Source organism: Vitis vinifera, chromosome 9 (genome assembly GCF_030704535.1).
Source record: "Vitis vinifera cultivar Pinot Noir 40024 chromosome 9, ASM3070453v1".
NCBI classification, from domain to species: Eukaryota; Viridiplantae; Streptophyta; class Magnoliopsida; order Vitales; family Vitaceae; genus Vitis; species Vitis vinifera.
Window position 1 is genome coordinate 8,798,427 of NC_081813.1, and position 126,619 is coordinate 8,925,045.

At 36.4% G+C, this 126,619-nt stretch overlaps 4 protein-coding genes across 10 annotated transcripts; 2 read left to right on the forward strand and 2 right to left on the reverse strand.

Moving 5' to 3' along the window:
* Positions 1–2,986: 2,986 nt before the first annotated feature.
* LOC132254311 (uncharacterized mitochondrial protein AtMg00810-like) lies at positions 2,987–4,508 on the reverse strand. Its single transcript, XM_059739640.1, has one exon. The coding sequence runs from the start codon at positions 4,385–4,387 to the stop codon at positions 3,137–3,139; it is 1,251 nt and encodes a 416-aa protein (XP_059595623.1). The 5' UTR covers positions 4,388–4,508; the 3' UTR covers positions 2,987–3,136.
* A 19,589-nt stretch (positions 4,509–24,097) lies between these two features.
* Positions 24,098–32,454, forward strand: LOC100266987 (putative disease resistance protein RGA3). Of its 3 annotated transcripts, none has more exons than XR_009466561.1 (3): positions 24,098–27,131; positions 28,338–28,947; positions 32,156–32,454. XR_009466561.1 is itself a non-coding variant. In XM_003632792.4 (2 exons), the coding sequence occupies exon 1, from the start codon at positions 24,381–24,383 to the stop codon at positions 27,090–27,092; it is 2,712 nt and encodes a 903-aa protein (XP_003632840.1). In that variant the 5' UTR covers positions 24,099–24,380; the 3' UTR covers positions 27,093–27,131; positions 32,156–32,454. The 3 variants fall into 3 exon arrangements, 1 of the variants encoding a protein (XP_003632840.1); XR_786592.3 differs by lacking the exon at positions 28,338–28,947 and adding an exon at positions 31,983–32,042; XM_003632792.4 differs by lacking the exon at positions 28,338–28,947 and having other exon boundaries at positions 24,099–27,131.
* A 2,267-nt stretch (positions 32,455–34,721) lies between these two features.
* Positions 34,722–64,927, reverse strand: LOC100249806 (uncharacterized). The gene is made up of 10 exons (XM_002268764.5): positions 64,453–64,927; positions 58,235–58,300; positions 57,842–58,022; positions 49,457–49,653; positions 48,735–48,785; positions 48,547–48,638; positions 43,671–43,789; positions 37,903–37,994; positions 37,549–37,653; positions 34,722–35,070 (listed from the first exon to the last, which is right to left on the reverse strand). Exons 1-10 carry the CDS (start codon positions 64,771–64,773, stop codon positions 34,927–34,929), a joined length of 1,368 nt encoding a protein of 455 aa, XP_002268800.2. The 5' UTR covers positions 64,774–64,927; the 3' UTR covers positions 34,722–34,926.
* Positions 64,928–75,994: 11,067 nt separating this feature from the next.
* On the forward strand, positions 75,995–117,994 carry LOC100265253 (uncharacterized). Of its 5 annotated transcripts, none has more exons than XM_059739648.1 (17): positions 76,043–76,122; positions 77,321–77,350; positions 78,075–78,307; positions 78,472–78,519; positions 78,639–78,846; positions 80,406–80,552; positions 84,267–84,341; positions 85,099–85,170; positions 92,200–92,271; positions 101,298–101,369; positions 101,554–101,625; positions 102,213–102,284; positions 104,632–104,703; positions 113,877–114,020; positions 115,536–115,607; positions 116,648–116,794; positions 117,476–117,994. In XM_059739648.1, the coding sequence occupies exons 3-17, from the start codon at positions 78,110–78,112 to the stop codon at positions 117,658–117,660; spliced, it is 1,656 nt and encodes a 551-aa protein (XP_059595631.1). In that variant the 5' UTR covers positions 76,043–76,122; positions 77,321–77,350; positions 78,075–78,109; the 3' UTR covers positions 117,661–117,994. The 5 variants fall into 5 exon arrangements, with proteins under 5 accessions (XP_059595630.1, XP_002270172.1, XP_010654848.1 ...); XM_010656545.3 differs by having other exon boundaries at positions 76,044–76,122; positions 78,391–78,519; XM_059739647.1 differs by lacking the exons at positions 76,043–76,122; positions 77,321–77,350 and adding an exon at positions 75,995–76,018 and having other exon boundaries at positions 78,391–78,519.
* Positions 117,995–126,619: the final 8,625 nt, after the last annotated feature.

Genomic DNA, 126,619 nt, shown 5'->3' on the forward strand with positions numbered 1-126,619 from the left:
ATTCCCCTTAATACTCTTTGTTGTTTTTTTTTCTTTTAATTAATATAAGCACACTTAATGTAAACATCTATTCCCCTATTTGTCTTGAGACAAATAAGATCAAAAGAAGTAATAGGAATCTAAATAGTAAGAAATGGAGCAAAATTATCGATTAAAAAAAATTCATTAATAATCCCCCTTCAACAATTGTGTGATAAAATACAAACATTACAATGAGGCTCCCATGACTCTCAAATGCACTGCCAACCTACATGTTTAAGGTAAAGAAAAATGGAGCAGTTTGAAGGTGCAGTCTTTGCTGCAGCACCCGAAAAGGAGCTTGCCATATTTGGAGAAGATGCAGTGAGTACAATAATATTTTCCCTTTTTTATTTGGATGCTGATTTCATGGCCTTAAATTTGAATAGCTAGTTGGAAAGTTAAGATCTGTACCTCGAGTTCAATGGGGCTTGAATGGGGTAAAAATCAAAAAGGAAAATGCTGCCATGAATGTAGAACATATGGTCAAAATATAGAAACTTGGAGGAATTCAGTATAAGGAATGTGAAAATTGAATGAACCATAGCTGATTGTCAGTTTTTGTAGGACACAAATATACCAAGAAGAGGAAATTGCATCATTAGGATTCTTTAGCCCATCCATTCCATTTGGCATCTAGCAAAGACTACACTCCTGCTCCTACATCGTCCACACTCCCTGCTATTCTTGAGAATGAATTTTGATTCTAATTAGTAATCGAAATACAACAAAATGGATTTTCCATTCTCATTCCATTCCATGCTCCCACCTTCCAAATACAACAAATTTGTTCTTCCTTGTGGGACCTTGAATTATATTGTCTTGTGATAAACGGGCAAGTAAAATAAAAAGCTTCGCTCAGCACTAGTTCATAGAAGTGGGACATAACAAATTAGAGAGTAAGGTAATAAATTGCATTGGTTTAATTCTCAAACTATAGGACACACAGACTCTAAATATCTTAGTTTGCAATTCCTCCCAATATATTTCATAGGCCAAACATTTTTCCTTTTTTTTTTTTAGGTAAACTTTTGCATCGAGACTTGAATCTGAAACCTCCCACAAACCCTATACTATTTGAGTCAAGCCTCAAGGGCAGGCCAAACTGCAGTAATGACTAAGATAGGATTTCAGTTACAAGTCTAAGCTTACAATTAAATAGGGGTTTGTTCTTCTGCTCCTTCATTGACAAACTTGTCAATTACATACTCATATCCAATGCAAGTTGGTCTCATTTAAATATATATGCCTAGCTTCAATTTGGTCTCAAAAATAAAAATTGACCCCACTATAAGAACAAGAGAGAAGGCTAAAACCAGCATTGATTTGATGTAAAAGAAGACACCATAGCCAACGATTTTACAAAATATTGTGCATACAAGCAAAGTTGACATAACACCTTATTGCGTTGAAAGTTATTCCTCTCCCCTCCCCTGGTAGATGAATCAGTTTTATTAGGTTATTTTTCTTTGAAAATGGTTTGTTACAATTTCTGGTGTGTCATCTTTAGGCTAATGGTTCATAAAAAAAGGTTGTATAAGATTTATAACATGATATAGTATAATGCAGCAACGAAAATAAAGCCGTGATATCAATCAACTAAGAATAGAATGAAATAATTTAGCCGTAAGACAAATAAAAGATCATTTTGAACCATCCAGAACCAATAATTTCAGATACCAAGAAGTCCAAGATATACGGCATCAAACCCACCTGAAAGACAAACCTCTCATCCATTCCCTGAACAGAAAGGAGACCTTTCATCCGATATATATCTTCACTGCGTTCCAACAACAATGTACCCAGCCATATGTTAGCCTGAAAAAAAAAAAAAAAAGGAACCAGCACATCAGTCCAATATTATCAATATGTTATGTCCTGAGATAAGTAAAATCTGAATTGGACAAAATGCTCCTCGAAGGAGCTTCCATAGAAAAGGAATAAATGATTTCTCATCATTCACAAACTGACATAGGTCAGGTCAAGGATATAAAAAAATTGGAATATAATTCTAGATGCAGTTATGAAGAAACTTGCATATAAACCGCCTGTAAAAACACTAACACCAACCTTCTCAAGGTCCAAGCTCCCTTCACAAACTATGCTGACTGAAGAAACACCTGGGTCATGAGTGTGATCATAGGAATGGTGATCATTGTGTTCTGCATGCCCAATGTTGAAAACATCAATATCACTCATTACTATCATTACAAGTATAAGAGCCATAGAGATTTGTTGAATTAAGAACCCAACACTAGACCAGATATTCAGAATTCTATTTGTTCATCCTTGTGGGACCTTGAATTATATTGTCTTGTGATATTAAATCGCAAGTAAAATAAAAAGCTTCGCTCAGCACTAGTTCATGGATATTATATCACAAATGAAGATTAAAATGCAATGGCATCAAAAGTGAAACTTGAGTTGGGAGTTTCATACCTTTTGTTTTAGCTGACAAGATGTTTAGTTTTAACATCAAATGGAAATTGACAAATCAATCACTCTACAGGATTAGGAGCAATGAATTCATCTGTCTAATTTATTTCTTACATGAGCTCTGAATAACTCCAATATTTTATTTTGTTTACAAAGAAATATCCATGAACTAGCCAGAATATGAGCAGAAAATACAGTAAATCTATTTTCTCTCAGAGGTAACATATTTCTCAAAATTATAATGCTTCATTTGCAACCAAAATAATAATAATAAATAAAAAAACAGCTAACAGATGTCAAAAGTAATTGTTGATGTAAAATGAAATGACAAATGCAAGACCTGCACCAGCTGGAAATTACTAGTTTATAGTAGGTGTGTAACTTGTAATTGGATAAAGAAACATAGAAGTGGGACAGAACAAATTAGAGAGTAAGGTAATAAATTTTGGTTGTTGTGCCAAACTGTATAAAAGGCATAAGCCTAATGTGTATTTTTAAAAATATTACTGTTGAGAGAGAGAGAGAGAGAAAGGAGAAAAACCTTATTCACATTCATTGTAATCTCTACTTACAATTGAGAGATATATATATACAAGGCTAGGAGTCCTAACTACCATACATGTGACCTATATTAACAAGGAAAGATAGTATACTATACATACATTATATTCAACACTCCCCCTCAAGCTGGAGCATATACGTCATATGCACCAAGCTTGTTACAAATATATTTAATCCTAGGACCTCTGAGAGATTTAGTGAAGATGTCTGCTAGTTGATCATTTGAATTGACAAAACTTGTAGCAACACATCCTGATGCGATCTTCTCTCTAATGAAATGACAGTCAACTTCAATATGCTTGGTCCTTTCATGAAAGACTGGATTGGATGCAATATGTAATGCGGCCTGGTTATCACAGATGAGTTTCATCTGTTCATCCTTTCCAAATCTCAACTCCTGAAGAAGATGTCTCAACCATATGAGTTCACATGTTGCCAAAGCCATAGCTCGATACTCGGCTTCAGCGCTAGATCTGGCCACTACATCTTGTTTCTTACTCTTCCAAGATATTAGATTACCTCCAATAAAAACACAGTACCCTGAAGTGGAACGTCTATCTGTGGGTGAGCCAGCCCAATCTGCATCTGTGTAACCAACAACTTGAGTATGACCTCTGTTCTCGTACAATACACCTTGGCCTGGTGTACTTTTGATATATCGAAGAATACGGATTACGGCATCCCAATGGCTATCACATGGTGACTGTAGGAATTGACTAACAACACTCACAGGAAAAGAAATGTCTGGACGAGTAATGGTGAGATAGTTCAATTTACCTACGAGCCGTCGATATCTCCCGGGGTCTCCTAAAGGCTCCCCCTGTCCTGGTACAAGTTTGACATTCGGATCCATAGGTGTGTCTACCGGTTTACAGTCTAACATACCGGTTTCTTCCAGGATGTCTAAAGCATACTTCCTTTGGGAAAGGACCACACCAGAACTGGATTGAGCTATCTCAATTCCCAAGAAATACTTGAGTTTCCCCAAGTCTTTGGTCTGAAAGTGGGTAAAAAGATGTTGCTTTAGTTTCTGAATACCATCCTGATCACTGCCTGTAATGACAATGTCGTCCACATAAACAACCAGATAAATACACTGCCCCAAGGAGTTATGATGATAAAAAACTGAATGGTCTGCTGTACTGCGAAGCATGCCAAACTCTTGAACAACAGAACTAAAACGGCTAAACCATGCTCGAGGAGATTGTTTCAAGCCATATAGAGAGCGGCGTAACCTGCACACTAAACCAGACTCCCCCTGAGCAACAAAACCAGGAGGTTGCTCCATATAAACTTCCTCAGCAAGATCACCATGAAGGAAGGCATTTTTAATATCCAACTGATAAAGAGGCCAAGAACACATAGCAGCCATGGACAGAAGCAAGCGGACAGAAGCAATCTTGGCAACAGGGGAGAATGTGTCACCATAATCAGAACCATAAACTTGAGTATAGCCTTTAGCAACTAAGCGGGCCTTAAGGCGATCAACCTGACCATCACGACCAACCTTAACTGCATAGACCCAACGACAACCAACTGTAGATTTACCAGAGGGTAAAACAACAAGATCCCAAGTGCCATTAGAGTGCAGAGCAGCCATTTCATCCACCATTGCCTGTCGCCAGCCTGGATGGGAAAGAGCTTCATGGGTGCTCTTTGGAAGAGAAACAGAGGATATAGCAGAAACAAAAGCAGAATAGGGTGAAGATAATCGATGATAACTCAAAAAATTGTAAATAGGATGAGGATTACGAGTAGAGCGATTACCTTTCCGAACAGCAATAGGTAAGTCATTAGGAGAAGGCAGAGCCGGGGCAGGTGAAGCCAAAGGGATAGGAAGTGAGTCAGCAGGTGCCTCAGGAAAAGGGAGAGGAGCAACGACACGAGGGCGACGATGATAAACCTGAAGTGGTCGAGGGGGCATAGCATCAGGTGGGGAGACAATGGGAATGGGCAAGACTTCAGAAACAGGAAGAGACTCAGAAGAGGTGGAAAAGAATGGTGAGTTCTCATAGAAGGTGACATCAGCGGAGATAAAGTACCGATGAGTCTCAAGGGAATAACAACAATAACCCTTCTGAAGTCTGGAATATCCCAAGAAGAGGCACTTCATGGCTTTGGCGAAAAGCTTGTCCTGTCCAGGAGTGAGAATATGAACAAAGCAAGTACAACCAAAGACACGAGGAGGAAGGAAATAAAGTGGTTGGTCAGGGAAAAGAAGGGAGTGAGGAATCTGATCGTGTAAGACAGAGGAGGGCATACGATTAATCAAATAACAAGCGGTAAGAACAGCGTCCCCCCAAAAACGAAAAGGAACATGATTATGGAGGAGGAGAGTACGAGCTGTCTCAACAAGATGTCGATTCTTGCGTTCAGCTACCCCATTTTGTTGAGGAGTATGAGCACAAGAAGACTGATGAAGAATCCCATGATGAGACATAAACGAAGTAAATTGGGCTGAAAAATATTCCCTGGCATTGTCATTGCGTAACACACGAATAGAAATATTGAACTGGGTTTGGATTTCAGTATAAAATTTCTGGAAAATAGAGAATAACTCAGCTCGATTTTTCATTAAGAATAACCAAGTACATCGAGAATAGTCATCAATGAAAGTGACAAAATACTGAAATCCTAAAGTAGACGCAGTCCGACAAGGACCCCAAACATCAGTGTGGACAAGCTCAAAAGGAGACTTTGCCCGATTATTCAAACGCTTTGGGAACGAGACACGAGTATGTTTCCCAAGCTGACATGACTCACACGGAAGCGACGACAAAGTGGAAAAACGAGGAACCATCTTCTGGAACTTGGAGAGACTAGGGTGGCCCAGACGATTGTGAATGAGGAGAGGAGCATCAGTGGAAATGCAAACTGCAGGAGATGAATCTGAGGTGAGGTGATAGAGGCCTTGAGACTCACGTCCTATGCCAATCGTCTTCCCCGTACTCCGGTCCTGCAAGGTCACAAATTTATCAGAAAAGGTAATAGAGCAATTAAGAGTACGAGTGATTTTGCTGATGGAAATAAGATTAAAAGGACATTCAGGAGTATAAAGGACAGAAGTGAGAGGTAGAGAAGGCAAAGGAAGGGCCAAACCAATACCTTTAGCCACAGTTTGAGAACCATTAGCTAAGGTAACAGTAGGTAAATCAGAGGTAGTAGTAATAGAGGAGAAAAGATCCTTATTACTAGATAGGTGATCAGATGCTCCAGAATCTAGAATCCAGGGTCCAAGAGAAGATGTATGGGTAAGGCAGGCAGAGGCATTACCAGGTTGGGCAACAGAGGCAATAGAAGCCTGAGATGTCTGAGATACGGAGGAGCTCGGAGGCTGAGGCAGCGGAGAATCAGAGGACTGGGCCATATGGGCAGTGCGAGGAGGTCTTCCATGTAACTGATAGCAACGATCGCGAGTGTGGCCAAGTTTATTGCAATAGGTGCAATGAGGACGTTGGCCTCTACCTCGGGTACCACTGCGTCCTCCTCGAGAGGTAGTTTGAGAAACTAACACAGAAGAATCTGAAGCGCTATCAGATGGCAAAGTCTGAGTGGACGAGATACGGAGGAGGCGAGCAAACACATCATCCAAGGACGGAACTGATGAACTACCAAGAATCTGATCACGAATAGGCTCAAGATCCGGACGGAGGCCGATAAGAGTAAGGACCATGAAGAACTTGTCAAGCTGTGTTTGTTGAGCCCCAACATCAGGAGTAAGAGGCATCACAGTCAAGAACTGCTCCTTAAGAGAGGCAATCTGGCCAATATAAGTAGATAGATCCAAGTCCTGTTGGCTAAGATGGACAATAACAGAAGCCACCTTATAAAGACGCTGGATATCATTCGTGTATAATCCTTTGGCCTGAGTCCAAAATTTAAAACAAGTTTTATAGGCCTGAAAATGAAGAAGAATTCGGGGATCAACCGATTGCCATAATACACTACACAACTGTGCATCTATCTTCCTCCACTGTACGCGGTCGACCTCAGGGATATCTGCCTCCTGTGTAATCAAGTGATCCTCATATCCTTGACCCATAAACCAAAGTTCAACAGAGGCAGACCAGGAAAGATAATTTTCACTCCCAACTAATTTCTCCGAAGTAATCATAGGAGATCCAGATATGACAGAGGAAAAAATGGAAGCTTTAGTAGTCATATCCACTTATCTGGAGAATGAAGTATGTTTGGATCGAAGAGAGCCCTAATACGACTTTTGGATTGCAGCGTGGCACCACCGAAAAAGGGAGACGGCCTCAGATCGCGGTGTGGTACCACTAGAAAGGGAGAAGAACACTTCCCAAGGCACGTGCAGGGATTGGAGTGGAGAAAAAGTGGTCGGAGCTTCGCCGGAAAGACTGTTTGGAGGGCCGACGGAGACAAAAATCCCCAAAAGAGGTACGTGCAGGGCTCGGATGGGAGAACCAGGGAGGTGGGAAGGCTGATCGGCGTCAGGCGAAGCTGGAGGAGGAGGCGCGTCGCCAGAAAAGCTCTCACGCGCCCCCACGCGCCGGCGCGTGAGATTCAACCGCCGGCCGGAAAATTGCGCGTGGCCGGCGCGTGGCTGATCTTTTGGTGCTGGTGCCTTCACAAAAGTTGGAGATCTCCTCCAGGCGCTCCTTCTGGTATGGTTGGTGTCGGAAAAATAGTTCGCCGGGAAATTTCGCCGGAAAGTTCGCCGGAAAATTTGCCAGCGGTGAGTGGTTTCTAACGACGATCCGACTGACCGGAAAGTATTGGGAGATGGGGAAGGTGACCGGAAAGAAACACGATCACCGGAAGGTTTCCCGGAGTTGATGACACGGAAAATAGGAAAGAATTAGGTTTTCTTCCTTGGCTCTGATACCATGTTGAGAGAGAGAGAGAGAGAAAGGAGAAAAACCTTATTCACATTCATTGTAATCTCTACTTACAATTGAGAGATATATATATACAAGGCTAGGAGTCCTAACTACCATACATGTGACCTATATTAACAAGGAAAGATAGTATACTATACATACATTATATTCAACAATTACATATCTTCATCTTTGAGAAATACAGGAAGCATTTGTACAGGAAATGGAGAGAGCATCAAAACCAAGTAGAGAAATATCTTTACGAGGATGCACACATGTTGTTCCATTGAATACAAATTTTTATTAACTCATCATTTTGATGTAGCAAGATTGATTATTTTGAGGCATTTGGGTGTGTTCCCTACCTGTGAAAACTAATTCATATTTGTGTCTATCTTAAGGTCAGATGAGTGATACTGCACAGTTATATTAACCAGATCATTCTATTTTCTTTGTTTCTTGTTGGGGCAATAGCAAATCATTAGCTTCATTAGTAATTAGAAAGTGAAGTGTTCAAACTCCCAAGAAGAACAGTACCCAACTTTGAGGTAAGATCTCCACCAGAATTAAACACAATACCGAATGGCATGATTTTTAATCATCTCCTTCTACATATAGAACAGCGGAGCCATGTCACTCCCCTCACCCTCCATTTGCATGCATATGTCCTAACAAACATGTTTTTTTTTTTTTTTTAGGTATCCTAACAAACATGTATTAACTTTCATATATATTATCCACATGATCTATGTACACATAAAAACATAGATCATTAACAATCATTTGGTACAGATCCTTTTTGAGAGTGGATGTCAGGGTCAGGGGGAAATGGAAGTATTCCTCCAACTGCTAATTAATGATTATGCAGCATTCATGTTTCTATAAAAGAGTGGCTATTTTCTGAGGAGTTCGTCTTTTCAACCCTTTCGAGTTTGTGTGGGGATAAAGCCCCTGGGCTTTGGCAATATTGTTGGGACTTAGTGAAAAGTGAGGTGATGGGCTTTTCTTCAGAGTTCTATAAGATAGGCACTTTTGAAAGAAACTTAAATGCCACTTTCATGGCGTTAATCCCAAAAAAGGGAGGTGCAAAGATTTAAAAGATTTCAAATCAATTAGTTTGGTAGGGGCTATACAACTCTAGAAAAAGTTTTGGGTAATAAACTAAAAAGGTAGTGAGAGAAATAGTTTCAAATTTTCAACATGTGCTTGTAGAGGGTAGACAAATTTTAAATGTGATCCTCATAGCAAATAAAGACATTGACTCAAGGTTGAAAACCATAGAGAGTGGGGTCAAATGTAAGCTGGATATCAAAAAGGCTTATGATCATAGCAATCAAGGTTTCTACAAGCGATCTTGGAAAAAATGGGATTTAATCCTTAATGAACAAGATGGATCAAGTGGTGCATCTCCATGGCTCGCTTTTTTGCATTGATTAATGGAATCCTTATAAGATTTTTCTAGAGTTCTAGTGTTTGAAACAAAGTAACCCTCTTTCCTCTTATGATTTCATTATGGCCATGGAGGCACTATTTTATATCGTGAATTAAGGCAAAGGAAAGGGGCTTTATAGCAAGGCTTTCAACTAGTGTCCCACCTATTATTTGTTTATGATACTCTTATTCTAGTACCAATAAGGAGTATATGGAGTACTTGAGCTAGGCATTCAAGTGGTTTGAGGCAAATTTTGGTTTAAAAATTAATTTGGAGAAACTTGAGTTGATGCCAATTAAGGGGTTACTAATATGGAGGACCTGGTTAGGGTTTTGGGTTGTAGAGCGGGTACTCTTCCAAAAAATTATTTGGGCCTTCCATTGGGAACTCTTTCAAATCTCCTCAAGTTTGGAATGAAGTGGAGGAAAGATTACAAAAACAACTCCCCATGCAGAAGAGATAGTACCTATTGAAAGGAAGAAGATAACTTTGATAAAAAGCATCCTATCTAGCATACCAATTTACTACACTCCTTACTTTTCATACCAATAAAGGCAATTCTAAGGCTGGGGCATATTCAAAGGGATTTCCTTTAACGGGGATGAGCACTTAAGAGAAAGCCACTTGCAGTTCGTGTATTGATCAACATTCTGCATAGAAAAGAAGGGTGAGGGCTTGAGTATTAGAAGCTTGTCCATTAAAAAGAAGATTCTTCTTAGTACATGGTGTTGGAGATTCACAATTGAAAGTGAATCCCTTTGGATGCTAGTGATTACAAGAAAGCATGGGGAGCAAAAGGGGGGATGGTACAGTAAAAAGAGTGAAGGAAGGGAGGTTATGGAAGACAATCAAAAGTGAGTGGGAGGTGTTTAACAGTAAGATTGTATTTAGGGTGAGAAATGATTGAAGGGTAAAATTTTAGAAGGATAGGTGGTGTGGTGACAAATCCTTAGGAGAGGCTTTTCCTGCATTATTTTCAATAGTCACTGCTAAAGATGCATGAGTAGCCAAGGTATGAGAGCAGAATGTGGAGAAAGATTGTTGGAACCCCAAGTTCACAAGACATTCACAATAAGGAGTTGGGTGAGGTGGAGGCTTTTTTTTTTAGAAGTACAAGCGCAAATGACATTGGGGATATAGAGAATAATATGATCTGGGAAATTCACAATTAAATATCTATATTCTTCCTTATCAAAGGGCATAACAGAGGCATAAAGGTTTGCAAAAATATAACAGGAACAGGAAACCATCATTCACATGCATTAAAAGCAGTAAGAAAACTATTATAAATCATTATTGCTACAAAACAACACGACTGAAATCAAGAAGCCAAAACTGGATGACATGCAAGAACAAACATCTTTTGCCTGTATACTGAAAAAATATTTAGAGTTACCATGTCCGTGGTCATGTTCATGATGATGATGATGATGATGGTAATCATGGTCATGATCATGATTGTGGCCGTGAGTCACATGATCTTCCTTTACATCTTCTGGATTGACAGCACTCTCAATCCTAGCAAGGTTCCAACAGATGTTTGCTTACAACCCCAAATCACAAAAAGATGCCCAAAAAGCCAGAAAGATAGCAAAGTCTTCATGAAGCCAAACAATGAAGTACTCCATCTGTCAAGAGCATAGAACTGTTTCTTCTTTGTTGTTTCATTGTCTCTTTTTCATGGGCAGTAAATCCTAATGCAGAAGGTAAATAAAGGAGGCCATAAGTAGACACAGAAAAGATAAACAAAACGAAAACAAGCACACAAACAAACAAACACTGACACCAGCAGAGGAACTAAAATAAAACAGTAAAATGTGAGGTCAAGCTGCTTCTGCACAGAACAGGCCAGAAATAAAAACCTAAAAGGGAACTCTGTGGGCTACTGATGAGGATGAGATCCATAGCAATAAGGATTTGACTAGGCAATCCTTCTGCTTTGGTAGACACAAGTGAGCCCATTGGATATAGTTGTCCAAGAGAGACGTGTTTTTGTTCCTTTCAAGCTCCCACCCCTGCCCAACAGCTTTTACCTTCTAGAGATCGGCACAAAACTATTCTGAGGAACAGAGTAACTAGAGTCTGCATCCATCTGCCAAATACATTGTAGATGAAAACGACGTTAACCAACCTCACTTCTCACCATAATGCACAAATTTTAGATGACAAGCATCCCCTTTACCTTGCAGAAGGTTTGGTCAGCATCAACTATAAAATCAAAGTGACAAGATGATGCAATACCTTAACCCTAATTTCTGGATTTCACGGTTAATTAATTACTTTGGGTTATGCTAATAATGAAGAATGTGCGTACTATGTAACTACGGGGCCATAAAGAAGGGGTTATTTCTACCCTGAATTATTCAACGTTATCACAGAAATTCTCTTAGATCAAGGCTAAGAATAAATTCAATAAAACTCAAGAGGTACTTTGGCAAATCTGTAGGAATGTATAGAAAACCTAAAATGAGCTTAAGCAAAAATAGGGTCTTTAACCTCCTTAAAGACAATTGTTCTGTGGAGAGAGAAAGAGAGAGAGGGAGAGACAGACAGACAGACAGAGAGAACGCTTTCATAAATCTGTTCAGAAAAAGAGAACTCTATTTCCTTGAGCATTCCCAAAGGAATTTGAGACATGGTAAGTAAACTAATTCCTTCTTCATAATCCAGAGATCTAGAGGTCTTGGGTGGATGAAAGCAACCATAGAAAAAGGTAGGAAACTCATATGTCTAAAACGTAAGAAAATAAGTTGTATTCAGTCCCTAGACATAGGCCTCAAATCATTTATTCAGTGTTAATCCATGTTAATAAGACACCAAAATCTTTAGATATATATGTGAGATGAAAATAACTTGATTTTGAACACATAGGACAAGAAATCAGATTCTTGGAATTGTAATTTGTTTGGTGATCTAGAATTTTGTCCAGTTCGATTGAATGGGATGATGACCTGATATCAAGGCAGAATTTCAATAGATTGAACCAATGCCTCGATTAATCGACATGGAAAAAATCCACCATTACCAAAATGAGTACCTGAGATCAGAAATTGTGAAAGCATTTGTGAACTAAATTAATTGTGTCTAACTTTAAGGGAAGGGTCGCCCAGAGATAAAAGAAAAGAGTCAACTACAGTGAAGGGTAAGGGGTTATAGTATAGCTTGTTATTTTGGTAAGAACTTTTCTTTGAGAACCCTGTGAAGGAAATCATATAGTTTAGCCCATTTTATTACATATGGACTTTTAATAACGCTGAAAATGTACAACAAGCTACTTCTTTGAGTATGCATTCTTGGTTTCTGAGAAAATGTTTATTTGAACAAATAGTGTCAGAATCACTTGAATGTGCTGTGTGGATTACTTGTTTCACTTTAATGGGCGAGGGGAGAAAGGGGCAAGCTGCCGACCTTTACATCTCTTAATGGGGGTTACCATACATTGTGCCTAACCAATAGGTGGTAAATTATTGACCTAAGGCACCATGCCATGATCCGTTCAGGCACCATTTGTTATCAAACACTAAGCTAGCTACACTATTTGGCCCTAGCCAACAAGATGCTATTTTCTTGGCCTTTTACATCTGTTAGGACTCGATGAATTGTAGTTAAGACCTTTTTATGGGTATCTGTCTTAAAAACTCGAGAATTTGAGAAAACATGATTTTTGGAATTATATGAACTTTAAACTCAATGAGAATTTGTTAAATTGCCAAAATGCCTGTGACATATGCTTTGAAAATCTTATGTCTGGCTAACAGGTTCTACTTCTACAAAAGGGCATGTCTTACTTTAGACACAATTTTTTTTTTATAGGTAATCAAAATCAATTAATAAAAAGTAACACCAGAGAAAGCGCTCCAAAGTACATAGGAAGTATACTAAAAAACACCTCAAAGTAACACAAAAACATAAAAAAAACATCAACAACAACCCCCTTAGCCCGAACCCATACACTCCACAAAATCTACAAAGGAATGAGACCTAAGAACTATGTGCATCTTGCACCAAGCCCAAAGATTACAAGCAAATGAGGATTTCAACCCTTGAATTGACCAACCCTCACTATCAAACATCCTACTATTTCTTTCATTCCAAACAGTCCAAAAAAGGTATAAAGGAGCAACCCACCACGTCTTCTTCCTTTTCTTTCCCACGAAAGAACCCTACCATCCTAACAATGCCTCTCTAACCGATGAGAGGAGCACTCATGCCACACCAAAAAGGGAGAACAAAAGATGTCATAAAACTCTTGTTTTAGCACAATGAAGGAGAATATGATTCACGGATTCTTCCTCTTTAAGGCAAAGAAAACATCTATTCGCCAAATACCACCCTCTCCTTTGAATATGATCTAGATTTAGAACCTTCCTCCAAGTAGCTTCCCAAGCAAAAAAGACCACCCTCGGTGGCACCCATGAGATCAATCACCTTTGTTAGGAAAACGCTCTGTCTTCCTAGCTCCCACGCCCTGAATAAGGATTTGACAGAGAAAGTCCCATCCTTGGACTCAGTCCACATAATATCATCCTCTTTGTCCTTGGACACCCTCCTCCCATGCAATCTCAGAAGGAAATGCTCCAAGCTCTCCATCTCCCAGTCATCAAAATGCCTAAAAAAGTAAGGAGCACAACACCCTCCCTCAGAAGAATGACTCCAAACCAACTCTACCCACACCTCCTTGGAAGAAGCTACAACAAATAAAGAAGGAAAAGAGATGCACAAAGGCTCATCACCATACCACTTGTCCTTCCAAAACCTCACCTTTCTACTATCCCCCACCAAAAAGGAAACTTTGTAGCTTAACACATCCCCCTCCTTTTTAATGGCTTTCCACAACCCTACCCCGTATACTTCCCTCACCTATTAGATTATTTTAGAGACACCATCTTGAATTGTTGTTTGCTCTACCCTATTGGATTATTGTTTGTAACATGGGTTGCGAGCCCACCCCTGAAATTATTTTGTAGTAAAGAGCAATCGGGCAAGAAGTGATATGATGAGGAGTTAGGGTTGGTCACTGAGCGGGCTTCTATGATAGGACTTGGGAGCTGCTCATAAAAAGGATTTGTGCTACCCATAATTTTGATTTTGGGATGTCTATATTAGTAATTGGATTCTAGAACTTTCAGAGGTGGACTTATGATATTAGTTGTTGATGTTAATTCTGAACTCTCAACTATCTTGTTTATCCATGAAATGAATAATAAATAGCATAAAATAAAAGGTGTGTCGTCCTTGCAAAAATGCCTTGGGTATCAAGTGACACTTGCTTATAAGCACCTTGCTTGAGGCAACACAAAGCATTTCACACACACCTCCCTGTACCCTGGGCTTTTTTTGCTCCTAGACTTTCTTTTAACAACTACAGATTTCATGCATTACTAAAGGAGGAAATCAAATGGAAGCACAAAAGCGTATTAAGAAAAATGAAACACAAAGAAATGGAAAAAAAAAAAAGGGGAGAGGGGGAGGAGGAGAAGGAGGAGGAGGAGGAGGAGAACAAACTAAAGCTATCAATGTAAAACAACTAAGCATATCACCAGTAGCATGTAAATAGATAACGCACAAATCAAAGATAAATTTTTTTATCAGAAGTGGCTAGAAATGAAAATACACTAAATCAACCGCAACCTAATAAATAAGTTAGCTTATAGACAATGGAAATGTTTACGCCCTACAACAAAGGGAAGATAGAGAAATAACCTCTCCAAATCAAAGCCTCCTACTCCAAGTACATAATCCAAGTCAACTTTTCCAAACCCTGTCCGCTTGAGATAAGCCATACGATTTATATTCTACTTTCAGCAAAAGTACCACACCACAGTTCAACACATCCAAAATGAAACAGTAAGAAAAATGAAATCCATCCAAACAAGATTCATGAGTATAATACCCGGAGAAATCCAACACATTCAGTTAGTCAAAATGCTACATATCTATAAAGGAAAAGCATTGACAACTCTATCATATGCCTTAAGACTTTGGTGATATTTTCTGGCCTATCAAAAAAATAAAAAACATATGCCTTAAGACTTCATGATGTAGAACACGAAGTATAAGGAATAAAGTCAAATTGGGTGGGTTCTTGGTGAAGGAAAGGGTGGTTGTTTTTGGTTGTTCTCTCCCTTTAAAGTTGTGCCTTTTGGCACCCTTTCTATACATCTTGTATATCTTGGTGTATAGCATCGTCATTTGATATTTATACTATTTACCTTTTCACTTATTAAAAAAATGGATAGAAAAAAGTTTAGTTGTCTTAAAATTATCGTCGTGGTTTTATATCATACAAAGATTATGCAAGGCATTATGATTGTAAAGGAAGGAAATCCCTTTCATCGCACCAAACATAGAGATAACATGGAGCAAAATGGATAGGAAGAGAGATTAGCATCTGCAGTTGGGGATTGATGGTGTTCTAAGGGATCATAATGGCTAAGAGGTTAAAGCCTTCTTTAGACCTACAACAATGAGGTTAGCCATAAAAGAACAAACCCTTGCATTGTTGAAAAGCTTGCTTCAAGCAAGATCTATATGCTGAACTACTGCCATCAAAGAAGGGTGTCATGCCAACCCAAGCAGAGTAGACCCATAACAAACATGATCAACAACCGCCCTAGATGCCCTTAGACTTCATTCTTCAAGTAAATTCATGATTACTAATAACTTGATTGAAGGTGATTCATCAATTCTTATAATGTGGGCATCACACAGAAATAGAGATCCATGTGAGTTCAATGGTTGGTTCTGCAAAATTATCAATGTCAATACTAGTTTGAATAGCTATTTTTCTAGGATCTCATTTGGCTAATTAGTTGCGAATCAATTGGTCAAATAAGGACAAAGACAATTAGAGTTCTTTGAAGAGGATGTTATGCCACCACGAGGTGTATGCTCTTTAGCTTTTATAACAGTTGCTTCTTTTTTGCTTTTATAATCCTTCTTTAGCTTCTTGAAGGAACCCTCATCCTCCTTTTACTTTCAAATTCGTAATGAATTACCATTTGAATAGTTGTTGCTGACTAATAAAAAAAGGATTATAGGATTGGGCAAGTTTGGAGAATTATTTAAGAGGAAACCCGATTAACAAGAGAAATGTATTGTTTATGAAGCTTAAGAAGATAATTGAGAAGCTCTCATAAAATAAAAAACCGAAGAGAATTGAGAAGCAACACAATTTCAAAATTAGCACATGGAATGAAATGCACGAAGACAAATATGATGATGCAATTCTAGGCGCTAGATCATATGATGGAGTTATAAGAATTTCCATTCATACAAATAAAGAGGCATGAAAGCAGTGGAGCAAACCTCTAAGTTTGATTATCTTTTTATATAGTTTGGTTTAATGAAGTAATGAATAAATGGCATCTTACTACCAACGGGTCCCAATCCAACCATTTGAGATGAAATGGGGTGGTTCATGTCAACCTAGAAGATACTTGAGAATATGCATTGATGGCAAAAAACAAAAAATAAAGGGTTTGAAGTTCAGTGAAAGAAAGCCATATCTGGAAACCTAAATGATGAGTCAGAGACTAATAAAAGTGTTGTTCAGTGAAAACAAAATCAATTGGGGACTGTCATCAGTGACATGAATATTGATGTTGATTAGGAGTGGAAAATGGAAGGAAATAACAAGCTTGGAATGTCAAACAACACTACTTCAAGTTCCTTACAACAAAGTAGCAAATTATAGATTTGATCATTTGCTTGTGCAAAAAAGGAAGACACTACTTACCCATGTCCACAACAAAGGGAGACATAAATACAATTTTTAAGATGAAGATAAGGAACAATGACGGGCCAACGTAATGAATATCATAATGAATAGGACAAAACGATATTCTTCCAGTGCAAGGGGAATCATTGGCTTTGCAATGAGCAACGAAATACTGAAGGTTTAGGAAAGTTAGAGAAGACAATTCTTTTTGTGCTGGAGTCTTTTGTCATAGTAAGATGTGTAATATTATTCTTGATGTCAGTAGCAGCCAGAACACTGTTTCAGTGAAGGTTGTTAAAAAGTTGAGGTTATCCATTTAAAAGCATCCTAATCTTTATAAGGTTGCATAATTTCAAAATGGAAATAAAGCACCCTACTTCTTTTCATCCGGTTACATTTACTAGGTGATAATATAGATTTATTTTTATTATTTTTATTTTATAGGCAAAAGAGCAATAGGTATATTAAAGACCCAAAAAAGGCTACACCAAGTACACAGGAAATATACATGTGAATACCAAATAAAAAAACACAAAAACCCTCCTCTTATTGATAAAATCAATCGTAGAGAATGACTCTTGCCCTAAACCCCCTTTGGTCCATTCTAAAAAGTTACATAGAAAATAGAATTTTAGCTCTAGATCTAAAAACTCATTATCAAAAACCCTTCCATTTCACTCTTTCCAAATAATCCAAAACAAATAAAGAGGAGCAACATTCCACGCCTTATTTCTCCTCTTCCTAATGGATCCAGCTATGCTAACTAAGTAGCATTGCTTGGATTGAGGTATGCAACACCTAAACCATTCCAAACAAGGAGATGACCAATTGCTATCACAAATTTGCCTTAGAACAATGAAGAATGATGTGATTGCAAGATTTCTCCTCGCCTTTGCATAGAAAACATCTGTTCACCAAAGTCCAACTTCTCTTCTTCGAGTTGTCCTTAGTTAGAATCCCTTTCCAAGTTGCTTCCCTAAAAATAATCACTTTTATTAGAGCCCAAGAATTCCAAATAAGCCTTGCATAGAAACAATCTAAACCCCTTTAAACCATCTTATCATAGAAAGATTTAACTGAAAACTAGCCTCCCTTAGTAGTCATATACACCACTTTCTCATCCACCTCCCTACTCACTGATTTACCATGCAAACACAGAAGGAGTGCTTCAACACAACCTAACTCCCAATCTTGGAAATTTCTTACAAAATGGGGGTTCCAACACCCCTAAATTTAGTTTGTTCTTAATCATCACATACCCAAGCCTCCTTTGAAGTGGCTATAGTGAACAAAAAGGGGAAAGAGGTCCTCAAATGGTGTCCCCACACCAAATGTCCTTCCAAAATCTTACCATTCTTCTATTGCCCAAAACATAGGAAATCTTACTTTTGAAAACATCTCATCATTTCCTTATAGCCTTCCTCAATCCTACGCAAAGTTGTGAAAGGCGCACCTAGGCTCCAAACGGTGCGACGTGACCCTCCGGTTGTATCACCTAAAGGCAGGCAACACCCTCTTCATGAAAGCACCGCTTAGGCGCACAGGGTGCTCGCCTCCGGCAAGGCACGACGCGGTCCACTATCTCTTTCTTCTTCTTCTTCTTTTTCTTTGATTTTCTTCTCTGACGACGAGTTGTAGATGGTAGAAGAGAAGCCCTTTTTTTTTAGACCAAAATGACGTTGTTTGGTCTGTTCTTTTAAAAGAATAAGGTCCAAAATGACGTTGTTTTGGTCCTTGTTGTCTTAAAAAAAAAAAAAAAAACCAAAACGGCATCGCTTTGGCTCCTTTTATTTTAAAAAGAACAGGCCAAAACAATGATGTTTTGGAGCCTATTATTTTAAAATAAAAAAAAAATTAAAAACAGGCCAAAACGACGTTGTTTTGGCCTTGTTTTTTCATTCCAACCCCCTTTTCTGGTTGTTTTCAACCCAACAACACCCTTAAAATTTGCCTTAGCCTCTACTGTGCTATGAATAAGTGAAGAAGACGAAGAAGATGAGGAAAAATAGAGGAAAATATGAGAAAATGAGGAAAAATAAATGTACCGTTCCAAGACCTTGGTATTTTTCTCTTTTCTTCACTTTTCTGTATTTTTTTTTCCGTTCTTGTATCATAACTCTCATTGACATTTCTTTTTTTAAATAAATATTTTATTTTGACATGAAAAGTTTACTAAATAAAAATAAACAAATAAAAAACACTTTCATGTGTTTATTTTTTGTTAATATGATATGCATATTTATTTTTTTTTATTTTTCAATTTTTTATTTTCTTAATTTAATTATAATTATTTTATTATAGTATAGATAATTTGTTTGCAAGATGGATAATGAGAGTAAAACTCAATTGGACTCTAGTGCAAGTGGAAGAAGAGATTTCGGATGGAAGTATGCTCGTTTGCTTAATGAAAAAGATTTGAACACCATCATATTCATTTTTTGTGATAAAGTAACCAAATGAGGCATATATAGACACAAACAACATCATGTTGGTGGATATAGAAATGGTAAAAAGTGTAGAAAATGTTCGAAACATGTTAGAGAATAAATGGAAGGGGAAATGAATACGGGGAGCGAAAATGTTAATGAAGATTTGTTTGGCTAGGAAGATGAAGACTTTGGTGAGGAGATTAGTAGTAGAATGTGATTATTGGTGCACAAGAAGCAGGTAATTACTAATTTTTGAATTGTTATATTGTTTGAGACTTTTAGTAAGTATAGTCTTTTGTCACATGTTTTAAATATTTGTTATATATGAATTGCAAGAATGGGAATTGAACCTCCATCTCCATATGAAATAAAGAACAAGTACTTGGAAATGGACTACAAAGAAACGGAAGCCTATGTGAACCAACAAAAAGAAAAATGGAAGACATATGGGTGCACAATAATGTTAGATGGGTGGACAAGGCCCATGAAATCAAGTATTATTAATTTCATGGTTTATTCAAAAGGGACCACGGTGTTCCTTAAGTCAGTTGATGCATCGAACAATATCAAAGACCACAAGTATATATATGAGCTATTGAAGACTGTTATTAAAGAAGTCGGTCAAGAAAATGTGGTCCAAATTGTCACAGATAACGGGTCGGCGTTTGTGAAAGCAGGGAAACTATTGATGAAGAAGTTTAACTTATATTGGACTCCGTGTGCGGCATACTGCATCAACTTAATCTTTGAAGACATTGGTAAAAGACCCAGTGTTACAAATATGATAAACAATGCTCACAAGATAACTAACTTCATTTACAACCATAGTTGGTTACTTGCACAAATGAGAAAGTATTGTGGTGGAGACATTGTTCGACAAAGAGCTACAAGGTTTGCTACCAATTATATTGCTCTTGATAATCTTCTTAAAAAAATGGTTGATTTGAAAAAATTGTTTATAAGTGATGAATGGGCACAACACAAGCTCAATCAGACAAAAATTGGACGAAATTTAGAGCAATTATTGTTTGACCATGCGTATTGGGACAGAGTGGCAAATATAGTTTCATTATATGAGCCATTATACGTGGTGCTTCGACTTATGGATTCTGAAGTTGTTACCATAATGTTGTTTGTGTACGAGCTTATGCAAGTGATGAAAGAGAACCTTATTCGTCAAGGAGCTAGAGATTGGATTTTCAAAATAATAAAAGATCATTGGGAGAAAATACTAAAACATCCACTTCATGTAGCAGGTACTTAAGTACTATCTATCTTTATAAGTTTTTACTCTGTATTTAATTTTCTTTAACAAAATACTAAATCTAATTAATTTTATTGTAGCATACTTCTTGAATCCAATATTTCAATATAGACGTGGAGTTGGTAGTGATCCAAAACTACTTCAAGCGGTTTATGACGTTTTTGCAAAATTAAACCCAACTACCGAATCTCTTGGTCAATGTGGAAATGAGGTAAATAGAAAACTGTTATTTTTGTCAATAAAACAATAATTTCATTCACCAATTTATTTGAACGTTTACTAACAAATATGATATTAACAAATTAAATGTTGAATATATAACTTGTGCTTTTTTGAGATGCAAAAACAAGATTCGGTAGTCCAGCGACAATTGTAGCAAGGTCAACCATGGTGCCCATTGAGTATTTATAGGAAAAATTGATTATCATTATTGCAAATTCACCACATAAGTATTTATATAATTATGAAATTGGTTGCAACTAAATGGTGGTTCATGTATGGGAATTAAATACCTACATTGAGAAAGTTAGTCATCAAAGTTCTCTCACAAACTATGTCATCTTCTACTTGTGAGAAAAATTGGAGCATGTTTGCTCTCATCCACACAAAGCAACGAAATCATTTGGCTTACCCTCGACTGGAGCAATTAGTTTTTTGTTACTATAATATGAGGCTAAAGTTACGCGATATGGAGGCAGAAAATGATCGAGTTGCTAAAAAATATTACTTTGATCTTCTTGACATTTCAACCAAGGTGGGTGAAGAATAAGATAATTAGTTGTTCCAATGGGTTAGGCCTATAACACTTGGATGATGATGTTGGAAATCTTGATCCACGAATTGCCTCTCATGCTCGAGAATTTAAAGTTAATGTTGAATGTGTGTTATCCAAAGAAGTTCACTTTGAAAGTTTTAGCAAAAATACTGAGGATTCATTTTAGGCGGCATTGAATTCCCATTAAGAGGTTGACTCCACAAGTGTTGGCCATAATAGTAGACCTAGTGTTGCAGGTACTTCTGCTTTTAGTTACGATGGTTCAAGAGGTGGAACTGATGATTGAGGTGATAATGCGGGAGGAGATATCTAGGAAAGTCAACAAAGTCAATATCCAATGAGTCAATTTACCTATGAAAATGATTTCACATACTGCACACATGATGAAGACCATGGCTCTAGAAGAGTTGGTCTAGGCATAGGAGCTATTAGGAAGCCCTATAGAGGAAGAGAACGAATAATGGAACCATATAACTAGGAGTTACTTTCAAGGAGTTTTGAATCTATGAGTGTAGGGACTTAATTTAGTGACTCCTCAAATGAGGCTAACGTCTACCCTCCTCATGTGATGAGTTATGGTCAACCTTCAAGTTCAACCGATGAAGAGTATGGTATGTTGAGTTACTCCCCTTCCGCACAAATGTCATACCAAGTTTCATATTATATGGAAGGAGGATTTGACATTAACACATGGATGAACCTTGAGTATCCTATCCATGTAAAGGCAGTGGGCATGACTCAATAGATATATGCATGGCATGTTAGAATTTTTAACCAATATTATCAAGGCTCATTGAGTTGGTACCAATATTGTCTCAAACAGCAAGACGAGGTTTCTTCATCTACCAATTCCATTGAACCATATCGATCCTCATTTTGGTACTAAAGGGACATTACAATGTAATGTGTACAAATTATTGATATTTAATGAAATGAAGTATTTTATGTAACTTTATAATGAGTGTACAATTACAAAATTAACATTTCTTGTAGATCGACATATATAATTACATCTAATATCGCAAATTATATCATACATATATCAAATTCTTCAATAAAACAACTTTAAAATGTCTATTATACTTCTAATTACATTGTTATGAGGTTTTTCTTGTATTTCCATGAGTTTTTAACAATTTTAGGTCTACCGAAAGGCTTTTCCCAAAATATTTGCTGATATATTCGTAAAATCGAAGTATCGATATATCCGTGACTATCGATATTTTTATCCTTGAACCACACACACGAGTGGAAATAAAGAAAAGACGATATTTTTAATGTTATTCAGTGATCAATGTGATTCTTATATATACAAAGTGTACTAACACTTAAGAATACAATAATCAAATACAATAGGAGCAAACTCGTCATTCAAAAAAAAGAAAAAAAAAAGGAATCCAAGGGGTGTTGCCCCCTTAAAATAAACAAAAAAATGTTATTATCTTAACCTATCTTAAAAAAAATGGTGAGAACTTGTATAGAAGTACAAATTTACATAATTTTTAATTCATTTAGGATTCAGGAAAAAGAAATATAAAATAAATTACTATATACTTCCAATTAAAGCTCTATAAATCACTCTAAGTTCCAAATATGGACAGATATCCAAGTTTGATTAACTACCTATTATGTAAAGAAAAAAGTAAAGTAGGACAACAAAAAATGCTCTGAACTTCTTAATAATGGAAGTCCAGAACTGAATTGTGAGATGTAAGAGTTTAGGTATCAACAAACTCATTTTCTTTATATTACTAATCATTTTGTTCTTCTACCTCTTTTTCCTTATTTCATATATATATAGTTTATACGCAAATGTTCTTTGTAAATTATAGGGGGGATGGAAAATGCTAGAGAAGGGAAAAGAGTGGTAAATTATTTTTTTTTCTCTTGACATGTGAATTACTATTTTTAAATTAGTAGCATTTCTTATTAATTTGATGGACTGTGTTTTGCTTAACTGTTGCACTAATAAGTTGCTCCTTACTTGTGAAAAGTGAATTGTACATATTTAATAAGAACAATGAATTATTTTATTAAATTTATCAACCATGGTGAATGGAGACTTGGAACCAATTACTAATTAGTCTCATTGTAAGGAGCCATAAGTAATTAAATTAAGGCTATATCAAAGCTGAATATTCACTTGAAGATAAATATATGTGTATGTTTTGAAGAAGGTTTTGTTGCCTTCTAATGGCGAACCAAATAACTCTGGTTATGTTGCTCCAATGTCACAATCACATACAGTATCAAAAACAGAGTTCTTTAGCTGACTATTCAGAAGTAATGAAAACTTTTTCAAAATATATATATATTGATATATATAGTGTTGTTTGTTGATACATTAGCGTGATTTTTTTAATATTTTATTTTTATTAAATATTAAAAGATAAAAAATTAATATATTTCTTTTTTAAAAATTAAATATTTTAATTTTTTCATTCAATAAAAAATTTATAATAAATCATAAAAAAAATTAAAAAATAAACCACCTAAATATAGAGACAGGATTGTTGAAGGAAAGGTTGAAAAAAATAGTTATACCTTTGACTTTTTGGTGTCTCACTTCTCATAATTATGGTGGCTACTTTATAAGAATAAACTGATTGGTAGATAGATGAAATAGTTACATAATATTTAAAATATTTACATAATATTCCAAAATAAGGCAAAAAAACTGAGGTCAGTGGGGCATGTGACATGTCATCGGTAGAGCCGCGTCAAAAATTTAATATAGAAGGAAAATTTAAGTATGGTGCCCCACCACCGTCCTACAAAAGTATAGACCATAATTAAAGTATTGAACTCACTAAACCTGCAGATCGTACCTCTTCATCTCACTCGCCTTTATTCATCCTCCATTCCTCTTCATTCATCAATCCCACCTTCTTCACCCTCCCCATGGCTGATACCCTCGTTTCTATTGTGCTGGAACGCTTAACTTCGGTTGTTGAACAGCAGATTCATGAACAAGTTTCTCTGGTTCCGGGTGTTGAATCAGAAATTCGAAGTCTCAAAAGCACACTCCGCTCCGTCCGAGATGTTCTTGAAGATGCCGAGAGGAGAAAAGTGAAGGAAAAATCTGTCCAAGGTTGGTTGGAGAGGCTCAAAGACATGGCCTACGAAATGATGGACGTGCTGGATGAGTGGAGCATTGCTATTTTTCAATTCCAGATGGAGGGAGTTGAAAATGCTTCCACGTCTAAGACGAAGGTAAGCTTCTGTATGCCCTCCCCCTTCATCCGTTTCAAGCAAGTTGCAAGTGAACGGACCGATTTTAATTTTGTCTCTAGTAGGAGTGAGGAGCGACCACAGCGACTTATAACTACCTCTGCAATTGATATTTCAGAGGTGTACGGTCGGGATATGGATGAAAAAATCATATTAGACCATTTGTTGGGTAAGATGCGTCAAGGGAAATCTGGCCTCTACATCGTGTCCATATTTGGGACGGGAGGCATGGGCAAAACAACTCTTGCTCGACTAGCCTACAACCACCGAAAGGTGAAGACCCATTTTGATGAAAGAATATGGGTCTGTGTCTCTGATCCTTTTGAGCCAGCCAGAATTTTTAGGGATATTGTTGAAATCATCCAGAAAGCGTCTCCTAATCTCCACAATTTGGAAGCTTTACAACAAAAAGTTCAAACGTGTGTCTCTGGAAAGACGTTCCTTCTTGTGCTAGATGATGTGTGGACTGAAGACAATCAATTGTGGGAACAACTGAAGAACACCCTCCACTGCGGAGCAGCAGGGAGTAGAATTCTGGCGACCACACGCAAAGAGAGTGTTGTTAAGATGATGAGAACTACGTACAAGCATCCCTTGGGGGAGCTGTCTTTGGAGCAATCTCGGGCATTATTCCATCAAATAGCTTTTTCTGAAAGGGAGAAAGAGGAAGAATTAAAAGAAATTGGTGAGAAAATAGCAGACAAATGCAAGGGCTTGCCCCTCGCTATAAAAACTTTAGGGAACCTCTTGCGCATAAAAAATAGCGAGGAAGAATGGAAGTACGTATTGAATAGTGAAGTATGGCAGCTAGATGAGTTTGAGAGAGATATTTCCCCTGCTTTGTTGTTGAGTTATTATGATCTGCCCCCTGCAATTCAACGCTGCTTCTCATTTTGTGCTGTTTTTCCAAAAGCCTCTGTTATTGAGAGAGATGAGCTGATCAAGTTGTGGATGGCACAAAGCTATCTCAAATCTGATGGGAGTAAAGAGATGGAGATGATTGGGAGAACGTACTTTGAATATTTAGCTGCTCGGTCTTTCTTCCAAGATTTTGAAAAAGATACTGATGGTAATATAATACGTTGTAAGATGCATGATATAGTGCATGATTTTGCTCAATTTTTGACTCAGAATGAATGCTTTATTGTGGAGGTTGACAACCAACAAATGGAGAGCATAGATTTATCCTTCAAAAAGATTCGTCATATCACCTTAGTTGTCCGAGAGAGTACCCCTAATTTTGTCTCCACTTATAACATGAAGAATCTACACACCCTCTTGGCTAAGGAAGCATTCAAGTCAAGTGTTCTTGTAGCCTTACCTAATTTGTTAAGGCATTTGACATGTCTCAGGGCATTGGATTTGAGCAGCAATCAGTTGATTGAGGAACTTCCTAAGGAGGTAGGAAAATTGATACATTTAAGATTCCTTAATCTATCAGGGTGTTTTTGGTTGAGAGAGTTGCCTGAAACAATTTGTGATTTATATAATTTGCAAACCTTAAATATTCAAGGATGTTCCAGTCTTCGGAAACTACCACAGGCAATGGGTAAACTAATTAATTTGAGGCATCTTGAAAATTCTTTTCTTAATAATAAGGGCTTGCCAAAAGGAATTGGAAGATTAAGCTCTCTTCAAACGCTGAATGTTTTCATTGTGAGTAGTCATGGCAATGATGAAGGCCAAATAGGAGACCTGAGAAACTTGAACAACCTAAGAGGAGATCTTTCCATTCAAGGGTTGGATGAAGTGAAAGATGCAGGGGAGGCAGAAAAAGCAGAATTGAAGAATAAGGTACACCTCCAAGATTTGACATTGGGATTTGATAGAGAGGAGGGGACCAAGGGTGTGGCTGAAGCTCTACAACCCCATCCAAACTTGAAAGCTCTACATATATATTATTATGGTGACAGAGAGTGGCCCAATTGGATGATGGGTTCATCATTAGCTCAACTAAAAATACTTAACCTCAAGTTTTGCGAAAGATGTCCATGTTTGCCTCCTTTGGGGCAACTGCCTGTCCTCGAGGAGCTGGGGATATGGAAAATGTACGGTGTGAAATACATAGGTAGTGAGTTTTTGGGATCATCATCAACAGTATTCCCAAAGCTGAAGGAATTGGCTATTTCTGGTTTGGATAAATTGAAGCAATGGGAAATAAAAGAAAAAGAAGAGAGGTCAATAATGCCATGTCTCAATCACTTGATTATGAGAGGCTGCCCAAAGCTGGAGGGACTGCCGGGCCACGTGCTCCAGAGGACAACATTGCAGATATTGAACATCAGATCTTCTCCTATTCTGGAACGACGCTATCGAAAGGATATCGGAGAGGATCGACACAAAATATCTCATATCCCACAAGTCAAATGTAGATGCGACTGAATGGTCATCTCACTTCACCTCATGTCGCTCTTGTTACAGGTAATTAGAATTTATCTTAGTTTTCATTTCCATTGCATCTATAATCGCACACATTAATATATTCCATAAATATTCTTTTTCTGTAGCTTTCCATTTTGCATAACATTATTATCTTGTATCCATAGGTCCATTTTGGCACATTTACAATGTTACTAAAGTGTTTATCCTATAATATCTATACCTTGCAAAATTTAAAAATAAATTAAGAGAAATCTTTAAAAAAAAAAAAAATGAAATCCTTTTGTACAAAAATACCTCATCTAAACTTGAAACCTTTTCTATTCTAAAAGTGTTTTGTTACATGATCAAATACCTTGAAAAAGCTCCAACAGCCGTGTAGAAGAGATTTTAGGTGGTCATATGTGATCTTAAGTGGACTGGTTTAGGTGACCCAAGTCCAATTTAGGATCAAGTCACTTAAGCCTAACAAAGAAACCTATAAATACCCCTTAAGGGATAGGATTTTAGTCTTTTTTCTATCATCTTCCAAAGAGCCTTCAAAAAGAAAAACCCTACTTGTCTTCTAAAGAGAAAAGTTCACCATTTTCTCATGCTTATACCCTTGAAAGAGAGCAATTGAAGAGTACCGGGTAGAGAACTTCTACAATGGTTTTTGACATCTTCATCGAATTAGAAACGATTCAGAAACATTCAAATTGAATGTATGATTACTACATTCTCTATATCTAATTATTATAATGGTTTTTTGATGTTATATTCTGTTGCATTAGATATAGAGAAGCCTAGGTAGATAACATACACCCTATATGATCTAGGGCTAGGGAACGGAGTGATCTGAAGTTCTTCGCAATTACAAATTCTACAAAACCCTATTAAAATCGTTGATGAAATAGAATTTGAAGGCCAAAATTAATTAAGATGATTAAAGTGACACCACAAATTTTAGTATAATCCTATTGAAATGATGGGTGAAATAGAAGCCAAAATTAATTGAGAAGATTAAGACCTTGTTTAATAACTGTTTTAGATAACATTTTTCTATTTTAAAAATACTTTATGTTCAAAACAAGCCATCAAAACAGCCCTTGGAGAAACAAAATAACACACGCTGGAAATTAGCTGCCAAACAGAGTTTAGGGAGAAATTCCTCAATCACCTCTCTTCTCAATTCTCATAAACCAGAGACAATAAGGATCAGAGCCAACTCTCATTTTTATTGTTTATGGAGGGCTCTATAAATTTAAGGCTTCTCCATTGAAGAGTAAGAGACGTTGAGGAAGACAACGGTTGGCGACGAACGGCGGCGGATTGGGCGATGCCGAATTATTCATGGCGGTGAAGGGGCGGAGTCTCCAATGATTAGTGCCGAGAACAGCTTCCGGGATGGTGGTGATGAGGCAGTAACCAGCCATGGCGGTGGGTTTGGTTGTGGTGGGAGATTTCTTCACCCAAAGGTCAGTGTTGATCTATTCAAAATCATAACAAGAAAACCCTAAAAGAAGATCAAAGCCGGAGCCAGTGTTGGATTACTACATAGCACAGGGACAAAATTAAGAAAATAGAGAAAAAGGTCTTCAATGATTAAGAGTATGGATTAACCAAGAAAGCATTGTCAATTTCAACTATTTTTAGGGGAAATAGAAGAATATATGATGCCAAATAATTAACAGAAAATAAATAAATCAGTAATTACCAAAATGTGTGGACTATTCAGAGGTATTTTTTTAGGGCAAGACAATCGTAGATGCACAAAGTCTACAGCTGCGTCATCCGGAGCAAGCAGTCCGGCAAGGGCCTCTAGCTTGGGGCATTTCTCCACTGTCAATGAACAGAGACATGGCATTATTGCAACATGGTATTCTTCTTTTACTTTCCACTTTTTCCATGCCTCCATAAAAGCAAACGTCAGTTTCTTCAACTTTGGGAATGCAATTGTTGTGTTATTGTTGTTGTTCCCAAAAATTCATGACCCACATACTTCAAGGAAACCATTCCCCAAATGTCAAGCCCCTCCAACTGAGGTAGTTTTCCCAAGGAAGGCAAATGGGTGCACTTTATACTACCTTCCATCTTAAGTGTTGTCAATTGGGTTAGCAATGTGGTCAACCAATTGGGGAATTTGATGTCATTGTAATGGTATATGCCTAAAGATTTCAGGTCTTGATGGGGTTGTAGGGCTTTAGCCACGATCTTCATCCCCTCTGCTGCTTCTTCCGTATCTGTATAGAAATTCACATATGGAGGTGCTTCTTTTTCTTTAAGTCTGCTTTCTCTGCCACCCTTGCATCCCTGGCATTACCCAATCCACTTATTGCAAGATGCCCACAAAGATTGTTCAAGTTTTGCAGGTCTCCCACTTTGAGTGAATTATCATCACCGTCATCACCCACAACAGCAATCTCTGCCAATGTTCGAAGTGAACTTAATCTGCCAATTCCTTTGGGAAACACCCTTTTAAGAGTGCTGTCTGTTTCAAGATGTCTCAAGTTTATCAGTTTTCCCATCCCCTGAGGTAGATTCTCAAGACGCCAACACCGACTAAGTGTCAAGGTTTGCAAATTACATAATTTGCACATAGCTTCTGGCAATTCTTTCAACCAAGCATTATTCGACAAGTTAAGATACCTGAGATGTATCAGCTGTGCTATCTCCCTGGGAAGTTCTTCAATTGAGTTGTTGGCCAATTCTAATGTTCTAAGAGATTGCAAACATTGGAATATATTAGGTAGCCCTTTATGAATGTGTAAGTTGCGTCGAGACATAACTAAGATAGTCTGTAGATTCTCTATATTGAAAATAGAGACAGGAAAGGGGCTGCTATATGAAAATACTATACTTGAATGACGACCCATTTTATAGAATGATTCTAGCCTCAGATTTTTCCATTATCAACCTCCATGATAAAACATTCATTTTTTGTCAAAAATTGGGCGAAGTCATGCACTATGTCATGCATCTTACACTATTATATTTCCATCATTGTCTTTTACAAAATCTTGGAAAAGAGAGCGCATTGCTAAGCTTTCAAAGTACTCATGACCTATGGTCTCCATCTCTTTACTTCTAGGGCTGAGGTAACTCTGGGCCATCCACAACTTGATCAAATTATCCCACTTTATGACATGATCTTTTGGAAACACTGCACAATACGAGAAACAACATTTCATTGCAGAAGACAAATCATAGTAACTCAGTAATAAAGCAGGGGAAAGATCTCTTTCGAACATTTCCAGTTGCCATACTTCACTATTCAAAAACATTTACCCAGTCTTCTTTCCTCTCTTTTAAATGCAGGAGACTCCCCAAAGTTTTTGCAGCAAGAGGCAAGCCCTTGCACTTGTCTGCTATTTTTTGGCCAATTTCTTCTAATTCTTCAATACCTTTCTTAGTTCTACCAAAAAAAATGATCTTACTGAACAGTGACAGCATTGCTTCTTAGACAATTCTTCGAGTGGGTGTGTGTAGGTAGTTCCTATCATTCTAGCCACTCCCATTTTATGGGTGGTCACCAAAATTCTGCTCTCTGGTGCTCAACACTTGAGACAATTCACCAGCTCCCAAATCTGGTAGTTTTCATTCCACACCTCATCCAACACAAGGAGGAACTTCTTTCTCGCAATAGAGTTTTGAATTTCTTGTTGTAAAATTTCAAGTTCATGGAGATGACTAGAAGTTTTTCTTTCAAGTGCTTCAAGCATTGCCCTTGAAATCCTCATTGCGTCAAAAGGGTCTGACACACATACCCAAATCCTTTTGTCAAAATGGGAACACACCTTAACATCATTGTAGGCTAGTTGGGCAAGCGTTGTCTTTCCAATACCTCCCAAACCTACGATTGAGATGATATGGAGATCCAATGTTTTTTACTACTGCCACACAACAATTTGCTTATTGTGATATCCTTATCCTCGCCTCGACCTTCTACCTTTAATACATCAATAAAAGAGGTAGTTTTTGGTCTCTCAGGCTCTTCCATGCCTGAAATTAAATTAAAATTATACCTATCTTTCTCCTGGGCAATCACATCTAGTCTTTTATTGATTTCTCCTATCTTAAGAGCGATGTCATGACGTAGGTGGATACCACGAATAAGAAAACAAGGGAAAGGGATACAGCTGCACACCTTCTTCTTGTGAGTGAGAGTATTGTCAACTCCCTGAATTTGGACTTTGAGAATTGATGAGCTCCATTCATCCAGCACGTTGTCCATGTCATATGCCAATCCTTTGAGATCTTTTAGCCAAATTTTTACAGCTTCATCCTTAACTTGTCTGTTCTCTGCATCCACAAGAACTGCTCGGATGTTCTTGAGCGTGTTGGTGAGCTTTTGGGTGTCATTTTCAGCACCCACAACCAGTCTCAACTCTTGTTGAATCTGCTGTTGGATTACTAAAGCCAACCGCTCCAAGACAATGGAAACAAGGGCATCAGCCATGCTGTGTGATGAATTGGGCAGAATTGAGAAATGAATGATGGACATAAAAGTTTCGGCTTATGTCCTCATTTGTAGCTGCAATCATGTAGTTGAGTTCATAGAAATGGCCCAACCACCAAGTTGACTTCAAGAGGATGAGTCTTTTTTCCTTTTTCTCAAAGTGTTTATAATATGAGCATTAGTTTATTTCATTTATTTCTCAATTTCAATTTCAATTTTTCTAAATTTTATTCTTAGAAGATTCGTACAGTTATTGTGTTTGCTGATAATTGCTTTGTTTTATTTTTCAATTTTGGTTTCATTTTTGTCTTTCTTCTTGGTGTGTGGCAATGACAATCTTGAAGATAATGGTTCCCTGGGTCATGTTTGTAGCTCCTTTCTTTTGCTTCTATCTTTTTTTCTATTTTCTTTTTCTCAACTCAGGAACCAAACATGACTTAAATATTCACCTTCAGCTTTGTTTTTACCCTCATTGCTTGGGGAGGTTGGAGTCCTCATTGTTTGTTTTAGTTCAGGTCTATTATGCATCATCCGATTCCATTAGATGGTTGACAATCATTTATTTGTTCATATAATATTAATAACATTGCTAATACCATTCATATTAATATTAATATTTGATTGGCAGGAAAATGGATGACAACAACCCAACAACCAGGGTTTGCTTTCTTTGCCAACTCAGACCAGATCATCCTTAGCTGGTGAGTACATAAATAAATACATAAGCAAAATAATAAGTGGGTAACATCTACTCCCCTTAATACCCTTTGTTGTTTTTTTTCTTTTAATTAATATAAGCACACTTAATGTAAACATCTATTCCCTATTTGTTTAGTTGTATACCAATTTATTACTTGTAACAAAATCACTTTTTCAAATGCTAATTCATTAGTCCACTTTCCTTATTTAAATAATTTTAGGCATAAAGATGGCCAAACTATCATTTTTATTTTTTATTTTTTATTTTTTATTTTTTATTCTTTTTTTTTTAAGTTAAATTGGGTTAAAATAATTATTTAATTAATATTGAAAGAAAATTTTGTAACCCTAGCATATGAAATTACTTGGACAATGATGAATAAATATTCCCTGAATTAATCTCTAATTAAATTCTTTGTTAATAACTTTTAGTATGTCCTTTAGATACATTATTTATTAAGAGCAAACAATCTCATGTATGTATTAAAAAAAAATTTGATTGTATTAATAAATATAAAATATAATATGAAAAAATCATCTAACAATATACTAAAAGGAAAATCATGCAACCATTCATCACCAAAAAATAAATATGCTTTTGGGAACTTTGTTTTTACCTTTTTAATTGTATTGTGCAGAAGATCGTAAGTGGTCTCCTAACTATTGAATAATTCATTAATTTCGAGAAATGGTAAAATAATCCACTAATTATAAGAAAAGTACACTGTTTTACTTAATTGTTAAGACCTACTAAAAAAAAAGTTATTGTAAGTATGGGATTTGATTTTAGACTGCATTGTGTATAAAATCCATACCCACCACTATGTTGTGTTAGCATTTTGGCCCTCCATCACTCAAGTCTCTCTCTAGCTCCACCACTACCGTCAACACTTGCACTATCTTTTCACATCCTTACTGCATCACTTCATATGCTCTTTGGTGGAAACCCTTATTGAAGTTTCATGGTGAAATCTTTTGACCATTCTTGAAACCAAATGGATTTTTAGAATGACTATTGCTCTTTTAGAGTTTTCATTCACTAAGGATTTTTCTTGGAGTCAATAAATTTTCTATAAAACAAATCCCATTATACTTGAAAACCCTAGAATCCTATGGTGCATAATTTCCCAATTGTAAAACATCCAAAAAACCATGATAATCAATTAGGAGAGTTTCAAACCTTTTAAACATTCCAAAATGATTTTTTACTTATTAAAAAAAAAAAGACAATTTGAAAACAAAATAGAGTAAGAAAACAAAAAACACAAAGGACTGTTTGAACAATCATTTTGAATGATGTCCCTGATCTTTTGAACAGTCTCTCCCATTTGACATGTTTTCCAAATTATTTTCAAATGCTTTTTTAGTACTTTTTCGTGTAATTGTGATTCCAAAAGTTTTATCAACTTTAAATGCATACTTATCTTGAATTTGACAACTCTGAATCAACTCGAAGTTAAATTTGATGAAGTTCAAAGTTGTCTTGAGACAAATAAAATCAAAAGAAGTAATAGGAATCTAAATAGTAAGAAATGAAGCAAAATTATCGATTAAAAAAAGTTCATTAATAATCCCCCTTCAACAATTTTGTGATAAAATATAAACATTACAAGCTCTCAAATGCACTGCCAACCTACAAGTTTAAGGTAAAGAAAAATGGAGTAGTTTGAAGGTGCAGTCTTTGCTGCAGGACCCAAAAAGGAGCATGCCATATTTGGAGAAGATGCAGTGAGTACAATAATATTTTCCCTTTTTTATTTGGATGCTGATTTCATGGCCTTAAATTTGAATAGCTAGTTGGAAAGTTAAGATCTGTACCTCGAGTTCAATAGGGCTTGAATGGGGTAAAAATCAAAAAGAAAATGCTGCCATGAATGTAGAACATATGGTCAAAATATAGAAACTAGGAGGAATTCAGTATAAGGAATGTGAAAATTGAATGAACCATAGCTGATTGTCAGTTTTTGTAGGATACAAATATACCAAGAAGAGGAAATTGCATCATTAGGATTCTTCAGCCCATGCATTCCATTTTGATTCTAATTAGTAATCCAAATACAACAAAATGGATTTTCCATTCTCATTCCATGCTCCCACCTTCCAAACATGTTCTTACAGTTCCCTTTTCAATTGGGAGCTCAAATGCCATGATAGGCACCTAAAAGGTTAAAACCAGCTTACTGAAGTTCATGGACAGTTTATATAGGCACCCAAAAATTCAAAACCACGCTGAAAGAGCATCTTGACGAGCTCACTCAGAGAACACACTTCCTTGAGTAAATAGACAGTAGATAACAGAAGGGTCCTGAAAATAAGATCCCTAACATGAGAATCCTTGGTAAAGCCCCAACTCTTTGACCATCAAGTACATTCAGCTACCCAAAGAGAAAAGAAAAATAATAATAATAATAAAAATGAACGTCTATAATGCTTACAAGAAGGCTGTAAGGATCCATTATTCAAACCAAAATGGATGTTCTACAAGGAACTTCGGCTGAAGGAATACGGAATAGCATATCATTAATTAATCTTCTCCATAAACCCAACAAAATATGGTATTCACAAAGATACATGGATTTCCTTGAGCTCCAGCATGTATTAATTTGTCAAAATTATTCAGTCTTCAACTGTCAAAACAGGGCAACAGGCTGATTAATGGAGAATATCTATTAAAAAGGATATTCACAGATTGTCTTTAGTTTATTTTGACAGTAAACAAGCTTTAAAACCCTTTTCTAATTCCTTTCCATCTAAGTTCTTCCCTATGAACACGATCTTGTTTACTCTTGGTTCATCTGGGCCCCATAACCGATCAGGTGAACCTTGGAATATATCATGAACTCCCTGTTATAGAATAATTCACATGTTAAAGAAAAAGAAAGAGAATAAAATTGTTCAAAACTTGAATAAAATATCAATCAGTGCAACATGTAATTTCAAAAGGAAATTCTAAGGGCAACTCAATGTAGTAAGAAACTAGAGGATATAGAAAACAAACTCATTTGTTGAAGGTAAACTCTAAATAACACCAAATAAATAAAGAAAATCTGACATGCTAAACAGAAATGATGAACAAGAGGTAACAATTTAAAAGGAAACATCATCAGGCACATGAAATTGTTTTCACTATGTCTGGACCAATACAAAATGCAGCCTTTCATGGTAGTCTGTTCCAGGAGTAGCCATGGCTGAGTCATAACTAAAGATATAGAACTAGCATCCATCGAGATTACATTGACATATGTAATGATGCCAATCCTCAAAATGTCCACAGGTTTTCAAACAGTCGCCAGTTATATTACATGGACACTGGTTTGTGCAAACCCATGAGCATCTAAGTGTCACATCAGTTTAATTCTCAGACTTTAGGACACAGGGACACTACTAAATATCTTACTTTTCAATTCCTCCCAATATATTTCATAGGCCAAACAGAAGGTTTTTCAATTTTTGATGGGTAAACTTTTGCGTTGGGACTCAAATCTGAAACCTCCCACAAACCCTTCACCATTTGAGTCAAGCCTCTAGGCAGGCCAAACTGCAGTAATGACTAAGATAGAATGTCAGTTACTAGTCTAAGCTTATGATTAGATAGAGGTTTGTTCTTCTGCTCCTTCATTGACATACTTGTCAGTTACATATTCATATCCAATGCAAGTTCTCACATATTTCGAAGTATTTATGTAACATAAATGACCACAAATTGCATTGTTGATACCAAAGGGAAATGTCAGGTCTATTAACCTCACCATGCAAGATATTTACCTGGTCAACATTTAATGCTAGGTGTTGAGTTATTATCAAAAGGACATGGCATCTTACAAACTTTATAGTTAAATAATTTGTGATGAGATATAGTCAAATTAGAAAAATAAGAACGAAACAAGCAACTTGAAGGCAAAAAAAAAGACAGAAAATTGCCAAAACCATAACAGATCTGCCCTTGATCATGAGACCTTAGCTTGAGGCCATATTAGCATAGTTCCAAGAGATATTATAAAGTATTCAAGCATTGGCATGTTTTAGACAATAAAACAGCTACTCCAATGCTAGAGGTGGTTTGGCAACAATCTGTCATACTTCATCATAACTCCTGTCCACGGATGTTAGCATATAATCTATACAGCGATTTTGTGCTAAATACGCTGGATTTGGTTACAGAGACTATAACAAAGTTACCAATTTTTGAAGTGGAGTGTTTGTTAAAACCTTGTGAGATACAATACAACAAATGATATGATACAAAAATGTAATAATTTTTTTATGGAAATCTATACATGTCATATCTTATAAGTATATCTTCGGACACATATATCAGATACATGATACACAAATATGTGATACTATGATACAATGATTGATATATGTATATATATATATAGAACTATTTTCATAGTTTTTAAGGGAAAATCAAATTTAAAAAAAAAAATTCTTAAAAGGTTTATTATATTAATTATTTAAAATGAACTTTAAGATTAGAGATTGATCATAAAATAAATGGTGAGGGAGAGGGAGAGGGAGAAAGAGAGTGAGGGAGGGAGGGAGGGAGGGAGAGAGTGAGAGGGAGGGAAAGGTAAAATAATTCTACATAAGAAAGATTTATATTTGTTGTCAAAGGCACACATGAAATGTTGAAGGTTAAATAAATTTATTCTTGAATGAATATTAGAGAATTGTCATTTGACTTATTAGAATATTGACATTAAAAATGATGATGATTGATGATAAAAAAACTTTCGATTAACATATTTTGCTTTTTGCATATACTTTTTTCAATGAGAGAAATGATCAGAAATATGGAAACTTGGAACATGGAGATGACACACAACACATAAATACATATGCCTAGCTACAATTTGGAACCAAAACTCAAAAAATAAAAATTGATGCCACTATAAGAACAAGGGAAAAGGCTAAAACCAGTATTGATTTGATGTAAACGAAGAAATCATAGCCAACAATTTTACAAATATTGTGCATACAAGCAAAGTTGACATAAGACTTTACTGGGTTGAAAATTATTCCTCTCCCCTCCCCTGGTAGATGAATCAGTTTTATTAGGTTATTTTCCTTTGAAAATAGTTTGATACAATTTCTAGTGTGTCATCTTAAGGCTAATGGTTCATCAAAAAAAGAAGGCTGTATAAGATTTTATAAGATGATATAGTATAGTGCAGCAACAAAAATAAAGATGTGATATCAATCAACTTGGAAGAGAATGAAATAATTTTAATGTAAGACAAATAACAGATCATTTTGTACCATCCAGAACCAAGAATTTTCAGATACCAACAAGTCCAAGATATATGGCATCAAACCCACCTGAAAGACAAACCTCTCATCCATACCCTGAACAGAAAGGAGACCTTTCATCCGATATATATCTTCACTACGTTCCAACAACAATGTACCCAACCATATGTTAGCCTGAAAAAAAAAAATAAGGAACCAACTCATCAGTCCAATATTATCAATATGTTATGTCCTGAGATAAGTAAAATCTGAATTGGAAAAAATGCCCCTCGAAAGAGCTTCCATGGAAAAGGAATAAATGATTTCTCATCATTCATAAACTGACATAGGTCAGGTCAAGGATATAAAAAATTTGGACCATAATTTTAGACGCAGTTATGAAGAACTTGCATATAAACTGCCTGCAAAAACACTAAAACCAACCTTCTCAAGGTCCAAGCTCCCTTCACAAACTATGCTGACTGAAGAAACACCTGGGTCATGAGTGTGATCATGGGAATGGTGATCATTGTGCTCTGCATGTCAATGTTGAAAACATCAATATTACTCATTACTGTCATTAGAAGTATAAGAGCCATAGAGATTTGTTGAATTAAGAACCCAACAATAGACCAGATATTCAGAATGCTATTTGTTCTTCCTTGTGGGACCTTGAATTATACTGTCTTGTGATAAACGGGCAAGTACAATTAAAAGCTTCGTTCAGCAATAGTTCATGGATATTATATCACAAACGAAGATTAAAACACAATGGCATCAAAAGTGAAACTTGAGTTGGGAGTTTCATACTTTTTGTTTCAGCTGACGAGATGTTTAGTTTTAACATCAAATGGAAATTGACAAATCAAGCACTCTACAGGATTGGGAGCAACGAATTCATCTGTCTAATTTATTTCTTACATGAGCTCTGAATAACTCCAATATTTTATTTTGTTTCTAAAGAAAAAATAGTACAGCATCCAAGATGCCCTAAGTAGCATTCTGAATGCTTGGGGATTCAGCAACCTATCCAGAATATGAGCACAGAATAATAACAAAACAGCTAACAGATGTCAAAAGTAATTGTTGATGTAAAATGAAATAACAAACACAAGACCTATACCAGATGGAAATTACTAGTTTATAGTAGGTGTGTAACTTGTAATTGGATTAAGAAACATAGAAGTGGGACAGAACAAATTAGAGAGTGAGGTAATAAATTTTGGTTGTTGTGCCAATCTGTATAATAGGCATAAGCCTAATGTGTATTTTAAAAAATATTAAATAATCTTCATCTCTGAGAGCGTCAAAACCAAGCAAAGGCATATCTTTGCGAGGATGAACACATGTTCCACTGCATACAAATTTTTATTAACTCATCATTTTGAGGTAGCATGATTGATTATTTTTAGGCATTTGGGTGTGTTCCCTACCTGTGAAAACTAATCCGTGTTTGTGTCTATCTTAATGTCAGATGAGTGACACTGCACGATTATATTAACCAGATCATTCTATTTTCTTTGTCTCTTGTTGGGGCAATAGTAAATCATTAGTTTCATTCATAATTAGAAAGTGAAGTGTTCAAACTCCCAAGAGCTGTACCCAACTTCAAGGTAAGATCTCCACCAGAGTTAAACACAATACTAAATGGCATGAGTTTTAATCATCTCCTTCTACATATAGAACAGCAGAGCCATGTCACCCCCCACACCCCACACCCTCCATTTGCATGCATATGTCCTACCAAACATCTTCTTTTTTTTTTTTTATAGGTATCCTAACAAACACATATTAACTTTCATAAATATTTGCCACATGATCTATGTACACATAAAAACATAGATCATTAGCAATCATTTAGTACAGATCTTTTTTGAGAATGAATGTCAGGGTGGGTCAGGGGGAAATGGAAGTATTTCTCCAGCTGCTAATTAATGATTATGCAGCATTCATGCTTCTATAAAAGAGTGGCTATTTTCTGAGGAGGTCGTCTTTTCAACCCTCTACAGTTTGTGTGGGGATAAAGCCCCTGGGCTTCGGCAATTTTGTTGGGATTTCATGAAAAGTAAGGTGATGGGCTTTTTCTGCAGAGTTCTATAAGTTAGGCTCTTTCAAAAGAAACTTAAATGCCACTTTTATAGTGTCACTCCCAAAAAAAGGAGGTGCAAAGATTTAAAGGATTTCAAATCAATTAGTTTGGTAGGGGGCTATACAACTTCTAGAAAAAGTCTTGGGTAATAAACTAAAAAGGTAGTGAGAAAAATGGATTCAAATTTTCAACATGTGCTTGTAGAGGGTAGACAAATTTTAGATGTGATCCTCATAGCAAATAAAGACATTGACTCAAGGTTGAAAACCATAGAGAGTGGGGTAATATGTAAACTGAATATCAAAAAGGCTTATGATCATAGCAATCAAGGTTTCTACTCGTGATCTTGGAAAAAACGGGATTTAATCCTAAGTGAACAAGATGGATCAAGTGGTGCATCTCCATGGCTTGCTTTTTTGTATTGATTAATAGAATCCCAATAGGATTTTTCTAGAGTTCCAGTGTTTGAGACAAAGTAACCCTCTTTCCTCTTATGATTTCATTTTGGCCACGGAGCCACTATCTTATATCTTGAACAGGGCAAAGGAAAGGATCTTTATAGCGAGGTTTTCAACTAGTGTCCCACCTATTATTTGTTTGTGATACCCTTATTCTACATAGTACCAGTAAGGAGCACATGGAGTATTTGAGCTAGGCATTCAAGTGGTTTTGAGGCAATCTTAGGTTTAAAAATTAATTTGGAGAAACTTGAGTTGATGCCAATTAAGGGGTTCCTAATATAGAGGACCTGGCTAGGGTTTTCGGTTGTAGAGTGGGTACTCTCCCGAAAAATTATTTGGGCCTTCTGTTGGGAGCTCCTTTCAAATCTCCTTGAGTTTGGAATGTAGTGGAGGAAGGATTTTAGAAACAGCTCCCCATGCAAAAGAGATAGTAACTATTGAAAGGAAGAAGATAACTTTGATAAAAAGCACCCTATCTAGTGTACCAATTACTACTCCTTATTTTTCATACCAAGAATGGCAATTTTAAGGTTGGGGTATATTTAAAGGGATTTCCTTTAGAGGGGAGGAGCACTTAAGAGAAAGCCACTTGCAGTCAGTGTATTGATCAACAATCTGCATAGAAAAGAGGGGTGAGGGCTTGAGTATTAGAAGTTTGTCCATTAAAAAGGAGATTCTTCTTAGTACATGGTGTTGGAGATTCACAATTGAAAGTGAATCCCTTTGGAAGCGGGTGATTACAAGAAAGCATGGGGAGCAAAAGGGCAGATGGTAAGTAAAAGAGTGAAGGAAGGGTAATAGGTGAGGTTATAGAAGACAATCAAAAGCAATGTTTTAAAAACCGGACCGGACCGGCCGGTCCAACCGGTTCAACCGTCTACCAGTCGCAATTCCGGTCCGGTTTACCCTATTAGACCGTTTTAACATTGAACCGGTCACGGACCGCCTAAACCAGCGGTCAGACCGGTGAACCGGTGGAACCGGACGGTTCTAAACGAACCGAACAGTCCAAGTTGGCCCATCATTTTGCAAGCATGAGGACCCCATTGTATAAAAACTTTAGGCAAAAAACCATACTAGGCCATGTCTTAGTATGACAAAGCCTATACCCATCCAAACTATTTAAGTGGGCTGAGTCTTGAGCCCACAAGATGGGATGATGTTGTGGCTTTCAATGAGGATACCTTTTATAGGCATCCTTTGCACCCTTATTTCTCTCAGAATCTGATATGGGATTGCAAACTAATATCAATGAAAAAAAATTAACAAATGCACCCAAGAGGATTTGAAGCTGGGACCTCAGGTTTTGTAAGTAAACTAGGACACCACTCGGCTACACACGATTTGTTATTTGATATGCCAAACAAAACAATATATATTGTATTTTAAATTTTTTTATAATATTAAATAAAAATAATATAATATTTTTTAAAATTATAAAATTAGTTAAAATTTTCATTTTTAATATATTCACATTTAAATATTATACACATTTCATTTAATATGATTTAATTTGATAATATCAAATATATAAAATAATATAATTGATTTTTAATTTATTCATATATATTTTAAAATTTTTATAATTATTTTTAATTTTAATAATATACAAATTACATATTTATGACGTCACCGGTTCGACCGCGGTTCAACCACCAGTGAACCGGTAACTTTTTCGGTTCAATGACCGGTCCGGTTCTGAAAACATTGATCAAAAGTGAGTGGGAGGTGTTTAACAATAAGATTTTATTTAGGGTGAGAAACAATTGAAGGGTGAAATTTTAGAAGGATAGGTGGTGTGGTGACAAATCCTTAGGAAAGGTCTTTCCTAAATTATTTTCAATAGCGATTGCTAAAGATGCATGAGTAGCCAAGGTGTGAGAGCAGAATGTGGAGGAAGATTGTTGGAACCCTAAGTTCACAAGACATTCACAATTAGGAGTTGGGTGAGGTGGAGACTTTTTTTAAGAGATACAAGCGCAAACAACATTAGGGATATAGAGGATAATATGATCTGGGAAATTCAAAGTGTGTCAAATTCACAATTAAATATCTATATTCCTCCTTGTCAAAGGGAGTAACAGAGGCTTTCCCCTCCTGCATTATTTGGAATCCACAGGTCCCATTATGCAGGGAAGAATGTTGACATTGAATCAACTTAGAAGGAGGGGTTGGAGGATGCTGAATGGATACTACCTATGTAAAGGGGAAGAAAAAATGAATTATCACATCCTTTTTCATTGTTCTAAAGTAGTTATACTATAACAGTTAACTTATGCTCTTTTCAGAGTGCAGTGGGTGATGATGTTCTCAGTTAGAGATGCCCTTCTATGTTGACATGGATCCTTTGTTGGGAAGAGGAAGAACACTTGGAGAGCAACTTCTATGTACTTATTTTGAGCAATATGAAATGAGAAAAATAGGAGAGCATTTGAAAAATAAAAAATGTGAATCAAGCAATCATTTATATCTAATTTTTTGGAGTCGGTTAAAGCATACATATACAATTGCTCATTATCAATGGTAAACTTCATTTATTAATTGAGCTCTAAGCAAGGCAAGAGTGCCGTTTTTTGTGTAACCCTTTGTTGTGTTTGGCCTTTTGGCAACTTGTATACACCATGTATGCTTTCATGCGCCCTTTTGTTAGGAGTTATGAATATAATTGATCTTTTCCTATCAAAGAAATAAAAGAGAAGAAGATCACAGTTGATATTTATCAGTTAAAAGATGAGTTTCCCCTCTTAGAAGCAGTCTATTTATTGCTTTCATTGCCTAGATGACATTATTGGAACATCAAATTTTTTATGGATATGCCTCTCTCATTGACTTAGTATTTAAAAATTGAAGACAGTTTTTTTGTATCAAGACCAGCTAGGGGAAAGTGGATATTCTTTCCCTGCCATCCAAAAGCTAAAATGGATAATAGCATGTGTTTGCCAGCATTAAGCAACCACTCTCCACAGTTAAATGCGTTTCATGAAACTCAGGGACCATATCATCATGTGGACTTTTAAGTGAACTTCTCTCTTATCACACCTCTTCAAATAGGTTTCATTTTTATGACTGATGTTAGCTGATTCAACTTTCAAGCATAAAAATGCTTGAGGGCCAATGCATAATTAGATAGGTACAATCTTATTCTATATTTTAGAAAATTCCTCACAACAAAAAAAAAAAAAAAAAAAAGGTTTGAGAATTGAAGATATTCTTTGGCAGCAAAAAATTAAATTATTTCAAATAGTTAGGAATTTTTTTTATTTTTTTTTTTGAAAAACCTTTATGCAATAACTTGATTCATTCATTGAGATCATCTCGTTCTAGTTTAAAAAACAACAAATTTCAGTATCAACATCCGTGCCCATCCAGTACACGTATAAACAAAACAGAGCAAGCTTTACAAGAGCAAAAATAGAAACAGGAGAGAATCCAAAAAATTCTAACAGGCAAGAAATCACAAACTACCTATGTGTCATGGACTATCTAATCTTTGCCAACAGATAACAGAAAGCCATCATTCACACACATTAAAAGCAGTAAGAAAACTAAATATAAATCACTATTGCTACATAACAACATGGCTGAAATCAAGAAGACAAAACTGGGTGGCATGCAAGAACAAACATCTTTTGCCTGGATACTGAAAAAATATTTAGAGTTACCATGTCTGTGGTCATGTTCATGATGATGATGATCATGGTGATCATGGTCATGATCATGATCGTGGCTGTGAGTGGCATGATCTTCCTTCACACCTTCTGAATTGACAGCACTCTCAATCCTGGCAAGGTTCCACCAGATGTTAGCTTACAACCCCAAGTCACAAAAAGATGCTCAAAAGGCCAGAAAGAGAGCAAAGAAGTCTTCATGAAGCCAAACAGTAAAGTACTTCATCTGTCAAGAGCATAGAACCGTTTCTTCTTTGTTGTTTCATTGTCCCTTTTTCATGGGTAAATCCCAATGCCAAAGGTAAATACATGAGGCCATAAGTAGACCAAAAAAAAAAAAAAAAAGATAAACAAAACAAAACCAAGCACACAAACAAACAAACACTGACACCAGCAGAGAAACTAAAATAAAACAGTAAAATGTGAGGTCAAGCTGCTCCTGCACAGAACAGGCAGAAATAAAAACCTACAAGGAAACTCTCTGGGCTACTGATGAGGATGAGATCCATAGAAATAAGGATTTGACTAGGCTATCCTTCCACTTTCGTACTCAGTAGACTTCTCTGTCATGTTAACTCCTTAAGGCACTAAAACAAACATAAGAGAGGAACTCTCCAACCTTTTTTTCTTTTTGCTTTTTTTGATAGGCACCCTCCGATCTTTACTCTCATTCTTGTTCAGGAACTTTCTTTACCACCAAGCAAGAATATTTTTACTCAGTCATGTTACACTCATATGGTCTGCTTCAATTGGCCATGGTAAGGATTTTACCCCAAGCTGCTTCTCACTCAAAAAATTAATTTGGAAGGAACAGCTGCCAACCAAACCTCAATAACATATTCCTGAAAAGCATATTAACAGAATCTTCTATCCATATTGAGCTTCCAACTGATAGTATCTTTTCTGGCTCTGCCCACCAATATCTCATATAGCAGACTCATAAACTCAACCAACTCCTCTAGCTACCAGCCCTTAAAGCTCCAAATGATAACAAGGGACTAGTGATTGCCAGTCCAGCCCTCACCAAATAATCACACATCATGTGTCCTCATTCAGCACAATACTAAACAAGTCCTGAAAAATATACATCAAGGTAGTATCCCCGCATGAAAAATTACAACAGTATCTGGCTCTTTTCCCATCAACTATTCAGAACTGAGTGAAACTGAGAATATCCATCTACCTGCTCCTAATTCCCAGCCATCAAGAGGATATATCAACTAAAACACTATTTCTATTCAAAAAGTTGGGAAACAAAATAAAATAAAATCCTATGTTCCAAGGGAACTTAATAAGGCCAGGGAACTATGATATGCAGAGAGAATTATGAACCTAATAAGAATCCAGATCAGGAGTTCTTTCAAGCATCAACAAGCTACTAAAACTCTATAGAGGACAGAAAACAGAAACCAAATAATAAACAGGGTAGATCCCTTGTTTAGCCAAAATGGGATACCACCAAAAAATATCCAAAATTGTTATGACATCCTGCCAAATTCTCCAAAGAAGCACCACCTAGGAGGCACAAGTGAGCCCATTGGATATAATCGTCCAAGAGAGGCATGTTTTTGTTCCTTTCAAGCTCCCACATCTGCTCGACAGCTTTTACCTTCATAGTGAAACTGATTTACCAATACCAAGCTGGAGATTGACACAAACTATTATGAGGAACAGAGTAACTAGAGTCTGCATCCATCTGCCAAAATACATTGTAGATGAAAATGGCGTTAACCAACTTCACTTCTCACCATAATGACAAATGTTAGATGACAAGCATCCACTTTGCCTTGCAAAAGGTTTTTTTTTTTTTTTTTTTTTTTGATAAGTAAAAGATAGAATATATTAAAAAGCGCTAGCACAATGGCACGGCAACGTACACATGGCGTATACCGTATAGGCCATAAGGCAAGAAAGAGAGGGGGGAAAATACCTACCCCCTGAAACAACCCATTGCTTAAAAACACTGCTCAAACCATAAAAGACCCCAAAAGCCTAACAAAAATCCACATGAACCTCCAGTATCCCAATCCCTGCAACCCAACTGGAAAAAAATAAAAGAACCTCGTACAGAAGGAGACTGTGATCCCACTGCCCCTCCCTCTTCCCTTTGCTGAGAGAGGTGAGCGATTAAAATTGACCAAGCGATCTAGTTTACAAATCTCTCTCTCCAATCAAGTAACCGGCAACAATTTCTTCTTTCCCCTCACAACCTTGCAGAAGGTTTGGTCAGCATCAACTATAAAATCAAAATGAAAAGATGATGCAATACCTCGAACCCAAATTTCTGGATTTCATGGTAAATTAATTACTTGGTTATGCTAATAATGAAGGATATATGTATTATGTAACTGTGGGGCCATAAAGAAGGGGGAATTTCTATCCTGAATTATTCAAGGTTATTACAGGATTTCTTTTAGATCAAGGCTAAGAAGAAATTAAATAAAACTTAAGAGGTACTTTGGCAAATCTGTCGGAATGTACAGAAAACCTAAAATGAGCTTAAGCAAAAATAGGGTCTTCAGACTCCTTAAAAGACAATTGTTCTGGGGAGAGAGAGAAAGAGAGAGAGAGAGGGAGGGAGAGACAGACAGACCGACAGAGAGAACTCACTTTCCTTGAGCATTATCAATGGACTTTGAGACATGGTAAGTAAACTAATTCCTTTCTTCATAATCCAGAGACCTAGAAGTCTTAGGTGGAGAAATCAACCATAGAAAAAGGTAGGAAACTCGCATGTCTAAAAAGTAAGAAAATAAGTTGAATTCAGTCCCTAGACCTAGGTCTCAAATCATTTATTCAGTGTTAATCCATGTTAATAAGACACCAAAGCCTTTAGTTATATATATGGGATGAAAATAACTTGATTTTGGACACTTGGGACATGAAATCAGATTCTTGGAACTGTAACTTGATTGGTGATCTAGAATTTTGTCCAGTTTGATTGAATGAGATGATGACCTGATATCAAGGAAGAATTTCAATGGATTGAACCAACGCTTCAATTAATGGACATGGAAAAAATCCACCATTACCAAAATGAGGACCTGAGATCAGAAATTGTGAAAGCATTTGTGAACTAAATTAGTTCTATGTCTAACTTTAAGGGAAAGGTCGCCCAGAGATAAAAGCAAGGGAAAATCCTTAGAATTGCAACTACAGTGAAGGGTAAGGGGTTGTAATATAGCTTGTTATTTTGGTAAGAACTTTTCTTTGAGAACACTGTGAAGGAAATCATATAGTTTAGCCTATTTTATTACATATGGAATTTTAATAACCTGAAAACGTACAACAAGCTACTTCTTTGAGCATGTGTTCTTGGCTTCTGAGAATATGTTTATTTGAACAAATAGCGTCAGAATCACTTGAATATGCTCTGTGTGGATTACCTGTTTCACCTTAGTGGGCAAGGGGAGAAAGGGGCAAGCTGCCAACCTTTACATCTCTTAATGGGGGTTACCATACATTGTGCCTAACCAATAGGTGGTAAATTATTGACCTAAGGCACCCATGCCGTGATCTGTTCAGGCACCATTTGTTATCAAACACTAGGCTAGCTACAGTATTTGATCCTAGCCAACAAGATGCTATTTTCTGGGCCTTTTATGTCCGTTAGGACTCAATGAATTGTAGTTAAGACCTTTTTATGGGTATTTGTCTTAAAAACTAGAGATTTTGAGAAAACATGATTTTTGGAATTATATGAACTTTAAACTCACTGAGAATTTGTTAAATTGCCTAGATGGCTGTGACATATGCTTTGAAAATCTATATCTGGCTAACAGGTTCTACTTCCACAAAAGGCCATGTCTTATTTTGGACACCATCTTGAACTGTTGTTTGCTCTACCCTGTTGGATTATTGTTTGTTAATGGGTTGCAGCCTCACCCCTGAAAATATTTTGTAATAAAGAGCAGTCAGGCAAGAAGTGATATGATGAGGAGTTGGGGTTAGTCACTGAGCAGGCTTCTGAGATAGGACTTGGGAGCTGCTCAACAAAAGGATTTGTGCTACCCATAATTTGGATTTTGGGATGTCTGTTTTAGTAATTGGATTCTGGAACTTTCGGATATTAGTTGTGGATGTTAATTATGAACCATCAACTATCTTGTTTATCCATGAAATAAATAATAAAGAGCATAAAATAAAAGGTATGCCTTCCTTGTGCCTTGGGCTCTGCCCAACTATGCCTAGGACCTCAAGTGACGCTTGCTTGAAGCAAAGCAAGGCACTTCACATGCACCTCCCTGTACCCTGGGCTTTTTTCGCTCCTGGACTTTCTTTAACAACTACAGCTTTCATGCATTACTGAAGAAGGAAATCAAATGGAAGCAACTTGAGGTACACCTCAAATACAACACTGCTCTCAAACTTCTTTCATCCACATGCAAATGACTCTTATCTGATGATTTCAATTAAGGATAGCTTTTTGATCAGTACTGAACTACTCTCAGAGAAAACTAAGTTTTTTACCAGATAATATTAAAGGATAAACAACTGTACAAAAATAGAGCATTCAGTTCATTTTATGTGATTAGGCCCTCTATAACCCCCTTCCTTCCTTTGAACAAAAGTGTATTAAGAAAAATGAAACACAAAGAAATGAAAAAGAAAGGAAAAGGGGGGGTGGTTTGGTTGGGGGGCGTGGGGTGGTGGTTGGCATGTGTGAAGAAATGAAAGCTATCAATGTAAAACAACTAAGCATATCACCAGTAGCAAGCAAATAGATAAAGCACAAATCAAAGATGGAATTTTTTTATCTTAAGTGCTAGAAATGAAAATACACTAAATCAACCGCAACCTAAGAAATAAGTTAGCTTATAGACAAGGGAAATGTTTAAGCCCTACAACAAAGAGAAGATAGAGAAATAACCTCTCCAAATCAAAGCCTCCTACTCCAAGTACATAATCCAAGTCAACTTTTCCAAACTCTGTCCGCTTGAGATGAGCCAAGCGATTTATATTCTGCTTTCAGCAAAAGTACCACACCACAGTCCAACACATCCAAAACGAAACAATAAGAAAAATGAAAGCCATCCAAGCAAGAAGCAAGGTACCAACCTTTATCCGCTGGACCAATGAAGCAATTTCTGGCTCACCAACAAGATCAATCTGGTGGCATCATGGTTAAGTAAATCAATCAGGCTTTAGGACAACAAATCGAACATCTGAAGTTAAATCTATCCTGGATCTTAGCATGATTTTCTGTACAACAACTTCTTGTTGCAGCGATTCTACAGAACTTTGGTACCATGAGATTCTTTAAATGGAAAAACCACATTGCACATGGTGACAAACCAGGCTGTTCATGAGCTGGGTTTGGGCTGTCTTATGACCAGAGAATATACATATAGGCTTTTCAAGAATCCTGATGCTTCAACTAGAGCAGATTAAGAAAATGGCGCCTATTTGTCTGTTTTGTTGTATTTGGGGAGAGCGAAATCGAAGAACCTTCCTAGAGGAAGAGATGTCAAATACGAGCTTGAGGAAACTTTTTCTTTGGTCCCTGCTTGAGTGGTCTCAACAATTTGTGGATTTGGACTTGGACTATCTCTCTTTTCGGAATTTGTTGGGTGATAGGGTTGTTGTTTAGCTAATCCTTATTAGACTTTATCTTTCTCTTGTTGCCATGTTTTGGGCCTTCTTTGTATACAGCCTGTGTACATAGGGAGCGTCCCCTGTTTTCTGGCATTTTTTAATCTAATGGTTCTCTTTGTCTATCAAAAAAAAAAAGGTCAAAGCTGAACTACAGAGCGCAACAAGATAAGAGTGTTCATATGTACCTTATTAACTATAATACGGTCAGCATAGGCAATTTGCTCTACTGCTTCATTGACCACTCCTTTAGGCTTAACCTCATCCAAGTGAAAATCAGCATGTTTAGCATCAACCAAAGTAACAACGCCATCCAGTTTGACATCATTGAAAATCTGATCCTCAGCATAAAATGTCTGAATGATTGGTGCTGGATTTGCCAATCCTGTGAAGTTGCAAACAAGATTCATGAATATAAAACCCAGAGAAATCCAACACATTTAGCTAGTCGAAATGCTACATATCTGTAAAGGAAGTGTATATACAACTCTATCATATGCCCTAAGACTTCATGATGTAGAACACGAAGTACAGGGAATAAAGTCAGATTGGGTGGTTTCTTGGTAAGGGAGGGAGTGGTTGTTTTTGGTTGTTCTCTCCCTTTAAAGTTGTACCTTTTGGCACCCTTTCTATACATCCTGAATACCTTGGTGTATAGCATCCTTATTTGATATTTATACCATTTACCTTTTTACTTATTAAAAAAAGGGACGGAAAAAAGTTTAGTTGTCTTAAAATTATCACTGTGGTTTCAAATCATACAAAGATTATGCAAGGCATTATGATTGTAAAGGAAGGAAATCCCTTTCAACATACCAAACATAGAGATAACATGGAGCAAAATGGATAGGAATGATGGAGTTGTATAAGAATTTCCATTCATACAAACAAAGAGGCATGAAAGCAGTGGAGCAAACCTCCAAGTTTGACTATCTTTGTATACAGATTGGTTTAATGAAGTAATGAATAAATGACATCTTACAACCAATGGATCCTAATCCAACCATTTGAGATGAAATGGGGTGGTTCATGTCAACCTAGAAGATACTTGAGAATATGCCTTGATGGCAAAAAACATAAAAAGGGTTTGGAGTTCAGTGAAAGAAAATCATATCTGGAAACCTAAATGGTGAGCCAGAGACTAATAAAAGTGTTGTTCAGTGAAAATAAAATTAGTTGGGGATTGCCATCAGTGACATGAATATTGACGTTGATAAGGAGTGGAAAAGGGAAGGAAATAGCAAGCCTGGAATGTCAAGCAACACTGCTTCAAGTTCCTCAAAACAAAGCAGAAAATTACAGATTTGATCATTTGCTTGTGCAAAAATGGGAGGCACTGCTTACCCATGTCCACAAAAAAGGGAGATAAGGAACAACAAGGGGCCAACATGATGAATATCATGATGAAGAGGACAAAACAATATTCTTCCAGTGCAAGGGGAGTCATTGGCTTTGCAATGATCAACGACATGCTGGAGGTTTAAGAAAGTTGGAGAAGACAATTCTTTTTGTGCTAGAGTCTTTTGTCATAGTAAGATATGCAATATTATTGTTGATGTCAGCAGCAGCCAGAACGTTGTTTCAGTGAAGGTTGTTAAAAAGTTGAGGTTGCCCATTTAAAAGCATCTTAACCTCTACAAGGTTACATGATTTCAAAATGGAAATAAAGCACCCTACTTCCTTTCATCTGGTTACATTTACTAGGTGATAATATAGATTTGTTTTTATAGGCAAAAGTGCAATAGATATATTAAAGAGCCAAAAAATGCTACACAAAGCACATAGGAAATATACATGTGCGCACCAAAGAAAAAAACACAAAAATCCTCCTCTTATTGGCAATCTAACCAATCAATAAAATCAATCATAGAGAAGGACTCTTGTCTTAGACCACCTTTGGTCCATTCTAAAAAGTTACATAAAAGAGAGAATTTTAGCTCTTGATCTAAAAGCTCAAAACAAAGAGGAGCTACATTCCACGCCTTCTTTCTCCTCTTCCCAATGGATCGGCTATGCCAGCTAAGTAGCGTTACTTAGACTAAGGTATGCGACACCCAAACCACTCCAGACAAGGAGAAGACTAACTATCATAACAAAATTGCCTCGGAACAATGAAGAAGGATGGGATCGCAAGATTCCCCCTCACCTTTACATAGAAAACATTTGTTCACCAAAGTCCAACCTCTCCTCTTCAAGGTGTCCATGATTAGAATCCTTTTCCAAGTTGCTTCCCAAACAAAAAAAAAAAAAAAACTGACTTTTATTGGAGCCCAAGAATTCCAAATAAGCCTTGCCGAGAAAGAATCTAAACCCCTCTGAACCATCCCATCATAGAAAGATTTAACTGAAAACTAGCCTCCCTTAGTAGCCATCCACACCACTTTGTCATTCACCTTCCTACTCACTGATTTACCATGCAAACGCAAAAGGAGTGCTTCAACACAACCTAATTCCCAATCTTGAAAATTCCTTACAAAATGAGGATTCCAATACCCCCTAAATTCAGCCTGCTTCCAAGCATCACATACCCAAGCCTTCTTTGAAGTGACTATAGCAAACAAAGAAGGGAAAGAGGTCCTCAAAGAGGTGTCCCCACACCAAATGTCCTTTTAAAATCTTACCCTTATTCCATTACCCAAAACATAGGAAATCTTGCTTTTGAAAGCTTCCCATCCTTTCCTTATAGCTTTCCACAATCCTATGCCATAACTGTCCCTTGCCTCCAAAGAGCACCAACCCCTTTCTTCTACCCCATACTTACCAATGATTACTTTCTTCCACAAGGGCTCCCCTTCTGACATGAACCTCCAACTCCATTTGCCTAATAGAGCCTTGTTCAAAATAGAAAGATTTTGAATGTCTGGCCCTCCTTCCACCCTTGGCTTACAAACTTTGCGCCAACTCACTAAGTGAAGCTTATTTTCAAGAGATCCCCCTCCCCAAAGAAAGTCCCTTTGAAGTTTTTCCAATCTACAACACATCTTTCTTAGAACAACAAAAATGGACATGAAATAAATGGTAGCCTAGACAAGGTACTTTTGTTAAGAGTTAAAGCAACCCCCCCCCCCTTTGGACAAGTATTGTCTCTTCCACTTTGCGAGCTTTCTTTGCATCCTCTCTTCCACCAAGTCCCACATTGTGGTCGATTTAAAGGTAGAACCCAAAGGAAGCCCAAGATACTTGGAAGGTAACAACCCCATTTTACATCCTAGAATATCCACCAACTCCTCCATTATAGGAACCCTTCCGGTTGAGATGAGCTCACCTTTTTCAAGGTTGATCTTAAGCCCAGAAATTGCTTTAAACCACATCAAGACCCAATGAAGATGCAATAGTTGGTCCTTATAGTCTCACAAAAAATCAATGCATCATCCGCAAACAAAAGATGAGACACCTCCACTCCCTCGCCACATCTGCCTCCCACCTTAAATCCTGAAAGAAAACCCCCCCTCCCTAGCTTTCTTAAGAAGAAAGCTAGGTGCCTTCATAGCCAAACAAATAAATAAGGAGACAAAGGATCCCCTTCCTTCAACCCTCTTGAGCTATGAAAAAATCAACAAGAGTCCCATTGATCAAAACTAAAAATTTGGCTGTAGAAGTATACCAATTAATCTACTCAATCCACTTATGACCAAAACCTATCTTATCCAAAACCGCAAATAAGAAGTTCCAATTTACATGATCATAGGCTTTTTCTCTGTCTAACTTACATAGAATGCCATTAGAACCACTCTTTAACCTCAAATCAATGGCTTCATTGGCAATAAGGACTACATTAAGAATTTGTCTCCTTTCAAAAAAGCATTCTAAGAAGAAAAGATGAACTTTCTCACCACTCTTTTAAGTCTATTTGCTAGAACCTTGGCCAATAATTTGTACAAGATCCCAACCAAGCTAATAGGCCTAAAATCCTTTAAATCATCTGCACCACCCTTTTTTGGGATTAAGACCAAAAAGGTAGCATTCAAACTTCTTTCAAACTGCCCAAGGTCAAAGAATTCCTTAAAGAAGCCTAACACATCACCCTTGACAAAGTCCCAACAAAGATGCCAAAAACCCATGGTAAACCCATCAGACCTGAAGCTTTATCCCCATTCAAAGTTGATAGAGTTGAAAAGACTTCCTCCTCAAAGAAAGGATGCTCCAAAGTCCTCGCCTCCTCCCGAGTCAAAGACTCAAAAGACAATCCATTAATGTTAGGTCTCTAGTAACTGTTTTCAATAAAGAGATGACTAAATGCATTGATCACCCCTCCTTAATCTCCTCCTCACCAGACAACCAGTTCCCAGCCACCCTTGTTATCACCTAGTAATGATAATACAAATCATAAGCCTTATTATCTATATTATCATTACTAGGTGATAATATAGATCATAAGGCTTATGAATGCTTGTCTCATGCTATTGAGATGGATGTAGGACAAAGATGCACCTCTACACTAAAGCCAATGTGCATTCATTATGAATAAACAGGCAAAGTTAACTTTGTACACTCCAAAGGAGAAAGTCACTCTTACCTCTAAAAGCAACAAAGCTAATAGGATTTTTTCCTGTGAAAGATGTTTCCACGCAATTGGTGAAAAGTGTGGGAGTAGGAAGATTTCTTAATTGGGCTTCAGTGGACGCAAGGGGCACGGCAAGAGGGCTCCTTCTCATATGGGATAACAGAGTCTTGGAGAATTTGGAGGTAGAAAGTGGGGGGTACTCCATCTCTGCTCGTTTTAGAAACTGCAGTGACGGATTCTCTTGGATCTTCTCTAGAGTGTACGGGCCAGTGATAGGTAGTGAAAAGGAAGACTTTTGGGAAGAGCTTGGAGCCATCCGTGGCCTCTGGGAAGACCCTTGGTGCATAGGAGGGGATTTTAACGCTGTTAGATATCCAGAGGAAAGAAGAAATGCCCCTAGACTCACAGCCGATATGAGGAGATTTTCAGAGGTGATCGGGGAGCTGGGGCTGAGGGATATCCCACTGGCTGGAGGCCCTTTCACTTGGATAGGGGGCTTGAACTCTCAAGCTGCCTCTAGATTGGACCGTTTTTTAATCTCTGACCAATGGGAGGACCACTTCTCAGCCATCTCACAATCTGCTCTCCCTCGCCTGGTCTCTTACCACAGCCCCATTATTCTAGAAGCTGGGGGTTTCTCTTCAGGCAAAAGCCCCTTCCGCTTTGAAAATATGTGGCTGAAAATTGATGGTTTCAAAGACCTAGTAAAAAGCTGGTGGAATGGATATTCGGTTGAAGGCTATAGCAGCCACTGCATCGCTGAGAAGCTCAAAGCTCTTAAGAAGGACCTGAAAAAATGGAACAAGGAGGTGGTAGGCAACGTCTCTTTCAATAGAGCAGAGGCCTTCTCCCGCTTGCAACAGTGGGAGGCCAAGGAGAATGAGAACACTCTTACTCCTGAAGATCTAGAGGCTAAAAATCTGGATCTTGAGGAATATAAGAAATGGGCCCTTCTAGAAGAAACTTCTTGGAGACAGAAGTCAAGAGAAATCTGGTTAAGAAAGGGTGATAAAAATACCAAGTATTTCCACAAAATGGCCAATGCTAGGGCAAGGAGGAATTTCCTATCCAAAATTAAAGTAAACGGGGTGAATCTCTCATCCTTGGCAGAGATAAAAGAAGGTGTTTGCAATGCCTACCAAACCCTTCTCTCTGATCCTGGGGATTGGAGGCCTAGTATAAATGGCCTTAGCTTCAAGGAGCTGGGAGAAGGCTTGGCCAGCAGCCTAGAAGTTATGTTTTCTGAGGAAGAAATTTTCACAGCCCTAAGCAGTTTTTGTGAAGACAAAGCCCCAGGTCCGGACGGCTTCACAATGGCCTTCTGGTTATTCTGTTGGGACGTTGTTAAACCAGAAATTTTAGGCCTCTTTAGGGAGTTCTACCTCCATGGGACCTTCCAAAGAAGCTTAAACTCCACGTTCCTCTTGCTCATTCCTAAGAAGAAGGGGACCGAAGATCTAAAAGATTTCAGACCAATCAGCCTGGTAGGGAGTGTGTACAAATTGCTTGCCAAAGTCCTAGCCAATAGACTGAAAACAGTGATGGGGGAGGTGATTTCTGATTCTCAGCATGCTTTTGTCCATGGGAGGCAGATTTTGGACGCTGTTCTTATTGCTAACGAAGCCCTTGATTCTAGATTGAAAGACAACATCCCGGGTCTCCTTCTCAAGATGGACATTGAGAAGGCCTTTGACCATGTCAAATGGAACTTTCTTATGGAGGTGATGTCCAAGATGGGATTCGGGCACAGATGGATTGATTGGATAAAATGGTGTTGCTCCACGGCTTCCTTCTCGATCCTTATCAATGGAAGCCCCTCGGGCTTCTTTCGTAGCTCTAGGGGACTGAGACAGGGCAACCCTCTATCCCCCTATCTTTTCCTTTTGGCCATGGAAGCTCTTAGCCAATTGTTGTCCCGTGCAAGAAATGGAAACTTTATTTCCGGTTTCAGAGTGGGAGGAAGAGGAAGTGAGGGGCTGTTCGTGTCCCATCTCTTGTTTGCCGATGACACCTTAATTTTCTGTGACGCCGATGCAGATCAGTTGCAATACCTTAGCTGGACCTTCATGTGGTTTGAGGCGATTTCAGGTTTAAAAGTCAATCTGAATAAAACAGAGGCCATCCCAGTGGGGGAAGGCATTCCTATGGAGACTCTTGCGGCGGTCTTGGGTTGTAAGATAGGGAGCTTAACTACATCCTACTTAGGTCTTCCCCTTGGAGCCCCCTACAAATCCATTAGGGTGTGGGATGCAGTGGAAGAAAGATTCAGGAAAAGGTTATCTCTCTGGAAAAGGCAATACCTCTCCAAAGGTGGCCGTCTTACCTTGCTGAAAAGCACCCTCTCAAGCCTCCCAACCTACTTTCTCTCTCTCTTTGTGATCCCTAAGAGAGTGTGCGCAAGGCTTGAAAAGATCCAAAGGGATTTCTTATGGGGCGGTGGAGCCTTAGAGAATAAACCTCACTTGGTGAGTTGGAAGGTTGTTTGTGCCGATAAAAAGAAAGGTGGCTTGGGCATTCGTAGTCTAGCTACTTTTAACAAGGCCCTTTTGGGGAAATGGTTGTGGAGATTCGCTAATGAGAATGAGCCCCTATGGAAGCAAATTATCCTTAGTAAGTATGATCTTCAAGAGGGAGGATGGTGCTCCAAAGATGCAAGAAACCGGTATGGGGTGGGGGTCTGGAAGGCCATCAGAAAAGGTTGGGAGAATTTTCGTTCTCATTCCCGCTTCATCATTGGGGACGGCACCAGAGTGAAGTTTTGGAAGGATTTGTGGTGTGGAAATCAATCTCTAGAGGAAGCTTTCCCCATCTTGTTTAACCTCTCTGTCAACAAAGAAGGATGGGTTGCTGAGGCTTGGGAGGAAGACGAAGGAGGAGGTAGCTGGGGGCTTCGTTTTAACAGACACCTTAATGATTGGGAGGTGGGAGAAGTCGAAAGCTTATTAAGCAAGCTTCTTCCCTTGACCATTAGAAGAGGTGTGGAGGATTTGTTCCGGTGGAAAGAGAACAAGAATGGAACCTTTTCTGTCAAGTCCTTTTATAGCTCATTCTCAAGGGATACCAAACCCCCCTTCCCGGCTAGAACTATTTGAACGCCTTGGGTTCCAATTAGGGCTAGTTTCTTTGGTTGGGAGGCGGCTTGGAATAGGTTGCTCACCACGGACCGCCTGAAGAGAGTTGGTTGGAGCATCCCCAACAGATGCTTTTTGTGTAAATATAAGGAGGAAACCACAGATCACCTTCTACTGTTTTGTGAGAAAGCCAGAATGTTATGGCTCCTAATTTTCTCCCTGTTTGGGGTGCAATGGGTGATGCACTCCACTGTGGAAAAAACACTCCTAGGTTGGCATGGTTCCTTTGTGGGCAAGAAAAGGAAGAAAGCTTGGAGAGCTGCCCCCCTCTGCTTGATGTGGACCATTTGGAGAGAAAGAAATAGGAGAGCATTCGATGATATGGAGAGGAACGATCAAGACATTAAATCCATTTTTTTGTACACTTTTGTGAATTGGGCTAGGGTGTATATAGAGGAACATACTCTGTCTTTGATAGATTTTGTAGACTGGCTAGCCACCAAGGGTCATGTTTGTTTTGTCCCTTTGTTTTTTGCTTCTTTGTCTTTGGTATACTCCGTGTATGCCTTTTCTCTAGCCTCTGGCTCTTAATGAAATCTATTTACCTATCAAAAAAAAAAAAAAAATAGGATTTTTTCCTGCTTAAGAGTTTGAAACTAACGGTAGGAAAAACAAGGATTATGGATGTGCTGTTACAGAGGACTGTAAAACATGGCCAACTTATAAATTTTCATGATTGTCCACAGGAAATCAGCTCCTATTGAGGGACTCCAAGGAGCCAGTTAGTGATGCTTTGCTTGTTTCTCTTTGTAAGGTGCCTTGTTAATAAATTATATTTTGCCCAAGAAAAAAAATGCAAAACCAACAGGCTTTTACAATTCTCTTATAGATTTGTTCTCACTTTTTCCTTCCTTGCAAGCATCAAAAGAGAACATGTGGTAATTGCAGACTCCAAAGCATACATTAACTTAATAAAGTTGTTTGAGAAAAATACCTACCTGTAGTCTCTATAACAATATGATCAAATTTCCCTTTCTTTTTATTGACCAATTCTGAAATCATCCTAACAAGATCACCCCTCACAGTGCAGCAGAGACAACCATTATTGAGCATAATTATGTCCTCTGCCCCAGTAGTCTTTGCAGCAACTAGAGAACCATCGATGTCGACTTCACCATACTGCAAAGTCAACAAAAGGATGTGAATTTAGATAACCCATTTCGATGATGGCACCACAAGCACCAGGTCTTAATTAACTAGTAAATTTTTAAACAAGATGAGCTTGAAAACTATCACAGTTTTCAGCAGAAAATCCCAAATCATTTTATTCCAATCCACATAAAAGCTGAATAAATTCATCACAATTGAGCAATTGAAGATTGATTCCATACCTCATTTTCAATCACTGCAATGCGTTTCCCGTGATCAGCAGTTAATATATGGTTTAGTAAAGTAGTCTGTTCAAAACCATAGAGAAACAGATCAATATTATTGACTGGTTTTTTTCCCCAAAAAAAAAAAAGGAAATAATTCTCTAAAAGAATCGACAGAAAGAAATAAAGAGAAAATGCTAACCTGAAAAAAGAATGAGAAAAGAACCTATCGCTCATTTTTTTAAGCGTTTTTTCATATGTTTTCTCCAGTTTTTTCAGGGAGTCAAATAGATTAGGGGAAGTATCATCTTTAAATTCTTGATAGATATTTCATTGTGAAACTTGGGGCAAATTTGAATAAATTCACTCTCATAAAATAATATCCTTTCCCCTCTAGTCCACAATATGTTCAAAAAATATTTCTAGGGAAAACTAAAGTTATGGCTATGTTTGGGCACTGTTGTCAAGAACAGTTTTTTATTTTTGAGAACAAAAAAACATTAAAACACCTTTGGTTGTCAATTGTTCCCAAACGTGTTTTTGAGGATTGTTTTGAAAATAGATTGTTTTCTAATAACATATTTTAATTGTTTTCAGTTGTTTTTGGGGGTTGTTTTCTAAAGAATGATTGAAAATAAAGCATGCCAAATAAAAATTATTCTTAAGAGATACTTAGAAACAGAAACCAAGTTGAGAACATTTCAAATTCCTAGACAAACTTTTGTTCTAGAAAATATCAGAGAAGTGAAAACATTCCTAAATAGACATTATATTTCCAACAAAAAGATTCACATTTTTAATGGAAATTCATAGAGAACATTTTGGGTTAAGTTGCAAAGGAAGTGGACACCCTAATATCTTGTATTTAAACTGTCAAGAGCAAGTCCAGTGCTACTCAAGGTCTCAAACACTAGAAAAATGTCACATGACAATCCTACTTTTTTTCAACCTCAAACAGTATCATCCTATCCAAAAACTACTTAAAATAAATTTCTCCTAGAAAATCTTAGCATAAACTATCTTTCTTGATATAAAGAGAAACCTAAAAGACTCCCTAGAAATTTTCTAGAGCAATCCAAAACTCTTATTTGAAAGCCACTACAAATACTATAAACCTAAATTCTATTGAATATAAAAAAAAAAAAGGAAGACAAAAACACAAGGAGTGCAAGAAGAGTAAAATCGAATGCATTTGAGGTAAAAGCAATATGTTCATTAAATGATAGGCAAAAGCAATATGTTGATTAAATGAACAAAGCCTAACAAACGGACGCACTAAAGTATACACAATGTATACAAGGGCATCAAAAGGCCCCACGAGGTCATAGTAAAGACAAAAAACAACTACCAGCCACAACCTAAAGCTCAACCAATCAATAAAGTCCAACATGAACAAAGTGTAATCTCCTATATACACCTTCAACCATCCCAAAAATTAAACATAAACACTGTTTGATAGCTCGCTTTGCTTTGTCAATATTTTCAAAGGCCCTCCAATTTCTCTCCTTCCAAATGGTCAAAAAAAAAGAATAAAGGAGCAAATCTTCAAGATTTCTTCCTCTTTTTCCCAACAAAGGAGCCATGTCAGCTCAAGAGTGCTTTCCTTACTAAGGATTGCATCACCCACTCCATTCCAAACAGAGTGTAAATTATCTACCATAAGCTGACTACTTTTGAAGAGTAAGGAGAATGTGGTCAAGTATTTCTTACTTCTTCTATACTCAGCTAAAGAGTACTTTCCTTACTAAGGATTGCATCACATACTCTATTACTGAGTGTAGGATCAACTACCACAAGATGACTACTTTTGAATAATAAAGGAGAATGTGGTCAATTGTTTCTTACTTCTCCTATGCACATGTTGCATCTATTCGGAATTTTCCACCCCCTTCTTTTGAGTTGATCCACTACCAAAATTCTTCCCCACCCATTTTCCCAAGCAAAAAATCTAACTCTTAGTGAGATCCAAGGGTTCCATACAGGATAGGAAGGGAAAGCCTCCATTCTACCACAATGGTACACTACAAAACTCCTCATAGAGAGCATTTCCTTGTATGCAACAAGGAAGAGGATCTCACATTCAGTTCTATTTGTCTTTTTTTTTTTTTCTTTTTCTTTTTTTATAGGTAAGTTCTATTTGTATTATTTTCCAAGTTACAATGCCACATTAGCAAGAAGAAAAAGGATTGAGACAGGGCAACTAATGGGCCACATTCAGCAGTCAACAAAAATCAGCTTCATCTTATATAGAGTAGTTTTGGTAGTAACCCTGTTTGTGAGACAATGAAGAAATATTTCAAAGTTAGCACATGCAATATGGAAACTCAGAAAAACTAAAAATAATTGGAAATGATTATTTGGAACTTTTAGAAGACTTTCTACAAAATCCAGCGAAAACCAATAAACAACATGCTTCAAAATCTATCTTTTATGTTTATCAAGTCTTTTTCTCATAATTTTTCATAAACATTCTCTGAAATTTCTCAAATCATTCTTAAGTTTACAATTTGATTGAATCTAATAATAAATACCGGAATGATTTTGGTTCTATAATGACTTTTGCCTAAAGTTTACATTCACCATATGGCCTTTTCATAGTGCACATTTGCTTCATAAGATTCACACAAAGTCTTCCAACACATTTCTATTAGCTTGTAAATAATTTTCCTGTTCACATAGTCCATAAATTTTTCAGACTGCGCTGTTCTTTTGACAGGCAAATTAGAGATATATTAGATAGATACCAAACAAAAGACGGGTACTATGCAATGTAAACAGGGAGTATGCAAGGCACACACAAATGTGACAACTCAATATTTAAATAAATAAAACAATAGGTGTGCTAGCATTCTGAAGAAATTGGCATAGAAAAAATACCCATCTTCCAAGAAACCCATGATCAAGCATAGACAAGGTCTTTCATTGCTAATTCTGACCGATCCTCCAAACCCTCAAAATTCCTCTTATTATGCTCTTTATATATGCATCAGACAAGAAAACAGCGCCACTTTTCAAACCTCATGCAATGAGTCCTACAGACTGCAATTCTCACTTCTGTTCCCATTGTTTTGCTCATTTATGTGCTCGTTTCTGGTAAATGAAGTTTGAACTTCGTTTTCATTCTAGAACATTCCACAAAACTTTCCACCATTTGCAATCTTCATATAATGTGGTGAAGACCTTAACTTTAGAACAATGTTCTAAGAATCGGACCAGACTAGTTGGACTGTCGACTGAAACCTGATCTGGTCCGGTTGAGGCTTTGAGCTAAATTACATAATGAACCAGCATCGAACATGGACCGCTGAAACGGTGGATCAGACCAGCCAGTTCTGGGCTCTGGGTTGGTCTTATTCACCACCAAAATGTAAGCCCAACCCATTATGCTGCCTAGTGAGCTCCACTATAGCCCCCCACCCCCCCACACGCACATTCTTGCTTGGCTAAATAAGGAATTTAAAGCCCATTTTATTCTCATCCACATCTGATGTGAGATGAGTTTAAGAACATTCATGAAAGAAACTCAGCTGGGAACTTAAACCTTGGACTTTGGGTTCAAAATATGGAAGAGGCACCACTTCAATGATTGCAATTTATTGATCAATGTTGCAAACAAAACTACAATATTTTTTGTACAAAAAAAATTGTAATATTTATATTTAAATTATATAAGTAAAAACATATAGTAAAATTAAACAACTGAATTATCTTTCATTTTTAATACATTCACATTTAAATATTATATATTTTAATTAATAAAATTTAAAATATTAATAATTATTTAAGGTTTAATTTGATAATATCAAGAATAAAAAAATAAATATTATTGATTTTTAATTTATTTATCTATATTTTAAATTTTAATTAATATATCAATTACATATTTATGACGTCACTTATTCAATTTTGATTTAACCATCAGTCCGACTATTGAACCATGAAGCAGTAACTTTTCTGGTTCAATGATAAGTCCAGTTTTATAAACATTGCTTTAGAATCACACACCAAATTGCTTTTAGTACATTTAAGCAACTTGATTAAATTCATTAGATACCATGTCACCATTCATAATTCTTTTTTTCCATGACAAGGTTTAACAATTGAGTTTGACATTCTTTTAACAAAACATTCTAATAGATATTCCAGCACCCATAGATTTAATTAAAATAAATGCCAATCATCAAATCTTTGAAAATACTTAACTTATAAAATGGAATTCATTATATACCATCACCTAATAGTTCCCTTGTCTAGCTGACATGACTTGGTCTTTTAGGAACAAAATTTTTAAGTACATCCATACCACATGACATCAACCTTATAGCATAAGCCCTTTAGGCCTAGCTAAGTAGTAAAGGGTTAAGGTAGGTTTTAGGTTCAAGACCTACCAGGGACAAAAAGGGGAAAATTTAAAAAAAAATTACCTATCAAAAAAAAAAAAATTCAACCTCGAGGCAAATTTCAACTAGCAACTTATGCATCATAAATGGTAAAATATGTTGTAGGAGTACATTCTAGACTTTCCCCTTTTTTTGGAATATGAAACATGTACTTATTACAACATTTTTTTTAATATATATAGTTAAATTTTTGTCCCCATTAGGACTTGAACCTAAAACCTCCCACAAACCCTCCCATCCCTTTACCACTTGAGTCAAGCCTCAAGGGCATGTACTTATTATAACATTATATGAGCCATGTGCAACGTGGAATAACATCCTCACATGGATAGTTGTAAATGCAAAGTGTATAAAAGGAATTTCACCTACAAAGAGAATAAATAAAAACATATTTGTTGAACTACCAATTTTCCTAAAAGTTTAAACTTACTAGATTTGGGCCCACGATGTATATCACGCTCTTTAACACTCTCCATCACATGTGGTCCCATACCCACACATGGAGAAATACATAGGCCCAAAGGCAAACAACCACAATTAACCTCTTACATGCAAGTTTAATAAATTGCAGAAATCAATATATGTGGTGAGGCTCAAACAGATGACCTCCGGTAAGACAAGGCTCTCATACCATGTTGGACTACCAATTTTCTTAAAACTTAAACTTGTAGGATTTTGGCTCACAATTTATATCATGTTCTTTAACAAGATTTTTATACAATATCCTTAGGTTTTACATGGTTACCAAAACCAACAAACTTGCTATTTGCATCCAGAAACTAGATTAGAATGACGAGGTTTTTTCTCTAACAATGAGACTAGTATAAGTAAAATTAGTTGCCCTTAAAGTTTTTCCACTCCAATACTAAGGATAGCAAAGAGAGTGGTTAAGAAAAGGAAAAAAAAAGCTTGTATCAAAGGCTAATGATTTTTAATACCAGTGAGATCTTCAAGATTTGGTTTTCTCTAGTCTTAATGAAAAAATTATGGGGGCGTAAGTTTTTTTTTTCCTATTTCTTATGACTGGTCATAGGAAAATAAAGTTCAGGAAGGATGATAAAATACAGAGTTCAGTAATGATAGCTTAAATTCATGTAATATTCATCGACCTCTCCAGCTTTTCAGGGTGCATTTGAATTCTCACCTACTCATGAAGTTCTACTCTTTTTTATTTTCTAAACTATCAGAATTTAAGCTACCAAACAAACAGAAAAGTACCTATCATTAAAGCAATCACATCATTTCAAGGTAATACAAAGTTCCTAAACACGGATTTCAAACACCTAATCGAAGCCTACGGAAAACGCTATTGTATAATGTATACTTCTCTATCAGTACTATATAGCAGCAAAAGCTAAAGCTATCCTATATGAGGCCTTCATGGATTCTCCAAAGGCTTCTCCAAAAGAGACAATTCGTACGCCCCCAAATTTTCCTACAAATTAATAGAACTCCCAAAAATGCAATCCACATAACCCAGCAAAATCAACTGCATTTATGCTGTTATACAAACTACAAAGCATAAAAAAAAAATTGAACATTTTGAAACCAATGAATAATGGCAGTGCCCATCTCATTTCGAAACGAACGCTAAAACGTGAGGACACCCCAATTCGCATATTAATTCTCCAGAACGAACAAGGCGTTTTCCCTTATAGGATTTCTTGAGTGGATGGCTTCCACTTAATGGGAGGTGGTTCTGTTTTTGTTGTTTTTTGAGGCTTAGATGCCTTGTATACCCCCTGTATACGTTGTGGCGTCTTGCCTTTTGAATGAATATACTTTACTTATCAAAAAAAAAAAAATTCTCCAGAACGAACAAAGCAAAAATGTTACCTTCCCAGAGCCCAAGAACCCAGTAATGATGGTCGCTGGAATCCGATCATCAGGGGGGATTTTCGTCAGCACATCGGAGCCCTCACTCTGCGTCGTCTGGGCCGCCACCGCCGAGAATCGACGGCGGTCCCTCTGGGGCTTGGAGGAAACGCCAGCGACGGCAACAATCCTCCTCGAAGGGACCGGAAACGAATGAAAGTTGAGAGAATGGGAACCATAAGCCTTCGGCCTCCAAAGAAGGGGCAACACTGAGGTACGAACCCTAGGACGTGAAGCGAAGGTGAGAAAGGTGGTCGCGAGGTCGAGTGAGACGGCAGCCATAGGTTGAGAGTGTGGCTTTCGGGTCTGGGGGTTTTAGATTTTTAGAAGGACAGGCTTATCTATGGTTGTAGTTGTCGTCTCGCCTGTAGGATTTTGTAGATAGTTTTATGAATGCGCCTAGGAAAATGCCAAAGCAAACGTTGCTTCTAGATGTTTGTTATTAACCCAATTATAAGACAATTCTAATAATTTTGCATGTCACTTTGTCGGTACATTTTGTGTTCGGCTTGACTATCAAGCCGATACAACCCATCTCAGATGCACCTCTTATTATTAAGGGAACGATTTTGACATGATTAAAAAAAAAACAAGTTTTTCCAAGATTCGTTTTTTATATATAGCTAAGAAGTTTTTCCACATGTCATATCTTTATTGGTTTTGTCCATAACATTGTATAATTGAAAATATTTTTTGAAATAAATGTTAACACGACTATTTCTAGTTATAACCAATACAATGATATACAAATATTTTATAAAGATGTTTGATCGTCATCAGGTTGTGCTTAATTTAAAAGGGATTAATTGATTAAAAATGATAAAAATATCCCAAATTTGTAAAACTAACCTTCCTCATTTTTTACATAAATAACTTTCAATATTTTCATTATTTACATATGTGTTTTAAAAGAAATAATTACTTTTGCAAGAAAAAGATGAGGACATTTTTGTCAATAATGGGTATTTTTTAAGTTGAAAAAAAGTGAATAGTTTTCCAAAATAGAGAAGATTTCATCCTTTTTAATCGGTTATCCTTTTTAAAAATTGTATATACATAATGACAACACTATCACTATCACGGGAGTTTAAATAACATTCTAAATTATCATCAAATAATATTGCTCTATTATTTCTCTTATTCTCTAAAAATAAATAAATAAAGCTAGTTATATCGGACAAAACAATTCTTACCTTGAGCAAACATTAGGAAATCACTTTCAACTTGTTGCATTTTGTATTGTGAGACAATAAAATGAGAAGAGTTGCTGTATGGCATATCTATTAATAATTTAGATCATGATACCTACGACATGTATATTCATCCATCTTTGATCTGCTTACAAAGAACATAAAGTATGTAGAAGAAAAGAGTGAGATTATTTATCCTCTGTGCCCACACTTCGGATGTTCAGAGTCTCCTACACCTACTACATCCACTCGCGGAGCCAGCCAAGGCTCATGGAGGCCACATGACATGCCCACTCAATTTTCCAAAAAAATATTTCCTTACATGTAAAAAGTTTTTTTAATAAATGTGATTAAATAATATTACCAAAAAGATAATTATATATTATTTAATATTATTCATACTTATTTTTTCTCATTGATTCAATATTTTTTTCTTTTTATACTTATTTTTATGGTTGGTTTAACTAAATTTTTTATGATTGGTTTAACTAAATCATAAAAAATAATATTTATTTAGTTCTTATTAACTATTTACATTTTTATTTGAAAGTAAGATGTTTTTTTTCTTTTAATAACTGAAATCATGGTCAAACCCTTATGACTCTCCATGGGATCCTAATAATCAGTAATAAGTTTGGAACCGAGAACCATGTATCACTTACTAAGACCACATTTTCTAATATTTGTTATAACCAACTAGGTTACCCTAACGGGTTACTTGAAAGTAAGAATATGATATAAATGCATCAAAATATAAACCATTAAGCTACTTGTGTTTCAATGATTTATAATATGAAACATGAGTTTAAAGAATACTTTACCTTCAACTATCTTAAATTTAGTTATTTTAAAAAGGAAAAAATTAAAATAAAAGTATTGATCAGATATCTATTGAAATCTTAATCTCAGACTTTTGAAAGTACATAGAAAAATCTAGGCTTTTATCTAAGCTTTTTGATGTAAGTATAAAAAATGAAATCAATATATAAATGAATGAGATCAAGTTCTAAGCCAATAAGACCTTAAAGGACATACCTCTTTCATTTTAAAAATTATCTATAACAAAAATTATTGAATTCTTTAAAATAATTTAAATGTATTTGTTATGAAATGATTAAAAATTTCTAATGATTTTTCTTTCTACTTTTTAATTCTTTTGGAAATTTATTTTAAAACTTTTTTTTAAGTGTTTTTAGTTCGATGGTTGTTTAACTTGATACATTTCCATAATTAATATTTAAAATTATTTAATTATTTAATAATAATATAAAATACCATTAATTACCTTACAATTTATGAATGATGATTATATATAATATTTTTCTTCAATCCGCCCCCCCCCCCCCCCCCCCCGGGTAAAAGTCTCCTGCTCTTGTCCACATCAAACCATAATCAAGAATCAATATATTGAAAATTGATAAAATATTGGTGATTGGATTTTTCAAAAACATCCCAACATATCCAAAGAAATAATAATAATAATAATAATATCGTTGACTATTTTAAGTATTTACAATATATTTTAAAAAAAATTATTATTTTTACAAGATAATAATAAGGATATTTTTGTCAAAATAAGGTAAAAAAAAATGAATGAATGGTTAAATTTCCAAAATTGAGTTTTCAATTACCCTTTTAATCAAATAACCTAAAAAAAATTATTGATTGGACGGAAATCATTCAAAACTTATAAAAAAATATTTTTTTTAAACCTTTAAAAATGATAAAAAAAAAATAATAATAATAATAAACATATTGGTTATGCTCTTTTTTTTTTCTTTTTCTAAGAAAACAATATAACAATTTGTGATATTGAGCAATAATATAATATGCATGGATAAGAATATAAATTTTGAAAGTGTGTACTCACAATAAAAAACATATTATATTTTATTATTTAGAACAGTTCGCATTAGTACCATATCACATGGTTATAGTAGCTTGTCAAATGTATATTAAGATATATGATAAAAATATATATAAAAAAATTGGTTAAAATAAAAAATGTGGTTGGAATTCACATGAATTTCGGATTGTTTGCATTGCAAAAATCTAAAGATTTTGCATCTATTTTTTAATTGGTCAATCATTATTTTGAAATGATTTTTTGAAGATCGAGTTTATGATTTTTGATTCAAAGGACCCTAAGTGAGTTTTTGAATGACATTCATGAGGAATATTTTGGGAAAAAGTTTATTTTTATTAAAAAAAAAAAAGGAAGAATTTTTTTACAAACAAAACATAAGGATCAAACACAAACAAATTTAAGGAAAATAAAATTACAAATTAAAATTTTTGACAATCAATCAAATTAATATGGTGAGAGTAAAGGAGGTCGATCTTCATTATCTTCGAGAGCCTTTGAAAATCCAATTTAATAAACAACCACCAAAGCAATAAACCAAACGATTTTAGATCAAATAAAACTAACAAGATATTAATCGAGAATTAACAAGGATAAATCAAACACATAAATTGAGATAAACAAACAGAAACTAATCTAAGATCAATCGAACACCTAAACGTGTAATTATCATAATGTGGAATATAGTAACACAAGCATGTAGAAGTCTAAAACATATGAACTAAACGTGGATTAACCAAGAGTTAAAATTAACAAGCTTAGAACATGAAAATAATGACAAGGGACCCATTGGACTAATCAACTTAAATTCTAAAAGCTTAGGAACTAAAATGATAACAAATAAAAAAAAAAATCACGAACTTTACCACTATGGATCACTTATACTAATGAATTAAAAATTTTAAAATTATAAGAGTAAGATGGATCAAATCTAAGTCAAAACAAAATCAAACTAGTCTAATGAATCGCAACAAAAACTAAACCTAACTTTTCAAACCAAAACAAATGAATCATAAACTCAAAGAAAAATTCCAACTTTTTAAACAAAAATTAAAAATCAAGACTGACCTCATTGAGGGTATGTGCCTTGGTTGCGTGCTGCCTTGTATGGATGTCGGCTGCGTAGATTTCAACTTCGAATTCCTGCCCGTGGACATTAAATGTGTGCTGGCTGTGTAGAAAAAAAAATTCGTGGTTGATGTCTCCTCTCTTTTAGCATGAGATGGCTGTGGAAATCCACTTAGATGCAACCATGTGAAATTTCCAGATAGTGGACTTTTAGAATGGCACCGTGTTGAATGGTCTCATCTTCTGAAATTGCAGTAGTGTATCTCTTTCATTCAAGGTGGACTGTGTGGTGTATCCCCTTTTGTGTGAATGGTGTGTGTGCTTCACGTGTCCATCCAAAGTGGTAGCATGGTGGATTGATTTCCTTGGATCGGTGGTCGTTATGTGCGTGTTGACTCAAAAAAAAAAAAAAAAATGGAAATCCTCTTTTTTTTGCTCACGGTGCACTAAGGCTTACTCCCCCGCTTTATGCCTCCATGCAATCCTTCCCCTCCGTCTATGTGTTTTTGTGTGGCCTGCGCTTTTCTTTCCAAAGTAATTCAACCTGAACCCCTCTCCAAAATTCTGGTGGCGCCTCTGTAAAATATTTACATAATCACATAGATTAATCATATATGATTAAAGGATACTAACAATAGGAAATCACTATAAAGAACATACCTGTTTGAGTCATCATAAAAAACCGTGATTGATTATTGCAACCAAGTCTTCCTCTCTATGATCTTGATAACAGTTATGATGACTCAATGGGAAAAGAGAAAAACCTTTTTTATCTAAATTAGAGAGGGGACTTAGCATAACTCAAATTGGATTCTCATTGGGTCCTCCCATAATGGGCGTCAATAAGACCCATCGCCTACACTTGCCACTCAACTGAGCTTCTACTCAAAATATGCAAAACTCAATCCAAAGTGTGATCACTAGTTAATTGAGCTCATTATATAATAGACTATTCATTAACCCGTTTTTGCAAATACAAATTATTCAATTAATGTTAGTCCATATAAAATTTTTTCCAATAGCCTCTTCCTAAATATAATTCACCTGTGATACCCACTAAAAAACTTCATTGATCCCCCTTTCAAATAGCTGGCAGCCTCTTTTCCTTTTTGGCTTTTTCAAAACCTCCCAATGCCGTCTTTCTAGAGGTCTTCTCCAATGCAAATTCTCCATTGAAATCCAAGCATTATCACAGCTGAAAATGGACGAAAGCCTTTCCATTAAATCAAGGCACCAATACGCACAAAGTGGCAACCATCTCTTCCCTTGATCAAAGCTTCATTATAGCTTACATTGGTTGAATCTCTCCACTATATTAATCCTCTGTCACAGCTAAAATTTATCTCTACTAAACTCTCCACAATTCAACCATTTCTCACCATTAACAACTCAACATACTTTCTCCACCAAGGACAAACATCAATACGGCTGCATCTCCTTCATTTCACTTGAATTTTTCCATCTCCAAGGTATCCATTAACAACCACACAAGGCTCCATAAATTCTATGATAATTCAACCATGCAACCTTCACCAGGTAGTATGTCCTTCAAGGTGATTTTAAGCATTTATGATCATGAAATCTATGACCACAATAATTCCTTCCAATGAATTTAACATATATTCCTTGTGAATAATAGTAGGTTAGTTGTCAAGTTGATCATGACATATGTGGATTTGAGACTTAAATATTGGAGATGTAATCCTAAAAAATTGATAGTTATTGCCTTGTTGCATTATAAAACATTGGTGTCGTGGAGAAATTGTATCCAATTAATAGTAGGTCATCAACTCAAGAAATTAATTAATTGCTTGTATCTTAATTTAACGTTGTAGGATACCAAAGTGCAATCGATCATCTTTAGTGAAGTGTTGAGTTTCCAAAATTTGATTATGAGGAAACAATATTTTTCTATTGGTTTGAGTTTTTTTTTTATTATTATTATAAGTGTACATAAGCATAAAAACATAAGTGTTTTTGCATAAGCATAAGGTTGCACAAGTGTTTATAATCAAGTAACTTATGATTTCTACTTGAGCTAATTAATTAGAGTCCATCAATTAGGTAAGATAATTAGATAAAAATAAGTGGGCTGAATTAAGTGACTTAAGCCCATATGACATGCACTAATCACTTAAGCCCATATAAATAGTCTTGTGAACTCCCATACTCTATGGAGAAACCTTAGCCACCATCCCATCAAGGAAGAGAAGTCCATACTTCTCTTATGCCTAAATTTGAAGAAAGAACCATAAGATGAAAGACTCTAAGATAATAAGGTAATTACTTTACATTGGCTTGGAAAAAAGTTTGAAAACATCTAAATCTAAGTATGTTCATTGTATCCTATAAAAAGATTATTGATTTGAAAAATAGGTATATTATGCTATTCTATGGATCTTATATATATTCCATTTTTTTTTCTTTTCTTTTTCTCTTTATCCTAATCCCTACATTGAATTTATGAACATAATACACTAAATTATTGTAGCTTAAAACATAAGCTATATGATACCATAAGTCAACATTTGTGTGTGGCTCTTGCAACCAACCTTCAATGACCAACTTTAGAAGTCACCACTCTTTTAAGTTTCTTATAGAAATCATATATGACATGAACACATTTAACATACAAAACAAATGCACTAAAACTATAATGACTTAAAACACCGGCTAATATAGTATAATAAGACATCTTTGTGACTTATTATAAGATATGGATGTGACAAAAATGTATTAGATATATGAGGCAAATAGTTTAAAAGTTAAATGCCTTACAATAGGGCTAAACATTGGTTTTCTATTACAAGCCAACGTTTATAAGTGAGTTTGAATAGTATTTTTTAAAGATTTTCTTACTATTTTGAAGACATTTAGTATTTTTATAAAAATCATATATGACACGAAGTCACTCAACATATAAGACAAATAAAATAAAACTATGATGACTTATAATATAATATGATAATAAAATAATCATCATGATAATATGAATAATATTATTAATTTAATATCAATAGTATTAATAATAATGCCAACAATGATTCTAATAATAGGTATAATTAATAATAAAATAAATATAATAGTAATAATATCACAATAATAGTAGTATTAATAATAATAATAATTAATTAATTAATTAATTAATAAAGTAGCTTCAAAATAGTCAATAAAGCACAAAGAGGTACATAAGGAGGTTAAGTGGCAATACCAAAAACTGGTATATAATTGGAAGTTTAGGATGATTAAGTTATTGTTTGACAACTGGTTTTTAAGTAGTATTTTGATGTTAAAAAAAAATGAAAACACAATGATAAACAATTTCTTGTTTTTAAAAGCTAACAATAAGATGTTTTCAAATAATATTGTTAATTATTTTTATTTGTTTTCACTCATTTTATAAAAATTATTTTAATGAATAATTATACAAATATATATAATGATTAAAAATAAAGTAAAATTTATCTTTAAAATGCATTGAAAAACATATAAAATAGGTTAGGAACATTTCGGTTATGTTTGGTTCCGGAAAGTACTAAGAAAAGAAAAAAAATGTTAGAAATAATTATTCTCTTATATTTATTTCAACATTAAAAAATACGAAAGAAAATCAAATATAATTAAAATTAGTTAGAAATCTACACATTTTTAACTTGATTAATCTTTATATAGGTTAAAAAAAAAGTGAAATGAGTTTTAAGTAACATATAAAATAATTTATTGATTTTAATTTTTTTTAAAAATTTCTTTTACTTTTTTTTTTCTTTAACTTATTCTCCCTATTTTATCTCTCTTACATTTTCTAGGAATTAAACATAATCTTCAAGTTTTCAAACACATTTTTATCTAACAAAACAGAAAATAATAATAATAATAATTTTAGAAAATTATGCTCAAAAAATATTTTTGAGAACTATTTTAAAAAACATCGAGAATATTTCAAAATTCCTTTTAAGGAGTGCAGATACTCCTCATGAACTTTTTTAGGAATTTGTGAACTTGATAACCCGGGGTGTAGTTTACCACTCTCTCCCTCGTCCCATTAGAGTACTTGGGATGTGTTAGTTGATCTCTCCCCCTTTTCTTTAATTTAATTTCCCCTCCTTTTTAAGGCAAGTCTTTTGTCTTTACATCCTACTATTTTTTCTTAAAAAAAAAAAATTAAGAAATTTACATCAATTCGTTAATCATTGAGTCGGTGACAGATGCGTTAAAGAGATGTGGGTGTGTGTGTTTGATCTGCTAAAATGACCTTTCATTAGTTAACAATTTGGTATAGATGTCTAATAATTACTTATCTTTTACTGCCATTGAATTCCTTTTACCCAAAGCATGGGGAGACATTATCAACCATAATCATACAACTATGGTAATGATTGAGCTTAAAAATAGTTTGTTGGATCCAAAAATTTGCTCGTACCAAACATTAAATAATGGGACACTATTAATTTCAAGATTTTTAACTACTATTTTGATTCAAGTTCGAAGTTGGTCAGAATCTTACTTAAAACTTGTCAGATAAACAAAATTTTGATAAATGATTTTTAAAATAGTTCTCAAAAATAATTTTTGAAAATTATTTTATATTATTTTATAAAATAAAAGTCTGTTTGGGAACTAAAATGTTTTTAACTTATTTTTAATATTTTAAATAAAATATAAAATATTTTTTTTTATGTCTAAAGTTTTATTTTTATCATTATACATGTTTGTCTAATTATTTTTTAAAGCAAGTAAAAACAACCGGTAATAACTTAAAAAATGTTATTTGAAAATAACTTATTTTTTGTTCTTAAAAACAATAATAGAAAATAATTTTGTGGTTGTAAAATGTATTTTTCAGTGTTTTTTTGTTCTATGAAACAAAAAATTGGATAATAATTGTAAAACAGGGCAAATAATAAGGGTCGATAATTATTTTAAAGAAAAGTTTTATATTATCTAAAACAAAAAATCCAGAAAAATGTGTTTGACAACAAAAAATTGTTTTCTATTTTTTGTTTTTAAGAATATAAAATAAAATATTTTTAAATAACATATTTTAGTTTTTTTTTTATTATTTTCACTTATTTTGTGATGGTTATTTTAAAAAATAATTATACAAATATGTAAAATGATTAAAAATAAAACACTGGATATAAAAATTATTTTTAAAATATATTTAAAAACATTAAAAATATGTTAATAATATTTTAGAATATAATTTATTTTTACAAAATATAAAAGAACAATTTTGAAAAACTGTTTTTCATAATTATTTAAAAAAAACACTAACTAAGGCGTTAAAAGTTTATCGAAAAGCATTGTTTAAAACAATTCTCAAAAAATAATTTAACAATTTATTTTAATATTTTTTTAATACAATTATAGGATTCTTAAAAAATAAAAGTTTGTTCGAGAAGATGTAATATTAAAAATAACTTTTATTTATAATATTTTATCTTCAATCATTTAATGCAGTAGTATAATTTTTTAAATAATTCATATAAAATAAGTGAAAATAATGAAAAATAATTCAAAAATAATTCTATAAAATACTCTATTTTTAAATCAATTCTTAGGAACTTGTTTGATGAACAATGATAATAAAAAATGTTTTGACATTTTTTTTTTCAAATAAATTAGTTCTAAAAAATTCCTAAACATACCCCAAATTTTCTTCAAATTTCAATTATGATCACGCTAGCTAATTCAATTTTGATCATTTGAATTATTTATAGTTGCTCCTTCATTCAACATTTTGATCATTTGAAACTTCCTTAGTGGTCTAATTCAATTTTAAATTATTCCACTATCACTAGACGTGAGCTTTTATTGAGTGCATAGGGAAAGCATAATTGATTCGTCTAACCATTAGGCCTTGCTTTCAAAGATTACTCCTAAATTTTAAAAAAATAATAATAATAACTTTATATCATTTAAAGAATCCAAAAGCCTAGTGTATGATATAAAATTAAAGACAAAATCATATATGCATCTCATCGGAGAAACAATCCAACATCACTTAGAGCCCATTTGGCACTGCTTTTTTTATCGGAAGTGTTTTTATTATATGTATTTTCTTCTATAACATTTATATAAAAAAGGTTTTTATGAGAATTTGAAAAAGTGGTTATAATAATCTTTTTGATGATATATTACTTAAGTAAAAAAAAAATGCTTTTAATAATAAAAATTTACTAAAAACGAGATTTATTACTAAAAGAATTAAAATAAACCAAAAATTTTTATTACAAAAAAATATAAACATTTATATTGTTAAAAAACTAAAAAATAATTATTTTTATGAAAGGAAAGTGAAAGAAGAAGAGGAGAGTGAGAAAGAAGCAAAAAGTGAAAGAGAGACCGATGATAACAGGAAAGGGTATTTTAGGAATATAAAAAAAATTTGAAGCGTTTTTTATTTGTTTTTTAAATTGTTATTTTTTTATTTTTATTTTTAAATAAACACCCCCAAATGCTTCTCTAAAAAACACTTCAAATGTTTTTTAAAATTTTCAAAAGTGTTTTTTAGAATATTCCCAATCAATTAAAATACGTTTGGAAGTGATTTTAAAAAGTATTAATAGTATTTTTAACATTTAAATTATAAAATTTTTCAAGTATTATAAATATTAAAAGCGTTTCTTAAAATTACTATCAAACGGATTCTTATTTTTTATCTTAAAAACACTTTAAAGCATTTTTAGGACTAAAAAGACTTTTAAAAAACATTGCCAAACTGACTCTTATTAAACACTTCAAATTAAATTATAACACCATTAAATTTAATATTTTGGATACCTTTTTTTAAAAATAAAAAATAGAATAATTATAACATATTTTAAAAACTCAATTAAATTAAAATATATTTCTTGTATTATGTTTGAGAAAAGTTATAAATATCGATAAATGTTCCTCCTATATTTGAAAAATTATTTTGAATGAAGTTATAATAAGTATTTGCTTGATTGATGGAAAGTAATATCAGTTTGTATGGATATTATAGAAATTTAATTAATATGTTTGAGGCATTTCAAATAGAAAAATAAAGTTTTCTTTTAGTTAACTAATAATAATAATAATAATAATAATTCTATTAGTGTCGGGCATTATTAAAAATTTAATAATTAAAATTGATTTTTAAACGTTCACAAGAAATTCAGTAAATTGAAATGGGCTGAGGTGGGCATAGCAGATATTTTAATTGTACTTAACGTAGCGTGCATAATCTCCCCAAGCACAGAGTGGTGGGCCCACCAGCGACTAATGGATAAAGCAAAGAAAAAGAACCCGATTATGGGCCCACCTTCCCGCTCCTATCTCATCTCTCCAACCCCACCTAACTCTTAAGCTGATTCCACTCTCCACGTGGCGAGGATCTCTCGGTTCGGACCCAGGCTCGGATATCAGCCACCTCGCAGTGGTACATAGAGTCCTTTTCTCCTTCCCTCTCTACACTCTTCTCTGGTTTTTTCATTTTTTTCTTCGCTTTCTCTCTCTTGAATTCTTCCGATGAAGCCTTGAGAGGTATTTCTTTTGATCGGAAATATTTTTTTTTCCTTTTTTTGTTGTTTTTGTTTGGTTGGCGAGAAAATGGAGGAGAAGGGGAGAAAAACGAGGTTTTGAATAATTTGTTTTGTGTTGTTTTGATTTCAATAAAATCGGAAAAGAGAATGAAAAGTTGTTCGAGCCATGCTTGCTTTTTTTTAGGGGAGGTTCTTGGGTTTCTTGTGGGAAGTTAGCTTTGGAATTTTCTTTAATTTTTTTTTTATCTTTTTCCCATGTTTCTCCGGAAGCAAATGAAGGGTTGGTACTTGGCGATCGTCGCTCCTCTGATTGCTAAGTTTCATCGCGTGATTTGTTCTTGGGAAATTCATTGTTTTTTTCCCCTCTTTTTTCTACTGTATTCTGTTCTAGTGCAGTATGTTGGATTGATTTCCTTCTTTTTGGATGGAACTATTGTTTCCTTCTTTTTTTTTTTTTTGTTTATGCATGGTTGTTCTCTATTTGGATGCTGCATAAATAAAAGAAACCAAATCATTCAATACTCTCAAGTTTTCATGATTGGCGACCTGAGTGAAGGAAGAGCATGGCTTAAAATAAACATAGAACTTCATTTTTTTTTTTTTCTAAATTCATTTTGAATATTCTCTCAGAAACCAAACAGGGATTATGGAATAAGAACCTAATAAAGAAACCAAACAGCGGTTTTAAATGCAGGTGGTTTGATGGTTCCTGGGTTCTTAATGTTTACTAGTACTTAAATAGAAAAACCTGAGTAATTATAAAATATGGACTTGTACTTGAACTTCTGGGCATCAACTCTGCGTCCTCCGTAAGGGAAAATGACGCTTCCATGGGATCAAGGCTTCAAAGGGTGAATGAGAAGATGATTAGGGGAAACATTTCCCATACTTGGTTTTTTTGGAGGATAATTCGCCCTTGATGATAAATAATGCCTGATATTGTTGTAGCTTTTTTACAGCAATCCTTGAAAAGCAAGTTTAAAACTCAGAATCTGAATTTTAAAAGATGATTTTATTACATGATAAGTCTGTTAGCTTGCTTCAGTCAGTGAGGACATTGAGGTTATTGGTGGGCAACGGATATATGTTCATCCATCCTTCCTTGATTTAGCGAATCAAAGTTATTGAACCTACATTCAGTTTCTTTGGCATTTATATGAATTTTTATGGAGTTCTCTTATCTTCATGGAGTGTTGCAGACTGCAGAGAGTCATGGATTTGACTCCCTGGTAAGGACTCAAAATGCATCCTTGAAAAATATGCATCTGATAATCTGTTTTTCTGTGAATAATGTTAGGGTAAATTAGATGCTCAAGGTTGTTTACTCTTATTTTACCATGATTTATGCCTATTAGTTTGACAAAGACTCATGATTGTCAAAATATGCACACTAGATCTGCTAGCTGCAGCAGCAGTTGTTGTTGTCTTCATGGAGGGTTAACTAGTGTGTATCAGGCAGGAGCGTGTATGTGTGACTGGGCATATATATATATATATAGATATGCATGTTTTTATTATTATTTTTATTTTAAATGTCATCATGGCAATTGTTACTTGTAATTTTGGGGTTTTATGGTTGCTTAATCGGGCAAGTTGTATCTGTGTTAGTCATAACAATTCTATTGCTCTTGTTCTTTCTTTCCAGCTTTCTTTCCTTTTTGATAGGAAGAGAAGTTTATTTTTTGAGGAGATGGAAAATCTTAGAGAGGGGGAATAGAGTCAATTGTCATGAAAGTTTGTGGGAGGTTATAGCCCTAAAGATGGTTGCAATGTCTTAAATTAAACTTCTTTTCTCCAAATAATTCTTTTTTCCTTTCCAACTATGTATGGATGATTATATGTGCTAAATACCTCTTTTGCTATACTTTCTCATTTTATTCTTGTGGGTTCATAAAAAAATGCATATGCCTGCTTTTGCTGATCTAATGGATTTTGCTACTTCTTTGTGCACAGTACTTTACAATTATTGATTACAAGGCCATTGCTCAATGGGGGGAGCTTGTTCTAGGAAGAGAGATCCACAGGTCAATGAGGACAGTCTACAAAGGGGTGTTTCTGGAAAGTATTGCAGAATTGGGAGTTCTAAGTGGTTGGGAACCTCAATTTCTCGACCCGCCTTAGATATTTTACAGGGAAGAGGGCAATGCCCTTCCCTCATGGAATTGTGCATTTATAAAATACGTGAGGTATCTTAATTTCTTTATCATGCTTTGTCAATATGACAGCTTCTGATAAATGGACCGATCTTCTCGATTCCTTCCTGTTACAGGACATAGATAAATATACTACTTTTTCTATGCTCCCAAGGGATATTAGCCAGCAGATCTTTAATGAATTGGTGTTTTCCCAGTGTCTAACTGATGTTTCCCTTAAAGCTTTTCAAGATTGTGCTCTCCAGGTAACTCCCAGTAAATAATTTACCAAGTTGACTTTCAAAATTGATAACTGTTTTGTTTCTAATTTTGCTATTAATGCTCAGTAAGCCATTCCCTTAAGGTTTTCTCTTGGCTTTGACAGGATATTTATTTGGGAGAATACCCTGGAGTGAGTGACAGTTGGATGGATGTCATCTCTTCACAGGGGGTATCTTTACTTTCTGTGGATCTCTCTGGTTCAGAAATTACGAACTCCGGGCTGATTCATCTTAAAGATTGCACAAACCTCCAAGCCTTAAATTTAAATTATTGTGATCAGATTTCAGACCATGGGCTAAAACACATCAGTGGTACTTTCTCAATGTTGTCTTAATCTCTTTTTGTATTCTTAACTAGTATGCCCTCATTTTATTTTTACTACTTTTTAACTATTTTGATAAGAATGTCTATCCATTTTTTTAATAACCATTGGAGAGAGAAACAAGTAAAAGTGAAGGAGTTATATGTTTTTTTTATTTAAAAAAAGTGAAATGGAGAGGCAAGAGAAATCCATGCAAAAATTCCAGGCCTAAGAGAGTTTGGGTTGGTTTCAGGGTTGGGGGTATAATGGCATTCAGCTCTCAATTGGTTTTATGCGGAGTCCATGTGAATTTCCTAGATAGGTTCTAGATAAGGTTCCTTTGAGGCCTTGTTGTGGGGCAAGCTACTTGGACAAGCATGGGTTTCTATGTTTTGTTGTCTGATCCATGATATCTGCGAATGCCAATAATATCTACATTTCCAAGCTTTCAAGTTATAAAATGGGGGTGAAGTTAGGAAATGATGGAGGGAAATCAAAATTTCAAACTCATTCATCCTATGAATTAAAGTTACTTTCTGACCTTTTGAGTATGTGCTTATAACATTTTGATTTTGAGTATGGTCATCAGAATTATTGCGCTCTCTCTCTCTCTTTCATAATTGTAATGTTGTTGGGGTCGATTTGGTCTATATGTAATTGAAGACGCGGATATTGCAGACTGATAATCTGACCATAGAGAACTACACATTTTATAATACATGCGATTTGTTGCTGGCTAAATGTATTTTAAGATTAAACTTCTTTTGAGCATCCAATATGTTAAGATGCTTTGGATATCTTCCAAGTTCTGGATTTATTTTTCCAGGTATTTTTCATGCTGTTCCTTCTGATTTGGCATTTTTTTAATCTTTATTACAGTTACATATTTAACCTTCTTTTAAGTGTTACAGAAAGTTGAATCTAGTGGTATTTCTTTGGGATTTTTTTGTCAATCAAATCATGTGGCTATATAGAAATTATGTAAAAAAGGAATCAAGTTAGTTTTTGCTTGAAATTTATTAACCAACTCATAGAAACAACTTTTCGAGCTTTCAACTTTTTTATCATATGACAAAATCTACTTGTGCTGGCTACAATAATGATTGTTAAAGCATTGATTATAGTAATTTTTATTTTAAGTTTTTTTCGTTATTTGTAATTAATCTTTATTTTTTGTTTAAATTTTCCTCGATTTAATTTAGTATTTGAACCATCTTATTACTGGAAACACCATGTATCATTTTGTTCTTCTGTAAGTCACTACATTTTAAAGATTTTTCTCCATTTATCCAGTTAATTAAATAGGTAGTAAGCAATTGTGCAATATTCACCAGAATCACCAGAAATTTCCATCACTTATGTTTCATAATGATATTTGGTTTTTATGTTTGGTGTACTGAGCTTTGAGAAGATGTGGGAAGCATCACTGGGATTAGTATGGCGTATATTTCCTCATTTTCACTCTTTGTTTTATAATTCTCAATATACTGTTGAATCAGGATTTTAGTCTTTGGCATTTTCTTGGAGTAACTTCTTCCATGGTTTTGTGGTTGTGATTGAATCTTTCAGGTCTCTCAAACCTGACAACTTTGAGTTTCAGAAGAAACAATGCCATTACTGCTCAAGGAATGAGTGCTTTTTCCAGCTTAGTTAACTTGGTAAAGTTGGATCTAGAGAGATGCCCAGGAATCCATGGTGGACTTATTCATCTTAAAGGTTAGTTTGTTTATCCCATAAATACTTGACCTGAAGAAATGAACTTCCTTTTCATGCACTTAGACCATAAATTTTGCTCCAGTTTCATCTGTCAGATATAATTTAGGTTTTTGGCTTTCTCAAAGTACTTGGTTTATTATTAGAGGGAGCATATACTTTCTCTTCTCCACCTGCACGGTGTCTTTTAGGAACTGCAATAACTCCTTTGGTTCTATTCATATAAACCTGCTAATCTCATGTCTGAATGTGTGTGAACACGATGATAAAGCTCAGTCACATGGAGTGGCTTCATTAAATTATTGTTTGACATATGTGTTTCATTTTGACCTCGTGTCGTTGTCGGAACCATTAGATTCTCACTCCATGTTGCTCAATGCATTAGCAGATTGCTTATATGTTCAAGGAAGTGATCAGTATTGTTGACTGGAGTCAAATGCCTCTGTTTTGTTATGATTGTCCCTTTAAATAGTAATGGTCAAAGTGGAGACTTCATTATTTGTTAGAAAAGATTAATAAGGAGTTGGTACTATAATTATTTAATTTTAAAAGGATATTCAAGGTCTGGGTAGTTCCAAGTTGGTGTCAACTCAGAACTGAACTGACCAAGGTTGGTTGTCAAGATTTGAACTATGGCTCAAACTGAGGTATAAGTAGAATTGATCTTGTTGCAAATCCAGTTTGTTATTTGGAGGTATAAGTAGAACAAGGGAATTTGGAGGGTTGGGAATAGGGAAGACGACCTTGAGAAATCGTGCTCTCTTAGGGAAGTGGCTTTGAAGGTTCCCTAGGGAAAGTTTTGGTTTGTGGCATCAGGTGATTTCGAGCATTTATAGGACACATGCTAATGGATGGGATGCTAACATTATGATTAGATGATCACACAGATGTTTTTGGAAGGCCATTGTTCAAGTCTTTTAGGACTTTTCCCCTTTCATTTGTCTTGTGGTAGGGAATGGGGAAAAAATCTGATTCTGGGAAGATTTATGGTGGGGAGATCAACCTTTGAGCTCACAATTTGCAGGCCTTTATAAAGTTATTTCAGTGAGAAATATTTCCATCTCTGGCATCCTTGGAAATTCCTACCTTTCTTCTTGGAATCTTAATTTCTGATGCAATCTCATTGATTTAGATATTGAACTCCTCGAAAGACTCATGTCTTCACTTAATGCAGTGCACCTGTCTTTTTCTACCATAGATTAAGAGTGTGGTCCTTATCCTCCACTGGCTCATTTTTAGTAAATTTTTTTTTCATGGTCTTGTTGAAGCCCTTTAAACCAATTTCATGCCTTCCAACTAATTTTGTTTGGATATCAAAAACCCCATCAAAGGTCAAGGCCTTTGCGTGTTAGTGGTGCATAAGAAAGTTAATATCAATGACATGCTACAAGTGAGAAGACCTTACAAATCTCTTTGTCCTCATTGGTGCATTTTATGCAAAGAGAGTGGAGAATCAATCAATCGTCTTTTTTTGCATTGCCCAATAATATTGGGGCTTTGGCATAAGCTCTTCAATGTAGCTAATTTGGGTTGGGTTCCACCAAGGAGTATTGGAGATATGATGATTATTTCATTTAGAAGCTTGGGGAATTCAATTAGAGGCTAGACGCTTTGACATATTGCATGTATTACTGCATTGTAGGTTGTGTGGCAAGAGAGAAATACTAGGATTTTTGAGGAAAAGTGTAGAACGGAAGGGATGTTATGGGGTCTTATTCATTTTTACTCCTCTTTTTCGGCTTCTTGTACTGTCACTTTTAGAGGAATTCCTCTTAATGTTATTCTACTTAGTTGGCTTTCGGTTTGTAATTAGTAAGGGGTAGATAACTTTTGGGAGAATTTGGTTTTGATTTTTTGAGAGTTTTTGTACATGCTTTTATAAGTATTTCTCCTTGTACAGTGGAGGGTATACTTTTGCTTTGATTAGGTTTTGTACATTGAGGGAAGGTCCTCTCATCCTTCTCTTCAACTTTATTATTATCAATATATATTATATATTCTGTTTCTGATCAATAGGAAAAAAAAATAAAAAATCCAATGTTCTAGGAAGCCGGATATTGGTGGAATAAATTGAGTATGATTCTAACCTTTGACCTTTGTTCGAGCAATTGTCACATCCAGGCTTAAACTTGCACATTTATGCTTGGCTGTTTGAGACGTTTACCAATGCTGCAGGCAATGTTTCCTCTGTTTGCCATGAACATAACATGCATAAAGGAGAGATGGAAATTAGTGTTTCATTTGATGAACTTATGTAAGATGTTTGTAGAGGAGAAAAGGGAAAAAAAAAAATGGAGAACAGGAAATGAGAGAGGAAGGCTGGATTTGTATGATTCTTTAGATCCAATAACTTGAAGGAATAAGGAAGGGTCAGATCGTGGAAATATGATGGCTTCCAAATCCCTCACCCTAGGCCGAGGATGAAGGAAATGAACGAATGGGGATTGTGAGTCTGGAGTCTCCTCTTATATGTATTACGAAGTGTAGGAAAACCCACATTATTATACTTCATTAAATTAAAATGAGACATGAATAATCTGATATAAAAAATGACAAATGAATGATTTGTCAAATGGGAACTTGAGTCTAGAGTTTCCTTTTATATCCATTATGAAATGTAGGAAAAGCCATATCTTTTACTTTATAAAATTAATATGAAAAATGATAATTTGAGATGCACATATGTGATCACATTCTTAGTGGGTTCTTGAGATGGGTCAGTTTACCAACTAGCAAATTGGAACCAAATTGAAGTATATTGGTTCTCTATAATCAATCTAGGAGTAGACCATCCAAATGAAACTAAACCAAACATATCGATGGGGTTGGGGTGGTTAGGTTGAGCTTGATTGACTTTGTCAGCCCTTGGTTGTTCCTCTTCCTTTTATGCATGCAAATTGTTCGAAAATGCACAATTTTCGTATGTTATTAGAACTAGAATTATCATTTCATGCTACATGTGTTTGACAAGATGAGGTTTTTTCAACTCCATAATTGAAAGACTCTTAATACCTAAGCCCCCTTTCAACTCCAGCCCTTTATGTTTGTTCTGGACGGTTTGGAAGGCAATGAACAAAATTGCGTTTGATAACGAGGTTTTTTCTGTCCAAAAGCTGACAAGGGATTTTGTTTGCTTTCTATTGTCAAAGTTGTTTATAGATGATTGTTCAGTGACTTTAGTAAATTTTTTTAAATGGTTGGGCACTTGTTGAGGTTTTTCCTTTGTTTTCTCTTGTTTGCTTGGTGGTGAAGAGAGGTTTGTTTCTTGAATACCTTGGGTTACTCTTTTGGCGGCTCTTCATAATTTAATTTTAGTCTTTGTTTATGAAAAAAAAAAAATGAAGATAAAGAAAAAGAAAGGAAAAATCAAATCAAATCAATTTATATCGTTCTCCTTCCTGCTCTGTGCTCTATGTCTCTATTGTTTAAGTATGGTTGGTTTTTAATCAGCATTATTTATAGCTTAAGAAATTAATTAAAAAAACTTTTTGCTATGATAGTTTAAGCTATATGCCTAACAGATTCATGAGTAAAGGCTAACTCTTAGGGTATAAGGCTTAAGCTTTTTTGGCAATCCGGTGAGGCTTTATACCTTATAGACTGAGCCATAACAATGGCCTTCTGGGACCCCTTTGCAGACAGCATTCTATTTGCTTCAATGTTAATGCCCTATTCTGACCATGATTTATGTGGCTTATGTGAACCCTTTTTTGACAGGGTTAACAAAGCTTGAGTCTCTTAACATCAATATGTGTCATTGCATAACAGATGCTGATCTGAAGCCTCTCTCAGGTAACTTTTCTGTTTTCTTTCTTATTTTGATTTCTTGTATTATCATCCTTGGTGTTTGCTTGGGAAGAGAGGAATGGGTGAGAAGGGATTGATTGTTCACCTTATAGTTCAGTTATCTGGTTCTTGTTGAGAACTTTGATTGATTGAACTGACATGTTCCTGGTTCATAATTGTTTTGAGCATATTGTGGGGGGTGTATCTTTTTTCCCCTTCTTTTTGTCCCTTGCCGTGTGAGCTTTCTGCTCAACTGGGTTCCTTTTGGGTTATGCTAAGTCAGGATACATGCACCTATGTTTATACTACTGCTAATAGGTTTTACCCATGGACTTCCCTTACTTCTCATCTTCTGTAAACATTGAACTATTCCAACATATCCATTTCATTATTTTCTGTGATTAGCCTACTGTTTGAAGGAAGTTGTACACTATGGTTGCATTGTCTAAGACTCAAGGGTACAACAAGAATGCCTTCAATCCCATGTTCTTGCTGAAACGCTAGTTTATTTTTTGTTCTAGAAGCACAGAATAAGTTCTCCAGCACTGTTAGATAATCTATGGGTGAGAGGTGATGGAATTGGCATTTCTGGAGTCAGAAACTATGAGAACTGTTTCCAATTGTTATTCACGAAAATGAAACATGTGAAATTGTAATGAGCTTTAAATTCATTGTAAAGCATGAATATATGATTATGTTCCTTTTGAAACTTAAAATGCTGTCTTTTCCCAGCTAAGAAATTTCTCATTCAATCATATTTCAGGGCTTACAAACTTGAAAGGATTAGAAATTTCCCGCAGTAAGGTCACAGATGATGGTGTTGCTTATTTGAAAGGTATTTGGTATTTATCTGTTTACTATCTTTTACACGTTTATGTTATAATGGTAAAACATATAGTAGCTTTGGAGCATGGTCCATGCTTGTTTCGTGTTTGTAATTGTAAGAAGTATATCATATGAGATGAGATTGGAACTTTTATGTGGAGTAAGGGGTGTTTGATAAAATTAAAAGTTAAAGTATTAGAAGCTTCAATATTGAAAATGAGTATTGAATTTTGAGAAGAGGAAAGCAACTTCTGAGAAAGCCAAGCAAGCTGTTGCTCCTAAAGAAACATATCTAAGGTGAGAATCCAGTGCATGATAGGAAGAGTCATTCTGCTGATAAATATTACATGAGATGCTTTCTGTAGGCAGATAAATCTGCAACTTACTTGGTTTGATGCCTTAAGGAATCACATTCTTTTCTTGAGGAGAACATGATGATTCTTAGTGGGTTTCTATGCCTTTATTGCTATCTTCTGAAATTTGGGTACTGAATTCAGTTAAACCGTTTGATAAATACAAAACTTGAAGTCTGAAGTCTGTTATTTTACAAATCTATCCAGATTCAATACTAGAGTGTTTATGGAACATATAAGAGCATCAGGCCATTTGAAGCATGCCATAGACAGAATTCCTTTCCTAGAATATGAAATTTGAGTTATGGAACTTATAGATAAATTAAATTTAGAAAAGCTAGTAAGTTTTCATATATTATCATTCTTTTCTTCATTGGAAAATACAAATGTGTACATATGAATTTTCCATGTCTTCTCATTTTATCAATTCAAAATGTTACCTAGATATATTTTTTTTGTCAATCTCTAAAAGGCTTTCGATAATAAAATAGCTTCTTCCTATTGAACACTGTTGTGTCCGTGCAAACAAGAAAGCACATTTGTGCGATAAATAAAATGGAAAATACAAATGTGTATGCATGAACTTTCCATGTCTTCTCATTGTATCAATTCAAAATGTTACCTTGATATATTTTTTTTGTCAATCTCTAAAAGGCTCTCAATAATAAAATAACTTCTTCCTATTGAACACTATTGTGTATCTGTGCAATCAATAAAATGGCAAAGAATATAGAGCTTAGCATTGAGACAAATTTTTTTTTTGATAGGTAAAAGCACAAAGATATATTAGAAAAAGGGTGCTTGAAAGGTGACCCAGAGCATACAGGGAGTATACAAGAGTCACCTAAAAAAACAACAAAAACACAAGCACTCACCGGCCCTCAACAAGAACCCAACCATTCCACAAAGTTAAACAAAGTTAAGGGGTCTACAACTATAGAAGATTTAGCCCAGGATAAGAGATTACAAATAAAGGAATTTTTCAATCTTTGAGTCGACAAAGCCTCATTATCAAAGACTATCCTATTTCTTTCCTTCAAAACCGTCCAAAATAAACAAAGAGGAACTGCCCGCCAAACCTTTCTATGTTTCTTGTCCTTAAAAGAAACATACCAACTTAATAGAGTGTCTCTCACCGTAAGCGGCAAAACCCAAATAACCCCAAAAAGAGAAAACACAAGATCCCACAAAATCTTCGCCTTAGAACAATGAACAAGGATATGATTTATCATTTCCTCTTCAACACAACACAAGCAACATCTATTGGCTAAAATCCAGCCCCTCCTCTTGAGTTGATCTTGAGTAAGGACCTTCTCCCAAGAAACTTCCCAACAAAAAAAACTCACCTTTGTAGGAACATGCGGACTCCAAATAATATTGCACGGAAACGAGACTGCACAACTATGAACAAGAGACTTATAAAGAGATTTTATAGTGAAAATCTCATTTTTCGTCTCTTTCCACAGCATCCTATCCTCCACATCAGCATCCAGCCTCTTTCCTTGAATGGACGAAAGGAATCTCTCCACCTCCTCCACCTCCCAATCATTGGAAGGTCTAAGGAAGTGGGGAGTCCACCCTCCCTCTTCCCCCATTGGGTCCCAATAGTCCGCTACCCACGCATCTTTAGAACCCGCTAAATCAAACAAGGAGGGAAAGGCCTCACAAAGGGGCGTGTTCCCGCACCAAATGTCTTTCCAAAACCTCACCCTTTTACCATCCCCCACCGAGAATGATACATTATTGAGCAATAACAAACCTTCCTTGCTGATTTCCTTCCAAAGCCCTACCCCATGGCCCTCCCTAGCCCCACGAGTGCTCCACCCTCCTCTTTCAACCCCATACTTCATACTAATAATAAGCTTCCAATAAGAGTCTCTTTCAACCGCAAAATGCCAACTCCATTTGCACAAGAGGGCTCTATTGAGAATGGAAAGATTTCTAATCCCCAATCCACCCATCTTTTTGTGAGTACAGACAACAGCCCACTTTACAAGATGGGGTCTCTTCTCCAACGCTCCCCTTCCCAAAGAAAATCCATTTGAATTTTCTCAAGTCTTAATTTAACCACTCTTGGCATGCGCAATAATGACATAAGATAGGTTGGCATGCTCGCCTGAAGAATTTCTGAATTCCTTTTTTATTGATCCATATTCGGTACACACCATACACATATATATACACAAAATGACTGAATAAGAAAATATCAATTTAGCTTGATTCTCTCCTAAAATTAGGAAACTGAATCCTAAGGAAATATCCTAAATGATCTCTCCTTTTTTATTCCTAAAATACTTTCCTAAATTAAAACCCTAACTTTGAATGCCAACTTTCAACATCACCAAAGTGCTCCGGATGAGAGTGATTCTTCCTCCCTTAGAAATGAACTGCCCTTTCCACAAGGCAAGTTTCTTCCGCATCCGCTCTTCCACTCCGTCCTAAACCTTCACCGACTTATGCGAAGCACCCAAAGGGAGCCCCAAATAAGTGGAAGGGAGAGATCCCACTTTGCAGCCAAGCTCAACAGCCAATAACTCAACATTCTCTACTCTACCCACCGGCAAAATCTCACTTTTGTTCAAATTAATGCGCAGTCCGGAAATGGCTTCAAACCACATTAATAACCAACTTAGAAAAACCAATTGCTCTTGAGAATCATCACAGAAGACCAATGTATCATCAGCGAACAACAGGTGCGTAACTTGGATCCCGACACCTTCCCTTCCCCCTACCCTGCAGCCTGATAGAAAACCCCCTCTCACTGCTATGTTAATGAGACTACTTAAGGCCTCCATTCCTAAGACAAAAAGGTAAGGAGAGAGGGGGTCTCCTTGCCTTAACCCCCTGGAGCTCTGAAAAAAACTGGTTGGAGAACCATTGACCAGAACCGAAAACGAAGCAGTGGATATGCACCATCTAATCCACCCAACCCATTTCTCCCCAAAACCCATTTTTTGCATCACTGATAGCAGAAAATCCCAATTAATGCGATCATAGGCCTTCTCTAAATCCAATTTACACAAAACCCCACTTTCCTTTCTTTTCAGCAAGGAGTCTATGACCTCATTAGCTATTAACGCAGCATCAAGAATTTGCCTACCTTCAATAAAGGCATTTTGGGTTGAAGACACCACTTTTCCCACTACCTTTTTCAATCTATTGGCTAAGACCTTTGCAAGCAGCTTGTAAAGACCCCCCACCAAACTGATGGGTCTGAAATCGCTCAAGTCTTCAGCCCATCTCTTTTTTGGGATTAAAACTAAGAAGGTGGTGTTCAGGCTTTTGACGAATTTTCCCCTCTCAAAAAAATCTTTGAAGAAACCCATAACCTTATCTTTGACAAAATCCCAGCAGAATTGCCAGAATGCAAGGGAGAACCCTTCCGGACCAGGGGCCTTGTCCCCATTCAGATCTGATAGGGCTGAGAACACCTCATCCACAGACAAACTCTCCTCCAGTCTTGCTGCCTCTTCAACCCCAATGCTGTCAAACTCAATGTTGTTCCAACAAGGACGCCAAGGATCCGATAAAAGATCCTGAAAGACCCTCACCACTCCCCTTTGAATATCATGATTTTCTGAAAGCCAGGTACCATTGACTTTAATTTTTTTTCAAGCAATTCCTCCTTTTGTTAGAATTTGCCATCTTGTGGAAAAATCCCGTGTTTTTATCGCCTTCCTTCAACCAAATTTCTCTTGATTTTTGTCTCCACGAAGTCTCCTCCATTAGAGCCCATTTCGTGAACTCCTCCCTAGCCTCCTTTCTCGCCTCTAGCTCCTGCTCGTTTAAAGCTCTAAGTTGCTCCTGATTATCCCAGTAGGACAATTTATCCAGAGCCAACCTTTTGTTCACCCCCACTTTACCAAAAACTTTTGAGTTCCATTCCTTCAGCTTAATTTTTAAAGCCTTCAATTTTTCTGTCAGGATAAAACTATAGGACCCACTATAGTTGAATCCTTGCCACCAACCCTTTAACAACTCCTTAAACCCCTCCTCCTTCAACCACATATTCTTGAACCGAAATGGAGTTGAACCTCTCCTCGCCCCCCACCCCCATCTAATAGAATTGGGAAGTGATTAGACATCGGTCTTGGGAGAGAACACTGAATCGCCCCACTGAAATGGTTCTCCCAATCCTCCAAAATCAGAAAACAATCTAGTCTGGACCTGGAAAGACCATTCAGCCCTCCATTCCATGTGAACGACCCCCCATGGAGAGGCAAATCTTTTAAAGTCAACTCCTCAATCACCTCCAAAAATCTTCTCATGGAACCAGTCATTCTTCCTTCTCTATTGCGCTCGCTAGGAAATCTGACCACGTTAAAGTCCCCGCCAATACACCAAGGGTCAAACCACAACCCTCGAATGGCTCCTAACTCTTCCCAAAACAACTGTCTGTATCGTTTCATGGTAGGTCCATATACTCCCGTAAAGGTCCACAAGAAGCCATCTTCGCAATTTTTAAAGCGACAGGATACTGAGAAAAGACCCACCTCCATGCCAATTAACTCCAAAACCCTGTTATCCCAAAACACTACAACCCAACCAGCTGCCCCCCTTGCACTCATAGCACCCCAACCTAAGAATCTTCCAACTCCAAGACTGTGAACAATCCCTCTGGATATATCTTGAATTTTGGTCTCCTGTAGACACACCAAATCCGCTCTTTGCGACCTGATCAAAGCCTTAATAACTTTCCTTTTAATCCTATCATTGGCCCCTCTTATATTCCAAGATATAATCTTTATCTTCATCTCAGGTTCGAGATTCTATCCCCACCATCTCTAACCAGAGATTTCTCCTTCCTCGCTCCTTTATAATTGATAGACCACTCTAATTTTTTCAATTCACGATCAAACTTAGTGGACCCCGAAATATCTTTCTTAATATTCTACTCTCTTCTTCTCTTGGTCCTTAGGAGCAAGTTCAGTATTTCGCCTTCAAAGCCTTCAGTCGAAAAACCCAGAAACTTGTTGAATCTCGCCAGGTAGCTATCATCCCACTGACATCCTCTTCCTTCTAAATCTTGTAACAAAACCTCGAACTCATCCCCCCCTCCTTCACCACCCGAGGATCTCTCCCCCTCTGGGCCCATCTCCCCATTGCTGCCATCTGCCAGTATAATGCTCAGAGGGAGCTGCTCTTCTCCCTCAATCTTAGAAACCAGACCAGACGAATCCCCCTCCTTCGTCCCCGCCAGATCAATCCCAGAAAAAAGAGAAGAAGAGAGTTCCCGACCCCCCACAGAAGACGAAGGTATTCCGACATACTTGGAAGCTTCATCGCGCAGCGCTTCATTAGTCATCGACCCTCTTTTCGTCACCGCAGAGGCTTCCGAAGGCGACGCAACTCTTGATATGTCGACGATAGGGTCCTCCTCTTCAAAAGCTCCTCTCCCCATGCTAATCATCTGTGCCCTAGGATGAGAGGCCAAAGGTACTTCCCCTAGGACAAGAAGGTCGGCATCTCCGATTACGCCTTTCTCCATGCTTGGCGATTGTGCCCTAGCATTGAGACAAATTTAAGGCAATTAAGTGTCATAAAATTCTCATGACGTATGAGCCTATTTTGCTTCACCTATTTAGTTTGGTCACTTTGAATTAAATTCTAAGTGCTCTTTTAATTAGTACCTACTTGATTTGTTTAGTTTTAAGAATTTATCATCGATATCAAGCATCCTCTATGTCTTTATTTTGAGATTGGTAGAAAAATTTCAAAAGTCCTTAAAAAATTGATTGGTTAAATTTCAGCCTTTTCTGAATTAGATCCTAGTTTCTTTCTCTCTCTCTCTCTAGATCCTAGTTTCTTCACAATCTCTCTCTCTCTCTCTACCTATCTTTCTATCGAAAGCCTAAAATCTTCAATAATGTTTGTCTCTCTCTATCCATTTATTTATCTGAATGTAATATCTTCACTAATCTCTCTGTCTGTCTGTCTATCTATCTATCCATTATATCTTTCTAGCTTGTGCAAACCATCAAGACTCTTCTTCTAGGATGGTTTGTATCAAAAGGATGTGGTAATATGATGATCAAACAAAGATGAGAGTGACATTTTCAACCATTGATGAATGCATTATTGATCTTGGAATGTGTGGTTCATGTGAATCCTGGGAAATAATGCTTCAAAGGAATAACCAGATATTTTTCCTGTATAGTTTAATGCTTATCGACATTTTCTGAATCTTAAGAATAGATCTTCCTTATTTTTGGTTTTGGTTGGCATTGGGTCAAGATGGGGGGTTGGGGCAAAAGGGAGGGGAAGGTGAATAAAGGTTTTCCTTTTAAAATTGATATCATGAATCTGGAAACGTAGCAATATGTTGACTCTGCATGTTTGTAACTAATATGGGAGTACCTGTTCCTGCCATGCATTTACATTCTTCCATTAGGAATACCATTTGGATGGAGGCTTTATTCCTTTTCATCCTCTCTATGATTACTTTCACCATTTGCCTGGTGGAAATAATTAAATTTGATACATCTTCCTTGATTTCTAGCTTTTCTGTTTATGATATTCTTTTACCTTCCTTGCAAAGCATTTCAACTGTCCTCAATTTCCTAGATACCTTCCCTGCTAACAACACTTTTTATTTTATTTTTGGTTTGTTTAACTCTGTTGATCATTGATCTTTTAATTTTTCCCCCTTTATAAATAAGTGCTGAATCTTTTCATGTCCCTTGCAGGTCTGCACAAGCTTGCTTTGTTAAACATGGAGGGTTGCCCTGTTACTGCTGCATGCTTAGAGTCTCTTTCAGGTTACATTCTTAAAAAATGCTTGGCCTTTATACTGATTATAGTAAAGCCTTGGTCTGTCATTTTCATAACAGAACTAAAGTTTGTAATCTTGTAATCCTATATTAGAATTGGATATCATGTTAATGATCCTGGCCAAGTTGACTTCAGGGGTGTTTGATAGAACTGAATATTAAGTACCGAAAGACTTTAGCACTGAAAATTAAGAGCTACATATTATAACGACTGAATTAATCAAATTGAAAAGTGTTTGGTATCATCTTAGTTTTAAGTATTTTAATTTAATTTACTTATTTGATAACAAAAACAACGGAAGACTGAAAATGATTAATTTACAAAATTAACCTTATATTCATTGTATGACAATTTTAAATATTCATTCCAAATTTTATATAACTAATATATTAATCAATAAAATTTGACTTAAAATACCATGTGCATTGCAATTTGCTTGACTACTAAATAATTCACTTGCAATTTGGTCATGTAAAGTAAGCATATAAATTTGATGAGTGTTTTTCAAATCCTCTAAATTTAATATATGTTAAATCTCATTATTATTGCTGATAATTTCAGATATGAAATAGTAATAGTATGAAAAAGTTTTTATATTGTACCTTGTAATTTTTTTTCCTTCTCTTGTCGTCTTTGAAACTATGCCAATGAGAAATTTTGGAACCCTTTAAAGAAATCTCTTTAATGTATTCTTATAAAGCAATTAAATCTAGATTAATTAGAATTCTAATTTTATTATAATAAAGAATTAAAAATAAATAATAATAATAGTAGTAGTAGTTGTAGTGTAAAAATAATTATCACAATATAGGCATTAGGATAGAATATACAAAAAATAAATAAATAACATAAAATAGTAATAGTAGTAGTAGTATAAAAATAATTATCACAATATAGGCATTAGGATAGAAAATAAATAAAAAACATAAAAAGGTTCTTATATTCAATCTTTTAGGCTATGTTTGGTTCTCAGAAAATTTGAGGGAAAATGCAAGGGAAAAAAAATACAAAGGAAAAATAGAAGGAAAGAAAAAGTGAAGGAAAATAAAAAATGGATTAAAAGTTGATAAGTTATTTTTATTTTTTACTTCAAACTCATTTTATTTATTTTAACTCATTAATATAAAGATTAAATAATTTTAAAATACATAGGTTTTTAATTAGTTTTAATTATATTTGATTTTCTTTTATATTTTTCATAGGACAACCAAACATGAAAAAATCATTTTCCTTTGCATTTTTTTTTCTTTCTTTAGTATTTTCCGGGAACCAAACATAACCTTATTATTATTATTATTATTTTTTTGAACCTTTTAATGAAAAAGTAATTCTTATAAATCAATTAAATAAAGTTTATTTAGAATTTTAATTTTATTATCTTAAGGAATTAAAATGAATAAAAATAATTATTATGACATATACATAATGATACAAAAATTCAAAAAATAAATAACATGAAAAATTAATTCTCATAAATCAATTAAATTGAGATTATTTAGGATTTTATTTTTATTTTATTAAAGAATTAAAAATAAATGAAAGGTTGTATTTCAAATGAAATTAATTAGAAGTGTATTTCATAAATCAATTAAAATACATATTTTTTAGAATTTGATTTTATTATATTAAGGAATTAGTGATAAAATATTTTAATTTAAAAGAAGTGTTTTAATTTAAAAGAAGAATTTTAATTTAAAAGAATGTTTTGATTTTAAAGAAGTAAAATTTTCAATTAAAATGATTAAAAAATAAAAATCATTAATCTACAAAAAAAGGATAAGGATGAAATAAAATTTATAATTCATTGATCTTGTTTTGCTACAAGTGATTAGCTAGGTCTTTATTGCTAAATGGAATAAGTAATTTTTGATCTTAAGCGGTTTAAAATTTGTTTAAAAGTGGGACCTGTTATTTTTTTTTCCCCACTTTTTCAGAGGTTAGTTCTTTTATGACACTTTCCCTTCCCATCTCTTGCTTTTGACTTCAGTACACATATTTATACTAGGGTTTTGTGATGAGAGGGATGCTGATGGGGAAAGCCTTATGAAAACTATATTCAAGAAAGGAAATTGTTGAGAGAGAGAGAGAAAGGAGAAAAACCTTATTCACATTCATTGTAATCTCTACTTACAATTGAGAGATATATATATACAAGGCTAGGAGTCCTAACTACCATACATGTGACCTATATTAACAAGGAAAGATAGTATACTATACATACATTATATTCAACACTCCCCCTCAAGCTGGAGCATATACGTCATATGCACCAAGCTTGTTACAAATATATTTAATCCTAGGACCTCTGAGAGATTTAGTGAAGATGTCTGCTAGTTGATCATTTGAATTGACAAAACTTGTAGCAACACATCCTGATGCGATCTTCTCTCTAATGAAATGACAGTCAACTTCAATATGCTTGGTCCTTTCATGAAAGACTGGATTGGATGCAATATGTAATGCGGCCTGGTTATCACAGATGAGTTTCATCTGTTCATCCTTTCCAAATCTCAACTCCTGAAGAAGATGTCTCAACCATATGAGTTCACATGTTGCCAAAGCCATAGCTCGATACTCGGCTTCAGCGCTAGATCTGGCCACTACATCTTGTTTCTTACTCTTCCAAGATATTAGATTACCTCCAATAAAAACACAGTACCCTGAAGTGGAACGTCTATCTGTGGGTGAGCCAGCCCAATCTGCATCTGTGTAACCAACAACTTGAGTATGACCTCTGTTCTCGTACAATACACCTTGGCCTGGTGTACTTTTGATATATCGAAGAATACGGATTACGGCATCCCAATGGCTATCACATGGTGACTGTAGGAATTGACTAACAACACTCACAGGAAAAGAAATGTCTGGACGAGTAATGGTGAGATAGTTCAATTTACCTACGAGCCGTCGATATCTCCCGGGGTCTCCTAAAGGCTCCCCCTGTCCTGGTACAAGTTTGACATTCGGATCCATAGGTGTGTCTACCGGTTTACAGTCTAACATACCGGTTTCTTCCAGGATGTCTAAAGCATACTTCCTTTGGGAAAGGACCACACCAGAACTGGATTGAGCTATCTCAATTCCCAAGAAATACTTGAGTTTCCCCAAGTCTTTGGTCTGAAAGTGGGTAAAAAGATGTTGCTTTAGTTTCTGAATACCATCCTGATCACTGCCTGTAATGACGATGTCGTCCACATAAACAACCAGATAAATACACTGCCCCAAGGAGTTATGATGATAAAAAACTGAATGGTCTGCTGTACTGCGAAGCATGCCAAACTCTTGAACAACAGAACTAAAACGGCTAAACCATGCTCGAGGAGATTGTTTCAAGCCATATAGAGAGCGGCGTAACCTGCACACTAAACCAGACTCCCCCTGAGCAACAAAACCAGGAGGTTGCTCCATATAAACTTCCTCAGCAAGATCACCATGAAGGAAGGCATTTTTAATATCCAACTGATAAAGAGGCCAAGAACACATAGCAGCCATGGACAGAAGCAAGCGGACAGAAGCAATCTTGGCAACAGGGGAGAATGTGTCACCATAATCAGAACCATAAACTTGAGTATAGCCTTTAGCAACTAAGCGGGCCTTAAGGCGATCAACCTGACCATCAGGACCAACCTTAACTGCATAGACCCAACGACAACCAACTGTAGATTTACCAGAGGGTAAAACAACAAGATCCCAAGTGCCAGTAGAGTGCAGAGCAGCCATTTCATCCACCATTGCCTGTCGCCAGCCTGGATGGGAAAGAGCTTCATGGGTGCTCTTTGGAAGAGAAACAGAGGATATAGCAGAAACAAAAGCAGAATAGGGTGAAGATAATCGATGATAACTCAAAAAATTGTAAATAGGATGAGGATTACGAGTAGAGCGAGTACCTTTCCGAACAGCAATGGGTAAGTCATTAGGAGAAGGCAGAGCCGGGGCAGGTGAAGCCGAAGGGATAGGAAGTGAGTCAGCAGGTGCCTCAGGAAAAGGGAGAGGAGCAACGACACGAGGGCGACGATGATAAACCTGAAGTGGTCGAGGGGGCATAGCATCAGGTGGGGAGACAATGGGAATGGGTAAGACTTCAGAAACAGGAAGAGACTCAGAAGTGGTGGAAAAGAATGGTGAGTCCTCAAAGAAGGTGACATCAGCGGAGATAAAGTACCGATGAGTCTCAAGGGAATAACAACGATAACCCTTCTGAAGTCTGGAATATCCCAAGAAGAGGCACTTCATGGCTTTGGCGGAAAGCTTGTCCTGTCCAGGAGTGAGAATATGAACAAAGCAAGTACAACCAAAGACACGAGGAGGAAGGAAATAAAGTGGTTGGTCAGGGAAAAGAAGGGAGTGAGGAATCTGATCGTGTAAGACAGAGGAGGGCATACGATTAATCAAATAACAAGCGGTAAGAACAGCGTCCCCCCAAAAACGAAAAGGAACATGATTATGGAGGAGGAGAGTACGAGCTGTCTCAACAAGATGTCGATTCTTGCGTTCAGCTACCCCATTTTGTTGAGGAGTATGAGCACAAGAAGACTGATGAAGAATCCCATGATGAGACATAAACGAAGTAAATTGGGCTGAAAAATATTCCCTGGCATTGTCACTGCGTAACACACGAATAGAAATATTGAACTGGGTTTGGATTTCAGTATAAAATTTCTGGAAAATAGAGAATAACTCAGCTCGATTTTTCATTAAGAATAACCAAGTACATCGAGAATAGTCATCAATGAAAGTGACAAAATACTGAAATCCTAAAGTAGACGCAGTCCGACAAGGACCCCAAACATCAGTGTGGACAAGCTCAAAAGGAGACTTTGCCCGATTATTCAAACGCTTTGGGAACGAGACACGAGTATGTTTCCCAAGCTGACATGACTCACACGGAAGCGACGACAAAGTGGAAAAACGAGGAACCATCTTCTGGAACTTGGAGAGACTAGGGTGGCCCAGACGATTGTGAATGAGGAGAGGAGCATCAGTGGAAATGCAAACTGCAGGAGATGAATCTGAGGTGAGGTGATAGAGGCCTTGAGACTCACGTCCTATGCCAATCGTCTTCCCCGTACTCCGGTCCTGCAAGGTCACAAATTTATCAGAAAAGGTAATAGAGCAATTAAGAGTACGAGTGATTTTGCTGATGGAAATAAGATTAAAAGGACATTCAGGAGTATAAAGGACAGAAGTGAGAGGTAGAGAAGGCAAAGGAAGGGCCAAACCAATACCTTTAGCCACAGTTTGAGAACCATTAGCTAAGGTAACAGTAGGTAAATCAAAGGTAGTAGTAATAGAGGAGAAAAGATCCTTATTACCAGATAGGTGATCAGATGCTCCAGAATCTAGAATCCAGGGTCCAAGAGAAGATGTGTGGGTAAGGCAGGCAGAGGCATTACCAGGCTGGGCAACAGAGGCAATAGAAGCCTGAGATGTCTGAGATGCGGAGGAGCTCGGAGGCTGAGGCAGCGGAGAATCAGAGGACTGGGCCATATGGGCAGTGCGAGGAGGTCTTCCATGTAACTGATAGCAACGATCGCGAGTGTGGCCAAGTTTATTGCAATAGGTGCAATGAGGACGTTGGCCTCTACCTCGGGTACCACTGCGTCCTCCTCGAGAGGTAGTTTGAGAAACTAACACAGAAGAATCTGAAGCGCTATCAGATGGCAAAGTCTGAGTGGACGAGATACGGAGGAGGCGAGCAAACACATCATCCAAGGACGGAACTGATGAACTACCAAGAATCTGATCACGAATAGGCTCAAGATCCGGACGGAGGCCGATAAGAGTAAGGACCATGAAGAACTTGTCAAGCTGTGTTTGTTGAGCCCCAACATCAGGAGTAAGAGGCATCACAGTCAAGAACTGCTCCTTAAGAGAGGCAATCTGGCCAATATAAGTAGATAGATCCAAGTCCTGTTGGTTGAGATGGACAATAGCAGAAGCCACCTTATAAAGACGCTGGATATCATTCGTGTATAATCCTTTGGCCTGAGTCCAAAATTTAAAACAAGTTTTATAGGCCTGAAGATGAAGAAGAATTCGGGGATCAACCGATTGCCATAATACACTACACAACTGTGCATCTATCTTCCTCCACTGTACGCGGTCGACCTCAGGGATATCTGCCTCCTGTGTAATCAAGTGATCCTCATATCCTTGACCCATAAACCAAAGTTCAACAGAGGCAGATCAGGAAAGATAATTTTCACTCCCAACTAATTTCTCCGAAGTAATCATAGGAGATCCAGATATGACAGAGGAAAAAATGGAAGCTTTAGTAGCCATATCCACTTATCTGGAGAATGAAGTATGTTTGGATCGAAGAGAGCCCTAATACGGCTTCAGATTGCAGCGTGGCACCACCGAAAAAGGGAGACGGCCTCAGATCGCGGTGTGGTACCACCAGAAAGGGAGAAGAACACTTCCCAAGGCACGTGCAGGGATTGGAGTGGAGAAAAAGTGGTCGGAGCTTCGCCGGAAAGACTGTTTGGAGGGCCGACGGAGACAAAAATCCCCAAAAGAGGTACGTGCAGGGCTCGGATGGGAGAACCAGGGAGGTGGAAAGGCTGATCGGCGTCAGGCGAAGCTGGAGGAGGAGGCGCGTCGCCGGAAAAGCTCTCACGCGCCCCCACGCGCCGGCGCGTGAGATTCAACCGCCGGCCGGAAAATTGCGCGTGGCCGGCGCGTGGCTGCTCTTTTGGTGCTGGTGCCTTCACAAAAGTTGGAGATCTCCTCCAGGCGCTCCTTCTGGTATGGTCGGTGTCGGAAAAATAGGTCGCCGGAAAATTTCGCCGGAAAGTTCGCCGGAAAATTTCGCCGGAAAATTTGCCAGCGGTGAGTGGTTTCTAACGACGATCCGACTGACCGGAAAGGATTGGGAGATGGGGAAGGTGACCGGAAAGAAACACGGTCACCGGAAGGTTTCCCGGAGTTGATGACACGGAAAACAGGAAAGAATTAGGTTTTCTTCCTTGGCTCTGATACCATGTTGAGAGAGAGAGAGAAAGGAGAAAAACCTTATTCACATTCATTGTAATCTCTACTTACAATTGAGAGATATATATATACAAGGCTAGGAGTCCTAACTACCATACATGTGACCTATATTAACAAGGAAAGATAGTATACTATACATACATTATATTCAACAGAAATGAAAGACACAAATAAACTTTAAGTAGGATTAATATTAATTGGAATTAAATTAGGATTAGTATTTGTTGGAGTCAAATTAGGATTAGCTAATTAGGTTATAAGACAATTAGAATTGGTTGTAGACTTTGGATTTTTTAGAAAAGTCTATAAATAAGGCTAATTAATGTAAATCAAAGTAATTGATTGATGGATAATAATATTATGTTTTCTTGCATACTTTGCAATTCTCAATGGCGACACTTTAAGGGTTCTATCCTCCTCTTCTTATCTTATTTTTCTCTATTTTATTTTATTTTACTGCAATTAACTTTATCCCTTGGTCCTCTCCTAAAACCCTTTTTTGATTGTAGGCAATCATCCTAGGGTTGTCCTACATCATATGCCTGTGAGGAGTGTAGTAGATCACCTGATTTGTAGGGACATGGATCCCCATCTTGGTGATGGAGATGTGGTAGTATACCCTAAATCCACACGGCATCTCCTTCACCAGGAGATGAAATAAGTAAACCCCTTAGGCATCAGCCATGGGCTGACATTCACATTGTTGGAATCTCTGGTTTCCAATATCTAGTTAGGAGTGGGCATACGTATTCTAGTATTGTAATACCTTAAGAAAAGAAAAGTGTATGGAAACAACAATGATAAAGTAAAATACATGTAATGCTGAATCAGTGGAGATTCTATTTTTCCTTCGCTTTTCTTTCTTTCTTCTTTTTTTTTTTAAAGGTAAAATATGATTTGTTAATATATCCCAACAAAAAGGGGCGCATCCCAAGTGCATGGGAAGAAAATATAAAGTGTCATAGGTGAGAAAAAAGAGAAGAAAGGAAAGAATGAAACAAAGGGCTATAACCTCTCCGCAACTATCAATAGATGCCAATTTTTAATGATTTAAAATGAAAAAATCATATTATTTTTTGTGTCTGATTATAGGAAGAGTTTTTTTGTTTTTTTAGGTAATGATTGGGAGAGTTTGACTGTAGAGGAATAGCATATTGGCATTTTTACTATTAGGCATTGTTTGTAAGAGCATTTTAAACCCTAAAATTAACTCTTTGAATGTCAAACACAACTTTTAAGGATGTTCAATTAAATACTCAACTATGGGCCTCAGAAGTCCCAACATGATTTTATCTATATCTTGAGAAAGCACGGAGATCCCTGCTCCTCAAGTGTGAGGGAAGTTGTTTTTTATTTAATTAAAATTTTGAAAATGCAAAAAACAATCTTTTTTTTAATAAAAACCTTTTTAAGTTATAGTTCTGAAACATTAAATCAATTGCGCATAGTGATGGTTTTTTTTGCTTCTACTTTTATTGCTAAAAGTAGAAGTTAAAAACTATTGCAAACAGGCTGTTAATGTCAGGAAAAAATGAAGGTAGCATAGGAAATTAAAAAGGTTTTTAAATGTTAAGATTGAAATCTCCTCCAAAGTCCACTTTTTGGATCATCTACCTTCTCATTCCTTCCTGTTACAAATTCTATCAGAGTGAATCCAGGTACTTGAATTTGGATTTAAGGTGTGCATGCAAAAATATGGCACTTTAATCTGCGGCGATGCTGAGATGCTGGAGAGTGAGTTTAGGATTTGTGCCTAAACTTCCTATACTTTAGCTATTTCTGTCAGGTTTTCTTTGGTTTAGTGAAAATATGCAGCTGAGACATTATCATCCTAATAGATCAGTACACTTGAGCCTTGTTCCCACATGATGATCAGTTTGATCATGGGCACATCGTTTATTTTTAATGTTCAACTCTTTGCAAATATAAAAAAAATGCATATTTCTGAATTTTGTCAATTCAATATGTTATTCATGTTTGAGTTTTAACTTGAAATCTAACTTGGCTCGCTTCCTTGCAGATCTTCCTTCCCTGTTGTCTTTAAATCTTAACAGATCTATGCTATCTGATGATGGATGTGAGAACTTTGCACGTATGTTGCATTGAAAATTTATTTTACCCTTATTGCTTTGGGACCTTGGGTTGGGCGTAGAACTGTGGAGTTTTTTTTTTTGCTTTAATTGCAAGATGCTTTTTATTTTCATTTCTATTTTTTACTAGAAAAACTTTGAAAGCAGCTTTGGATTATTATTTATATAATCTTCATTCTTTTGTAGGACAAGAGAATTTGAGAGTGTTAAACTTGGGGTTCAATGACTTGACGGATGCATGTTTGGTACATTTGAAAGGTGGTTTCTACTCCTCTTGTGGAAGTGACTGAAATTGTTGTTCTTTTTCCTTCAATTTTATGCTAGAGATGGTATGGACAATCAAACATATATCTTTTAGAACTCTCATAATTAATTTGGGAGGGAGATCCTCCTCTAGCTGATATGCACACAGATATGTTACTGCTTTTTGTCATAGTTGGTTTCATTTATTAACAATTGACGTCTAAGAAAAGGTGTTGTTGACTGTGGGACTACATAGTAGTAAGGTTTTATTGAAAAAAGTCGCTATAGTGTTTCTAAAAGGCCCATATGTGCCATGCTTGGTAGTGGGTTCCCATACATAAATTATTTTACCTTACAGGACTTTCCTGGCTAGTTGATATATCTTAAAAGTTATCTTTTTTGATTGTCAAACATGTTTATATCTCTTAGCTACTAGGTCAGCTATACAAAGCTTCATTTCAATTTTTATTTATTTATATTTATATTTATTTGTTTATTTATTTCTAGCTTTTGGCTCTATATAGGCCCGTCATTTATTAATGCATAATTTGATTTACTTCTTGGAAATTGGTTATAAGATCTGATTATTGTGCTTGCTGCAGGTTTAACAAATTTGGAGAGCCTGAACCTGGATTCATGTAGAATTTGTGATGAAGGGCTTGCAAACTTGACAGGTTAGAGATTATAGTTTCCTTCAATTTTGTTTATTTGTCTTGCATTGTTTTTGTTGTGTAGGGGAGTTCTATTCTCAAATATCAGGTGAAGCAGTCATATCATATTGAAACGTGTCCTTTTGTATATTTCTTTGAAAGCATAAGAGTTTAAGAGTTAGACAGTAACAAATGGATGGCCTTCCATTCTGGTTTCCATGGAAGCCCACTTTTATTCTCTTGGTGATTTAACATTGTAGCTTTGTTCTAGACTACGGATCACTACATTATGTAAAGAGTTCTCTTAAAATAAAATTTCAATTGCACAGTCAAAATAAAATTCAGATATTGTTGACATGCTATGTAAATAGACTTTCTTTTACTTGGTTTCTTAATATCTTTGAAGGCCCAAATGCATTACATAAATGCAAAATGAAGTCATCACAACAAAGCACTGGAAAGGCTTACAAATTCCAATGATATCATTCATGGAGTCCTAAGAATAACCTTACCTATGCAATGGAATTAAAGAAATGGAATCATTTCAAATGTGAAAAAACAATGTCCAGTAGGGCAACACCCAGAAGGGAAGGAGGGGGAGGGGGAGGGCGAGGGCGAGGGGGTGGGGGTTGGGTGTTTAACCCAATTTTAACCTGCGAGATAACAAGGATAAACAAAATATCCAAAATCAAATACAAGATCAAGAGACACAAGAATCTTTACGTGAAAAGCCCCACGCTAACCGTGGAGATAAAAAACCATGGGATCTAAGGTTTCAAATCTAAATTCACTATATGAGATACAAAATTACCTAACTGCTTTACCCTAAAGACTTATTCTCTAGAACCTACAACTTGATCCATGTGCGTGACCCAACAATCTCCAATTGCTCCAGTGAATATATTTGAACCTCATTGAAGGGATGCAGGTCATCCAATAACTGAAGATTCAACACTTTGAATCCTTCTTGAGAGATTGAAAATGGTATGGCAAGTTAGGCTAAACCTCTCGGTGAATCTTTCTAAGTTTCTCTCCCTAAAATTGGTTATAATAGGGTTTATATAGGCCTTCAAGCCCTAGGGGATCGGTAGCCTGAAGTTTTTAAACTTGATTTGCGTGAATAATCTGAAAATATTCTTCCAGATTTTGCATGAATGCTTGAGTGCACTTACCCGTCGCTTGAGCACTAGTTAAGCGCTTGAGCGGTCACAATACTTGAATGTTTTTTCCACCTCTTGAAAATAAAAAGGAACAAAATTGCCAATTTACAATGAAGCCTCATTGTCCTAACAAAATTCCAGATAAAATACTATGGAATTAGTTGATTTCTATTGGATCAAAGACATTTTTTCTTCGAAATTGCATTTGTGAAGTTGATGGGTCAAATTGTATTTATTAGGAATCAGGGTCATTGTCTTCTTTATTTAGGAAAATGGAAGTACAAAATTGGATTCATGTTTGAACTTATGTTTGGGGGAGTATTACAGGGTAAAATGAGTATGTGATGAGGATGAATCTCCAAGATATACACCAAGAAGGGAATTGATATTAGTTACAATTGAAATTAGGATTAGTATTAATTGGAATTAAATTAGAATTAGCATTTGTTGGAATCAAATTAGGATTAATTAATTGGGTTATAAGACAATTAGAATTAAAGTCATAATGGCTTACTAGAATCCTAGTAGACTTTGGATTTCTTAGAGAAGTTTATAAATAAGGTTAATTGATGTAAATTAAAGTAATGAATTGATTATTAATAATATCATGTTTTCTTGCATACTTTTCAATTTTCAATGGTGAGACTCCTACAAGACCTTAGTGAGATTCTAAAGTTTCTATCTCTTCATCCCAGTATCTACTTTCTCTATATTTTTTATTTTATTTTTGTCTACCATAAACTTTATCCATTGTTCCTCTCCTTAAACTCTAAAAAATAAAAAACCCTAGCCCACCTATTGGATTGTAGGCAACCATCCAAGGGTTTTCCTACATTATTCTGATTTGTTGTATTTTTTCCAAACAATTTCTAGGCTAGATAGTTAAGTTTTTCTGTTTCTTTAACCTCTTGTTGATGTGTTTCAGAATTCTCTTTATGTAGATTTTGGTTTTTGTTTATTTGGCTATTTGACTCTTTATTTTTTAGTTAGGTTTTAGTATAAGAAACCTGGTGATGCTTTTTCCCTCAATATATGACAATCAACCGCTGATTGATTATTTTTGAAAAGCATTATGAGTGTTATTTAAATGATAGGATAATCTTAACTTTTCCTATGTGGTTGTCCCTTTTGTATGCCTATAGTAGTCACTTTTATGTTTTCGTGGTTTGTGCTAATTCTTATGGTTCTATTGTTTTGTTTCGGAAGCTCAGGCCTTCGACATCTGAAATGTTTGGAGTTGTCCGATACTGAAGTTGGAAGCAATGGGCTTCGTCATCTTTCTGGTTAGACGTTGTCTTCTGCATGCAATCTATAGAATTATGTCCATTTTTGATGAAAGTTATATAATATAATTTATTGATGGGAATTTCTTTTCTGGCACTGAAGGTTATCACTTTTTATTAATTTGATAGTTCACCAAACTAGTTTTTGCTGTCCATATATATGAATATATGTACTTAAGTAGATATGTATTTGTGGTTGCACCTGATGCCTAAAATTAAGTTTATTTGTGTCTAAGAGTAACATGATAATGCCATGTAAGTTGCTGAAGATCTAGTAGGTACAGCTGAGTTTTTTTGATGGGGCAGGGATGTTGGTAAAGAAGCTGTGACTTGTAGTGGAAGGTTTTATGGTAAGGCAGCTGGTTATAGGCCACAGTTGCATCTACATTCCCATTGAGTCATCTTGGTAGGCAATCAAGTTTTAAATGCCTAATTGAGGAAGGCATAGTTCATACTTTCCACAAGGCCATGATCATGTGGCATAGAGGATCCTTGATTAGTGATTGCATCTCTGCCCTGCATCCAAATATATGGCTTTTTATGTTGTATGATTGAGTGGTTCCTTTTGTGTTTATGTATATTTTTCGTTGCTAATTTTGCTTTCCTACGTCTTGTTTTCATTTTCTTTATAGGCAAGTATTCCTAGATTTTGTTTCATCTAAACTGACTCACTGCTTGCCAAAATTATGTATATGGGATTTCTTTTAGCTTAGAATCACAAATGTTTTGACTTTTTAGCAAGCTTGCACATTTTCTTGTTCTGAGAGATAATTACCTTATCATCGTCTTTGATATGATAAAGGGTGAATAAAAATGATTTTTTAAGGATTCCTAAAAGAATATGGTTTTAATTAGCAGGAAGATGCACAATATAACCTTTTTGGGGCATCCTCTGGCATAGGTGGAGTTTTATCCATTAGAGGCTACCATGTGGATGAACATGGTGGGTAGGGGAATGGAAACATCTCATTTATTATTTGCTATATATATATATATATATATATATGAGCTGCAGTTGGATCTTAGCTGCATTTTTTTTTCTGCTTTGAGGTAATATGAACTTATAAGTTAGGTTGGAAAAGATTGAGACATCCTGAAGTAAATGTGTTAAATGTGGAGCTATTGGCTTCTTTTTAGGTGTAAAATGCACCTGCTTCAAGTTTGGGGTTACTATTAGTTGCATTGTTCAGATCTACTGTGGTTTGGGACCTAGTGGTGGGAACTGAGAAGTTTCTTACTTGTTCAAAGAGAACGCTTTTCAAGGGTTGTAAGCTTCTAATGCACTGATTGACAACAGAACTATGCAGTTAAGCATGTGTGGGTGAGAGTAGTATTAGGATGGGTGATCCCTTTGGAAGTCCTTGTGTTGCACCCCCTTTTTAAAAGCCTATAAAAAGCAAAGGGTTGTAAGCTTGCCCTGATTAAAACAACCTCTTGACCTTGCCAGTTTCCTTCATGTCTTCCCTTGTTCTTCTGGTTTTGACCTGCATTAGACTAGAAAAACACTTGAGAGACTTCCTATTGGTGGACAGAAAAGAAGAGGAAAAAGTCCATTTGGTTAAGTAGTTTTGTTTGTGTTCTCCTATGGTGTTTGGAGAATTTAGGATCAGAGCCAGCTTGATCTCTAGAGGACTTTGATTGGGAGATGGTTTTGGAGGCATGAGAAGGGGCTTTAGTGAGATATAAGGGAGACTTAGGATGGTTTTCAAGCCCTCACTTGTATTGTTGATGGTTGCAGGAAATACTTGGTGGACTAGTTTCTGGTAATATGCATATGGTGCAGGAAGGCATCTCTGAAGGATCAATTTTCAGCTCCATTTTCTTCTGCAATCAATAAGGAGCTAAGTCGAGCACTGGAGTCTAGAAAGGAGTGATGATGGCACTAGATTCCATGTTCTATTAGAGATCTTTGTAATTGGGAGTTCAAGGCAGTGGTTTCTTTTATGGATGCATCAATAGCTATTGCATTAGGGAGTAAAAGGAGGACCTTCGTTCATGGAGTTTGACTACAGGGTTTTCGTTTTGGTCAAATCTTTCTTTGAGGTGTTCCTCCCAGGAATTTTGCTGCTTTTCTGACTATGATGGTTTGGTTTTCAAGCTTTTCATCTAATGTGTGTTTCTTATGGAAAACATTCTTGGTTAAAATCCTTATCATTGACCGGTTGATGAAAAAAGGGCATGTCCTGAAAATGGTGTTGTTTATGCTGTTAATGCCAGTGTTCTACTAGCTGTAACCTACTTCATTGCATTGCTCTCCATCTTTGGGAGACTATTTATGCTTTGCTTCATCAAGTGAAAGATTCCCTTTTTAGTTATGTGCTAGCTTTATTTGAAAGAGGAAGCAGAAATCTGGAAAGCTGCTGTCTAAATGTTGAAAAGTATATTCCTCAGGTCTTTGGTTTAATTGTTCAATGATTTTTTAGGGAGGTGGATTTTTTTCCTTAAAATGTTTGGAATAGGCTGTTAATGGATTGACTTAATGCTTGGGGATTTTTATTGCTATTGGTCTTCTCCTTTGGTTCTCTTGTTCCTTTGTGCTTCCTAGGATACCCACACCCATCCCCAACCCGTGTTTTATTGGGTTTGCCTCCTTTTGATGTTTTTAATATATATACTTGCTTAAATTTGTCAAGATGGAAGGCAATTGAGTAGAAAATTGTAACTTGGATTTGGGGGACTAGGAACATTGAATTTATCAAAATCATTGAGTAGAAGCTGGATCCTTGAATTAAGGATTGAGGGAAGGATATAACTGGAACCGTTTTAGAGGTGTATAGTTCACTGTTAGAGTTGAATGGGAACAAGGCTGTTGGACCGGATGGTTTCTCTTTGGATTTTTGGCAATTGAGTTATGATTTGGTGAAAAGGAGGTGATGGGTTTTATTGAGAAAGAAGATAAGAGAAAAATATGACATCTCATTCTTATTGATGATGATGAATATTTATATACAAACACATTTGAGTTGTACTATAATTCAAACCTTATCTTCCACTCTAATTCAGATTAATAGTAGACCTCTACTTTAATTCAAACTCTATCTCCTACTCTAATTTAGAGTAATGTTAGACTTTTGCTCTAATTCAAACTCTATATTCTACTCTAATTCAAACTAATAATAAGTAGATAAATATTAAAATTTAAATTAAGGATAAACATTTAAATAACAATATTCGTAGATTCTTGACGCTCCCCCTTAAGTTGGTGCATGTATATCTATCATATCCAACTTGCTTGTTAGATGTTCAAAAACTGGTCTATGAAGTTGCTTGGTTAGGATGTCAACCAGTTGTTGGGTAGTTGGAACAAATGAGGTGCGCATATAATACCAGCTTCAAGTTTTTTCTTTATGAAATGTCTATCAATCTCCACATGTTTAGTCCTATCATGCTGAACTGGATTATGTGTAATGCCAGTTGTAGCTATATTATCGCAATAAAGCTTCAAAGGGTAGATTGTTGGTTGTCTTGGCTCTTTTGGGACTTGCTTAAGCCACAACACTTCACAAACCCCATGTGCCATCGCTCTAAATTCTGCCTATGCACTACTTTTGGCTACCACACTTTGTTTTTTTACTTCTCCAAGTAACCAATTTTCCCCAGATAAACGTGCAATACCCTGAGGTCGATCTCTTATCAGTTACAAAGACAACCCAGTTTGCATCCATGTATACTTCAACTCCCCGTTACTCATTTTTCTTAAAAAATAGTCATTTTCCTGGTGTATTCTTCAAGTATCTTAAAATTCTATAAACTACTTCGAGATGCACTTGAAAAGGTAAATACATATATCTGCCATGCCCAGCTTGGATACACCTTCTTGAAACTTTGTATTGTTTAAACCTTTTGTGAGTATATCTGCTAATTGACGGTCAGTAGATACATAAGGAGTACAGATCAATCCACTATCTAGTTTTCCTTGATAAAATGCCTATCAATTTCTGTGTTTTGTTCGATCATGTTGCATTGAATTATGTGCAATACTGATTTTAGATTTATTGTTGTAGTAAGTCTCATTGGACAATCCCATTTAATCTTCAAATCCTCCAAAATAATCTTAAACCATAGTAGTTCACAAACTCCTTGGGTTATTTGCTCGAAATTTTGCTTCGGTATTGGAATTTGCCACAAAACTCTGTTTCTTCTCCATGTCATTAGATTTCCACCAAGAAAGGTGCAATACCCAGTAGTTGATCTTCTATTGACCACAGATCCAACATAATTTGCATATGACTAATCCTGAGCTTTGTTTAAATAGGGTGCCCTTTCTTGGAGACCTCTTAAGGTATTGTAGTACTCGGTTAGTAGCTTGCAGATGAGCCTCCTTTGGACCGTGCATGAATTGACTAATCACACTCACAACATATGCTATATCCAGTCTTGTGTGAGAGAGATAAATGAGTCTTCCTACTAGACGTTCATACATCTCTATCTACCACAATGTCTTCCTCAACCTCTCCAAGTTTATGTTTGGGATCTATTGATGTGCTTATTGGTTTACACACCAACTTTCTTGTTTCTTTAAGAAGTTTTGTTACATATTTCTGTTGAGAAATAAAAATTCGCCGCTTAGAATGTGCAACCTCAATTCCTAGGAAGTATTTTAACCTTCCTAACTCTTTAATCTTAAATTCCTTAGTCAAGCATTGTTTAAGTCTGCCTCTCTAGTTCATCGTTTCCCGTAATGATGATGTTGTCTACATATACCAAAAGAGCTATAACTCCCCTTAACGCTGAATACTTGATGAACAATGTATGATCTTTTTGACTTTGTTTGTATTATATGTTTATCACTTTTGCAAACCTTCCAAAATGCCCTTGGAGACAGTTTCAGCTCGTTTAAAGCTTTCTTTAGTTTGCACACCTTTTTTGTGGCTAGGTCACTACTAAATCCAGGAGGGACTTCCATATAAATCTCTTCTTCAAGATCTCCGTTCAAAAATGCATTTTTGACATCAAATTGTTGTAGATCCTAGTTATAATTTGCTGCCAAGGATAACAAAATTATGACTGTGTTCATTTTGGCAACTGGAGCAAATGTCTCTAGATAGTCCACACCATATGTTTGAGTGTATCCTTTAGCCACTAGTCTTGCCTTCTACCTTTGTAATGTCCCATTTGCTTTGTACTTTTCGAATGACACAACATGGGAAAATGGATACAAAGGGCGTTTAGTGCATTCTCTCGTTCCCTTGCTGATGGCAATAGGGAGATTTTGATCAATATATTTTTCAGATTAAAGTTGACTTGGTTTGTGAGGAAGGATGAGAAATTATTACCTCATTTCTAGAAGCTGCTTCAAATTAAAGTTTAGGAATTGCAACTTTCTTCCTTGAGTACACTTGGCCAGTCATTCGATTCTTAGGAGCAGGCTCAAGTGGCCATGACTCAGGTTCAGAGAAGTGGGGTAAGGATATTGGAGGTTCAGAGAATTGCGGTACGAGTACGGATACTTGATAAGACACTAGACTAGAGACTGTAGGAGGGTCAATGAGAAAGAGATTGATGAGATAGGAATCCCAATCCTTGTCTTCCTTGATGGAATTTCCCCCCTGAAGATAAGGAACAGGAAAATAGGACTCACTCTTGTTGAAAGGGACATCTGCTGAGACAAAAACCCTTTTGGAAGGTGGATGGTAACACTTGTACCCCTTTTGAGTTGAGGAATATCCTACAAAAATACATTTGACTGTTTGATTGCTTTTGGGTCCAATTTTCCCTTGTTTGGATTGTGAACATGCACAAAGGAGACATACCCAAATATCTTAGGAATGAGATGGTTTGTGATCCTTATATTAGGATAAAACAATGAAAGTATATCCATGGGACTTTTGAAACTTAAGACTTTGGAAGGTAATCGGTTTATGAGATGTGTAGTGGTTAGGATGACTCCCCCCTAGTAAGTTTTAGGCACATGTTTTTGAAACAAAAAAGCTCGTGTTGTATTAAGAAGGTGACCGTTTTTCCTCTCAGTAACTCCATTTTGCTATGGGTTGTTGACACATGACGACTCATGAATTATTACCTCATGTTGAAAGTATGGAGTGAGGACTTGATTGAAATAATCTTTGGCATTGTTGGACTGAAACCTCTTGATAGTGACACAAAATTGGTTTTTTATCATGTTATGAAAGTTTGGAAGAACAAAATTTACATCAGATTTGTGTTTGTAAAATAATCCAAGAGACCCTAGTACAATCATTGATGAAAGACACAAACCAACGTGCCCTAGATATATTAGGAACAGGGGAAAGACCCTAAATATCACTATGAATTAGATGAAAGGGCTCTGAACTTCTTTTATTATTATTGGTGGGGAAGGTTGAATGCTTGTTTGGAAAGTTCACATAGATCACAATGGAAACTCTTAACATCTAATTTCCTAAATAAAGAAGGAAACACAATCGTAAGAGTTCTAGATGACGGATGTCCAAGTCTACAATGATGAAGCCAGATTTTTTCTTTATTAACAAGGTGGTGCTCAAAAAGAAAAGATACCGATAACTTGCTTGATGTCTCAAGGTAGTATAGCTCGTTTCATTCTTTAACATGTTCAATCATCTTCCCCAAGTCCTGGTCTTGAAATGCACAATGGCTAGCTAAGATGTCACATTGCAACCTAAATCTTGTGTAAGCTTTTGTATAGAGACAAGATTAGTGGACAATTTGGGAACACGAAGCACATTTCTAAGTGCGAGTGTAGGACTAATTTGAACATCTCCCACACCCGCGATAGTGGTTAATGTAACCATTTGCTGTGACTATTTTTCTACTACTTGGACAAGAGTTATAGTTGTTAGATTGGTGTGATGAATGAGTCATGTGATTTGTGGCGCATGAATCTAAAACCCAAGAATTGGCGAAGGTTTCATATGAGACTTTTAATCCAATGGAAATAAGAAACTTACTTGAAAGTGCCAATGAGTAGGTACCTAAAGATTTCTAACTTGAAGGTTTATCAAGAGTTTCCAACAAAGCTTTTAATTTTTCAATCTCCGCTTGATTGAATCCACTTTGTTCTGGGGATTTTTCTTCAACTGGTTGAGCAGAGGACAAGTTGGCTTGCCCATTATCCCTTTGTTGCCCTCCATTGTAATCCCATTCTTTGTTGGATGTAGTTGGCTTACCATGAAGTTTCTAGCATTTCTCCCATGTATGTCTAGGCTTTTGGTAGTAAGTGCACCATAAGTTATCCCTTTTTTCACGGTTTGAAGCTCTTGATCGATCAGTCTTTTTGTTATCAGTATTGCTAGCCTTTTGATCACTCCCTTTGTTAGCAACCATAGCTGAGCCTTCCATATTCTAGGGTTTAAGCATGACACTTCTCTTGCTTTCTTCTGCTTGAATAATAGAGATTGTCTCATTCAAAGTTGGAAGTTCTTTGATTAGAATTGGAAATCTAACTGGGTCAAACTTAGCATCGAGACCAACTAAGAAATTATAGACTCGATCTTTTTCGATATAATTCTTTAGGATTGCGACATCTTCAGAGCATTTTCTCTCAATGCATCGATAGTGATCAAGTTATTGTCATAGGTTTTTTAACATGTTATCATACTCTGTGACGGCCTTGTTTTCCTATTTCACTGCTCTGGCCTTGACTTTAATTTTGTACACTTGTACTGCATCTAGTGCCTTTGAGTATGTCTGGTGAACTGTATCCTAGATGTCTTTAGCAGTTGTCAAGAACATACTAGTGTCACTAATTTCAGGCGTCATTGAGTTTCACAACCATGCCGTGATCATTGAGTCTTGCTCTTCCTAGGCATCAAACCGAGCGTCTCCTCTTCTTGGTCCAGTTTCCAAGAGATGACTTAATTTCCCTTTTCCTTTTAGAAAGGTATGAACAAGCTGTGATTATTTTAAATAATTCTTCCCATTAAGCTTGTATGTTGCTTGAATGTTATGCAATTCTCTTGTGTTGTGATTGGTAATCACTCCTTCAGATTAAGGAGTGATAGGGGTGGTTTCTCATATCTTAAGACATTTTTTTTTTTGGGTGAAATATAAAATCTTACAGGAGGGTAATTGGTAACTTATAGAAACCTGTTATTGGAAATATAAAAGGCTCTTATGGGGGTAACCTATAGAAACCACTTGTAGAGCTTATGGATGTGAGATGGAGACAACCGCAACAGTGCGTTAGAGGTTTGGTTCTCTCGGTGACCACAAAAGTAATGTCGGACCACAATTTCTGACGATATCGATAGCACGGGAACAATTGAAGTCCTAACGAAGGCTCTGTTGTGCTCATGACGTGTTCGCGAACTTTGTTTGCAACAATGAGGAGGGTTTCTCTTGCAATCAGTGATGACGACAATGATTTTCGTCGGCACAAGGTGATTGATGGCTTAAAGATGACGCAAAGACGAAGGCACTGTGAGAGGCTAAGACTGTTCAACCTGTGCTTGTTGTGATGGCTAGAAGGCAACGGTGCGACCTTAGTGGCGCAACGGTAGGGTGAGGTAGAGACAAGGGTAGCAACATTGAAAAGGACTTGTGTTTGCTTCAACACACTTGCTATTGCAGAAGGGGCGTGATTCAGGTAAAGGAGACCTTTGAAAGTCGACAATGAAGGTCGACACTGAACTCGGCAATGAAGGCCGAAGATAATTCTTCTCCCAATTTCACTAGCTTAGGTCTCTAATACCATGTAGAAGAGAGATGGAAGAACAAAGGGTGAAAAATTCTTTTTTTTTTTTAAATTTTCCACACACACACACACACACACACACACACACAACACTGAACTCGGCAATGAGGGCCGAAGATAATTCTTCTCCCAATTTCACTAGCTTAGGTCTCTAATACCATGTAGAAGAGAGATGGAAGAATAAAGGGTGAAAAATTCTTTTTTTGAAAAATTTCTCACACAAAAAAAACGAAAAAAAAAATCCTAATACCTAAATTAGAAACTTTCCTACGTCAATTACAACAAATCCCTTTGATTACAGGATTACCTAATTCTCTTCTACAAAATCACAACTTCCCTAATTCCATTCTTCTATACCATACTCTTGTTTGTTAATATGTAATATGGAAGGTATTAATCAGCAGGTTTGAGATGAAATGACAACTTTATCGTCAATATGCTTACTATGAACACAAAAAGTAGTCAGTAATTAGAGGATGTATATTCTGAGTTAACTAAATTTTGCTTTCATCTTTTCTTGCAGGTTTGGCAAATCTGGAGAGTATAAATCTGTCTTTCACTGCAGTTACAGACAGTGGTTTAAGAAAATTATCTGCTCTATCATCTCTTAAATCACTTAATCTGGATGCTCGCCAGATTACAGATGCTGGCCTTGCAGCTCTTACAAGTAAGTGTATTTTGGTGGATGTTGCATTCCCATTATTTGATAATGCATGTGAAGCCTTCAAATGCATAATTTGTAAACGTGCTTTCTTATTTGGTGTAGATGCTTTGATCATTTAGGTTTTTAGGCATTTCCACATTGAGAGCTGCCTAATTGTTCCATATGAGATAGCATTAGCTTTATTGCTATGTTCTGAATTCTTATAGAAGGGTGAAGGATCAGTGTTGACATTGGATTTTGATAATCTGCTGGCATCAAATTCTTATTCCTTGTACTTAAAACAGAATAAGTCACATATGTCACAAATGCTTTGGAATTGGAGTTTTGTATTGTCATATGTAGCATATGGTTATCTTATGACTCATGAATTGATGTTGGTCCTTTTTAGACTTGATATACTAAATGTAATCTGTAATTGTATTCTTGCTGAGTTGACACAAGTGTTTAGGGGAGTTAAGTAGGTATACCTATATAACTGCAAGTCATGTCCTTCAAATAAAACTAAGGTGGTTACATGGTGACACACTTGGTATATAAAAAAGAGAAAGATATATGGCATGATCAGACAAATGAACTTCTTTACCGAGAAAATGGGTTAGCAAGTATCAGGCACTTGCTTTGTATTTCAAGATGCATTAAAGTACTTTGCCCAATTCATTTTGGATACAAGCATGTGTACTACTGTGTTTTTTACCGGATCAATTCTCTCTATATCTCTATTCAATCACATTTAATCAATCTGTCCGTTATTTATTGGACAATTAATGAGGATATTCTGACCAAGTGTTCATTGTCTTCTCTAAATTATTTTGGGATTGCTATTTTCTTCTGTACCTGACTAATATTTTATGGTTTGTTCCACAAGTCCTTTGCTCATCTGTAGTTTATCTAGGAGAGGTCTTTCTCATCATAAGGCAGATAGGCTGAAATGGCAGTATGGAACAAATTTTTTTTTTTTTTTTTGATAGACTAGTATGGAATGACATTATGGGTCCTTTAAGAATTACCATTTAGCGGTACATCACAGGTCTTTAGTGCCAGCCTAAACGCACTGCTTCTTAGGAAAGGGAGAATGTAAGATATTTCCATGAAGAGTATCATGAACCTGAATATCATCTATGGCAACTGGTTTTATTTAGTTTTATTTTTTTCCAGTGAAATTTTAACATACTTGCCAAGTTCAGTTACATATTTTACAGAGTCTTGCTGCATTTCATGGATGCCTATTTTTGAGGTGTCCTTGGTTGTTTCATGTTTGCCCTGTTAATCGTTAGGAATGTGGTGTGGGAATGATGGTATTGAAAATTATTAAAACTTTTTTATTTTAAGTTTTAGTAATAAGACATCATATTAAAAAAAATTGATGATGAGAATTAAATGCTAAAACCTGCTGAGCAAAAATCTGAGTCCTGGCACCTTGGGAAGTTACCATCTGCTTTCTTTGGGAGATGTGATTATTTCAATCTGATGCCATAGATGCATGCTATTAATTGCATATTTCTGCTTCTGCTGATGCAGGTTTGACTGGACTGACTCATTTGGATCTTTTTGGAGCTCGAATTACAGATTCAGGCACAAGCTATTTAAGAAGTATGCAAAGATTGATTCTTTTGTTTGTAATGCTGCAATCTTGTACTTCCTTAAGACCAAATGTTCGGTCCCCTGATCTCATGTGCTGATAAAATAATATCTTATAAATGCAGTTTTATTTATTACGGTTTAAAGTTCTGCCATGAGCTTCTGTGTCTATAAGTGAGAAATTGTTCTTTCTTTAAAAGGAATTCTTTGATAAGGGTATCTGATTGATATATCACATCCAAGGGTACTGTTTTACTGGCTGTTATTCTGTATGCTGGTTTGCACTTGTATTATGGGTATGTTATTGAATTCCTTTTAATCCTGGATTGGTTATGCCTGGAACGAGTCATGAATAGCATAATGCATTGAATAGAAAACAGTTCTATTCCAGACCTCTGCCACAACATTTTCTAAACTTACTACTTATGGTGGATTAAGTACAAAGCAATGTTTTAGAAATATGTTAGCTGCTTCCATGTGCATAGAGAGCGTATATGGGAGTAAAAACCCATTTGCTGCCCTCACTGCCTCCATGAAAATATGCAAAGGTTGGTGGATTATCATCTAACATTATACTATCAGGAGAGAAGGAAATAGAGAAAAATAGAGACAAACTTCACATTGGGCTTGATTTAACAAAACCATTGAGCTCCATGACAAGGAAAAACCTTTTGCCTTGAGTTCTGCATTAAGCTCTTGTTTCCTGCATTCTGTTTTTCCATCTTTATTCCTTTATTTTCTGTGATTGATATGTTTTGAGCAGGGGCCCTAAATTTGTTTTGTAGTTTTATCATGTTTCTTCCTGTTTGAAGAACCATAGTGCAACTGTTAATCACATATTAATTACTCTTATACAGCATATTAAAGTTCTATTTCTGTGCTGGTGCTGGTATTTTGCTTTCTTGGGAATGAGTTGCACCCTTAAGTTCTACTTGTTTCTGACCTATCCTTTAGGAATGTGAGAAAGAATAAAAAAGTTACTGCCTGTGCACTGTAAGCTTTTGCTTTGTACTAATTTTTCCCCTATTTTTTTTTCTTGGGTGTCAAATCAGACTTTAAGAATCTGCAGTCATTGGAGATATGTGGGGGAGGATTAACTGATGCTGGTGTGAAGAACATTAAAGATCTTACTTGCCTCACAGTGCTAAACTTATCACAGAATTGCAACCTGACTGATAAAAGCTTGGAATTGATTTCTGGTATTTGCGTTTACTTCTCTTTATTTGAAGAATCGATAATTGCTTATAGTAAAACTCAATTTGCTGGATCGAAGAATATCATACCATATAGCTGTCTTGGAAAGTATGCAGAATTTTTTCCATTTTTTGTTTTTCTGTTAAACTTTTTTTAATTTATGTTAGGTGAGGATTTCTGTAAAGATAAATGTGACATCATTTGGTCAATCCTGACTTATGTGCATGGGAATGGCTTCACAGAATCTAATTCTCAGTGGGAAACCCATTTCATGCATTATAACCTTGAAGCGTTTTCTCCCTCTTCCAAATTCTCGAACTTAGAGAGTGCACTGCCAAAATTTGGTAGAACATGCTTGTCCATGGTTTCATCTTTTGGCTGTCCTAGAATTGAATGCTAAATTTCGTTTGAGCTTGAGAACCCTTTGCATTAGGAGCAATGCCTGAACTGGAAATAATGGTTATTGGGTTACTTCACTCCAATCATATACTGGAACAAGCTTGGAACTTGGGAGTCTGCAGTTCTGTATAGATTCTAGAATAAAATTGCAATTGCCATGATGATGATGATGATATCTCTTTCTATATTTTTACCCTGTAGCTTGGGTTTCTGTATTCTCGTAACCATACATGCTAACTATCCTTCCAATGTTCCCTTTTTTTCTCATACTCTCCCATGTGATGCAGGGTTGACTGCGCTGGTCTCTTTGAGTGTTTCCAACTCTCGTATAACCAATGCAGGGTTGCAGCATCTGAAGCAACTGAAGAATTTGAAGTCACTGACACTGGATTCGTGCAAGGTGACTGTGAATGACATTAAGAAGCTCCAATCAAAAGACCTCCCTAATCTGGTAAGCTTCCGGCCCGAGTAGTTTTCGTGATTTATTAGATATTCTGAGTAGCTCCTGGTCAGCATGGAGCAGCAGTGTATATAAGAAGAATAAAACAGAAACATTGAATAAACTGTACATATGGGTGGATCTGAATGTGGGTTTTAGCATGCTGAGAATCCAAGGTTCTGATGGGATGTTATGAATATTTTATACAAAGCATTCCTCGAACTTGTGTAGATGTGGAAGAAAATGTAGACAATCTTCTGCTGCATGTTTGATTGTTGCTCCTTTGTGCAAAGCTTTGTATTGAATGTGTACAGATACACTGAAAGAAAATGGAAATGTAGATAAGCTTCCTTGGCATGGTTTTACATGTGCTGCTGCTGATCCTTTAAGGTATTATTATATGTATTCAGCCAGCTTTTGCTGCCTGCTCACGGTGGTCTTAGTCTTGTGAGGTATAAGGTTTTTCAATTGTTACTTATTTTGTTGGGCATTTCTATAGTTTTGCACTTTAGGTTCAGATGTGTTGGGAGCAACTTAGGGTCCATTGTTAACTGTTTTTAAAATAAATTGTCTATTTTTGAAAATAGAAAACAGTTTCCTAAATTTAAAGTATTTTGGATAATTTCTTTTAGAGAAGAAGGTATTTTTGAGAACTTTTTTAGAAAATAGGGTGTTTTTCTAATTATATATTTTAATTGTTTTTAGTTATTTATATCTTATTTCATTTTTTAGATTATTTAAAAAAATATATAAAAATAAAGAATGATTGAAAATAAAACATTTAGATAAAAGTTATTTATAAAAAAAATTCAAAAACATGGGAAACGAGTATGAGAATATTTCAAATTTAAAAACAAAATTTTGTTAAATTGAGTATTATAGAATTGTTTTTGAAAAAATGGTCCAAGCTTGCACCACTAGAGAAAATTTATAACATAATGTATATCTAATCCTATTGTCATATTAATTAAAAATTAAACTATGATTATGTTCGTGATGGGATAATATGTTTTCTCGTAATTAATGCTAAATTTTTATGATAAACCTTGTGCTACTAATCAATCTTTCTATCTTATAATTTTTGTTTTTCTTATTGTGCATTTGTATGAATACCCATTTATATCTAGTAAATCTTACGACTTTAGGTGTTTGGATTATAAGTCAAATTCTTCTCGTTTTATTAATGAGTTTAACTTTGCCTGCATAACTTCTTTTTATTTTGACAAGTTATTTTTGTGTTGATATTCTTTCACATTTTCTTGTTTGAGATCTTCATTATTTTAATTGTTTTATTTTTATTTATTTTTATTTTTTATATGTGAACATAACTTATTGAGATTTCATTAATTTTAGGTACTTATGCTTCTTTAGGGGTTACTCATTCAATTTGTACTTCTTTAAAGCCTATTTGTTCAATATGTGTCTTTTTAGGGGTTATCTAATTAATTTGTTTGTGCCTCTTAGGGGGTTATGAGTTCACTAATTTTAGATTAATGAGTCAATTTTTTGGGCTCTTTGAGAGTGCCAACTTTTCCTTGTGTTTCCTCTTTCAAGGAATTACATTCTTTGAGTTGATAAGTTTATTATGTTTCAAGCATATTGTATATTCATTTATTAATTGCCTCGTAGGGGTATCAATCTGTGTTAGAGTATTTGCAAATGAGATATGTGACTTTCTCACTTTTTTTATATCAATGAATGCATTTGATAATTGGTTTGCAGGATTTTGCAAATGAGTGATTATTTAAACTTTTAGTTCACATTGGTTTCTATGAGGATTAAAATGAGTTTCCTCATATGGGGAATTACATTCTTTGAGTTGATAAGCTTATCACGTTTCAAGCATATCTTGGATTCACTTATTAATTGTTTTGTAGGGATATCAATTTGTGTTGAAGTATTTTTTTTTTTTTTTTTTGATAAGTAAGCAGATGTTATATTAAAAAGGCAAAAAGCCACACAACATACAGGATGTATACAAAGCAGCCAAACCCAAAAGCCACAAAAAGCCCACAATCCTACCTACCCTCAATTGGACGCGAGCCACTCTAGAAAACCTATGAGTGAAGAGGACTCCTCTCCAATATACACCCTAGCCCAACTCCACAAATTACATACAAAAGAATTTTTGAGTTTCTGTATAGATAAGAATCCCCCCCTAAAAGCTAATCTATTCCTTTCCTTCCAAACCGTCCAAAAAATACACAACGGGATGGAAGTCCAAACCTTTTTCCTTTTTTTCCCCACAAAAGAACCCCTCCAACTGAAAAGCATATCTTTAACCGTTTCAGGGAACACCCACTGAATGCCAAACAAGACGAAGACAATCTCCCAAAGGACCCGGACCACTGTACAATGAAGAAGAATATGATTTACAGTCTCCTCTTCACACCCACACAAAAAACATCGGTTAGGGAACTGCCACCCCCTTCTTTGTAGTCTATCCAAAGTTAGGACCTTTCCCCACGTGGCCTCCCAAGCAAAAAACACAACTTTAGTTGGGACCTTGTCCACCCAAATGCCCTTATTCGGGAATACAATATCATTCGAAGCAACAAGGAGGTTGTAAGCCTCCTTAACCCTAAAGATGCCACTTCCCCCACCTTTCCATAAAACCGAATCCTCTTCTGAAGAGATTTTGTAATCCCTTAGCATGTACAGCAAATTACCAACCAAATCCACCTCCCAATCGTTAAAGTCTCTAGAGAAACTGATATTCCAACTTCCTTGGCCAAAGCTAGGGTCCCAAACTTCGTTCACCGTTGCATTCCTATGAGCTGCCAACTCGAATAAAAGAGGGAAAGTTTGGGACAGCGCTGCATTGCCGCACCAATGGTCAGTCCAGAACCTAACTTTGGTCCCTTTACCAACCTTGAACTCTATGTTATCCCAACACCAATCAGCTTCCTTCAGAATCTCCTTCCAAACTCCCACTCCAAACGTCCCACGAGCCTCATTAGTCCTCCAACCAAGGCCCTCTTGACCAAACTTCTCCATAATCACCTTCTTCCACATCTTATCTTCTTCAAAGGCAAACCTCCATAACCATTTTCCCAACAAAACCTTGTTCAAACGGGCAATCCTCCTAATGCCAAGGCCCCCCTTCTCCTTTTGAGCACACACCGCCTCCCAGTTAATTAAATGGACTTTCCTTTCCAAGCTTCCCCCTCCCCAAAGAAAGTCTCTTTGGAGCTTTTCAAGCCTTCTCGCCACCATCTTGGGCATTCGAAACAGGGACAGTTGGTAGATCGGCATGCTGGCCAACATGCTCTTAATGAGGGTAACCCTCCCGCCTTTGGAAATGTATTGCCTCTTCCACAAGGCTAATCTCCTCCTCATCTTCTCCTCCACCCCATCCCACATCGAGGAAGCCTTGTGAGGAACCCCTAACGGCAGCCCCAAATACACATTGGGCAAAGACCCCACCCTACAACCTAGCTCCACAGCCATCTCCTCAATCTCTTCCACTTCGCCAACTGGAATTAACTCACTTTTGGCTAGATTTATCCTTAACCCAGACGCAGCCTCGAACCAAGCCAGAATCCAGCTTAGAAAAGTCATGTTTTCTTTCCTTGCTTCACAAAAAATAATTGTGTCATCCGCAAAAAGCAAATGAGAAATATTTAGCTCCATCCTGCCCCTCCCCCAAAATCTGCAGCCTGAAAAGAATCCCCCGACAGCCGCCCTTCTTAACAGTGCACTAAGCACTTCCATACCCAAAACAAAGAGGTAAGGAGAGAGGGGATCTTCCTGACGCAACCCCTTGGTGCTTGAAAAGAAACCTGTTGGCACACCATTAACAAGAACAGAGAACTTGGCAGTAGAGATGCACCACCAAATCCACTCCATCCACCTAGACCCAAAGCCCAATTTACGCAGAATCTTCATAAGGAAATCCCAACTTATGCTGTCATAGGCTTTTTCAATGTCCAACTTACAAATCAACCCTTTCTCCTTACGTTTTTGCCAAGCATCAATCACCTCGTTAGCTATAAGCGAAGCATCCAATATTTGTCTCCCCTTCACAAACGCATTTTGGTCCAATGAAACCACCCTTCCTAGGACCTTCTTCAGCCTATTTGCCAACACCTTTGCCAGAAGCTTGTACAAACCTCCTAACAGGCTGATCGGCCGAAAGTCACCCAAGTCCTCGGCGCCTCCTTTCTTTGGAATAAGGACCAGAAACGTTGTATTCAAGCTTTTAACAAAGGATCTTTGTTCATAAAATTCCTTAAATAGCTCCAGGATCTCCTCTTTTACAAAGTCCCAGCATTCTTGCCAAAAGGCTACTGTAAACCCATCCGGGCCTGGGGCTTTATCCCCATCCATCTCCAACAAGGCAGAATGTATTTCATCTTCAGAGAAAGGTAGCTCCAGATTACCAGCTTCTTGACTACTTAAATGACTTAGATGCAGCCCCTCTATGTCAGCTTTCCAGCCTGACTCTTCAGAGAGAAGCTGCTGAAAGACATTAACAATTCCCTCCTTCACCTCCTGCTCCTCCGACAGCCATACCCCATTAATCTTGATTCTATCCAATGTATTATTTCTTCGGTGTGCATTTGCCATTCGATGGAAGTAGCCTGTGTTCCTATCCCCTTCCTTTAACCAAAGTTCCCTGGACAATTGCCTCCAATGAATTTCTTCCAGCAGCACCCACTTCTGATAGTTTTCCTTGGCTTCTTTCTTCAGCTCAGTCTCCCTTTCTGAGAGGATCCTCTCACTTTCCACCCCATCCCAGTGCTCTACTTGATGGAGAGCTAAATTTTTGTTAGCTTCCAACCGACCAAAAACTTCCCTATTCCATACTTTGATCTTCCTCTTCAACTCCTTCAACTTTGAGGCCAGTCTGTAGCTGGCAGTCCCTCTCACCACAGTCTCCTGCCACCACCCCCGGAGTAAGTTCTTAAACCCAACAACTTCCAGCCACATATTTTCGAACCTAAACGGGGATGGACCCCTCCTAAGACCTCCACACTCCAGCAATATGGGAAAGTGGTCTGACGTAGGTCTTGGCAGCCTGCTCTGAACCACCCCACTGAAATGATCAAGCCAATTCTGCGTCACCAAGAATCTGTCGAGCCTAGCCCACGACTGACTCCCCCTACCCCCATTCCAAGTACACCTCCCCCCTTGCAAAGGAAGGTCAGTCAGCTCAAGCTCATCCACCATCTGTGCAAATCTTCTCATCGCCCCAGTAATCCTTCCTTGCCTACTTCTTTCCCCTTGAAGAAGGGTGATATTGAAATCCCCCCCTAAGCACCAAGGAACATCCCACAGACCCCTAATCGCCCCTAGCTCCTCCCACAAACACTCCCTTTCGTCTCTAGAGAAAGGTCCATACACGCCTGTGAACATCCAACAAAAACCATCCTCTACATTCCGGACTCTACAGGAAATTGAGAATTGGCCCACCTCCACATCTAACACATCCAACGTCCTTCTATCCCAACATACCAAGATCCCTCCAGCAGAGCCTGAAGCTTCTAAGGCCCCCCACCCTAAGAACCTACCCGTACCCAAGCTTCTCACCACACCCTCCGACATAGCTTGAATTTTTGTTTCTTGGAGACAGAACACATCCACCCTCTGACTCCTAATCAGGGCCTTAATCACCTTCCTTTTGGAGCTGTCATTAGCTCTACGGACATTCCAACTCAGAAGTCTTAACTTCATAGGACTTCTAATATTTGACACCCTCTTCCTTGCCTGCCACCAACCTGCCTTTTCCCTCCTTCATAGTTGATAGAACACTCTAGTCTTCTTAGCTCCCTCTCAAATTTAGATTTTTCCAGCAAAGACTTATTATGGATTCTTTCCCTTCTCTTTCTAATTTTACCCAGAAAATCCATGATCTCCTTCTCCAGTCCCTCTGTGGAGAACCCCAAAAAATTGCTGAATCTAGCCAAATCGCTTTCCTCCCAGCTGGCCTCCTCCCAATCGCTACCTTCATGGGGCTTAGGTTGGACTGGTTTCAATTCCGCACCGCTTACTATACTGCAACCATTATTTGCCTCCACCAGCTCCCACCGAGAGACAGCTTTACCCTCCGTGAGACTTGAAGCATTGATCATACATAACGGCGTTTCCCCCTGACCAGCCTCACACACAGCCCCAGAATAGTCGTAATACTCCCTTTCAGGAGTCCGACCATGAAAAAAACAGAGAGGGGGAGAGAGACCAGAGACTAATGCTCCTTTAAAATTAAGAGCAGTCCCATACCTCGAAGCTTCCTCAATTAAGGCCAGATCAGTCTTCGATTTCTCCATAGCTTGGCTCTCTTTTTCAATTTGCTTACGCAAATCATCCTTCTCCCAGAAGATGGAAAACTCTGATACTGGCCTTCCCACAACAATTGGATCTACCCTCACTAAAGAAGAGGCCTCTCCCGCTTGGGCTTTGCCCCCTGGCCCTGAGTGATACTGACCCCTTACCAGCCCAAGATCCTCGTTTATTCCATTAACCTTGGTCTGCCCATGAGCCATCCTTGTGCACAGCCCGTAACTACTTGGCCCAGCCACACTAAGAGAAAATGGGCCAGGCCCAAAGGCGCCAAAGGCTAAATCATTTGGGCTAGGGAAAGGGACCTCAACTGGGCCCTTCTTGGAAGAACCACCCAGCGCTGGCCCGCCTCCACTGGTCCGGCCCAACATCCCATGGCCCCGAATAGGGCCCAAAGGACACCCTGACCCAGACGACTGACGCTGCATCCCATCTGCAGACTGAATCATGACCTCGTAACTCATGCCATTACCCTCCTCCACCACGCGTTTCCCCGCGCGTGTTACTGCCTCACCCCCTACCTCGGCATCTACTGCAGCTTTCTTCCCGCTTCGATCCGTTGGAAAAATCCTCAGAAGCGGTCTGATTTCCCACCACAGGGTTAGCACATAGCACCTCTCATCAACCCAGATTTCCACCGCACTAGGAATCTCATCACCGTTTACCTTCACCAGTATCCGGGCCCACTGCAGCTCCTCCAGCTTCTCCGTTTGATTGTCGACTGCCAAAAAACCCCCACATTCCTCCCCTACTCTTTTTAGAATGTCCCGATCCCAAAGCGATACCGGTAACCCCACTATCCTCACCCAGGACTCGCTTCTAGCTTCCCCCTCCATCACACACCCCGTTTCGGGGCTCCATTCTTCCACGCGTAAGGAAATCCCCCCAACCAACACTTCCCCAGATTTGAGAACTTTCCTAGCTTCTTCCAACCTCTCAAACTCCAGCAATATCTTACCCCTTTCCAGTTTTGCCAACCCTAGCTTACCCCTCAATCCCCACATACTTGCCATTTGGGTTCCCCACCCTTGCAGATCGTCACCTCTCCCTGAGTTCGGATTCCAGAATCCAATGAGACAGTGGGTCAGCTTATGTAAATTACTGCTCAATGCCTCTTTCCTAATCTTCACCTTCGCCACTGCTTTACCTTTACTCCTTGGCGTCTGTTCCACCTCCGCGAAGGATTTCCTCAAGTTCGATTCCGACAACCTCACATCCGGCTGTTGCCTTTCCTTTCTATCCATGACAACCCCCAAATTGCGTAATGTCTTCGCCATTAGAGACCATCCTCCCTTCACCCCTCTTCCCTTAGGGATGAAAATGCTAAACCTTTTACTTTCCACATCCACCACACCCAGACGTAGATAACAACCCCCTTTATTCGCATCACGCAACAGCGAATAGGACCTGCCGTCCTCTTCCCACCTTTTTTCCCATTTTTCCTTACTCTTTTCTTCTAAGCAGAGGAGCAAGCACTCCAGAAACAGCCCCAGGCTCACCGGTCCCAACTTGACCCACGAGGAGATCCCTCTTTTCCTCTCCACCATAGTAGCTTTCATTTTACCTTTCCTCTCCTCCACTACGACCTCGAACGATTTCGATTCCACACCAAAGTTGCTCACCCTCCGGCTTTTCCTAGTCCCCAACCATGTCTCACCCTCTGTCTCCTCGCTCGCACCCACAGACTTCTCTTCCCCACTCACTCTCTCACACTCTCTCTTTCTAACTTTCTCTCTCTCTCTCTCCTCCATCTCTCGATTTTGTGTTGAAGTATTTGTAATTAGGATATGTGACTTTTGTCATTTTTTTTTGTATCAGTGAATGCATTGAGTAATTGGTTTGCAAGATTTTGTAAATTAATGATTCTTTAAATGTTTAGTTTACATTGATGTCTATGAAGATCAAAATAAGACAAAGTTGATGTATTACAAGCAATTTCTCGGTGTCCTTCTAAAATCGGTTTTTCTTCCCTTAATGGTGGGAAAATAGTATAATTAAAATGATAATACGTAAAGTGTGCTATAAAAGCATCACTTGCTAAGTGTTCAAGACACCTTATAATAGATGGAGAGTCAAAATCTACATAAATCTTAATTCTTCATTAGGGACACATTTTAGTGCGTCGTGAGGATGCAATTGGTGTATGTATTACACAATGAAAGATTCGTAAGCGAGAGACATTTGGATGTTTTTCAAATACAAGTTGTGTAGGGAAGTATTCATGCTAAGTTGTAGGTTTAATACAAACTAAGGTCATAGCATACAACATGTCTTCAAGCAGAAGTAGGTAATTTGATTTTCATTATTAAGAGCTGAATAATTAATTGGAGATGTTTAATGAAGGATTCTGCGAAACCATTTTAGGTAATAGTCTGAGCAACAAGATGCTCAATATCAAATCCCAATCGACATAAAATAGTTAATGAATGTTTGAGAATTAAATTCATTAGTATTGTTAAGACAGATTAACTTGATGGATAATCTAGAAATTGTACTTGTAATTAGATTATTTATGCAAGGAACTTGACAAAGGGAACATTACATATAGAAAGAAGACAAACATGTGATTGTTTAGTAGAGACATCCATTAAAATAATAAAATAACAGAATGATTCACATGATGGGTGGATAGACCCATATATGCATGTTCCCATGTATTCTTTTCAAAAAGGGTGCTGGCTTGAATGTGACTTTAGTAAAAGGTGGTCTA

What these genes read in the sequence shown, in the direction of transcription:
- LOC100249806 (XM_002268764.5), bottom strand. Translation starts at nt 64,773, where the DNA reads ATGGCTGCCGTCTCACTCGACCTCGCGACCACCTTTCTCACCTTCGCT. An exon ending in CATTGGTCCAGCGGATAAAG is followed by an intron (nt 48,639 to 48,734) that starts GTTGGTACCTTG and finishes TGCTGAAAGCAG; the next exon opens with AATATAAATCGCTTGGCTCA. An exon ending in TGAACATGACCACAGACATG is followed by an intron (nt 37,995 to 43,670) that starts GTAACTCTAAAT and finishes ATTGACATGCAG; the next exon opens with AGCACAATGATCACCATTCC.
- LOC132254311 (XM_059739640.1), bottom strand. Translation starts at nt 4,387, where the DNA reads ATGGCTGCTATGTGTTCTTGGCCTCTTTATCAGTTGGATATTAAAAAT.
- LOC100266987 (XM_003632792.4), top strand. Translation starts at nt 24,381, where the DNA reads ATGGCTGATACCCTCGTTTCTATTGTGCTGGAACGCTTAACTTCGGTT.
- LOC100265253 (XM_059739647.1), top strand. Translation starts at nt 78,110, where the DNA reads ATGGGGGGAGCTTGTTCTAGGAAGAGAGATCCACAGGTCAATGAGGAC. An exon ending in ATGCTTAGAGTCTCTTTCAG is followed by an intron (nt 92,272 to 101,297) that starts GTTACATTCTTA and finishes GCTTCCTTGCAG; the next exon opens with ATCTTCCTTCCCTGTTGTCT. An exon ending in TGGCCTTGCAGCTCTTACAA is followed by an intron (nt 114,021 to 115,535) that starts GTAAGTGTATTT and finishes CTGCTGATGCAG; the next exon opens with GTTTGACTGGACTGACTCAT.